The sequence below is a fragment of the Halichoeres trimaculatus genome, unplaced genomic scaffold, assembly GCF_033239565.1.
Source record: "Halichoeres trimaculatus isolate MK-OKI-2021-1 unplaced genomic scaffold, fHalTri1.1 fHalTri1_scaffold_2, whole genome shotgun sequence".
Lineage (NCBI taxonomy): Eukaryota > Metazoa > Chordata > Actinopteri > Labriformes > Labridae > Halichoeres > Halichoeres trimaculatus.
The window spans coordinates 3,610,641-3,749,139 of record NW_027437180.1 but is presented as its reverse complement, the minus strand read 5'-3'; the positions used below and the strand labels follow the sequence as shown (position 1 = coordinate 3,749,139).

The 138,499-nt window shown below is 42.5% G+C and overlaps 26 protein-coding genes and 1 long non-coding RNA gene across 27 annotated transcripts; 12 read left to right on the top strand and 15 right to left on the bottom strand.

Annotated features, from left to right (window-relative positions):
* Window positions 1-30,186: 30,186 nt before the first annotated feature.
* LOC141806375 (histone H2A) lies at window positions 30,187-30,600 on the bottom strand. Its single transcript, XM_074691869.1, has one exon. The coding sequence runs from the start codon at window positions 30,587-30,589 to the stop codon at window positions 30,206-30,208; it is 384 nt and encodes a 127-aa protein (XP_074547970.1). The 5' UTR covers window positions 30,590-30,600; the 3' UTR covers window positions 30,187-30,205.
* A 348-nt stretch (window positions 30,601-30,948) lies between these two features.
* Window positions 30,949-31,359, top strand: LOC141806274 (histone H3). Its single transcript, XM_074691693.1, has one exon. The coding sequence runs from the start codon at window positions 30,949-30,951 to the stop codon at window positions 31,357-31,359; it is 411 nt and encodes a 136-aa protein (XP_074547794.1).
* A 6,780-nt stretch (window positions 31,360-38,139) lies between these two features.
* On the top strand, window positions 38,140-38,523 carry LOC141806800 (histone H4). Its single transcript, XM_074692483.1, has one exon. It carries the CDS (start codon window positions 38,153-38,155, stop codon window positions 38,462-38,464), a length of 312 nt encoding a protein of 103 aa, XP_074548584.1. The 5' UTR covers window positions 38,140-38,152; the 3' UTR covers window positions 38,465-38,523.
* A 1,040-nt stretch (window positions 38,524-39,563) lies between these two features.
* On the bottom strand, window positions 39,564-41,597 carry LOC141805799 (uncharacterized). Its single transcript, XM_074690993.1, has 5 exons — window positions 40,730-41,597; window positions 40,510-40,579; window positions 40,239-40,413; window positions 39,948-40,116; window positions 39,564-39,817 (listed from the first exon to the last, which is right to left on the bottom strand). The coding sequence occupies exons 1-4, from the start codon at window positions 41,585-41,587 to the stop codon at window positions 39,951-39,953; spliced, it is 1,269 nt and encodes a 422-aa protein (XP_074547094.1). The 5' UTR covers window positions 41,588-41,597; the 3' UTR covers window positions 39,564-39,817; window positions 39,948-39,950.
* Window positions 41,598-41,684: 87 nt separating this feature from the next.
* On the bottom strand, window positions 41,685-45,343 carry LOC141807005 (uncharacterized). The gene is made up of 3 exons (XR_012599803.1): window positions 45,244-45,343; window positions 41,991-42,194; window positions 41,685-41,787 (listed from the first exon to the last, which is right to left on the bottom strand). It is a non-coding gene; the product is annotated as an uncharacterized LOC141807005 (long non-coding RNA).
* Window positions 45,344-48,913: 3,570 nt separating this feature from the next.
* LOC141806858 (histone H4) lies at window positions 48,914-49,288 on the top strand. The gene has a single exon (XM_074692548.1). It carries the CDS (start codon window positions 48,977-48,979, stop codon window positions 49,286-49,288), a length of 312 nt encoding a protein of 103 aa, XP_074548649.1. The 5' UTR covers window positions 48,914-48,976.
* A 1,177-nt stretch (window positions 49,289-50,465) lies between these two features.
* On the bottom strand, window positions 50,466-50,834 carry LOC141806596 (histone H2B 1/2-like). Its single transcript, XM_074692203.1, has one exon. The coding sequence runs from the start codon at window positions 50,832-50,834 to the stop codon at window positions 50,466-50,468; it is 369 nt and encodes a 122-aa protein (XP_074548304.1).
* Window positions 50,835-57,706: 6,872 nt separating this feature from the next.
* Window positions 57,707-58,117, bottom strand: LOC141806260 (histone H3). Its single transcript, XM_074691668.1, has one exon. It carries the CDS (start codon window positions 58,115-58,117, stop codon window positions 57,707-57,709), a length of 411 nt encoding a protein of 136 aa, XP_074547769.1.
* A 358-nt stretch (window positions 58,118-58,475) lies between these two features.
* On the top strand, window positions 58,476-58,886 carry LOC141806391 (histone H2A). The gene has a single exon (XM_074691894.1). It carries the CDS (start codon window positions 58,482-58,484, stop codon window positions 58,863-58,865), a length of 384 nt encoding a protein of 127 aa, XP_074547995.1. The 5' UTR covers window positions 58,476-58,481; the 3' UTR covers window positions 58,866-58,886.
* Window positions 58,887-61,246: 2,360 nt separating this feature from the next.
* On the top strand, window positions 61,247-61,615 carry LOC141806693 (histone H2B 1/2-like). The gene has a single exon (XM_074692337.1). It carries the CDS (start codon window positions 61,247-61,249, stop codon window positions 61,613-61,615), a length of 369 nt encoding a protein of 122 aa, XP_074548438.1.
* Window positions 61,616-62,504: 889 nt separating this feature from the next.
* LOC141806932 (histone H4) lies at window positions 62,505-62,833 on the bottom strand. Its single transcript, XM_074692654.1, has one exon. It carries the CDS (start codon window positions 62,831-62,833, stop codon window positions 62,522-62,524), a length of 312 nt encoding a protein of 103 aa, XP_074548755.1. The 3' UTR covers window positions 62,505-62,521.
* A 3,935-nt stretch (window positions 62,834-66,768) lies between these two features.
* Window positions 66,769-67,383, top strand: LOC141806045 (histone H1-like). Its single transcript, XM_074691276.1, has one exon. It carries the CDS (start codon window positions 66,769-66,771, stop codon window positions 67,381-67,383), a length of 615 nt encoding a protein of 204 aa, XP_074547377.1.
* Window positions 67,384-68,230: 847 nt separating this feature from the next.
* Window positions 68,231-68,610, bottom strand: LOC141806524 (histone H2B-like). The gene has a single exon (XM_074692107.1). It carries the CDS (start codon window positions 68,600-68,602, stop codon window positions 68,231-68,233), a length of 372 nt encoding a protein of 123 aa, XP_074548208.1. The 5' UTR covers window positions 68,603-68,610.
* A 3,419-nt stretch (window positions 68,611-72,029) lies between these two features.
* Window positions 72,030-72,418, bottom strand: LOC141810135 (histone H2A-like). Its single transcript, XM_074697491.1, has one exon. The coding sequence runs from the start codon at window positions 72,411-72,413 to the stop codon at window positions 72,030-72,032; it is 384 nt and encodes a 127-aa protein (XP_074553592.1). The 5' UTR covers window positions 72,414-72,418.
* A 3,094-nt stretch (window positions 72,419-75,512) lies between these two features.
* On the top strand, window positions 75,513-75,843 carry LOC141806764 (histone H4). Its single transcript, XM_074692437.1, has one exon. The coding sequence runs from the start codon at window positions 75,524-75,526 to the stop codon at window positions 75,833-75,835; it is 312 nt and encodes a 103-aa protein (XP_074548538.1). The 5' UTR covers window positions 75,513-75,523; the 3' UTR covers window positions 75,836-75,843.
* Window positions 75,844-78,501: 2,658 nt separating this feature from the next.
* LOC141806066 (histone H1-like) lies at window positions 78,502-79,624 on the top strand. Its single transcript, XM_074691295.1, has one exon. It carries the CDS (start codon window positions 78,545-78,547, stop codon window positions 79,157-79,159), a length of 615 nt encoding a protein of 204 aa, XP_074547396.1. The 5' UTR covers window positions 78,502-78,544; the 3' UTR covers window positions 79,160-79,624.
* An 867-nt stretch (window positions 79,625-80,491) lies between these two features.
* Window positions 80,492-83,262, bottom strand: LOC141806623 (histone H2B 1/2-like). Its single transcript, XM_074692239.1, has 2 exons — window positions 83,253-83,262; window positions 80,492-80,865 (listed from the first exon to the last, which is right to left on the bottom strand). The coding sequence occupies exon 2, from the start codon at window positions 80,858-80,860 to the stop codon at window positions 80,492-80,494; it is 369 nt and encodes a 122-aa protein (XP_074548340.1). The 5' UTR covers window positions 80,861-80,865; window positions 83,253-83,262.
* A 182-nt stretch (window positions 83,263-83,444) lies between these two features.
* LOC141806500 (histone H2A) lies at window positions 83,445-83,858 on the bottom strand. Its single transcript, XM_074692068.1, has one exon. It carries the CDS (start codon window positions 83,845-83,847, stop codon window positions 83,464-83,466), a length of 384 nt encoding a protein of 127 aa, XP_074548169.1. The 5' UTR covers window positions 83,848-83,858; the 3' UTR covers window positions 83,445-83,463.
* A 352-nt stretch (window positions 83,859-84,210) lies between these two features.
* Window positions 84,211-84,621, top strand: LOC141806201 (histone H3). Its single transcript, XM_074691532.1, has one exon. It carries the CDS (start codon window positions 84,211-84,213, stop codon window positions 84,619-84,621), a length of 411 nt encoding a protein of 136 aa, XP_074547633.1.
* Window positions 84,622-89,512: 4,891 nt separating this feature from the next.
* On the top strand, window positions 89,513-89,881 carry LOC141806604 (histone H2B 1/2-like). Its single transcript, XM_074692215.1, has one exon. The coding sequence runs from the start codon at window positions 89,513-89,515 to the stop codon at window positions 89,879-89,881; it is 369 nt and encodes a 122-aa protein (XP_074548316.1).
* A 1,175-nt stretch (window positions 89,882-91,056) lies between these two features.
* Window positions 91,057-91,378, bottom strand: LOC141806866 (histone H4). The gene has a single exon (XM_074692561.1). It carries the CDS (start codon window positions 91,366-91,368, stop codon window positions 91,057-91,059), a length of 312 nt encoding a protein of 103 aa, XP_074548662.1. The 5' UTR covers window positions 91,369-91,378.
* Window positions 91,379-96,218: 4,840 nt separating this feature from the next.
* LOC141806189 (histone H3) lies at window positions 96,219-96,629 on the bottom strand. Its single transcript, XM_074691508.1, has one exon. The coding sequence runs from the start codon at window positions 96,627-96,629 to the stop codon at window positions 96,219-96,221; it is 411 nt and encodes a 136-aa protein (XP_074547609.1).
* A 293-nt stretch (window positions 96,630-96,922) lies between these two features.
* On the top strand, window positions 96,923-97,338 carry LOC141806327 (histone H2A). The gene has a single exon (XM_074691780.1). The coding sequence runs from the start codon at window positions 96,936-96,938 to the stop codon at window positions 97,317-97,319; it is 384 nt and encodes a 127-aa protein (XP_074547881.1). The 5' UTR covers window positions 96,923-96,935; the 3' UTR covers window positions 97,320-97,338.
* A 3,813-nt stretch (window positions 97,339-101,151) lies between these two features.
* LOC141806938 (histone H2B 1/2-like) lies at window positions 101,152-101,535 on the top strand. Its single transcript, XM_074692668.1, has one exon. It carries the CDS (start codon window positions 101,167-101,169, stop codon window positions 101,533-101,535), a length of 369 nt encoding a protein of 122 aa, XP_074548769.1. The 5' UTR covers window positions 101,152-101,166.
* A 692-nt stretch (window positions 101,536-102,227) lies between these two features.
* LOC141806136 (histone H1-like) lies at window positions 102,228-102,885 on the bottom strand. The gene has a single exon (XM_074691406.1). It carries the CDS (start codon window positions 102,840-102,842, stop codon window positions 102,228-102,230), a length of 615 nt encoding a protein of 204 aa, XP_074547507.1. The 5' UTR covers window positions 102,843-102,885.
* A 4,571-nt stretch (window positions 102,886-107,456) lies between these two features.
* LOC141806782 (histone H4) lies at window positions 107,457-107,840 on the bottom strand. Its single transcript, XM_074692461.1, has one exon. The coding sequence runs from the start codon at window positions 107,825-107,827 to the stop codon at window positions 107,516-107,518; it is 312 nt and encodes a 103-aa protein (XP_074548562.1). The 5' UTR covers window positions 107,828-107,840; the 3' UTR covers window positions 107,457-107,515.
* Window positions 107,841-116,903: 9,063 nt separating this feature from the next.
* Window positions 116,904-118,614, bottom strand: LOC141805889 (microfibril-associated glycoprotein 4-like). Its single transcript, XM_074691116.1, has 6 exons — window positions 118,497-118,614; window positions 118,159-118,308; window positions 117,872-117,910; window positions 117,702-117,798; window positions 117,316-117,483; window positions 116,904-117,162 (listed from the first exon to the last, which is right to left on the bottom strand). The coding sequence occupies exons 1-6, from the start codon at window positions 118,506-118,508 to the stop codon at window positions 116,906-116,908; spliced, it is 723 nt and encodes a 240-aa protein (XP_074547217.1). The 5' UTR covers window positions 118,509-118,614; the 3' UTR covers window positions 116,904-116,905.
* Window positions 118,615-138,499: the final 19,885 nt, after the last annotated feature.

The following is a 138,499-nucleotide window of genomic DNA, read 5'->3' as shown; positions in this document are numbered from 1 at the left end:
ACTCCACTGAACCACTGCTCTAACAGGAAGTCTGTTGACACTGATCAGCCACACTACATCTTTCAGTTTTTCAGTTAACACTTTATCATTGACATTTTTGATTATTTGTGGAAACTCAGTTTCTCTTGTATGTTTGTAGGGCACCAGTCCTCCGTTTTTATGCTCATTAACAGCGTTATAGATTTGTTTAGATGAAGTAGTTGTCCAGTTTATTTGTAAATGGTTGTAAGATGTAGTGAAGTCACCAAACAGGAGTTTGTAGTATGGGACACGTGACCTCGCTCCTCCTTTCAGTTTGGTCCAGAGGGTTTTATTGGTTACTGCCCAGCTGGCTCCCCTGCTGAGAGCGTTAAAAACATTTTTAATGAAGGGGATCATGAGGACCGTGCTGAGGTCAGGAGCCCCCAGGCCTCCGTTTGTTTTGCTTTTGAACAAGATATTTCTTTTGGTGACTTCTCTATTAGTGCCCCAAACATGTTTCACACATAATTTGTTCAGAGTTATAATAGTTTTTGATGTTGGAGGGAAAACGGTGGATAAAAAGAGAAGCTTTGATATAATGTGAGTTTTTATGATATTAATACGGGAATTATAAAAGGTGTTTTTATTTTCCCATTTCTGAACCTCTTCTTTAATTTCATTTATCTTTTTAGACCAGTTAAGTTGACAGCAGTCCTTACCATTTAACCAAACACCAAGTACTTTAATTTCATCTTTTACCTGTGTATTAATATGTGTTTGGTTCTGAGTCTTACCTATCCACACTGCTTCAGATTTATTTTGATTTAATTTTGCACCTGATGCCTCTTCATAAAGAGCAAGGTGAGAATTTAAAATGTCCATCTCTGTCTGGTTTCTGATGACGACAGTGACATCATCAGCGTAGGCCAAAGCAGCCACTCTGAAAGAGTCTCCAATCAGAGCACCTTTAATGCCATCGTCACTGTTTATTCTTTTAATGACAGGACTTATGGCGATCACATAGAGCGCAGCGCTGAGAGGACAGCCCTGCTTCACTCCACGAAGTACTTGAAAAGGTTCAGTTAAAACACCGTTTATATTTACCTGTACAGTACATTTTTTATACAACAATTGAATCATTTTAACAAACTCACAGGGAAAACCGTATGCTCTCAAAACAGACCATAAATATTCATGTGATAAATAATCAAAGGCTTTTTTCTGGTCTAACCCCAGCACATAAAAATCAGTTTTACTACCATAAATAATTTCTCTTAGACAGCTGAGGTTGTCCCACATTAGACGGCCTTTGATTGCACATGTTTGTTCTTGTTCTATTATAATATCTAAGACATCATTTAGTCTATTCATTATTATTTTAGCTAATATTTTATAATCACTGTTCATTATTGTAATTGGTCTGTAGTTATCTATATCACAATCATCACCTTTTTTATATAATAAAGACATAACACCTTGATAAAAGGTATCACCCAGGAAACCATCCTTAAAACCAGAGTTAAAGACTGAAACTAAGAGGTCAATGACATCATCACCGACCAGTTTATAAAACTCAGGGGGCAGGCCGTCGGGACCCGGACATTTACCCAGATTTAACTGGTTAATTGCTGTGATGACTTCATCTTTCCTAACGTCACCTAACAGTGAGGAGAAGAAGGAGGGGTCATACGGTTTGATGACATCAACAAAGGAGCTGATGACGTCAGCGTCAGAAGCTAAACACCCGTACATAAGAGAGCAGCTTTCTACTACAGCACGTCTTTTCTCCTCTTCATCAAAACATAATCTACCTGTGAGATCTTTAACACATTTGATAAAGTTACTTTTCCTCCTCTTCTGACCGGCAGAGATAGAATAAGACACATTTCCTCTGTGGTCATTGCCGCTTACCTTCTGTATATTAAATAATAATTCGTTATTAATCTCATCAATCTGACTTTTCAGTTCATTCATTTCATTTTCTTCTATTTCACTTCTATGTTTATTACACTTTAATTCAACATACCTTTTCACTTTATCATTATACTCAATGTTTCTTATTCTATTTAATTCACGGCATTTAAATTTAAAGAAGTTCATCACCCTGTTTTTCAACAGCTCCCACAGTTCAACATCAGACTTTACAAACACTTTTAAATCTAAAACTTTTCTTATCTCGTCCTTTAATTCATTAACTAGTTCGACATTTTTTAAACAATTAATATTAAGTTTCCAAAATCCCTTCACATCTTTATCACAGCACATGACAGAAGCTTTAACTAAGAGATGATCTGAGTGATTGTTGAGAAGAGTTTCATATTTCAATGCTTTCATCTGCGTAGATAAATAAATCCGGTCAATTCTAGTTTTTGTTTTCCCATCAAAACGGGTGAAGCTGATTTCTTGTGGTTTTAAGACTCTATAAATATCATTTAGAGAAGCATCATTACAAATATCAGACAACAATTTGCCTTCCCTTGACATGGTAAAAGGAGTGGAGGCAATTCTATCATTTTTCTCTGTAATAGTGTTGAAATCTCCACATAAGATAATAGTAAACCCAACATGAATTATTTCTCTTAGTTTTTTAAATAACTGCATCTTGCTTGCTCTGTCAGGCGCAGTGTAAACATTAATGATGCGGAATTTTTGATTCCTATAGAAGCAGTCGATCATTAAAAGTCTGCCAGGGATAATATCTCTACGTTTGGTTATATTGATATTATGATCTTTAAAGAAAATACCAACACCATCAGCACTACTTTCTCCTATGGATATTATACTGGTCCCTTTAGACCAACGACTACACACATCAACTACATCGGTGTTACTTTTAAGTCGGAGCTCTTGTAAGCACAGCACATCAAAGTCCATGTTTAACAGATAGTTCAGCTTTTCATTCCGAAACTGAGAGGATTGTATTCCTCTCAGATTCCAAGAGCCGACATGGATGAGACTCATAGAGAAGAAGAAACAAGGGGAAGTTATTTAGGACTTAACTTTTGATCAGATCGTTCTATTTCGTATAGGCTTCGCCCTTTAAGGCTATCGCTAGTGGGTTCACCCTCGCGCGTCAGCGCAGCACTGAAAAAACTTAGTCCACGCCCACCCACGTGATGGGCCTCCCGCGCTACTTGCCTATAAATGGCCGCGGGTTCATACAATCTGCTCCCTCTTTTTCTTCAGCAGTCATGAAGTAGCACTAGAAGAACAACAGTAGCAGCAGGTATAGCGTCGTCGGAGACCGTCGGAGACCGCCGTAGACCGTCGGAGACCGCCGTAGACCGTCGGAGACCGCCGTAGACCGCCGGAGACCGCCGTAGACCGTCGGAGACCGTCGGAGACCATCGCAGACCGTCGGACTCCTGCCCTGACCCGACCCGGAGGACACCGGACAAGTGCCAATTCTGCAAGAGAAGTCCCCGTACTGCAAGCTGTTATCCCCAGCAGAGAGCGGCGTCGAGTGGATTTTTTTCACCGACGCTGCGGAGGATGTTTCTCCGTCGCCGACGCTTGCAGTCTGGAGGAAGCCATCAACCTACTCGCAGGACCGGGTTCGAATGAAGTCGGCCCCGAGGAGGCACTGTCAGTATCACTCCAACCGGAGGAGACCGACTTCGAGGATGAGCACGTGGGGGCTCGCTCAGGTATAGCTGGGGTCCCCCTGTGGTCGATCACCTCTCTGCAGGTCATCGGAGCGCTCGTCCAGGAGCTTCCCGGCATCATCGAGAGGGCGGCAGCACACAGCTCACAGATGAAGGCTTCCTGCCGGTCCTCCATTGAATCCAGACCAAGCGGCCGTCTTCGAGTTGAGGAGCTGGCTGAAAGAGCAGAGGAGCTGAGCAAGGCAGCGAGCACGATCATCCCGCTCTGCGGTGGCTACAGCTCGCGTCATGGCCTGGCAGCATCAGATGTACCGCAACATGTGGCTCTGTCTGTCCTTCTTCATCCCAGAGCCAGTCAAGAAGAGCTGCTGGATGGCCCCATCTCCGCGGACGCGCTGTGCGGCCAGCAGCTGCACTCTCTCATGGAGCACATGCACAAGACGGCAGAGGAAGAGGAGAGAATCTGGAGGCGTGAGACCGGCTTTCAGCGCCCAGCGGGTCACGGGCTGATCCGGTGGGACCACCGGGACCAGCCCCAGAGGCGACCGCAGCGTCCTGCGGCATCTGTCTCTCGCCCCCCCCCCTGTTCAGCTCCTCCTCCACCTCCTCCGGGGTTTGTGTGCAGCGGAAAAGGGAAAGGAGTTGGCGTGGCGACACCAACAACACCAACAGCTCTTGTAAGAGCCACTCACAGATCTCATCTGTTGAGCTCTCCTTTTTCCCTCCTTCAAAGTCCGGCCCGCTGACATGGCGGCGGACGGTGATCACACAGCCCCCACACAGAGCGAGCCTGCTGCCGTTAACTCTTCGGTTAACGAGCAGCACGGCCGCGAGTCATCAAAGCAGCACACCGCTCCTTCACACACGGAGCGCTCCCTGTTTGCTCCGGCTGATGCCAAATTAAATATTCATGAGCCCACGGACAGAGATTCTCTGCTCCGTGTGGACAGGTTGGCTTCGCCTTTTTCCCTCTCTTCTCAGTCAGTGGATAAAGAGCCCTATCAGCCCCTTCAATCAGAGCCCCCCATGTGCTGCAGCTCAGATTTCTCTGGCGCAGGCAGCGGCGGCTTAAGTTGGCTCACCTCTCTCTCGGAGGAGGCGCCACAGCAACATGCTCGCCGCTCTCAGAGCGCTGCTCAGAGTGGCAACGGGTATGTTCGCTGGACAGGTAGATGGACAGGCTGATCGCCAGGGGTTCTACTCTGCAGTTCGCTTCGTCTCCTCCACCGTTCAGCGGGATCCTGGCTGATGCCATTTTGAATATTCATGAGCCCACGGACAGAGATTCTCTCCTGTGTGGACAGGTTGGCTTCGCCTTTTTCCCTCTCTTCTTAGTCAGTGGAAAAAGAGCCTGACCAGCCCTTTCAATCAGAGCCCCGCATGGGCTGCAGCTCAGATTTCTCTGACGCAGGCAGCGGCGGCGAGGGTTTTAAGCTGGCTCACCTCTCTCTCGGAGGAGGCGCCACAGCAACATGCTCGCCGCTCTCAGAGCGCTGCTCAGAGTGGAGGCGCGTATGTTCGCTGGACAGGTGGATGGACAAGCTGATCGCCAGGGGTTATACTTTGCAGTTTGCTTCGTCTCCCCCACCGTTCAGCGGGATTCTGGAGACACACCTGTCCTCACAGGATCAGTGTGTGTTCCTACAGAAGGAGGTGCAGGAGTTTGCAAAAAAAAAAAAAAAAAAAAAAAGTCATCTCCAGAGTCCCACAGGGAGATGAGAATCAGGGTTTTTACTCCCGTTATTTCCTGGTTCCCAAGAAAACGGGAGGGATGAGACCCATTCTGGACCTGTCACTGTTCAACACAGTGATAATGCAGCGTCCGTTTCACACGCTGACGATAAAACTAGTACTGGAATGCGGCCAGGAGAACAATGAACCTGAAGGGCGCATACTTTCACGTCTTTATTATTCTGAAACACAGGAAATTCCTGTGTTTCTCGTTTTCAAAGGTCCAATACCAGTACAATCGTCTCTCCTTCGGTTATTCTCTCGCTCCCCGCACGTTCTCCAAGTGTGTGGAGGCAGCTCTGCAGCCACTACACAGGAGAGGGATGAGAGTTCCCTTTTACCTGGACGACCTGTTTTTACTGGCTCGATCCAGGGAGGAGGCGGCAGCTCAGACTCAGGTGCTGGTTTTTCACCTGTTGAAGCTGCTTCGCTATCAATTTGGAAAAGAGCTCGCTTTTTCCGTCTCAGCAGATAATTTATCTGGGAGTGGAGCTGAACTCAGCCACAATGAGCGCGCGGCTATCTCAGGAGAGGTCGCAGACTCTGACAGCCCTCCTCAGACGAGTTGTCCCCAGCAGGGTGGTGACAGCATTTTTATTATGCGGCTGCTCGGCATGATGTCAGCGGCTCATGTAGTACCATTGGGATTACTTCACATGAGACGGCTGCAGACATTGTTCATCCGTCTGCGCATCGACCCGGTGCGTCAGCGGAGACGCATGGTGTTAGTTTCCCCCTCAGTGTTTCCCGTTTTGGATCACTGGAACGACCCGAGTCCTGAAGTCGGGGTTACCGTTAGGGAAGACATCATGTCACGTTTCTGTGTTCACGGATGCTTCTCTCTCGGGGTGGGGGGGGCACGTGTCTCTCTCAGGTTGTGGGGGGACAGTGGACAGCTCACATGTCTCTCCACATAAATGCGTTGAAGCTTCTGACAGTGTGGGAAGTGGTTCAGCATTTCACTCCTGTTCTACAGAAGCAGCATGTTCTGATCCACACAGACAACCAAGTAACAGCGGCTTATATAAACCGTCAGGGCGGCGTGCGCTCGGTGCAGCTGCTGGACATAGCCAGAAAGCTGTTATGTTGGGCGCACAGTCATCTCCTCTCTATCAGAGCGGTGTACATCCCCGGTGTGCAAAACAGGGGGCGGACATCATGTCGAGGGGAGGTCCTCAGGCGAGAGACTGGAGCCTGCATCCCGAGCTGGTGTCTCAGATTTGGTCAATGTTCGGGCAGGCAGAGGTGGACGTGTTCGCGGCGCGAGAAAACACTCAGTGTGCCCTGTGGTTTTCTCTGAGCGCACGAGACAACCCTCCTCTGGGGGTGGATGCGTTCTCACACCACCCCTGGCCCAAAAAGCTTCTTAATGCTTCCGCCCGTCCCTCTGATTCCTCGGTTTCTATGGAGGATTCAGGAGGAGCAGCTGTCAGCTGTCCTCATAGCTCCGGAGCGCACGGGAGCGTCATGGTTTCCATGGTTACAGCGCCTGCTAGTGGGCCTGCCATGGATGATTCCGTGGCGGGGGATGCTCTCTCCCAAGCAGGGGGGAACGATCAGGAGTTTCCCTGTGATTGGTCAGCGTCTGTGGGCCTGGCCGCTGAAAGGGAGCGCTTATAGAGGCTCGGACTCTCTCCCGAGGTCGTGCGCACAATCCAGAGCGCAAGAGCTGCATCCACGAGAGCAGCATACTCGGGGAAATGGGCAGTTTTTCAGCGCTGGTGCATGGAGTCAGGCTTGGATCCAGTGTCTTGTCCTCTGCCTCGCGTGCTGTCTTTCCTCCAGCTCCTAATGGACAGAGGTTTGGCTTTTAGCACGTTTAAAACTTATGCAGCTGCGTTTTCAGCTTGTCATGAAGGGTTTGGTGACAGAACTGTGTTTAGTCACTCACTGATGAAACGCTTCCTCAAAGGCGTGAGGAGAGACAGACCGATTTCTCGCTCCTTTGCTCCTCAGTGGGATTTATCTCTGGTTTTACGGGCGTTGAGCAAGGCTCCGTTTGAACCCCTGTCTCAAATCTCACCAAAGTTTTTATCACTCAAAACAGCTCTGCTTTTAGCTCTTACTTCAGCTAAGAGAGTGAGTGATCTGTCAGCCCTCTCAGTTGCTCCATCTTGCCTGCACATTCAGGGAGATTGCAGCTCGGCTGTTTTACGCCCGAATCCTTCCTACATGCCTAAGAACATTAATAGCTCTTTTAGATCAAGAGTTATTAAGTTGGAGGGTTTTTTCCCTCCTCCGCATGACTCCGAGGAGGAGGCTGCATCACACCTTCTTTGCCCTGTGCGCGCTCTGTCTTGTTACGTGGAGCGCACGGCCACGCTGCGTCACTCTCAGCGTTTGTTTGTGCATCATAGAGAGCACTCGCAGGGGCGCCCTCTCTCTGCTCAGCGCCTGTCACATTGGCTGTGTGAGGCTATTTCACAGGCTTATGTGTCAGCTGGCTGTGTTCCTTCTGAGCACATCAGGGCACATTTTACAAGAGGATTTTCCTCTTGTGTGGCTTTGCACAGTGGGATGTCAGTGGAAGATATCTGCGCTGCAGCATCTTGGTCTTCCCCATGCTCTTTTGTGCGGTTTTATCTGAGAGATGTCTCTCTCTTCTCTATGTCCCACTCTGTTAGGGATCCTATCAGAGTGATGGTTGTGACATGAATGAATTCATTCTGTTTTCTGGATGAGACAGGCGTGTTGTTGGGTCTGTTCTGTTCATTGTTTGACTGTTACAATGCGTAACGATCGTCTTCTCTGCTTTTCAGCAACAGACAGATGTGTTTTAGGTCTGTTCTGTTCATTGTTTGACTGTTACAATGCGTAACGATCGTCTTCTCTGCTTTCAGCAACAGACCAGCAGAGTCAGCTTCATGGATCAGGAGTATTCCTTATCTGGAGGCTGAGACAGATGTGTTGTTGGGTCTGTTCTGCTCATTGTTTGACTGTTACAATGCGTAACGATCGTCTTCTCTGCTTTTCAGCAACAGACCAGCAGAGTCAGCTCTTATGGATCAGGAATATTCATTATCTGGAGGCTGATAAGGAACACATCATCAGGAAGTGGTTTTTGCGCACGTTTTGCGCATACAGGGCACAGGAGTTCACATGATACAGGATTCTGTGAATGAGCTTGTGTGCAGACCTGAGTTTATTGGAAGCTTTGTTGCTGGGTTTTTCGGATGAGGACCCAGTGAGGCATTGACTACATCCTGCTTCGCCTTTAACCCACTAGCGATAGCCTTAAAGGGCGAAGCCTATACGAAATAGAACGTTAGTTACGTATTGTAACTCCAGATTCTATGAGTATAGGCGCAGCCCTTTAAGCTATGGGCCTCACTGGTTCCCCTTATCAGCTGAAGAAAAAGGCTGTTATCGGGAGCAGATTGTATGAACCCGCGGCCATTTATAGGCAAGTAGCGCGGGAGGCCCATCACGTGGGTGGGCGTGGACTAAGTTTTTTCAGTGCTGCGCTGACGCGCGAGGGTGAACCCACTAGCGATAGCCTTAAAGGGCTGCGCCTATACTCATAGAATCTGGAGTTACAATACGTAACTAACGTTTCTCTCTCCCATGATCTGCAGCAGAGGCCGGGCGCTTCTTTCTTCTAACTGGGACAGGATCCGGGGGAGAGGACGAAGCTGAGCTGGAGGACGACGGGAGGCTCAACACCTCCAGTTCTCCCAGGGAGGTCAGAGGGGAGCTGGTCTGTGGTCCTCCATGGGCAGGGGAACAACAGGAAGTTTCGCTCTCGCTGGCGCTCTCGTAGTGCTCCGGGGATTCTCCGTCGCTGTCAGAAACCTCTTCACCGCTATCACTGATATCCTCAGCCTCACTGTCTCCATCTCCGATGTTAATAATAGGTAATTAATTAATAGGTTAATTAATATGATAGTTTCCTCCCTTTCCTCTTCCACTCATTTTCAGTAGTTAGCTGTAGCGTACGATGTGGAACTGAGACACGCTGCTCGCTGCATTAAACACTGCATGAGGACGTGCCAGAGCTCCGAGGCAGCGCTTTTCTTCCTCCTCTCCTTTCTGTCGTCTGTGTGGATTTCGATGTTCCTGGTAGATCAGCGCCCTCTGCTGAATCAGTTTCTCTTCTGCTGCGTTTGCCCTGATCAAGATGAGCAGAGACGACCACACGACAACAAGTCCGCATCCTTTACAAGCGATCCATCAGTCAACTTTAAAGCACACAAACACCAAGATGGTGAAAACAGAGTAGAATCACAGCCTCATACACACATCTGATAGAAGATCTGCGAGTGAGAGGATGTGTGATTTAAAGACAGCACGGTGGTATGGGAAGGAGTATCTAACAAAATAAGATCAAAAAACACTTAATGCTAAAGTGATTTTTTTTTTTGCGTGGTTTTGATGTTTATGATCTGCTGCTCAAAAAGTATTAAAATAACACAATTATACACACTCAATGATGGATAGCAAACAATAGTTACGTATTGTAACTCCAGATTCTATGAGTATAGGCTTCGCCCTTTAAGGCTATCACTAGTGGGTTAAAGGCGAAGCAGGATGTAGTCAATGCCTCACTGGGTCCTCATCCAAAAGTCCCAACATCAAAGCTTCCAATAAACTCAGGTCCAGTCAAGTCCATTCACAGAATTCTGTATCATGTGAACTCCTGTGCCCTGTATACGCAAACTGCGCAAAGCCAACTGCCTGATGATGTGTTCCTTATCAGCCTCCAGATAATGAATATTCATGATCCATAAGGGCTGACTCTGCTGGTCTGTTGCTGAAAAGCAGAGAAGACGACCGTTACGCATTGTAACAGTCAAACAATGACCAGAACAGACCCAATAACACATCTGTCTCATCCAAGACCAGAATGAATCCATTCATGTCCTTAACTATCACTCTGATAGGATTCCTAGCACAGAGTGGGACATAGAGAAGAGGGAGACGTCCCTCAAAACCAAACAAATGAACATGAGGAAGACCAAGATGCTGCAGCGCAGATATCTTCCACTGACATCCCACTGTGCAAAGCCACAGAGGAGGAAATTCCTCTCGTAGAGTGCTCTGATGCGCTCCAGATGAAACATAAGTCTGTGAAATAGCCTCACACAACCAATGTGACAGGCGCTGAGCAGAGAGAGGGCGCCCCTGCGAGTGCTCTCTATGATGCACAAATAAACGCTGAGAGTGACCAAGCGACCCGCTGGGCGCTGAGAGCCGGCCACATGCCTCCAGATCTTCTGTTCCTCTGACGTCTTCTGCATGTGCTCAACAAGAGAATGCAGATGCTGGCCGAACAGCGCATCAGCGGAGGTGGGGCCCTCCAGCAGCTCCTTCTTAACTTGCCCAGGGATCGAGATGGACAGACCGAGCCACATGTTGCGGTGTATCTGGTGCTGCGAGGCCATGACGCGGGCTGATGCCATCACTACGGAGGCGCAGAGCGGGATGATCGCGCTCGCTGCCTTGCTAAGCTCCTCTGCTCGTTCAGTCAGCTACTCAGGCTCCGCTGCTGTCTGCGTAATGGAGTACGCCAGCAGAGTGATGTTGTTAGTTGCTGCTGACGCCTGGCTGGCACACTGGTGGGACCTGTCCGTGAAAATGATCTGTGATCTGGGCCCGGGGAGAGGGGAGGGCCTGTCGTTGGCCGCAAATTAGGTTCGGTCGAACCCTGAAGACAGCCGCCAGGCCTGGATCTAATGGAGGAACAGGCGGGAAGCCCTCATCCGTGAGCCCCTCGACTCTAGTGATGGGAGCTTATGTAGCCACCGGTGCCTGAAGCTTCCTTGGTTCAGTCACGGACCCGGACTGGTAAGGGATAATAGGCAAGGCAAGGCAAGGCAAGTTTATTTGTAGAGCACAATTCATACACAAGGCAATTCAAAGTGCTTTACAGCTAACATAAAATAAAATCACAATAGGCAAAATAAAATCATTGCATAAAATCACACCATAAAACATTAAAAATGATTAATTAAATTAGAAGAGGAGAGTGCAGATAAAATCCTTTCAGTTGTTGTATGCTATGCTGAACAGAACTGTTTTCAGCCGGGCTTTGAACATTGTCAGAGTTGAGGCCTGTCTCACATCTTCTGGCAGACTGTTCCAGATTTTGGGGGCATAAAACTGGAATGAAGCCTCACCGTGTTTAGTCCTGACTCTGGGCACCAGCAGGAGACCCCTCCCTGAGGTTCTCAGAGACCGAGTTGGTTCATATGGTTCGAGCATGTCCAAGATGTACTTTGGTGCTAGACCATGAAGGGACTTGTAAACAAGCAGAGCTGTTTTAAAGTCTATTCTCTGAGCCACAGGAAGCCAGTGCAGAGACCTGAGCACTGGACTTATATGGTCGTATTTCCTGGTTCTGGTCAGGACCCGAGCAGCAGCATTCTGGATGTACTGCAGCTGTCTTACAGCTCGTTTTGAGAGTCCAGTGAGCAGGCCGTTACAGTAATCTAACCTGCTGGAGACAAATGCGTGGATCAGTCTCTCTAAGTCAGGTTTAGACACTATTCCTTTAATCCTCGCAATGTTTTTGAGATGGTAAAAAGCAGCTGATGTTATTGATTTGATGTGGCTGTTAAAGTTCAGGTCTGAGTCCAATATCACCCCTAGATTTCTAACCTGGTTACTCACATTTAGAGAGAGTCTGAAGGTGACTGATAACCCTTTCTCTTTGTTTCTGTGGGCCACAGACAATGGTTTCAGTTTTGTCTGAGTTCAGCTGGAGGAAATTGTTCTGCATCCACATACTGATCTGTTCAACGCAGCGACAGAGTGAATCTACAGGCCCATGTTCGCCTGCCGTCACTGACACATAGATCTGAGTGTCATCAGCATAGCTGTGGTAGGACACATTACAGCTGCGTATTAGCTGACCCAATGGGAGCATGTACAAATTAAACAATAGGGGTCCCAGGATTGAACCCTGGGGAACACCACAGGTCAGGGCCATTTGGTCTGAGACACAGTTACCAATTTCAACAAAGAAAGTCCTGCCCTCGAGATAAGACTTGAACCAGTTTAAAGCAGTACCAGATATTCCCACCCAGTTTTCTAACCTCTGTAATAAGATCACATGGTCAACAGTGTCAAAGGCAGCGCTCAGATCCAGCAAAACTAAGACTGAGACTTTGCCTGCGTCTGTGTTCAGGCGGATATCATTTGTCACCTTGACCAGAGCTGTCTCAGTGCTGTGGTGGGGCCTAAAGCCTGATTGGAAGGTATCAAACACATTGTTATGCAGGAGAAAGTCAGTAAGCTGTTGGTATACAACTTTTTCTAGGACTTTGCCTAAGAATGGCAGGTTTGATACAGGCCGGTAGTTATTCAGTACTGTGGCATCAAGACTACTCTTCTTTAGGAGAGGCTTAATGACAGCAGTTTTTAAGGCCTTTGGAAATGTTCCAGTCTGAAGGGAGATGTTGACCAGATGAGTGAGTTGTGGTAACAAACTGCTTAACACAGACTTTAGAAATCTAGTGGGTAACTCGTCAAGGCAGCACGTTGATGGACTCAGATTGCAGATGATCTCTTCAACTGTTTTGTTAGTTACTAATGAGAAATGTGTCAGCTCTGGGTGTCTAAGTGGCTGCAGAGTAGTTCCTTGTATTGATGGAATTATTGTACTTTTAATGGCTTGAACTTTGTCGTTAAAGAATATTGCGAACTCATTGCATTTGGATGTAGAAATGAGTTCTGGGGGCAGTGAAGCTGGAGGATTTGTTAATCTGTTGACTGTAGCAAACAGGACACGAGAGTTGTTACTGTAGCTTTTGATGATTTGAGAAAAATAGTTTTCTCTTGTTCTACGTAAAGTCTGGTTAAACACACATAACTTTTCTTTGTAGATCTCATAATGAACCTGGAGCTTTGACTTGCGCCATTTCCGCTCAGCTCTACGGCACTCCCTTTTCTGTGCCCTGACTGAGTCTTCTTTTCTCCATGGCGCCTTTTGCATATCTTTAACCATTCTAACCTTGACAGGAGCAATGGTATCCAAAACATTTAAAACACTTGACGTGTAAGAGCTCAACAGGTCATCAACATTAGAACATAGGGCATCATCAAACTGAATCATTTCCTTGAACTGTGTCCCTGTGCTGTCATTTATGAGTCTCCTCTTAATGACTGCAGACCCAAATGCTGGTTTGGGTGTAACAGACAGGTCAAAGAAAACACAGAAATGATCAGACAGAGCAACATCGACAACATCCACTTTTGAAATGAAAACATTCTTAGTAATGACCACATCCAAAGTGTGTCCTCTGCTGTGGGTGGGTTCAGTTACATGCTGAGTTAAACCAAACGTCTCAAGGACAGCAGTGAGTTCTCTGGCTTGTTTGTCATGGGCTACATCCAGGTGCACATTCAAGTCCCCTGTTACGACCAAACAGTCGAAATCAGTGCACACAACTGAAAGAAATTCGGTAAAATCATCAATAAAACAACTCTGAGGTGGTTTGTAGATGGTGATATAAAGTATGGAAGACTGTTTTAGCTCCATTTTGAATGACACATACTCAAATGATGAAAAAACTCCAAACCACAACTTGCGGGTGAGTATATTGTCCCTGAATATGGCACAGACTCCCCCACCCCTCTGGTTTTGTCGTGTTTCAGACACAAAACTGAAATGAGGTGGACTAGACTCAATCAGGACTGCTTTAGCTGTGTTTTTGTCAAGCCATGTCTCAGTTAAAAACATAAAATCAAGATCATAAGAGGAAATAAAATTATTAATTAAAAGTGATTTGTTATTTAAAGATCTGACATTGAGTACTGCATGTTTAAGATTAACTAAGGTTGAAGTGGGCGCTGTGTTCTTACAAGGGATATGGATTAGATTTCTCTGATGGGACAGTCTGACTGTCCCTCTCTTTTCTAATCTGCGGGGTTTGATGATTGTTATGGCTGAAGAAGACAACACTTCCTCCCTGGGCCTCTGGTTGATATGGGATAGAGCAACACAGAGGCCTTCAGTGTCCTAGACAACAGCAGTGACGCTGCTGGTGATAACAGCTGTGGGCACCGATGGTGGGGGCCGAGCTGGGGGGGCTTTGGTTGGTGGAGTAGCCCGGGGTGGGAGGGGGGCTGGATTCTTTTTGGAGCATAAAATCCTTGACCTTGTCACATCTGGCGTGAGGGGAACCATTTTAATCCCTGATTTCACCAAGCTTTCAAGGTGATCAGGTAGTCTCATGGGTGAGGGTGGAGACAAGAACGACAGCGAAGCGTCTCCGGAGGGTGTAGATGCAGCAGGCGGGTCCCAGGCCTGTGGTGAGGGCTGTGGTGAAAGCTGTGGTGAGGGCCCTGTTGAGGACCTCGATGAAGGCTTTGGTGAGGGCCGTGTTGAGGACCTCGATGAAGGCTTTGGTGAGGGCCGTGTTGAGGACCTTGATGAAGGCTTTGGTGAGGGCCGTGTTGAGGACCTCGATGAAGGCTTTGGTGAGGGCCGTGTTGAGGACCCCGATGAAGGCTTTGGTGAGGACCCTGTTGAGGACCCCGATGAAGGCTTTGGTGAGGACCCTGTTGAGGACCTCGATGAAGGCTTTGGTGAGGGCCGTGTTGAGGACCTCGATGAAGGCTTTGGTGAGGGCCGTGTTGAGGACCTTGATGAAGGCTTTGGTGAGGGCCGTGTTGAGGACCTCGATGAAGGCTTTGGTGAGGGCCGTGTTGAGGACCCCGATGAAGGCTTTGGTGAGGGCCGTGTTGAGGGCCGTGGTGAAGGCTGTGGTGAGTGCAGTGGAGGTCCCGCTGCGTCTGAATCCTGTTTTCTGGATGCTGGAGGTGCTGCTGTGGCTGAGTCTTTTGCTGGGTCCTTGGGTGGCAAGGCAGGAGCTCTTTTCTCACTCCTTTCCTTTTCTGGGAGCACAGGGCCAGGTCTCGGCCTTTTATGATGCCGCAGAGCATGGAGAAGATTATCCGTCAGTCGACTCACTCCACCTCTGTTCAGGTGTGGGCCTTTTCCTTTAAACAGATCGTCTCTTTGCCAGAAAAGGTTAAAGTTTTCAATGAAATGCTGTCCCCTGGACTCACAGACTCCAGACAGCCATGTGTTTAATTGAAGCAGCCGGCTGAATTTGTTTATCCTCCTGTCAATATTTGGGAGAGGTCCACTGATAAACGTTGTTATTTCCAGTTTATCAAGACTCTCAAATAGCTCATCAAAGTCTTTCTTTAAGATTTCAGACTGATCCTTCCTGACGTCCACTGCACCTGCGTGAACAATCAGCCGTTTCACTCCTTGGTGTTTTGCCAGTACCTTGGGTAGGAGTTTAGTGATGTCAGAGACAGTGGCACTGGGATAGCTGCAAGTAACCATTCTGTTCATGCTTATATCAGATATGGCTCCGTCTCCAAGCACAAGGGTATCTTTGACCTTGACTTGTGGCACAGTTTTTCTGTCCGTCTGCTGCTTTGTACTGGCTTCATGGTTACTGTTATGCACAGGAATTTTGCCCTTTGCTCTCTGTTTGTTGTAGTCCATTACATTTGGCTCTGACAGTGGTAAAAATCTGTTTGTTAACTTTACGGGTGATGCTGCACATCTTCCATTGATACCAACATTTTGACTTCGCTTTGGCTTAGCACCAAGTCCATCATAAATGTCTCTGCAGAGTCTCGGAAAAGACACGGTATCATTTAGCTTTACATTGAAGGTAGTCGTTTTTTCCCCCTTTCCTTTGAAAGTAAAAGTGGACTTCTTACCACTGGGTTCCACTGGGAGTGTTTCATGAAGTCCTTTTTCAGTTTCCAGGGCAAAAATCTTTTCTTTTAGTGCATAGATTTCCTGTTGATACATCCGACAGCTTTCACAGGGAGACTCCACTTCCAGCATGTTGAGAAGATTGTAGTCGCAGGCTCGTCAGATAAGTTGTAAAAAAAACATAAAATGATTTAAAAAGTCTTGGTTCAATTAAAGAAAGAGAATAAAATCATATCCAAGACTTGTAGAAAAAGTAGAATGATTTAAAAGCAAAGCAAAGCAGTAAGCAGCAGGAGCAAGCAGAGGCACGTCTGCACTCCTCAGCGTCAAGGTTGTGAGCAGGAAAACGTGGCCAGGTGGGCTAATGGCGGGCCATGTGCGCTGCTGCAAAAACAGCCCGCCATATCATCAAGTTCAGCCAGAGCCGGAGCTGCAGGCACGGAGAGAACTTTGTATGCTGCTGCCCTCTCGATGATGCCGGGAAACTCCTGGACGAGTGCTCCGATGACCAGCAGAGAGGTGGTCGACCACAGGGGGACCCCAGCAAAACCTGAGCGAGCCCCCACGTGCTCATCCTCGAAGTCAGTCTCCTCCAGCTGGAGTGAGACTGACAGTTCCTCCTCAGGGCCGACTTCATCCCGGCCCTGTGAGTAGGTTGATGGCTTCCTCCAGACTGCAAGTGTCGGCGACAGTGAAATCATCCTCAGCAGCGTCTGTGAAAAAATCCACCCGATGCCGCTTCTCCACTGGGGATAACAGCTTGCAGTACAGGCACTTCTCGGGCAAAGTCAGCGCTTGCACGGCGTGCTCCGGGCAAGGGCAGGACTCGGACGGTCTCCGACAACGCTATACCTGCTGCTGCTGTTGTTCTTCTACTGCTGCTTCATGAGGCTGAAGAAAAAGAGGGAGCAGATTGTATGAACCCGCGGCTATTTATAGGCAGGTAACACGGGAGGCTCATCACGTGGGTGGGCGTGGACTAAGGTTTTTCAGTGCTGCGCTGACACACGAGGGTGAACCCACTAGAGATAGCCTTAAAGGGCGAAGCCTATATGAAATAGAACTGACTCTCAGTCCTCAATGCTGCTAAAATCAACCTCAGAAACATGCTCCTCAGTGAGCTATAGGCTGTAGCAACATACACACAAACACAAACACACACACAAACACACACACACACACACACACACACACACACACACACACACACACACACACACACACTCACACACACACACACACACACACACACACACACACACACACACACACACACACACACAAACAAGCACATAAACACAGAACTGCTGTGTCTGGTCTTGAGAAGCCTGAGGACTCCAACAAATGAAACACACACACACACACACACACACACACACACACACACACACACACACACACACACACATACATACATACATCCACAGAAAGCTGAGAACTTTAGCACATCAAACACACACAAACACGTGTTTATAGCATATATCAGGACGTTTGACAAATCTGTGAAAAATGAGGACACGCCTTTGCCAAGCTCCTAGAGACCTGGGGACCAAAAGCTTTACTTTCTTTGACCCCAGGAATAAGTATATGTTGAGATTTTGGCTAGAGCAATATTTTGGTCAAGCCTGACTGTTCTGCTACTTTTGAGGACACCGTCATGTTTTTGTGACATATAAGAGACAAACCATCACACACAGATATTTCAGGTTTATGTCAAATTTGAAACCCCTGGACACATACATTTTTCAGGTGTACAGGACTTCTAAAGACTAGTAAAAGTAGAGTATTTCTTTAACTAGGCTTCTGCTACATGTGTGAAATATCCAACTAATAGGCATACATTAACTCTAAAAGATTTTTTTGATGTTCCAATTAACACAAATGGAGCGAAGCCTGTGAGCTAGTTCAGGCAGACAACTCAAGTTGCACTGCTATGCACATATCCTGTGTCCCACTCTTCATAACCATCTTCCAATTACATCCTTTGTCTCTTAATTTGGTGGTCTATTTCATCTGGGAATGTCCCATCTCTCCCTCTACCTGTCAATGTCTCTGCTGCCCTGCATTTGTACTGCTGCATGTTCTTTCATTCCCACCACCATCCCAGCATCCACCTGCAGGCTCAGGGATTGTGTTTATCAACTTAACTGTGAGGAGTGATGGGGCCGGAGCCTGGGCACCAAACATACATCTGCTTGCTGCTACAATAAACAATTAAATAGTGAGTTGCCTGACTAAACTTGGTAAAACTGACCTGAATGAGGCAACTTTTAAGTTGACAGCTAAAAATGTGGTCAGTTTACTTTTAAAATGTTATAATTGTATTGCATTTATACCAGTTGAGGTATTCGTTGATGCAAATAAAAACTTGAATGACTTTCTGCCTTTTTGAATTTTTAATTGTTAGCATATGTACATTTACATATGTAGACCACAAAATATTCAAACCTAGCTTTGTTTCCTTCAAGCCAGTAACTCAGATGTACTGACTGACTAGAACCCATTTTAAACTTGGAAGGCAAAATAACAGCCAAACAACACAGTTAAAAGAATGTTGTGTATATGCCTGGATGTAACAATTCCAAAGAACGGTTTATTTGAAACCTTCTCACTGGATGAAACTGAACCAGGAGAATGGGGATTGAAGGGGAAAAAAAACGTGCTGATTATTCCAAGCATTTTGCAGCACAGAGCAACATAGAAATCTAGAAATGGCAACAACAAAATAGAGCAAAAAAAATAAATAAATCTTATATGAACTCAACCTGGGCCACATTTTTTCCTTTATTTAGTTTTATCTATTCATCTTCCTTCTTAATGATATGATTCTGTTGTGAATGTAGAACTTGATGGCAGCCCAATCTCTGTTTTTCAGAGCCCATGCCTCAGCCTCGAGGCAGGATTCACAGTCACTTTTACCTGGTACTTTAAAACTTGTGATGAAATGTGACATGTGCCTTTCAACTGCCTTCACCTCCTCAATGGTCCACCTGCTTCTCCCCTTCCTAGCTGTAATAAGTGGGAAAAAAGAAAATCTCTTAAAACTCAAACAAAGGCTTTACTAAAGTCAACAATGCAGATTAGGATACACTGGTTTTCAGTGGAGTTTGAGTGAATGGATTAAATATGACTGATGGCTCATGCCATAGAACCAGACCACAACCAGTGTGTGAATGTGGTGTGATTGGGTGAAAGACTTGAAAAGAGCTATATAAGTATATAAGTACCATCACCTAGCTCTAAACAAAACCGTTCCATTAGAGGATGTTGATGAAACCTTGAGTACTAAGTTTCTCTGGGAATCTAGAGGAATGAGTAACAATATGTATTATGATAAAAGCACATGCCCATATACTGCCATGCACAAGAAGAATGCATCTTTTTTTATCATAATTAATCACAACAAATTTTTTTGGGGTGCTTTTAATATTCTACCATTTCTTTGTTGACTGATGCCAGTTTTTTTTTGGAGTGTCCCTCATGTAGTCCAGGGTGGGTGAGCAAAGAGTACCCTCATGTTGTCCAGGGTGGGTGAGCAAAGAGTGTCCCTCATGTTGTCCAGGGTGGGTGAGCAAGGAGTGTCCCTCATGTTGTCCAGGGTGGGTGAGCAAAGAGTGTCCCTCATGTTGTCCAGGGTGGGTGAGCAAGGAGTGTCCCTCATGTTGTCTGGGGTGGGTGAGCAAAGAGTGTCCATGTTGTCCAGGGTGGGTGAGGCAGAAATGTCCATGTTACCCAGCATTGTTGAGTCAAGTGCACGGCTTGAGTCATCAGAAATCTCAGTTCTTGAGCCTTTGAAAGACACTGTATGGAGCATTAGCACAGTAGTACCACATGGTACTGCTCAAAAGCAGGCAAGTACCTAGCTATTGTGCTATCACACCTCTCCAAACAAAAACTGCCAAACAACACCATACCCATTTCTCAATGTGTCACAGTGAGTTTTTATTAATTATGCACTAATTTTTATAACTTGTGGTTTAAAAGTGTGGTTTAAGTGTTATTAAATTTATCTGATAGGACCTCCTATACACGTAATCAAGGCAATGACTGACAGCTGATGCTGACTGGACCTGACTCTGCAATGTGTAGCTGGCAGAAAGGAGCAGAGACTTTAAGAGAGGCAGGTGCGACAGGGAAGCACAAGAAACAGGTCAGACCGGGCTACACAGAAAGGACCCTTGAGAAAGAAAAAGGATCAATACGGAAGACGCCTGGATGTGTTGGTTATATCTTCATGGACCAGGATTGACCTACTATTATAACCTAATTATAACCTACCATAGATTAGTCTACTATGGAGAAGGATTGATAAAACACCAAAATACAGATAAGCAAAGGAAAGTTATCAAGCCTGAGCCAAGTCGACGTGTGTGTGTGTGTGTGTGTGTGTGTGTGTGTGTGTGTGTGTGTGTGTGTGTGTGTGTGTGTGTGTGTGTGTGTGTGTGTGTGTGTGATTTTGCTTGCTGTACGGTTTTATTACTAAAGATGTGGGCCGGGACAACACGTGGGTGAGGGACGCAAAGGACTACCGGGAACTGTAAAGAGAATGATAAAACTCTCATTATAAAGCTAAGGAAAGGGGTTGAACCTTTGCTTACTGGAGTGTGTGTGTGTCAGGACACATGGGCCCATAACTCAGTTCCTCCTCCTTAAAGAGTAGCGTAGCAGAGAAGTTAAAGAGACGCAAAGAGGGCTGAAGAGGTGCTGCAGAGGATAAGGCATGTCTTTCCACAAGAACCAAGGATTGACTTCCTTTTATTACTATTGGGACTTTTAAAGTGCCTTTAACCACTAGGACTTTGTAGTTTTAGCTATGAAACAATTATAAGGTGTTCTAACAATATTAAGACATAGTCGCACACACTCTTCAGACACTAGATGAGACCAAATATGGACATCCACCTAAACACACTGTCAGATTTTCGAACAATTTGAGGCCACAGTTACTCACACTCTTCAGACACTAGTTGAGAAAAATAAGGACGTCCATCTAAACACATTGTCACATGTTCTAACAATAAGAGGACACAGTTGCACACCCTCTTCAAACACTAGTTGAGACCAAATGGGGACATCCAACTAAAAACACTCTCACATTGTCTAACAATATGAGGACAGAGTTACACAGACTTTTACACACTGTCACTTTTGTAATAATATGAAAAAAGAGTTTCACAGACATTTCAGACACTAGTTGAGACCAAATGAGGATGTCAAACTTAACACATTGTCAAATGTTTTAACAAAATAAGGACTCAGTTACACACACTCTTCAGACACTAGTTGACATGCACCTAAACACTCTGTCAGATTTTTGTACAATTTGAGGACACAGTTACATTCACTCTTCAGACACAAGTTGAGACGAAATGAGGACGTCAACCTAAACACAGTGTCAAATGTTCCATCAATATGAGGAAAAAGTAACACAGACTCTTCAGACACTAGATGAGACCAAATGAGGACTTCTACCTTAACGAACTGTCACATGTTCTAACAATAAAAGGACACAGTGACACACCCTTTTCAGACACTAGTTGAGACCAAATAAGGACGTCAACCTAAACACACTGCCAAATGTTTTAACAATATGAGGAAACAGCTACACAGACTCTTCAGACACTAGTTGAGACCAAAGGAGGACAACCACGTAAACACACTGTCACATTTTCTAACAATATGAGGACACAGCTACACAGACTGTTCAGACATTAGTTGACACCAAATGAGGACATCCACTTGAACACATTTTCACATGTTTGAACAATATGAGGACACAGTTACATACATTCTTCCGACATTAGACGAGACAAAATGAGGACGTCCACTTAAAAACATTGTCACATTTTCTAACAATATTAGGACACAGTTACACATACTCTTTAGACTTTAGTTGTGATCAAATGAGGACATCCACCTTAACACACTGTTACATGTTTTAACAATATGAGGACAGAATACACATACTCTTCAGACACTAGATGAGACCAAATGAGGACGTCCACCTAAACACAGTCACTTTTCTAACAATATGAGGACAGAATACACAGACTCTTCAGATACTAGTTGAGACCAAATGAGTATGTCAACCTCAACAAACTGTTACAATTTCTAACAATATGAGGACACAGTTACACACACTTGTCAGACACTAGTTGAGACCAAATGAGGACATCCACCTAAACACACTGTCACATGGTCTAACAATATGAGGACACAGTTACACATAACTCTTCAGACACTAGTTGAGACCAAATTACGAGGTCTACCTAAATGCACTGTCAAATTTTCTTACAATATGAGGACACAGTTACACAAACTCATCAGAAACTAGTTGAGACCAAATGAGGATGTTCAACTAAACACACCGTCACATTTTCTAACAATATGAGGTAACAAATACACAAACTCTTCAGGCACTAGTTGAGACCAATGAGGACGTCCACCTAAACACACTGTCACTTTTCTCACAATTTGACTACAGAGTTATACACTCTTCAGATACTAGATGAGACCAAATAAGGACGTACACCTAAACACACTGTCAAATGTTTTAATAATATGAGGAAACAGTTACACAGACTCTTCAGACACTAGTTGAGACCAAATAAGGGCATCCACCTAAACATACTGTCACATGTTCTAACAATATGAGGACACAGTAACACACTCTTCAGACACTAGTTGAGACCAAATGAGGACATCCAACTAAACACACTGTTACTTTTCTAACAATATGAAGACAGAGTTACACAGACTCTTCAGACACTAGTTGAGACAAAATGAGGACGTCAACCTAGACACAGTGTCAATTGTTCCATCAATATGAGGAAAAAGTAACACAGACTCTTCAGACACTAGATGAGACCAAATGAGTGCATCCACCTAAACACACTGTCACATGTTCTAACAATATGAGGACACAGTTACACAGACTCTTCAGACACTAGTTGAGACCAAATAAGGACATCAACCTTAACACACTGTCACATTTTCTAACAATATGAGGAAGCAGCTACACAGACTGTTCAGACATTAGTTGACACCAAATGAGGACATCCACTTGAACACATTTTCACATGTTTGAACAATATGAGGACACAGTTACATACATTCTTCAGACATTAGACAAGACAAAATGAGGACGTCCACTTGAAAACATTGTCACATTTTTTAACAATATGAGGACACAGTTACACATACTCTTTAGACTTTAGTTGTGACCAAATGAGGACATCCACCTAAACACACTGTCACATGTTTTAACAATATAAGGACAGAATACACATACTCTTCAGACACTAGATGAGACCAAATGAGGACGTCCACCTAAACACAGTCACTTTTCTAACAATATGAGGACAGAATACACAGACTCTTCAGACACTAGTTGAGACCAAATGAGTATGTCAACCTCAAAAAACTGTTACAATTTCTCACAATATGAGGACACAGTTACACACACTTGTCAGACACTAGTTGAGACCAAATGAGGACGTCCACCTAAACACACTGTCACATGGTCTTACAATATGAGGACACAGTTACACATAACTCTTCAGACACTAGTTGAGACCAAATTACGAGGTCTACCTAAATGCACTGTCAATTTTTCTTACAATATGAGGACACAGTTACACAAACTCATCAGAAACTAGTTGAGACCAAATGAGGATGTTCAACTAAACTGTCACATTTTCTAACAATATGAGGTAACAGATACACAAACTCTTCAGGCACTAGTTGAGACCAATGAGGGCGTCCACCTAAACACACTGTCACTTTTCTCACAATATGACTACAGAGTTATACACTCTTCAGATACTAGATGAGACCAAATAAGGACGTACACCTAAACACACTGTCAATTGTTTTAATAATATGAGGAAACAGTTACACAGACTCTTCAGACACTAGTTGAGACCAAATAAGGGCATCCACCTAAACATACTGTCACATGTTCTAACAATATGAGGACACAGTAACACACTCTTCAGACACTAGTTGAGACCAAATGAGGACATCCAACTAAACACACTGTTACTTTTCTAACAATATGAAGACAGAGTTACACAGACTCTTCAGACACTATTTGAGACAAAATGAGGACGTCAACCTAAACACAGTGTCAAATGTTCCATCAATATGAGGAAAAAGTAACACAGACTCTTCAGACACTAGATGAGACCAAATGAGGGCATCCACCTAAACACACTGTCACATGTTCTAACAATATGAGGACACAGTTACACAGACTCTTCAGACACTAGTTGAGACCAAATAAGGACATCAACCTTAACACACTGTCACATTTTCTAACAATATGAGGAAGCAGCTACACAGACTGTTCAGACATTAGTTGACACCAAATGAGGACATCCACTTGAACACATTTTCACATGTTTGAACAATATGAGGACACAGTTACATACATTCTTCAGACATTAGACAAGACAAAATGAGGACGTCCACTTGAAAACATTTTCACATTTTTTAACAATATGAGGACACAGTTACACATACTCTTTAGACTTTAGTTGTGACCAAATGAGGACATCCACCTAAACACACTGTCACATGTTTTAACAATATAAGGACAGAATACACATACTCTTCAGACACTAGATGAGACCAAATGAGGACGTCCACCTAAACACAGTCACTTTTCTAACAATATGAGGACAGAATACACAGACTCTTCAGACACTAGTTGAGACCAAATGAGTATGTCAACCTCAAAAAACTGTTACAATTTCTCACAATATGAGGACACAGTTACACACACTTGTCAGACACTAGTTGAGACCAAATGAGGACGTCCACCTAAACACACTGTCACATGGTCTTACAATATGAGGACACAGTTACACATAACTCTTCAGACACTAGTTGAGACCAAATTACGAGCTCTACCTAAATGCACTGTCAAATTTTCTTACAATATGAGGACACAGTTACACAAACTCATCAGAAACTAGTTGAGACCAAATGAGGATGTTCAACTAAACTGTCACATTTTCTAACAATATGAGGTAACAGATACACAAACTCTTCAGGCACTAGTTGAGATCAATGAGGGCGTCCACCTAAACACACTGTCACTTTTCTCACAATATGACTACAGAGTTATACACTCTTCAGATACTAGATGAGACCAAATAAGGACGTACACCTAAACACACTGTCAATTGTTTTAATAATATGAGGAAACAGTTACACAGACTCTTCAGACACTAGTTGAGACCAAATAAGGGCATCCACCTAAACATACTGTCACATGTTCTAACAATATGAGGACACAGTACCACACTCTTCAGACACTAGTTGAGACCAAATAAGGGCATCTACCTAAACACACTGTCAAATGTTCTAACAATATAAGGACAGAGTTACACAGACTCTTCAGACACTAGTTGAGACAAAATGAGAACACCCTTCCAAGCACAGTCACATGTTTTAACAATATGAGGACAGAGTTACACACATTCTTCAGACACTAGATGAGACCAAATGAGTATGTCCACCTAAACACAGCTCCGGCTCAGCTCCCTCTTCACCACGACAGACCTGTGCAGAGTCCACATTACTGTGGACGCCGCACTGATCCGCCTGCCGATCTCTCACTCCATCTTTCCCTCACTCGTGAACAAGACCCCGAGATACTTAAACTCCTCCACTTGGGGCAGGATCTCATCCCCGACCTGGAGTGGGCACTCCACCCTTTTCCGGCTGAGGACCATGGACTCGGATTTGGAGGTGCTGATTCTCATCCCAGCCGCTTCACACTGGGCTGCGAACCACTCCAGAGAGAGTTGAAGGTTTCGGCTTGATGAAGCCAACAGGACCACATCATCTTCAAAAAGCAGTGACCCAATCCTGAGGTCACCAAACCGGACCCCCTTGACACCCTGGCTGCACCTAGAAATTCTGTCCATAAAAGTTATGAACAGAATCGGTGACAAAGGGCAGCCCTGGCGGAGTCCAACCCTCACTGGAAACACGACTTTGCAACATCGCGTGGACATCAGGGGCAGTGCCTCTGGATTGGCAGACCGGGGTGGTGGTCCCCCTTTTTAAGAAGGGGGACCGGAGGGTGTGTTCCAACTTTAGGGGGAGCACACTCCTCAGCCTCCCTGGTAAGGTCTATTCGGGGGTACTGGAGAGCAGGGTCCGTAAGAAAGTCGAACCCTCTTTTTATTTTTTATTTATCTATTTATTTTGAAGTGTTATTATTATTATTATTATTATTATTATTTCAATTGTTATTTTTTTCTCTATCCTGTTGGCTTCATAACTGCTCTGTAAAATCCCTCAGCCTGAAACCCATCTCTCTATTCCTCTATATATATATATATATATATATATATATATATATATATATATATATATATATATATATATATATATATATATATGATAAAAAAAGAGGTAGCCTACAACAAAACTGTGCAATAGAAAGAAGGGGTAGAGGGCAGAGGGGTAATATACTTTATTTTAGGACTGTTAATAATGTATTCAAACCTTCTTTTAATGTGTAAGTGAGAGTTAGTGACATTTGAGTACTCACTGAGTGACGTCAGTCAAAGTGTGTGAAAAGTGTGTTAAGTTCCAAAACTGGCCACTAGTTGGCGTGGCCGACAGTGAGCAAACTTGACAAACACACACACACACACTGAATTTCATAGACTGTGATATTTTAGGACATTCAAGTTTTATGGTCATGGAGCATGTTGGATCGATTTTGAATGCTGTAGAATACTTAAGAAACATAGGGCATCATAAATGTACTTAGTTTGCTTCTCTGAGAGCGTAGGAAGTGTGTCTACAATGCAAGAATGTCTTGAAAAATGAGGATATCAAAAATGTCCTCATTTTTCCCAGCGTCCTCATGTTGAAGGTGTGTTTTCATAAAAATGTACTGATATGTCATGAAAACAAATTCGTATCACACACACACACACACACACACACACACACACACACACACACACACACACACACACACACACACACACAGACACTGACACACACACACACACACACACACACACACACAAACACACACACACACACACACACACACACACACACACACACACACACACACACACACAGACACTGACACACACACACACACACACACACACACACACAAACAAACACACACACACACACACACACACACACACACACAAACACACACACACACACACACACACACACACACACACACACACACACACACACACACTGAAAAAGGTGCCTTGTATCGGAGTGCTGTGTCTGGTCTTGAGAAGCCTGAGGACTCCAACAAATGAAACACACACACATACACACACAAATGAAAACAAACATCCTTCGCACCTGCAAAAGCATTCTATGCCATCTGACTGTTGGGGAGTGTAGGCTACCCTTTGATCTCTTATGATTTCCTTTGATATATATAGAAAAATTAAACTTCTAACAAAAAAAAAAAATCCTTTGATCAAGCAAGTATTTAACTAAATCAGAGCTTGGCTGGTCATTTCCCATAAGAGCAGCCATGAAGCGACATCTAACTTTGGGGCAGGCAGTGCTAGCATGTCTTCAGGCTTCTGAAGAAACCGAGGAGGAACTTAGCAGCCCAGACTCCCCTTGGAGCCAGGAGGTTTCAGAGGAGGAGTACCTGCCTGGGCCCGGCAGCTTGAGGGACAAGGAGGAGACAAAGGATGAGGAGACAGAGGATGAAGAGATGAAGGAAAGAGGAGGAGATGGAGGAGGTAATGGAGGAGGACAAAGAAGAGGAAGAGGACAACGACCAAGAGGAGGTAGAGGCAGCAGCACAGTCCAGCACTGAGTGGAAATCCAAAAATGGAGCAAACCTGTGGTCTCCATCACACCACGAGATCCTGCCATATTACCTGCCTGCCATTTTGAGCCCAGGGCCAACGCTTTTTGCTGTTGCAAGAATAAGGGATCCTCAGAGTGCCTTTGATGTCTTTTTCCCAGAAGACATCCTGCAGCTGGTCCTGGGCTATACCAACCTGGAGGGCCAAAGGTCAGTGGAAAGCTGGAAAGATTTGGATATGATTGAGCTGCGTGCTTCCTTGGGGCTACTTATTCTGGCTGGCCTGTATAGATCTCTGCACGAATCCGTTTTAAGCTTGTGGGAAAATGATACAGGCAGAGCAATTTTTTCAGCTACCACGCCCAAGGACCGCTTTATGCAAATTAACCAGGCTCTGAGATTTGACGACAAACTCTCCCGACCACAACGCCATAGGAGAGAAAAGCTGGCCCCAGTTCGCGATCTGTGGGCCAGGTGGAGCAGCCTGCTGCCCATGATGAACAACCCAGGGAGGGATATCTGTGTTGATGAGCAGCTGGTCCCATTTAGGGGCCGCTGCTCATTCCGCCAGTATATGCCATCGAAGTCAGCCAAGTATGGCTTAAAGATCTGGGCCCTCTGTGATGTTAAGATGTTGTATGTGCTGAGGCTCCAGGTCTACACGGGGACGTCTGGCTCTGCTCCACCAGAACGTCAACAGGGGATGTGAGTTTTGCTGGAGCTCACGGATGGCCTCCAGGGCTACACAGTAACAACCAACAACTTCTTTACTCCTCCCCCCTGGCTGAGGAGCTTCTGAAAAACAAGATGGCCCTGGTCGGGACAGTGGGTTAGGTTAGGGTTAGGGTTAGGGTTAAGGTTAGGGTTAGGGTTAGGGTTAGGGGTTAGGGTTAGGGTTAGGGTTAGGTTAGGGTTAGCCTAACCCTAACCCAGGGCAAACAAGCCTGAGCTTCACCAAAAGCTGGTTGAAATGAGGGGCAGACATGTTCTCTCATCTTTGTTTGCCTTTGCTCAAAACAAGGCAATCGTGTCATATGTGCCTAAAAAAAAACATAAACGTCCTCCTCCTGAGCACACGACACAGAGAGCCAGAGGTTGAAGCATCAGGATCCAGAAAACCGAAAATTATCCTGGACTACAACAGATGTAAAGGGGGTGTCGACCATCTGGACCAGGTAATTACACAACTCTTTTTTTTAATTTTTTTTTTACTGTTACTCATTTCATGTTATTGTGTGATATAGCAATAAACTATTTTCTTTATTTCTTTCTGTATTTTTTAATCAGGATGTGTAAAAACATTTTCACATTTATTTATTTATTGCTTTTCCCCTTTTTTTTAACCTTTTGCATGTGGGACATACTCCTGCCGCAGGAAGACATGCCGCTGGCCTGTGTGCCTGTTCTTCCACATGGTTGACGTCTCCTGCTTTAATGCTTTCATCCTCTTCACATCTATTCAACCCTCCTGGAACAGAAGGAAGCTCTCCAAGAGGCGTCTGTTCCTGCAGGAGCTCAGGAAAGTTAAAAGTTATATAAAACTTTATATTTTTAGATAGGTCTGAAGTAGTTTAAAAGATTTAATGCAGTGAAAGCTTAAAAAATATCAATTCAATATTGTTTTCTAGCTTAATATTGAGGGCAGACGTTTTATCCATTAAGTGTACTCACGTGTAGAAATTTTTTTGTAGTTCAAAAAAAAAAAAAAAAAAAAAAAAAAATTGGTGTTGTTTACATGACTTGAATTTTAGAGATCTGGTCAAGGGACAGCTCAATAGAAAGTAGGCCTATCCTAAAGAAAAAAAAAAGATGATTTTTTCAAATATATTTTTTGGTTCTCTCTGTCTTATTTTATTGTTTTTGTTTAAATAGTTTATAAGAAAAGACCTTTGCAACTATATATGACTGAAGACATTTTGTTAACTCTTTCGATGTCAGGGAATAGCAATTTGGACACTTTCGGTAGAATGCCCCATGAATGTTGTAAATTGTAGTTGGCAGTCTTATTAATGTTATTTTCAGTCTGCAACTAACAGAGTCACATTTGGACATTTGTCCAAGATAAATCATTCTTTCCCAGTCATCTCTGTGCGTAATGGCGAGCTTTTCACTTCCACTCGTCGAAACTTCTCCCTCTCACACACACAAAAACTTTGTTTTTGGCTTACATGGTCGAAGATGGCTGAACACTTAAATGATCGAGGCACTATTGCTCGAGTGTCGGTAGCCTACGGGATGGATGATTAACGACCATATTATGTACCTTTCAAGGGGTACCATGACTGCTACTTTGTTAATAATAGTTTTCTCCATGGTACTCTTGACAGGAAGTGGTCTCTCTGGTGGAGGTGTGTGGCTCTTAAAAGAGCCTTTGGGTTGTTTGCAGTCAGGTATGAGAGTTTACTTCTTGGCGGCCTTCTCGGTCTTCTTGGGCAGCAGGACAGCCTGGATGTTGGGCAGCACGCCGCCCTGAGCGATGGTCACTCCGCCCAGCAGCTTGTTGAGCTCCTCGTCGTTGCGCACAGCCAGCTGCAGGTGACGGGGGATGATACGGGTCTTCTTGTTGTCACGAGCGGCGTTTCCAGCCAACTCCAGGATCTCAGCGGTCAGGTACTCCAGCACAGCCGCCAGGTAAACGGGGGCACCGGCTCCAACACGCTGAGCATAGTTTCCCTTACGCAGCAGTCTGTGGACACGACCCACGGGGAACTGGAGCCCGGCACGGGATGAACGGGTCTTAGCCTTAGCTCTGGCTTTACCGCCGGTTTTGCCTCTTCCACTCATGGTTGGTTCTTCTTCAGCCTGGATCCAGAGAAATGTCCTCAACGCCTCAAAGTCCCCTGATATAGGCTGAGAGCGCGCGCTTTTCCCCGGTGCACCAACCAGTAAAGAGGCTTGGAGCAGAGCAGCAGAGGGCGGACCGAGCTCAGCTCCGCTCCACCATGCTCTTCAATGAGCAGCAGAGCCTTAGCGGGGGCTCTGTCCCCCTCCTCTGCGGGGCTGAGCTCCAGGAGCGGCCTCTCACCAATCAGCAGCCGGAGCTCTCAAGCAGCGTCACCGTTTTACAGCCGCTCCTCCGCTTTAAGAGCAGCAAGGCTCCGCTCTGCTTCATATATTTCTCCAAATCAGAGAAAGGAGATAGCATGGCAAGAACCAAGCAGACCGCCCGTAAATCCACCGGGGGCAAAGCTCCCAGGAAGCAGCTGGCCACCAAGGCTGCCCGGAAGAGCGCCCCGGCCACCGGCGGCGTCAAGAAGCCTCACCGTTACAGGCCCGGGACCGTGGCTCTCCGGGAGATCCGCCGCTACCAGAAATCCACCGAGCTGCTCATCCGCAAGCTGCCCTTCCAGCGCCTGGTCCGAGAAATCGCTCAGGACTTCAAGACCGACCTGCGCTTCCAGAGCTCTGCTGTCATGGCTCTGCAGGAGGCCAGCGAGGCTTACCTGGTGGGGCTGTTCGAGGACACCAACCTGTGCGCCATCCACGCCAAGAGAGTCACCATCATGCCCAAAGACATCCAGCTGGCCCGCCGCATCCGTGGAGAGAGAGCTTAGACTGTCTGCACCTCTGAATAACAACACAACGGCTCTTTTAAGAGCCACCACACCAACAAAAGAGCCGAATCCCGCAGAAAATGGAAATCAAAAGGAAGTCTCTAAAAGACATTCTAAATGCAACAAAAAACATTAACGAAATTTCGGCATCGTGAAAAACTATAATTCAGGCCTACTTATATTTTATTTTCACTAAATGTTAAATCAAAGGTATTAACTCCAACGCTGAAGAAACAGTTAATACTGTTAAGGAGGCAGAAAAGAGCTCTCCTCCACACGTCCTAAGCACCGCTCCACGAAACAGCCCAATGCTGCCACACAGTGGTGCTTTGTAACTCCTGCAATGAGTCTTCAATTTCAAATTGAAAACTATTACTACAGCAGATTTTTTTCTTCAATAACTGAATTCTTTTATGTTCTAACGAGGTTTTGTCCAAGGAGCAGTAAATACTTTCTAAGCCACAGAAATAAATCCTGTGTTGACTTAACAAAGAGACCATCCTTCCTATGTGGCTCACACCTGCTTTTCTTTCACTGACTGTAGACTTTGAACTGTTGAAAAACATCAAGCAAGGAGTCAGATACACCATGAAATGTTTGCTTCAGTTTTGACTGGAGAAGGGAATCCTGTTTATCTTAGCTGTTAAAACAGCTTCATGATGTTTGGGTTTCTCTCATTCATTTACATTACACAGTAACTTATGCATGGTGTTGTGTTGACATTAACAGCGGAAACCAGTGTTTTTTTACCTGTTTGTTTTTGTGATTTCCCTTAGTTCACAGAAAGTTTTCTCTTCACTCCCTCTGTGTCCTCTTCCTCTGGGAGTGTAACGTTGCTGTCGCTGTCCGAGGTGCTGAACAACAACAGGTAAAACTGCTCTGTCAGTCATATTCAAGCTTTTCAGAGAGCCACCTCATTTCACCCCACGGCAAAGTTCATTTCTACTCTGTAACTATGTTTTCACTAAGTGTTTTTACACATTGACCTGCAGCAGGCCACCCACTGGAACAGTTAAACAACATTTCTATATATCATATACTATATCATTATATACTATATTCTTGAATTACTCATACCCCAGCACGTTAATATTTCTTAAAATGGTTTGAACATGTGGGGGTTTTATGTCTCTTGAGCACTAATACACTTAAATGTATTTGTTCATGATAAATTTTCTCCTTAAAAAATCTGTAGTTAATATATTTTCCTATGGGAAATGTTGATACACTTAAATGTGTATTGGAAGAAAAAAAAAAAAAGCAGCAGGTCAGAAACGCTTTGGGCTGTGTTACACCTCCTGCAGCAGAGCGCTTCATAAATATGTGGTTGAAGAGACTTGGACAGGTTGCACTGTGGTGAAGAAGATACAGTGTGAAATATTTCAGTGGGAACAGAACTAATAAGATGCTATTTTTTCTAGGTGAGGCTATGAGCAAAAGAAAAAAGGTGTGTATCATTTGCTGAATGATTATGTTTCTCCTGTAAGAGCCTCTGTATTCAGTGTGTGCTGTAACAGGTTTTCCTACTAGATTGAGCTCTTTGTCGTGATTGATGATCCAGTTGTTAAGTCCAATGTCATTTGTGACGTCTCACCCATTTCCGGGTTGTTGTGGAAATTTTCCTGTTTCTGGTGAAGAATGAAATAGAGACTTCTGCCGGCCAGCAAGGTTTTATTTTCCTTTGCAAAGAAAAAAGTCAGTCAACACGCGAGCGGTCAAAGTGAAGAAAGACCTCAAACATAGTTTGAGCTACACATTTATGCTTGAGAGAAACGCCCCAAAAGGTCCTGTTCACACCCTTCTGTCTGCTCCCAGAATCCACATTGAGATCAGGCCTAGAAGTTGAGCAGAAAGGTGTAAAAATAAAAGGCCAGGAAGCTTACTGACTAAAGGGTCAACATGAATTCTGTGGATGGAGCGCTCAACATGAATTCTGGCACTTGAGATCTGCTTGTTGTGATTAACTTCCTGTTGAGTGAACTGTCCATTGACAAGAAAAGAGGAGATATTTAATAAAACTCCTTCTGGCAAGATATCTCTCATTATGAAGCCCTTGTCTGCCATCACCATATCACCTGGCTGTAGATTAGTGCTGCAGGATTTGGGGAAAAGGTGCGATTGGCGATTAGGTGGACAATATTGCGATTGCGCTTTTGCTTGCGATTTAATAAACTTGTCTTGTCACATATTTACAAGTTACTTGTATGCAATTTTACCATGTAAACCTGAACTGTCCTCATGAATTCCCATGAGTGTGATCACAAAGTTGATTTTAAATGTTAAAAAATGTTTTTTGTCTGACGTAATATAAGGCAGTTGGTTCTATTGTTTTGTGGTTTTTATGATTATTCAGTCCTCTGTACAATGGAAACAGTTTAACCGTCTTCACAAGAGGAAAAGTTAGTGATTAACTGCTCAAAGAAGTTTCAAAAATCGCTCCAGGAAGAGCTCTCTGAACAACTCAAACCTCAACATTGAGCTTGAGCTGAAATAATTCCTGGTTTTGAATGCTCCAGTGATACAAACAATCTAAAATCAACATATCTCCACATTATATGAGCATCCACCATTGGCTACATTAAACAAAATACATATATAATTCTGAAGACCTTCTCAGAGCCACCCACCAGTTCCACCAAGAGTTTCCTGTTTCATTAATCGAACAAATAGAAAAAAAAAATTCTTGATGAGGAAGTTGTGCTGTAACACGTTATTGAGGTGGGTAGAGATAAAGAATGGCAAATCCAATGATTGTTTCTCTACTGTTTGCTATCCATCCTTGAGTGTGTATAATTGTGTTTTAATCAATCTTGTGATCATAATCATCAAAACCACGCAAAAAAAAAAAAACACTTTAACATTAAGTGTTTTTTGATGGTCTTATTTTGTTAGATGCTCGTACCACCCTGCTGTCTCTAAATCACACTTCCTCTCACTCGCAGATCTTTCCAACAGATGTGTGAATGAGGCTGTAGTAAGGGAAAGATCTGAATATTTGGGAACTAAATCGTTACCAAGAAAGTTCTTCACCAATGTGTTTTTAAAGGTGTCTTATAACATGTACTAAAAGTTTGATATTCAACTCCTGTGGGAAACCTCTCAAAAAACTTCTCAAAGTTGGGGTACTGATAACCGATTTTCAAAAATTCAAAAGTGCTTAAATTGGACTTAAGTGACCTGTGAACGGTCAAACAAGTGGTTTTTCATTATTCTGAGTTGATTGCTATCATTTATTTTTCACCACAACCATTCCTTAGTGGAAAAAATGACATACCCACCTTTGCATTTACATATGAAGTTGCATTTATTTCAATTAGTAGCACAATAATTAGAGCAAATACTTATCCATGCTCTGAAATGCTTTAGGTGTCGACGTGAGTCATCATCAAAACCATCATGAATGGCATTCTTGCAGATAATGCCTTTACAGACTATACAAGCTAAGATGCACTTGACGCCTTCTTGCAGCTGCATCGCCGGTTACTGCAAGAAGAATTGCAATTGCAGCTTGTGAACTGGAGTAGCTCTTCAGGAGCTATGGGGTCTAGAGTTGGAACTGGCTCATAACCATGAACACCTAGGGCTCTAATTTCATAGACCAGGCGCAAGCGCAGGTGCACCTGCCCTGTGCTGGCCTTCGCTGTGTGGACAGGGCGTGACCGGCGCACTTTGCAAGTTTCCTGCAGTGCCAAGAGAGGCGCAGAGGAGCGCAGAGGTGCGCGTCCACGCCTCCACGCCTCCAGAAAGGGAGGAGAAAAGCCATGAGTGGGTTTAACACAGCCGAGCGCTGTTTCCACCAATCAAATGAGCGCCTCTCCTAGCCTCTAAATGTGCTGCAGCCGAGGCAAACGTCTGATTGGTCTGACTGATCCTAGACACTGCAGAAAAGTGTGCTGGAATGACCCGGTAGTGGAGACGGTCAGAGCTGCTGTCCCTGCAGCAGGAGAATGGACAGCGGGGCACATTGGAGGACACGAAACGCGTCACCGTGTGGGCCAGCTCCCAGGACAGATTTAATCTGTTCCTTTGTCATTAATAGGAGGAAAAAATGAAGAGACAGTTACACAGCTGGCTTCTAATCTGCAAATCTGCAAAAGAAAGCACTTCAGGTTTGTTCCAGACCTTTTAGTATACAAATATTTCATTATGATATATTGTTATTATTATTATTATTATTATTATTATTATTATTATTATTATTATTATTATTCATAATATTATTAATACCTGTCAAACAGAGTTGTTTTCCCATGGCCAGCGATAGCAGAAACCGTATCACACCCAGTGAAGGCATGAGAAAAGATCAGCTAGCGTCTCTGTTTTTCAGAGTCTTCGCTGCAGCTTTGCTGACTCTTTCTCTGCCTTTGATGCTTTAGCCGACTTCTTCGTGACCTCGACAAACTTGTTGTACAAATCATTTTGACACTTTTGTTAGGGATGTCCCGATATTACATTTTCACGTCTGATACGTTACCAATACAGCAGCATTGAGTATTGGCCGATACCGATATTAATCTGATACGATATCAGCATTAAACATGAATACTTTTATTACTTATTTTGTAGTATGTCTGTCATGTTAGAAAAGGCTTAAGTGATATTATTCAAACAAAGAACAGTAGTCAGCAACAGTAGGTATGAGGAAAAACTGACCCATTTATTATCAACCAATGGGTAACAGAAACTGCTCATATCGGAGATTTTAGATGCATTCCGATACGTTACTGATACTTGTTTTTTTGCTGATATCGGACCGATATCCAATATCAATATCGGATTGGGACACCTCTACTTTTTGTGGTACCTAAGTCTTCCTTCTTGGTCATACCCCTACATACGCTCCAAAATCCTAGCATTTCCAACTGCTTCTACATGTTTCAAAAAAGTAGAGTAGCCTTTAGGAGTTCCTTGTATAAGCCTCTCAGCTGGTGTATCTGGGCCTCCACAGATGAAACGATAAAGCAGAGCTGGAGTAACCTCTTCATCCATAGTACTGCAATTATAGCCTAATCTTAGACTATCAAAGCATGCAAAGTAAAATGAAAATATAGATTTAATATTTTGTAATATCAATATGTCTCAGTAACACCAAATATTACTGAAAACATCAAAATATAACTCAAACATGAAACACATTCTTACAAAATATATATGAAAGTCAAATAACTAATAGAATGCACACGTTACACTTGTGAAGATAAGGAAACAAACAACATCACTTACTTCTAAGGAACGCATTAAAAAAATGCTGATAATACTTATCGGATGTTAAAGCAGTAGATATTTTGTCTGTCCATGATCAACAGGGAAAAAGGACCCAAATGACTTCAGCATGTCTGGTGCTAATGTTAACTTGAATGTCAACCAACTACAGCAATCACTATTGAACAGAAACTAGGCCTATTTACCATTTTTAAAAAATGCTGTTTTTTAATTTAAGTGTACCCTGCAGGGTATGTGTGAGTGGGGGTTATTGGGAGTTTTTTCACTAGGGGGTTGCCTTGCTGAAAAATAATTGTTTGCAATCAGCTCAGAATCATGAAAAATCCCTAGTTTGAGCCTTCACAGGTCACTTAAGTCCAATTTAAGCACTTTTGAATTTTTGAAAATCGGTTATCAGTACCCCAACTTTGAGAAGTTTTTTGAGAGGTTTCCCACAGGAGTTGAACTTCAAACTTTTAGTACATGACCCCTTTAGAAACACATAGGTGAAGAAATTTCTTGGTAACAATTTAGTTCCCAGATTTGTCAAATATCGGATAAAATGCCCTTACTACTGTGATTCTACTCTGTTTTCACCATCTTGGTGTTTGTACGTTTTAAAGTCGACTGATGGGTCGGTTGTAAATGCGGACGACTTGTAGTGTGGTCGTCTCTGCTCATCTTGATCAGGGCAAACGCAGCAGAAGAGAAACTGATTCAGCAGAGGGCGCTGATCTACCAGAAACATCGAAATCCACATGAACGAAAGAAAGGAGGGAGGAAGAAGAAAGGCGCTGCCTCGGAGCTCTGGCACGTCCTCATGCAGTGTTCAAAGCTGTGAGCAGTCTGTCTCAGCTTCACACAACATACACACACACACACACACACACACACACACACACACACACACACACACACACACACACACACACACACACACACACACACACATACGCACACACACGCACATACGCACAACACACACACACACACACACACACACACACACACACACACACACACACACACACACACACACACACACACACACACAACTTGACAAATTGATCTCGTTTCCCCTCAAGTTTTCTACTTTAGTTTATTTTCAATTTATTTGTTTTTATTAATTTTTCAGTGATTTTTCCTTTAAGATACCTATTTAATTATTTATCAATTTAAAAGAAAAAACAAAAAACAAACAAAAAAACAATAAAATAGATTAAAACATTCCAAAAACACTAGGAAACTGACAAAACAAATATTTAAAATAATGATAATAATAATGAAAATAAAGAAAAAGAATCAAAGAATCACTAGTTATACAGAGACACCTGTCAACTTTTCTTTTCTCTCTATGATTTTTAAAACATTGATTATAAAACATTTGTGTTTTGGTGCCTTGGTCCTCATGTCTGCAAGTCATTGTTGCTGTTTTATGCCATTATCCTTTTGAGTCCTCTGCCTCCCTTTCCTCTGCCCTCCCCCTCAAAAAAATGGACAGAAAAGGGCAACAGAGCCCTGAGCTGTCTTCCCAGGACCACGTATCTATCTAACTCAGCTTCACATCGTGTGCCGCATCTGACTAACGAAAATGAGTGGAAGAGGAAAGGGAGGAAAAGGACTCGGTAAAGGAGGCGCTAAGCGTCACCGTAAAGTCCTCCGTGATAACATCCAGGGCATCACCAAGCCCGCTATCCGCCGTCTGGCTCGCCGTGGCGGAGTCAAGCGGATCTCCGGTCTGATCTACGAGGAGACCCGCGGGGTGCTCAAGGTCTTCCTGGAGAACGTGATCCGTGACGCCGTCACCTACACCGAGCACGCCAAGAGAAAGACCGTGACCGCCATGGACGTGGTTTACGCTCTGAAGAGACAGGGACGCACTCTGTACGGATTCGGAGGTTGAACAATCGACACCTCTCAACTTAGAAAGCCAAAGGCCCTTTTCAGGGCCACACACTTTATTCCATGAAGAGCAGAATTCTTCATTTTTAAGTATTGTCTCTGATTGTTCAATGAGGGTTTGCATAGACAAGTAGACTGGTGTACAAGAAGAAGTGATGTTCGCAGCAATGAACAGTTCTGCACTACACTGTTAGCCTTTACATGGGGTATTTTACAGTATACTACTGGCAACACTGTGACCAGTAAGATACTGTAATTCTACATTCACAGTACTGATACTGTAGTCCCTTTTACAGTAACTTAAGTGTTACTGTATTCCCCTTTTACAGTACTTTTCCTGTTACTGTAATTGTGTGAATGCAGTTGTTTACTGTATTTATCCAAATGTAACAGTACACTACCGTAACCCAATTTTTTAATTTTTTTAAAAAATGTACTGGGAAATAAAATGAAAATGGGCAATTATTCAGATACATCAACCTTTTTTATTAAAATAACATTGAATTCATATGAAATTGAACATTTTTGAAACTGTAAACATATAAAAAGGCAACATGAAACATCAAAGTGCCTACAATCAATGAACTGCCTCTGCTGGACAAATCCTCGCTACAAACCAACAACTTTCAATTTCACAGATAAATATAAAGACACGGAAATACAGTTCTTAACACTCAGATAGTCAAATTGTGTAGTTTTCAACCATTACAGCTGTGAAGTGCAGCAAATTTTAGCATTTAGCAAATTGAGGCTGTAGACATTACAGGCCGTGTCCTGGACAAAGTGTTTAAGGTCAAACTGAGCACTTGAATTTGATAAACAAAGTCTGCCACTACTTTAAACCGAAACATCAATGGCATGCTCATTTATATGGGATTTTTTTCTGCATGAAAATACATGTGAATTAATGAAGTCTTTTTTTTTTTTTTTCCTTTTTTTTTCTTTTTTTTTCCCTTTTTTTTTTCCTTTTTTTCTTCCTTTTCTTTTTCCTTTTTTTTTCCCTTTTTTTTTTTCTTTTTTTTTTTCTTTTTTTCCTTTTTTTTTTCCTTTTTTTTTTTCTTAATGAAAAGTCTTTAATAACAACATTAGTCATGACTGTTTGAATAAAGATTGATAATAACATTTTTCTAAACTTGGAACTTGAACACACTCTGCCGGACAGAGTACCTTCAACCAACGTCTTACTCTGCTGGACAGGAACTGAATCACTAGCTCACTGATGGTATAGAACTCTACTCACATTTTTTGTTGTCATATAATTGCTTTTCAGCTTTAATTATTCTGTTATATGCGAGTCGTCTCATTCTGGGTCTCAGGACAGCAGTTGATAGCAGTCCGCTTGGTGCCTCTCACTCTGTAACACACACACCCACACACACAGTTGCATCAACTGCCCTCTAAAGCAATTTGAACAGGAACTTGATGTAGTAATATTTGGCATTAGGGACAGCCGTCTGGTGACAGGTAACAATGAAATAACTCACCTACTAGTCCAAGCTCGACCATTCAAACTCTGTCAGCTCCCTTAGGAAGGACACCACGTTGCTGTTGATAGCCTCTGCCTTCCTCTTCACCACTGCTCCTGTCTTCCGACTCAGTCCAGTTTTGGCTGTGCATTTTGTACCTTCCTCTGGATTGATCCTCATGAAGAATCTAGACAGAAGGATGAATGGGAGGGGGGCACACCTGCTACATATTAATATGCATCTGAATGCAATATAGTGCAGAGACGATGAAAAAGATCAACTTCAATCTACAGCAAACAAGTAATTTACCGTTGTATAAGTTCCAATGTTGCACAGGCAGGCTCCTGATACTCTATGTTAAAAACATAGAAGCATCCAAAGAAGATAGACAAAGCATCTGCAAAGCCCAGGTGCTCCTCCAAAACAAAGGCCACCTTTCCCTCCATGCTCACCATCCACTTCGTTGCATCAAGGACTGTGTTCCCTGTAAGATAACAAATACACATTGCATATCTTGTAAGGGCATATTTCAAAAGTGACAATGATAATTGCTCAAAACCATGTGTAAATCTTTGCTTACCCAGCATTATGAGTCTTGGTGTGGCAGGCAGGGTCATGTCTGTCTCAATGGATAGCTTTGTTGCATTTGTCTGTAAAGACCACAAAAAGACAAGGATTCAAATTCAAATATATATATACAACAATACAGTAGGCTCCATAATTCTGAGACCACTTAGCCTGCTATATAAATGCCCAAGCTCATCATGGAATTCACTAGACTATATGTGCTGCCTACTTACATCTGCCAAGAGAAAGATGGAGTCCTCTTGCTCCCGAAAGCGCTTCATCAGAAGAAGCACAGCTGCTATGCCGGTCCGGCTCTGCAGCATGGTGTTGCTTTCAGCAAGCTCTTGAAGAAGACGCTGGATGTCCCGGTTCGGATTCTTTCTTTGGAAGAAGTTTATGATCCTCTTCCCCTTGGATTGAAGGGCGCCTGCTGCTCGATCACAGACATCAATGCCTGTGAGAATTTTGAAATGGTTGCTAAGCCCCCTTTTGGTAAAAAGAAAGGGCCAGTGCTCTTCAATCACATCAATACTGGGAGGAGGGCAGGAGTTTAGCATGTGACGCTGATACATGTATGTCAGCCTCATCGACTCATCAACATCTGGCCTGTCCACAGCGGTGGGGCCGAAAGACTTGAATAGGTCTGCCATGTATTTTCTTCTATTTTCTAAAGATTCAATATTCTCTCCTTCTGGGAGAACTTTGGGCTGCCAGTTAATGCATCCGTAGCTGTCTACTTTGGACCGTCCCATTTTGATGATTGCGCCATCACCATCAGTAGTTTCTGTCGATGATCTTGGTCTCCGCACTTTTTCACTTACATTGTTTCGATTCACATGTTCAACTCTTTGCTTCATTTGTCTTGCAAGTGAATAGTAACCTATTCCTATCTGCTCCCCTTCTTCGTTTGCGTCTGCAAAGGTTGAAGGATATTTTGACACAATCACTTTTGCTATTTCCTCACAGGCTGCCTTATTAGGATTTGGACAATGTGCCAACATGGCATCCACCACAATTCTCTTCCATGCTCTTCTGTCTTCAGGCCTTGCCCTCTTCTTTCCAAGTGTTGCCTCCACGAGTTTTTCAGGCATCTTGCCCCAAGGAATCTGAAAGTGGCTGATCCATGAGTTTTGTGGTGTTGAGGAGAGTCTAGAGGAGTGGGGTTGCGCACAAGGAGGAAGCGTGATGTTGGCCTGTCCATCTGTGAGTTGTGTGTCCATGTTTGGGGCAGATGCTGTCTCTTCATTCGGTAAAGTGCTGAGAGCGATGAACTGATCAATAGCATCCAGTGCTTTAAAATAAGGAAGACATTCACACAAGTTTAATTATTCAGATTATTTACAGTTTAAGGATAAGAGAACTACAAACTGCCTTTTTAGTGATTCTCATATCTGCCTATTAAACAATGCAACATCTGATTCAGCAGTTATTTTTATGACCATCGTGTTTTGAAGAGTTGATCAATGTCAATTTGGGCTATGAATTTTTTCTCACCTTTTGGCTTGAAGGCGTGGATGAATCTGCGACACAGTATTGGCTTCAGGTGCCCCTGTAAGTCATCAGCCTCAACCAAGGAAAGGTCCTCTTTTTTTGTTAGTCCCAGCTCTGCTGTCAAGTGTTGCACAAGGGCTGTGAACTCCAAACTGTCCAATTCAGGTAGCACTCTCTGAAGTTCCTGAATACATTCCTCCTCCATCCCTAGAATGAAGAACACACTGAATGATGCAAGCAAACAGTGGGGAGATCCTTGATTTTGTACACAGGCAGTGGATAATAGTCCTGTAGACTGTCTGCATTAACAAATTTGTATTTATCATCTGATACCAGGTAGTAGACTCCAAGATCAACTAATAGAACTGAGCGATGCACCAAAACCACAAAGTACACACTTTTCTCATCACTGAGTATCAGACTTATTTTTCCAAAAAACAGTGTTTCCCCAGTGTGCTCTAGAACAACAACAAGGCCTTTAGAGTACTTGGTACCTTTATAAGTCACGGCTGAAACATCTGAGGTTCTATGTTTATCAATATCAGCCGTGTGTAACACCATCTGTATATCCCTGTTGTATGCCTGCACATCAATATTATTTGCTTCACCTGCAATCTGAATGGGAGCTGGAAATAACTGTCCTTGTCCTAGGTATGACTGAAGCAGCTGGTGTCTTTCAGCCAGTGTTTTAGTTAAGTGTATAAAATTGTGAAGTTTTCTGGCACAGTCCTTGAAGTAGCAGTGTTTGCTCTCAAACCTCAGGGTCCACAAGCGTATTAGTGGCCCAAATTTAAGGATAAGGTCAGGATAATGTAACATGTAGTGATGCTTTGGTTTGAGGGGGCAGTTAGGGAACATCTTTACTCGTAAATCAATATATTCCTCAAGCAAAACTTTTAGATATGCCACCTCATTCTGGTGAATTTTTGGAGCACAGATTAACTCAGCAATTTCTCTCAGTTTAAGGCACAACTGCCAGACCTCACTTTTAAGAGAGTTTTTGATCCACTGGCCGACATAAAGTGGTAAGAGTCGTAAAAGGCACCAATTTTGTGTGGCTGAACCACTGAGCTTTTTGGCCTTATCTTTAATTTCACATGGCTTGTTATGAGAGTCACTCCCGAGGAGTTTCGTCTGTGAGATAGCCCGATTTAACTGGCCATAGGTGAAATGTTTTTCAGCTTTTACCAAATGCTCAATATAGAGGGCCAAATCATTTGCCACTACTCCCTCAAAAAGATCATGCCCGAGACACGGAGGAAGGCCAGAGCAGACATGAAAAGAATTCAGAGAGTTGAAACATGAATCAAATTTAATTCCATCTATCATACTCTCATCAGGGGTCAGCCGATGAACACAGTCATTATAGTTTTCAGAGGTTCGTTGAGGGCCAAGTACCAGTGGTGACTTGCAAAATGTCCCCCTGTCAATCACACAGTACCTGCAAAAGTGTTGGCTAGAGCTGAAATTTTCTGTGAAGCCACCAACACCATGGGAACCAAGGTTATCACCACAAATGGCAATCAGTGATGCCTTAAGGTTGCTCCCATCCTCCAACTGAAAACCTGAATCCTCCAAGTCCTTCAGGTCAGCAATAAGGCGTGAAAATACTTTTTCCTGGCCAAAAGACTTAAAATCCTCCTCTCTGCAAAGCAAAACAAGCTGTGCTGGGTCAACTGAGGATCGATTATGTGGCAATATTTCCCCGAGCGTCATGTACATGGCCATGATTTTGTGTATCCTTTTGCCAGAGCCTAGGGGGTTTGCCACCTCAAATGCATCCAGGTACAGAATAAGTGACAAAGAGGATCCTTGTAATATGGGATTTTGTTTGATGTATTTACCATCATTAACATCATTTAAGATCATGTCAGTGTGCACACATAATTTAGACTGTGCATACTGGTCTCTCACGTCAGACAGTTTAAATAAGGCAGCAAGAGTGTCCTTTACAGGCACATACTGACAAAAGCGTTCTTTACCAGAGTTGTCAGTTCCTAGGAAAACCTGAGCAGGTGCAACATAATCAAAATTTTGCTTGAAATATGATTTCCTGTTTTTGTCTGACCTCAAAACACCTTCGTTGTAAATAGTTAACAAATCTTCTTCTTTCAGTTCCTTAACTATTTTCTGGATTTCCTCATTAGTAATGTGTAAACCTGTCAGTTTTTCTTCCACCTTTTTCAGAACATATTGCATGCCACTGCTGTGGACCTCCTGAAATCCCTCAACAATGCACTGTACTGTAGTGGCTGGCAAAAGCAGCTTGGCCTGTAGTTTTAAATAAAATAATGCAAGATTTTTGAGATATGTGTCAGGACTCAAATCTAGGATCATTCCATCACTGTCATCAAGGGCTGGATCAATGATCTCATGATCATCATGGTGTTGGACATCTTCTTTGTTTTGGATCTGACTATCTTGTAGCTGTGCTACATGTGATTCTCTGTGTTTTCTTGATATGTGAGTGGCAAAAGATGTCCTCACTCTAAAATATTTTGAGCATCCATCAAAAGGACAATTTACTTTTTTGCCATTCCGTATATGTAATCTTAAATGACCACAAAGCAAGGGAAAGCTGTCAGCTTTAAAATCACATCCTTGGATGCTGCATTTAAGGTCACCACCATGCTGACACCTGTTTTGTCTCTGTGATATGGCACGGAGGCTCATGTGATTCCACTGCATGTGAGACTTTAAAGCAGAAAAAGTCCTGAAATTTCCAGAGCACTCTTCAATGCCACACGAGAATCTGTAGTTGGCCAAGTTTCTGTGACTATTTGCATGGTCACAGAATTTTTTAAAATTGGTGGTGCAGTGGTTACAGGCCTTACAGACATACATATTGTTAACACAGCACTATCAATACTATTCTGTATTCTGTGTGGAGTCTGTTAATTTCCGGAAATTTGGGCCTATGGTATATGATTTTCAGCTCATTTATTAGACACAGAATTAACCCCACTCACTTGAAGCATATGATAGCGCCACGCAGCGTCGGGAAAAGCTAGCAGCATCCAGGCGGGATTTTTCTTAAACCCCACTTTTTTGCTTCGTCAGCCAACAATAATAATGGAATACTGCTGGCCAACATTTATCACAGTAATGCCATTATTGTCACGTTAGCCAGTGCTAAGTTCGCTAGCCTAGATAGCGCTGGTAGTAGTGCTAGCAAAGTTACTAGTCTGTCTCATCTCAACACTTCTTACATACAACTAAACATCATCAATCTGGAAAACACGCGTTTGCTAGTTACCTTATTCTTCCGTGGATGTCTTGAAACTGAAGCGACGTTAGCCTCAGCCCAATTCCGAGTGCCTCCTGGTATTGTCCCAGCAGTCTGTCCGTGATGATAGCTTGCACGTTAGCTCGCACTTCGCTGGCTACCGCTGACGTTCGGGATGGACACGCGATGTAGTCGCACTATACGTCCCGTTCCTCGTTTTACGATGAACTAACGCTAGTTGTTTTGCGAACTAATGTGGTAGTGCTCATAAAGTAGAGAGGAACCCTTGACTCTTGAGACCCTTGACCGACCAAAGACAAGTTGGCAGCCTTTGACAGGAGTTACGCGCTTGTCAGCATGCCTCATGCTGCGTTCTGGGACCCGGGAAATGGGAGTGACAGGGTCGACCGTTAGTTACAAAAACAGTATCATACTTAATTTTTTTTTTTAAATGCAGTACTGTAATGTTATAGTGCAGTATTCTACTGTATTTTTAAAAAATACCGCCAACATTATAAAAACTGACAAATATCATTCAAATGAAATAAATAATTTATAAAAAATATAAAATTCTTTATTAAAATAACACTGTGTCAGTCTCACATTCAATTCAATTTCAATTCACTGTATTAGCATGACAAGTTATGTATTTGTATTGCCAAAGCTTGTGATACAGTAGACTTTCTACTCTATCACAATTATGTTTATGCTATTAAATAGAATATATAAGTACACTGAATCAAACAAAAGACATACAAACCATTACAATGCATTTGTGTGTGCATGTGTGTAGTTGTAAAAGACCTGACTGATACTCTGAATGAGAAGTGAATTTTGGTAAAGGGCAGGCTAAAAGTTATTATAAAGTAATATTAGGTAGGCTTTAATAGGCTACTGAATTTAGTTAAACGCTTTCTCTGGTTGACTTGTAAAAGATAGAAAAAGCAATGAATACAATTATTTTTCACATAATGTGTAGGACACTAAGCCATCACAGATAAAATACAGTATCATACAATATCATAAAACACAGTATCATACATCATTTCAAAAGAATACAGCACTGTACTGTGAATCATGCAAAAACTTCCCATGATGCAGTGCAAATTACAGTACTTTACAAAAAAGGGCATTTACAGTATTGTACTGGCTGATTATGTGGTAGGATACTGTTTAATTTACAGCTCGGTCTAACAGTGTAGTCACACCGTTCTTAAGTTTGTTATCACTTATCAAACACATTCAAACACTCAAAGTGGAAACGTTTCTCATCAGAGTCAAAACGTGATAATTTTTTACACTTTCAACACTTTATGTGCACTTTTAAGACAAATACTGACGAACATGTGACGGAGCGAACAGGAGACAGACTCCAGCAAAGACATTAAAGACTGCACCGAACCAACTCAACCTCAACTGGGACTTTCAAAATAAAACGTTACAAATACAAAAAATAAAGATTGTGTCCAAAATTTAACAGATATTTAACAAAATTATTTACACTGTTACATAAGCTCTGCATTAAATCTTCTTTTGCAAGATTGTATCTTCTGTTGCTATCAACAGTTAGTCATAATAATTCTCAAACGTTTTTCTCCCTGTCTTTTCTGTCCAGTATGTTCCTCACCCAAGGGCGTAGGTTTGCATTGGGGCGGTAGGGACATAACACTACCAACTTTTCAGGAGGCACAAATTGTCCCCACCAACTTTGAAGCAACTTTTTGCATTATATGAGTTCAGTTATAAAGGGAATTTAGATTGTCTTCCCATATGTTGTAAGGATAGAACTGACCCTATCGTTATTATTTTCATAATGTTCAGACTTAAATTTACCCCTTTTCACTCGCTGAATGTGCCGGTCCATTTTTCTTTCCAAAAACGAACGTTACATTGGCTAATGACCCCCCCCCCCACACACACACACACACACACACACACACACACACACACACACACACACACACAGGAGGGATATTAGAAGTTTTTTTCGGCCAGCAGCAGCCACTGTAAGTGATGTAAAAAGACATCAGTGTTGTGGAGGTGGGGAACACACCACTAAATTTGCTCCTGAAAGTCCGACCTGCATCAGAGTTAGCGTAACATTAAACTTTGTGAACTTGCTAACCTGCAAAACTCGAGTAGGAAGCTTGTTCTGTCGAAATGTCCTACTCGTGCCAAACTTGCTACCGGAGGCTGATTTGACAGCCGAAGTACTACCGTTGTTTTTCAGTTTGTTTTGTCGAGATGCATACAGGTAGAACGTTATTAAAATCCCTTAAAGGATAAGTTCGGTTTATACACTTTTTACATTGTTTATAGAATGAAGTAGAACAAAATACTCACCCAGAAGGCTTTCCTGATCCAAGCAGTGCTTCAGGAGATATTTAGATCCAAAATCGTGCAGCGGACGTCCGTATAATGGGATCCATCGGGGCATAGACAGCGCCGCTCCTAAAACTGCATTAATCATCCAAAAACTCATGTTTTTCACCAATATTCCATCATGGTCCGCTCCGAGTTAGTCCTCTGCTGCAGCCAGACAGAGCTGTGCGGCTGTACTGACCTCTGAACTGACGAAGACTTTGTTTACGTTTGCCCCTCAAAGAAAGGAGTCAGTGCTCCAGAGAGTACTGCGCATGTGCAGTACTTTGGCCCATTTTTGTTGTTGAGTGGTCTTAAGACAAATGTTTATTTTTTGCATTCAGTTGAGATTATTAACAAGTTTGTATTGTATATGTTGATATAATTTCAGTTATGTTCAAATATTGCAATTTAAATTTGCTAATAAAATCCAAACATATGTTCTGGAAGTTTTCAAAATGTTTCTTTAGTAGTTTTTGGAAAATAAAGGTTTGAATCAAATGGTGTATCAGGTGAACCAATACACATGAAAGTTAGTACAAGTCAATACAGATTTATTTTGCATTGATGATTTAGCCTTTCAATTAATTAGGTTCATATTTGTGAGAAATGTAGCCCTGACCCCCGTTCACCTAATCTGTTTGGTCTTATTAATGTCCCGTCCCCAGCAAAAAGTGTACATGCAGGTTATGCTGTTATATTGTCCCTACCAATGTTGAGACTAAACCTACGCCCTTGTCCTGACCCCAGAGCAATTATCGTTATAGGTAATTTAAATATCCATGGATGTTGTTAATGATAGCCTTAGTGCTGCCTTCATGTCTCTACTGAATCCACTTCATGCAGGATTTTATCAAACCTACTCACCACTTGAGCCACATCCTTGATGGCATAAAGCCTGTAAACTGTCAGTTCATCCCACAGAACCCTGCTCTGTCTTATTTCTTTGTGTTAACTTTGTATTTGTCTCTTCCAGACTTGACTGAAAATGTCAAATCCTAAACATCTTATGCTCGAGACTTAGGTGGTTTGAAGAAATGATTCATGTTACACACGCTTCAGACCTGCTCTGATTGGAAAAAAAAGTCTTCAGGAAACATCAGCCGAGATTTAAACAGGACAGTCGGGTCGATTGGAAATCAGTCCACTGAGGGTTAGGCCGGAAACCAACATGCAGCTAATTCTGGTCCCAGACATGAAGTCCTGCTCAGTCCTGCTAATCTCCGGCTCTGCAGAGAGCTCAGTAGATGGCGCTGATCCGCGGAGGAGTTTTCAGACGCCATCCAAGTTCAAAGAAGAAGAAAACATGCACCCTGTCTTCTTTCAAGTTCTCAGCTAACATTTAAATCACTGTGACTTGTGAAACTGAAACTATTCGACTTTGAAACAAACTGCATCAACCATGAGTGGAAGAGGAAAGGGAGGAAAAGGACTCGGTAAAGGAGGCGCTAAGCGTCACCGTAAAGTCCTCCGTGATAACATCCAGGGCATCACCAAGCCCGCTATCCGCCGTCTGGCTCGCCGTGGCGGAGTCAAGCGGATCTCCGGTCTGATCTACGAGGAGACCCGCGGGGTGCTCAAGGTCTTCCTGGAGAACGTGATCCGTGACGCCGTCACCTACACCGAGCACGCCAAGAGAAAGACCGTGACCGCCATGGACGTGGTTTACGCTCTCAAGAGACAGGGACGCACCCTGTACGGATTCGGAGGTTAAACCATTTATCTGACTGCTTATGACAAACAAAGGTCCTTTTCAGGACCACCCACTGTCCTCATGTGAAGAGTACACAATCCCTCAGTGAATGTTACTATTATTAGGAACATTATAGTACAGCATCCTCATTTAACTCGGATTACACAGAGCAGACTCCGACCTGTCAGGTTCACCCACTCAAAACCTGTGATGTTCACTCTGTACAGTGTCTGGAACCTGCTGGATGTGATCTTTAATATGTAAAGGTGAGGACTGTGTTCAGAAACCGTTTCAAGCCTATTGTGGAAGAGAGAAAATCAAGGTGGTAATGGAGGGAAATCGTCTTTACAGTTCAAATCTTGTTAATTATAATTTTCAACACTGTGGTATGCAGAGCGGACATTAGTTTCTAGATGTGCACATAGAAAGAAAATTCTTGCCGCGGAGTCTTGAACATATTGACGTTTGTGGAGCCCAGCTTCCCCTTCTTCCAGCTACATTTTACCTCTGTCATCATTTATGCACCCGTTTTCTGTGGAATCCAGTGTTTCAGTCCTTCCTGTGTTTTTTTTTTTTTTTTTTTTTAATTCAAGCTACGTAGATCATCAACCTGTAGAAAAAATTCCTTCAGTGCATTGGCCTTTTTGAGTGACAAATACTTCCTTTGACTTTGATGCTTTTCGGTGAATTGTCTCCTTTAAGTAGAACAGAATGGATTTGAATAAAATAGAGTAGAATAGAATAGAATAGATGGAATAGAATATGATATGCTTTATTTTAGCGGAGGAGAAATTCAGGGAATAGAACTTTGTCATTGCAACAAGTGCGACGAAGTTGCAAATTTTTTTTTTCGTGAAAGCACCTGGAAGTAACCCGCTGTATCAAGTATCAGAGACATTCAAATAGCCCTGAAAACCTGCGAGAGAAACTGCTTGACTCATTGCCACCAGTAAGAATGAAGTGATGAAATGACTCGCGTTAGCTGGAAGTGGATAGCTCTATAGAGAGTTGTTGATTTGTCTTGTTGGCAGAGCTGGTAAAAATATCAGTACTGGTATTAATGGTTCAGTGGAGATTATTACAGATAAACATTAATGCACAGCAGTAATGTATTATCCAGAGTGAGGAATATACTCGTTATAGATATGAGTGGGTGGCTCTTAAAAGAGCCGTTGGGTGGTGTTGTCAGCAGAGCTGTTTACTTGGAGCTGGTGTACTTGGTCACAGCCTTGGTGCCCTCGGACACGGCGTGCTTGGCCAGCTCACCGGGCAGCAGCAGGCGGACGGCGGTCTGGATCTCCCGCGACGTGATGGTGGAGCGCTTGTTGTAGTGAGCCAGACGAGAGGCCTCACCGGCGATGCGCTCGAAGATGTCGCTGACGAACGAGTTCATGATGCCCATAGCTTTGGACGAGATCCCGGTGTCGGGGTGGACCTGCTTCAGGACCTTGTACACGTAGATGGCGTAGCTCTCCTTCCTGGTCCTCCTCCTCTTCTTGCCGCTCTTGGTGGCTTTAGACACGGCTTTCTTGGAGCCCTTCTTGGGCGCTTTCACTGTCTCAGGCATGTTTGCTGGCTGTTCACTCAGACGATGACGGACTTTAGCCGGGGGCGCTTTTTTAAAGGCTCCTCCATGCAGATAAAGCCGTGCTGCAGCTCATGCAGGATTGGCTGGGACTGGGGTTTGGACTGGGGTCCGAACTGAGGGGGGAGGTTTTGGCTTTGTCTCAAATCCTCGAGCGGTTCCAGCTTCATCCGTGCGCCGCGCGCCAAATTTCTTTGTGCGTTTTGATCCAGTCATCAGTTGTGTCTTTTTTTTTTTCGTTTGAGCATGAATTGAATGTCCAGAGTCTCACAGAAAACAGCACAGAGAATGAGAAGAGACACTTTCTGCAGTTTAAAAAGAGTTTGGAAAAAGGGAAATCAAGTTTCAGCCGCTCCATCGGACTTTCTGAAAGCACGGGAGGGTTTGGAGATAATTTTCTGTCCGTGACAAAGGCTTTGTGCAGTTGTCAGATTTATGTCTGATCTGAATTAATCAAGAGTTATCACTCCAACATACAGCTCCAAACTCTTACTAATAATAACGAACAATCAGGGTTTACTTTTCCCCAGCGTTGAGCATGCATGCTCCAAAACACAAGCACTCAAACAACTATTATAATCAAATGAAAATAATCAAATTATTATTGAAAAATTACACTAAATATCATTGCATTAAGTTTTTCTGTGACATCAGAGTTTGACTATAAATTCGACCTCTGTTTTTTTTTTTTTTTTTTTTTCTTTTCAGCATCAAATCAGACTTTGTATTTCAAAAAACATCAAATTTCTAGCACTAATTGTTTTTTCTTCCTTAAGTTTGGTTTCAATGTTGACAAAAATTCGAATTCATTAAGCAGTTGGTTTTAAATCCTTAATTAGAAGTGCTCTGTAAAGAAATTTGAGTATATTTTTTAAAATTTTTATTATTTATTTTTATGATTTATGAATTAAAAATAACTGTAAGCAATATTAGTCCAAACTCTGGAAGCATCCATGGCAATGTGTAGATAATCATTTTTAGATTGATGATGATCCAGAGGAAAATGTTTATCCATCCTCATTTTTCTAAAACCACACTCAGGCTTATTACACTTTGGCACTACAGTTACTCATCGCTCTCAGATCAAACAAAAAACAAACATTCAATGTTTGGTGAAGGTGGCAGTGCAACCACAGGAGGAGATTATGACTTGTTCCCTTTAATGTTTAGGGAACATCAGGCTTTGTTAGGTTTCAGTGTAAACAAGAGGGAACGTTCTCCAAACGTTAAATCTTGATTTGGGTCTAACTAACCTTTAGAAAACCATCGGGTTACGTTCTCCTTAGGTTCTGTGTTACTAGAGCCAGTGTAAAAGAAAATGATATTAAAAACTTCACATTCTCAAAAAAATTTAACATTAAACAAAATCATCATCCTCAAAATATTGACTGTTCAAAAAAACAAGTGTCAGATGAAGCAATGTCTTGTAGTGACGATGGCATCAGCCGATGGATCATCTGTCAGTCAGCTCTAACAGCTGTTTGTGTGTCTGCACATGTGCGCTGTCATCACCCAAACATAAACAGTAACAGAGCTTCATCAACCTGCTTAAAAACACTTTCACACAAAGGAAACCTGCTCTCTGTTTTATTGTGACCTGTCAACAAGCACACAGATCACTTCACCAGTAAAATGTTTCATTATAAGATTATTAATTATTCATTTAGCCTTTAACTAGTACACATCTGATTGTAACCCAGAAACGAATTAATTTAACTCGGGAACACTGGACATCAGTTTTAGATCTCAGGAGAACACAAACTGTGTTTTGCTTTACAAATCCCATGCTCATGAACAAAACTTTATAAACTCCTGAGGAAATGTAACAGGTGGAAATGTGTCTGTCACGTGAGCAGTGGGGTGTATTCTGAGATGATGAATTGTCTTGCTGTATATATTTTTTAGAAGTTTGATTTATTTTATGTCAAACTTTTTAAAACTGAATATGTCCAGAAATCACTGAGTGAGATTTTTTTTTCAAACTTCCTGTAAGTGACATCCAGAGAGAGCATAAGAGTGTGGCTCTTATCGTCTAATTCAAGGCACTTTGTCAAGGTGGATTTGTCAGGTGGACCTTGCGGGCCCCCAAAGTATCCTCTTAATATTTTGTCCCCAAATTTACTGTTTTTATCAAAATCTCTTCAGGAGAAAAAGAAGAATCAGGATGTGTAACTTGATGAATAATAATTTGGCTTGTGTGCACCCCCTGATGAAGACTGACATAGAGAGAAGGACTAAAGCTGAGAGGGGTGAAGAGGCTTTGCTTCTCCTCTTCCTCTCTCTGTTAGTCTTCATCCTTCTCTGCTTTATATCTCCTATCTCTCTGTTAGACTGCCACAGAGAAGATTCAGCATACCTACAGCCATCAGGCTTTTTTTTATTTGCAAACAGAAGATGAGCTGACAGATGATTGAATTTTTCCATGACAGTAAACATACTGTACACAACTTCAAATAACTGTAATACCTTGAATTCATGCTTACCACAGTGACCAACAAAGTTTTATTGCCTTGACAGCTCATTTTCCATGAGGAAGGACATCATCCTCCTTTTTTACCTGATGTTGTTCAGCACCTCGGACAGCTACAAGAATACGACACTCCCAGAGGAGGAGGAGGACACAGAGGGAGTGAATTATGAGAAAACTTTCTGTTTCTGTAGCAAGAAGTAACAAAAACAAAGAGTCATTAAAAGTTCAACATAAAAGATGTTTCTGTAGACTCCACATCATGTGTAAGCTGCAGTGTCATCCTATGATGTAAACATGAGCAAAACATGATGAAGCTGTTTGAACAGCCTAGATTAAACAAGAATCCCTCCTCCAGTCAAGACTGAAGCAGTTTTTCGTGGTGTGAGTCATGGTCTAAGTCCTTACCTGGAGTTTTGTGTCAGTTCACAGTCGACAGTCTGGGAAGCTAAAGCAGGTGTGTTTGAGACCCTCATAGAGGATCACATGGTTTCTGAATAACTCTTCCTCAAGCAAACACAGGATTTGTTTGGGTCTTTCATCAACTTCTTTGCTCTTAGACAATTTATCATTAGAATCTAAAACGATTCAGTACTTAAAGCACAATTCCTGCTGTGGTTATCGCTTTCAATTCCAGGTTGAAGGTTCCATGCAGGAGCTCCAAACCACCACTGTGTGGCAGCATTGGGTTGTTCAATGGAGCAGTGATCTGCTGAGGTGATTGTTGACCTCTTGACTGGCTCATTAATCTGTACAAACTTTTACTCCATCGTTGGAGTGTCTATTTTTTGTTTGACGTGAAGTGAAATCATTATTGTAGGTAATCATAGGCATATATTCACAATGTCCACCATTGGATAATGATTTAGTGATTGTATTTGTGATGTCTTATCATGACTTCTGTCTGATTCACATTTTCTGGGTATGTCAGCTCTTTTGTTGGGTGTTGTGGCTTATTACACACAAGCCACCAAAGTTTTATTTTGTGAAGACATTCCTGTTGTGATGGATGTCCTGCTGCAGGTCAGTGTGTATGAATCGCTTTGTGAACACATCATCACAGAGGGGACATCATCTGTGTGGACTGAGGTGGTTCTTTAAAGAGCTTTAATGTAACTCACAGAACAGGTTTTACCTGATGTGGTTCAGCACCCTGGACAGCAGGAGCAGCGCTACACTCCCAGAGGAGGAGGACACAGAGGGAGTGATGGACTCTGTGGATGAAGGTAAAAGACACAATTGAAGAAGCATTGAATCTGAAATGTTACTGTGCACTCCTCACTATGTGTGAGTGGCCTGTGTGAGCATATGAAGAAAAATAAACTTGAAGAGAAGCAAAGAGAGAAACACAAACATCATGAAGCTGATGGAGCTGTGACTGGACAGGAATTCCTCCTCCAACAAACTGAAGCATCATTAGTCGATGGTTCGACTGAGTCCTGAGTTAAAAACCCATCTGAGTGAAAAGCCTTCAGTCAGGTAAGTGAGCTTGAAAGCAGGAGTTGGGACAATTGAAGATGATCACATGAGATGTGAGGAACAACTCCTCCAGCCACCACGGGGTTAGTCTATGTATCACAATCTTAACTTTGTCTCTCAGACGTAAAACATCACGTCGGTTTGAGGAAATAGTGATTCTTCTACTGACGTAAATGGTTTGATGATGCAGGTTAGACTGATGCCACCACAGGGTGGAGGTTAATCATAAACACTGGGTCGATTAGTTTTCATTTCCCCCATCATCAGTATGGAGGACTAAACATGCCAAAATGAAATATATAGATACATAATTTATTAAAGGAAAATTAATTAAATACATAATTGAATAAATCAATAATTGTGTCAATAATTATTAAATATTGAAATTAAATCAATAATAATTAAATAAATATATAATTATTTCTTTACTTTAAAAAAGTCTTATGAAATACTTAAATAATTAAAGCTGCAAGCAGCATTAGACGGGTCCTCGGGGCTCATGCCGGTTTTGCCCCACTGTCACGGTATTGGCCCCAATGTGTCTAACAGAATAAGAAGAACATTTTGGTGGTGGTTTCATCTCTCTAGGACATTCCTAGCCCCTGTTAGGGCCGTTTTAGTGTGCCTAGGTGGCGCTGAAGAGCATATTATGGGATGTTGGGGGTCATGTTAAGTATCATATGGGAATTTAGGGCGCTCAAAATGTGTGTGCTAATTTTGGTGAGTTTCTGAGCATGCTTGGGGGTGTTATAAGCAATCAAAAAATGTAGGAATGGGAAAAAATGTGTGGAAATATTTCTTTGAAGAGAAATATACAACTTCCTGTCTGGGGAAGGCCAGGTTGTCAGCATATAATTTTTTCGTCTCAATGAGATGAACATTTTGATGTTGGTTTGATCTCTCTAGGACATTCCTACTGGCTGCTATGGCTGTTTTAATGTGTCAGAATGTGGACAGAGGGAATATTATGGGATGTTTGGTATTATATTGAAGAGTTTGATGTTTGAAATGTGTGTGCCGATTTTGGTGAGTTTTTGAGCATGTTCAGGGGGTGTAATAAGCACTTTAATGGAGGAGAGAGTCATTGTTTCCTCTGCTGAGTCATGTGAGCAGCTGTGTGGAACTCCTTATCAGTGTGTGACATCATCACAGAAGTGCAGGAGGATGAAATTGCCTAAATGAAGAAAGTACTCATCCTTTAGGCCAGAATGTTGACCTAATCTGTGTAAAAATATGATTTTCTTCTATGAATCTTTGCGAGGAATCCAGCCATGTCATTTTAAAAGCTGTGCGACTTTTATTTTTTTTTCTAGAGGCCCAACTGCTTCACAGAAGCTCCTCTCCCATCTGTTAACATTGGGCGGTCGGCGACTTTGAGGGCTCGCCATTCGAAAACCGGGCCAGAAACAACAACTTCCTCCACAACTTTTGTAGAACAGGGTCTGGTCTGTTATGTGAGCCAATTTCCATGCCTGTACCATTTTTGGTTCCAGGGGAGATAATTTTGGCAGAAAGGCTAAAAATGCCAAAATCTCTTATTTTGGCGGGCAAATTGCCGGCTTCCTGTGCGAGATAGGCAAAAAATGACCACCCCCGAAGTTGTGCGTCTCAATGAGATGAACGTTTTGACGTTGGTTTCATCTCTCTACGACATTCCTAGCCTGAGCTAGGGCCGTTAAAGTGTGTTTTTGAGAGGTTTTTTGGCTCTAGAGAGATTATTATGGGATGGCGGGGGTCATGTTTGGTATCATATCACAATTTCACGCAATTGTGAGGTGCGTGCCAATTTTGGTGAGTTTTTGAGCATGTTTAGGGGTCCTAATTTGCGATCTCGGGGCGGGTGGAATAATAAAAAAGAAACGGACGAAAAACAATAGTGCCCTCGGCCAAAGGCCGAGGGCACCTTCTAGCCCTGCTAGAAGGTGCCCTGGCTCAGGCCGAGGACCCTAATTAATTAAATGAGTCATTGATTATTTAAAATGTTTACTTGTCTAATGTAAAAACCAAATTTAATTACCTAAGTATCTATTTTATAAGTATTATTTTGTTGCTTTATCTGCCGTGGTTTGTGAACGTAGAAGCGTTCCAATTTGTTGTTGTATCGGCCACAGTCGTCACCCAGCACAGGTGCTTTCCTCCGTGGAGGGGGTAGGAATCCTGGCATGGGTAGCTACCTTGGCACAACACCGGCCCAACCGTTCATATGAAAAGCAGCACAGATCACAGCTCCTGAGCAAACTGTCCCTGGAAGGGAGCTGTAGCTCAGCATGCAGAGGGGGATTGGAGACGGATGTCCAGTTTTGTGAAATAAACGTTTCCTAGAGCAGGTTTAAGTGTATTGACCTTTTTCTACAGTAATGTAGCTTCACCTGCTTCCATGCACAGAGAAAGCTTGTGTGATGATGATCCTGAAGTCATTCAGCTAACTGAGTTAGCCTGGAGGAACAGGGCTCTGGTCCACGTGTATTTGGTAGCCCAGTACGGGAGAAGCAATGGAGAACTTCTTCTTAGTTAGCAAACACTCTTGGGTTTAAAAGATATGTTATTAACTCAGTGTAGAGCTCATGCAGACCCTCAGTGATAGCTGCTGTTAGTTTGTTTGACAGGGGACTGCTGAGTCCAACCGTGACTTGACCATTGTAAGTCCCATCCACTGAGATAGATGGGTGAGAGTGACAGATAAAATTAATTCATGATGTTCTGCGTGAGGGGGACCATTAGTTAATTAAACAAATATATTGTTAATTGATTGAATGGGTGATTCATAGGAGAAAGATGCATTGCATGTTGTGTGTGTTTGAGGCTTCCGTTTGATTGATATTTACAGCGGGATTGGGCTCTTTTGTTGGTGTGGTGGCTCTTAAAAGAGCCTTTGTGTTGTTGTTGTTGTTATTGAGCTGCAGACAGTCTAAGCTCTCTCTCCACGGATGCGGCGGGCCAGCTGGATGTCTTTGGGCATGATGGTGACTCTCTTGGCGTGGATGGCGCACAGGTTGGTGTCCTCGAACAGCCCCACCAGGTAAGCCTCGCTGGCCTCCTGCAGAGCCATGACAGCAGAGCTCTGGAAGCGCAGGTCGGTCTTGAAGTCCTGAGCGATTTCTCGGACCAGGCGCTGGAAGGGCAGCTTGCGGATGAGCAGCTCGGTGGATTTCTGGTAGCGGCGGATCTCCCGGAGAGCCACGGTCCCGGGCCTGTAACGGTGAGGCTTCTTGACGCCGCCGGTGGCCGGGGCGCTCTTCCGGGCAGCCTTGGTGGCCAGCTGCTTCCTGGGAGCTTTGCCTCCGGTGGATTTCCGAGCGGTCTGCTTGGTTCTTGCCATGCTATCTCCTTTCTCTGATTTGGAGAAATATATGAAGCAGAGCGGAGCCTTGCTGCTCTTAAAGCGGAGGAGCGGCTGTGAAACGGTGACGCTGCTTGAGAGCTCCGGCTGCTGATTGGTGAGAGGCCGCTCCTGGAGCTCAGCCCCGCAGAGGAGGGGGACAGAGCCCCCGCTAAGGCTCCGCTGCTCATTAGAGAGCGTGCTGGAGCGGAGCTGAGCTCGGGCCGCCCTCTGCTGCTCTGCTCCAGAGCCTCTTTACTGGTTGGTGCGCCGGGGAAATGCGCGCGCTCTCAGCCTATATCAGGGGGACTTTGAGCCGGACAGGACATTACTTCTCTGAGTCCAGACTTACGAAAGACCAAGCATGAGTGGAAGAGGCAAAACCGGCGGCAAAGCCAGAGCTAAGGCTAAGACCCGTTCATCCCGTGCCGGGCTCCAGTTCCCCGTGGGTCGTGTCCACAGACTGCTGCGGAAAGGAAACTATGCTCAGCGAGTTGGAGCCGGTGCCCCCGTCTACCTGGCGGCTGTGCTGGAGTACCTGACCGCTGAGATCCTGGAGTTGGCCGGAAACGCCGCTCGTGACAACAAGAAGACCCGTATCATCCCCCGTCACCTGCAGCTGGCTGTGCGCAACGACGAGGAGCTCAACAAGCTGCTGGGCGGAGTGACCATCGCTCAGGGCGGCGTGCTGCCCAACATCCAGGCTGTCCTGCTGCCCAAGAAGACCGAGAAGGCCGCCAAGAAGTAAAGTCTCATACCTGACTGCTAACAACACAAAGGCTCTTTTAAGAGCCACACACCTCCACCAGAGAGACAATTTCCTACCCAGAGTACCAGAGAGTCAGGGCTACACTGAAGAATGCAGTCAGACAATCTCATAATTAATCCATTGAAATTAATAGACCTACACTGATCACTGATCTGCGGCTGATTTGGTTTCATACATTAGAAATGTATCCACTTTTAGTTGTGACTGCTGGCATCAACTGTTGTGTCATCATGCATGGTACTCACAGGAGGACAACAGGCTTTACCTTCTTCTGCTCATAGCTCACTGTGGTCATGATGCCACTGAGGGCCAGTTCAGAGCACTGTGATTTTGTAACGATAAGCTAATATCAGATCAGATGTGCATAAGGAGATGTGTTGAGTCAAAAGTTTATCAGGGAATTAGTTGTCTTCAGTAAACATGCTCCTAATAACAAACATACAAATTTCAAAGGTTCCCACTAAATTCCATTGTAAATTCATTTGGGTTGTTTTTGACCCATGGACAAAATCTATGCAGCTCATAGAAATAAGTAAGGGAAAAAAATGATGATTGGTGCCAGGCAAAAAAGAAAGAATATATATACTAAATACATGGCATAGCAAATAAAAACAAATACATTCACTTCAAAGAAATAGCACAGAAACACTCGGGTCATTTTGAACCCATGTTGTGCAATAAAAGGGAAGTGGTTCAAAAAGTATTTTTATTAAAAAAGTTATTACAGAAAAACTAAAAGAAGTAAGAATCATATTTAAAAATTAATGAATAAATTAATAAAAAAAAAAAAAAACTTCACTGAGAAATTCCTGAAACCCTGAATGATAAAAAAATAGGTAATTGCAAAGATATTGCACATAAAGTACAGTTCATTCACTTTGGACCCATGAGGTGCATCAAAGGGCTACTTAAAGACTAAATAGTAAACAAATAATCTTATAATGATGCATTTTACTGGTGAAGTCATCCCTGTGCTTCTTCAGGTCACAAAATAAACAGAGAGCAGGTTTTCTTCAGGTGAAAGTTTTTTTTTAAGCAGGTTAAAAACACAGACAAAGCTCTGTTACTCTTTATGTTTGGGTTATTACAGTGCACATGTTCAGACACACAAACAGCTGTTAGAGCTGACTGACAGATGATCCAGAGGTGATCAGCTGACGCCATCATCACTAAAAGAAGTTGCTTCATATGACCTTTTTTAACACTGAGGTTTACTTTTTTTTGGTGATTCTTAATGCTGTATGTTTTGGAGTTTGAAGTACCGTGAAACTTTTAAAAACTGGATATTCTGAGACATGATTTTCTTTTACACTGACTCTAGTAACACAGAACCTAAGGAGAACGTCAACCTGTGGTTATCTAAAGGTCAGAACCAAATCAGGACGTTCCTCTTGTTTACACTGAAACCTAACAAAGCCTGATGTTCCCTAACATTAAGGAACCTTAAAGTTTTTGTTTGATCTGAGAACAATGAGTAACTGTAGTGCCACAGTGTAATAATCCTGAGTGTGGCTTTGGAAACTAGAGGATGGATAAACATTTTCTTCTTCATCATCATTCATCTGAAAATGATTATCTACACATTACCATGGATGCTTCCAGAGTTTGGACCAATGTTGCTTTTAGTTTTTATGTTATTTCTATATAGCTTTTTCGAAGTTTTTCAACAAGTTTTTCAACATTGAAACCAAATCAAAGTAAGACAAAATAATAGGTGCTAGAAATATGAAGTTTTAAAAAAAAATACAAAGTCTGATTTTGATGCTGAAAAATAAAGCAGTGTTAGAAATTCACATTCAAACTCTGATGACAGAAATAATTCCATAATTTTGGATGTTTAAGTACTTGTGTTTTTGAGAATGTGTGCTCAACGCTGGGGAAAAGTATACCCTAATTATTAGTAAGAATTTGGAGCTGTATGTTCGAGTGATAAATCTCAAATAAATCAGACCAGATAATAATCTGACAAACTGCACAAAGCTTTTATCACAGGAGGAAAATGATCTCCAAAGCCTTCTGTGCTTTCTAAAAGTCTGATGCAGCTGCTGAAAACTTGCTTTTCCTTTTTCTAAACTCTTCTTATCATTCTCTGTCCTGCTTTTACTCAGAATCAGGACACGAAGACAAATCACTTTGTCAGGACGCACAAAGAAATTTGGCGCACGGCGCATTTATGAAGCGGGAACCGCGCAAGAATTTGAGACAAAGCCGAAACCTCCCCCCTCAGTTCGGACCCCAGTCCAAACTCCAGTCCCAGCCAATCCTCATGAGCTGCAGCACGGCTTTATCTGCATGGAGGAGCCTTTAAAAGAGCGCCCCCGGCGAAAGCCCCTTACAGTCTGAGTGAACATTCAGCAAGCATGCCTGACACAGTGAAAGCGCCTAAGAAGGGCTCCAAGAAAGCCGTGTCTAAAGCCACCAAGAGCGGCAAGAAGAGGAGGAGGACCAGGAAGGAGAGCTATGCCATCTACGTGTACAAGGTCCTGAAGCAGGTCCACCCCGACACCGGGATCTCGTCCAAAGCTATGGGCATCATGAACTCGTTCGTCAGCGACATCTTCGAGCGCATCGCCGGTGAGGCCTCTCGTCTGGCTCACTACAACAAGCGCTCCACCATCACGTCGCGGGAGATCCAGACCGCCGTCCGCCTGCTGCTGCCCGGTGAGCTGGCCAAGCACGCCGTGTCCGAGGGCACCAAGGCTGTGACCAAGTACACCAGCTCCAAGTAAACAGCTCTGCTATCAAACCAAACCAACGGCTCTTTTAAGAGCCACCCACTCATATCTATACAGAGTATATTCCTCCCTCCGAATAACGCAGTACTGCTAAAATCCACCCAGTACCAGCTGAAGCGAGTAAACTCATCGCTTTAACATTACTTGTGGCAGTGAATCAAATATTTTCTCCCAAAGGTTTGTGAATGTTTCTGATAGTTGGATTATACAGCAGGTTACTTCCAGGGGTTTTTGCCTGTCAGGCTTTCACGATAAGCCAGAAGGAGACCATCCACCCATCCGACGACGGCAACATCAACACCAAATTGCCATGGAAAAATTTGTCACTCACACAATGCGTACTAAAGGGATTTAATCTACAGATGACAGAGGGAGGATTGAAACATTGAATTTCACGATAAGGGGTGATATACAGGGGTGAAATGCTGGAAGACAAAGAAGGGGAAGTCGGGCTTTACAAACATCAATATGTTTGAGACATTGTGGCAAGGATTCTCTATTTTACATATTTGAACATCCGGAAACTAGTATCCGCTCTGCATATGCTGAAAATTGTAAATGATTTGAAGTAGTCAGATGATGTTCTGTAATCACATCTGTTTCCCCTCCTCCACAGTAGGTATTTATCTGTTAGTGAACACAAATCTTACCTTTCCGTGGTCACGTCTGGCGGGTTCCGGAAACTGTACAAAGTGTCCATCACAGGCTGTGAGTGGGTGAACTTGACTGGTATGAGTCTGGTCTGAGTAATCCAAGTTTCAAGAAAATACCACATACAAACATGAGAAAAATATTCCTAATTTTACTGTCATTTACTTAGGGATTATGTGCTCTTCACATGAGGACAGTGGGTGGTCCTGAAAAGGACCTTTGTTTGTCATAAGCAGTCAGATGAATGGTTTAACCTCCGAATCCGTACAGAGTGCGTCCCTGTCTCTTGAGAGCGTAAACCACGTCCATGGCGGTCACGGTCTTTCTCTTGGCGTGCTCGGTGTAGGTGACGGCGTCACGGATCACGTTCTCCAGGAAGACCTTGAGCACCCCGCGGGTCTCCTCATAGATCAGACCGGAGATCCGCTTGACTCCGCCACGGCGAGCCAGACGGCGGATAGCGGGCTTGGTGATGCCCTGGATGTTATCACGGAGGACTTTCCGGTGACGCTTAGCGCCTCCTTTACCGAGTCCCTTTCCTCCCTTGCCTCGTCCGCTCATCGTTGATGTAGTTTCGGTTTCAAGTTGAATGGTTCCGCCACAGAAATCACAGTGATTTAAATGTTAGCTGAGAACTTGAAAGAAGACGGGGTGCATGTTTTCTTCTTCCTTGGTTTCAATGGCGACTGAAAACTCCTCCGCGGAGCAACGCCATCTACTGACCCTTCTGCGGAGCCGGAGATTAGGACTTCATATCTGGGACCAGAATGTTTAACAATAATGGTTCTGAGAGGAGCAACATACTGGATGGAAAAGACAGAAAGAATATGTTTGAGAATTATTATTACTACATTATAACTTTTGATTAATACAGAGATTATAAAATGTTTCCATCATGGGGGAAGTCAGGGGGATAAGATACAGAAGACCGTGCAAAAGAATATTTTATCCAGAGTTTACATTAGTCTAACATGACTTACAGCTGCTCTCCTGTTTTGTCAGATCAGAACCTTGGACAGTTCTGAACAGAGGGTGAATCCTAGAGTAAAAACTGCAGCCCCCCACCCCACCCCTTCAATCTCTAAAGGTCTTGATCAAACATTCAGGGAACTAGAATTTAAAATTCCACTATGTTTTGGTCGGATTCAAAACAATTCTCAGACAGATAAAATGAAATATTCATGATCCGTTATTTCTCTCATTCATTTTGTAGTTGATCCTCTTTTGGTTTATGGAAAAAATTAAAATCTGTGAGGAAAAAATAAAATCGAAACACTACACATTTACTTGAGAGTTCATAAAGTGTCATTAGTAAGCAGGGGGTTAGAAAAGATGACACAATTTATATTTTCCCTAAAATAAAATAAATAACTTATAAATATCCAATATCCAGAGACATAATTAATGACATTATATTTATTAATGTAATAATTTTCGATCAGCAATGCACTAGATAAAAACTATGGAACCCCAACAGACCCAATATTATATACATAAAATCAACATTTTGAAGTAAACACCATCTTTATGAATAACAGAGGAATATATAATATGACCATTAGATTGTGAAATCAGGCAATGTTACCACAAAATATGTTTTTTTAGTCTTTCATATCAAATTATTGTAATTCAATATTTCATAATGATTATTTCATACTTTAAAAAAATGAATTTTTATTAATTTACCAAGCTTTAATCTAAGAAAAATAAGGTTATCCCATGGTGTTTTTTCAATTTGTTTTATTTTATTTTTTTTCCCAATGGCCTTTTAATTTCATAATGTTGTTTTTTTTTTTTCAGAATGTCTTGGTCTGACAATCGGAGCCTGAGGCTGGGACCTCCGTTTGATCCCTTAAGATAAATAATAATAATAATAATAATAATAATAATAATAATAATAATAATAATAATAATTAGTTAGATTACATTAGAGGGGTCCGGCCCCACCTCACCTCTCAGCTGCTTGAGGAGACAACTCTGAAATTGACTTATCTTCTTCAGCCATTGTGTCTCAAACGTGTCATGCCCTCCTGTTTCCAGCTTTTCAGTCTTCTCAGCGTTAATCATAAGGTGTGCTCAATGTGCTTCTGGAGAACGTTATCCGTGATGCCGTCACCTACACCGAGCACGCCAATAAAAAGACCGAGACCATCATGGACGTGGTTTACGCCCTGAAGAGACAGGGACGCACTCTGTGCAGATGCAGAGGTTAAACATTGACACCACTCTGAGAAACCAAAGGTCCTTTTCAGGGCCACTCATTTCCATCCTTCAGAGAGTAGACTTCCTGAAATATTTTGTTGTGTGGTCGGAAAAGTCGACTGTTGTGATACTTAAAAATAGTCGTACCAATGACTTGATCTCTTGGACATACTGATTAACAAGCGACATGGACTAATGTGCAATCTTTGAATGGCAGGCTACACTCTCTAAATTCAGTTAAGTTCAGTGAAACACAAAACCTAAGGAATGTGCACTGTTGGGCAAGCCCTGGGTTTTGTTTAAAGACATGAAACCTGCTCCAAGGTTTGAACTATCAACAGTCCCTTTTGACTTGTTTTCTCATGAGGCAGGGTTGTCAAACACATCACTCACATCACTCCTTTTACACTCCTTTCACACACCTTTCCAACAACTCCACTGGCCCTCCATCACACTGTATACAGTTACAAATACTAGTCATACACACACAACCCAATAACAACCTTGCATCTCCCACATGTCTCCACGCTTGTCCACACACTCCCCCTTGACCTCCACAGCACTGACTCACTTGTTTAAGTTGATTCGGAGTTTTCATCACATTTTTCACACCCTTTGGTACTTGTGCATTTAAATATTTGTAATTTTTTCATGCCAATCAATGTTTCATTACTATTATTATTATTGTAATTATTATTATTTCGTTTTTATTAAGGTTTACTGTTAACGTTGTCTTGAGGAGATTCATTTTTTCTTGTTGCATAAAAATAAAACCATACCCTCCCGCCACATGTGATGAGATGAGAGATAAGACTCAAATTTATTGTCACTACACATTAAAAGTAGACTTGACTATATGCTGTAGCAAGCACAGCATATAGTCAATTACTAATAAGGACAATATTATGCAAATTATTGACAAAATATGAATGGGTTGATGGGATTAATATAAATGAATATGAATGAATATAAACAAATGCTTTAAAAATGACTCTTTGTTTCCCATAACCTGAAATAACAGAGCAGATGGTCAGTATGAGGCAACAAATTAAAAGCTAATAAAAAGACTGTGATGACACTCTTCAGAATGGACAGAGACAAAACGTGATGTAAAACTGTTGCTGCTCACATTTTTTCACTTTGGTTTCTAGAAAGTTCTAGACAACTACTGAATGAAAATGATCAGAGAGCTAAAGGATTACAGCTGGATTATTTTAGGTGGTAAAGAAACAGTTTTAGGGATGAAAACAAATTATTGGCCTATGTAGTTAATACTAGAGTTAGTCACCTCTGTTATTTCATTTTTTTGTCTTACATGTTAAAAGAGCAAAACAGTTTCATGTTTCTGCACTTAAATTGTGTACCGTTAGTTAAACAAACAATTTTAAGAATGAAAAAATGATCAAGAATAGTAATAACAACCCACAGAGTTAGTACCTTTGTTTGAAACCTCTGATTTTAAAATATGTTTATTAAATGCTATATTTATAAATCAGTTTCATGTATGCACTTATAAATTGTGGAAACATTTAAAGAGCAGATCATAGTAAGACAAAAGCAATCATTAAAAATGTCTCTTATTATGTTCATGGTGTTCAACCTTGACAAAGGTCAAGTTCATGAAGTAAACACAAATATACAAAACAGTAGATGGTGACTAAAGTAATGAGTATAAAGTATGTAACAAAATCAATTCTTTCTAACACTGGATATCTCAGAAGTCACCTTCTGTCGCAGTGAGAAACTGTACAGTCCTCAGCCTACATCAGTGTGTTTGCTGCTTCCTCAAAAACCTGATATTCTAAACAGAGCGCTATGTGAAGATCACTTTCTTTTTGCTTTTGTGTCTCTACATAAACTCGTAAAAAACAGAAAGGAAAGATGTATTTGTGTTGTTATCACTTTTACATGAATTTATTAAAGAAAAGAGAAGGACAAGTCGATGAGCAGCTGCTATCACCATGATCAATCTGTGATGTTTGGAGTCTCCCTGAACAAAAGCTCAACAACCTGAGAGACAAACATGAGTTCAGTGTGAAGAGGAAAAGCTCCAGTATCTCCTACTTTTACAATCAGCCTCGATCTCTCCAACAACACTTCGTTTGGAGCATTTTTAGGGAAAGAGAAAACACAAGTTGTCCGACTTTCAGACTGAGTGGACGAGCTGCTGCTTGCTTGAGTCTCTACGGTTCTCATGTGTGCTTTAAGGACAGCCTCCCGCTCAGGATTTATCAACTCTACACCCAGAGAATCCTCCTCACGTCTCCTGTTGCGTTCACTGAACTGAGTAAACCATGGCAGAAGTAGCTCCAGCTCCCGCCGCTGCTCCGGCCAAAGCGGCCAAGAAGAAGAGCAGCAAGCCGGCCAAGAGCGGCCCCAGCGTGGGCGAGCTCATCCTCAAAGCCGTGGCTGCCTCCAAGGAGCGGAGCGGCGTGTCGCTGGCTGCTCTCAAGAAGGCTCTGGCTGCCGGAGGATACGATGTGGACAAGAACAAGGCCCGCGTCAAGACCGCTGTCAAGAGCCTTGTGGCAAAGGGAACTCTGGTCCAGACCAAGGGCACCGGGGCCTCCGGATCCTTCAAGATGAACAAGAAGGTGGTAGAGAAGAAGGTCAAGAAGCCTGCAAAGAAACCTGCTCCTAAAACCAAGAAGCCTGCAGCCAAGAAAGCAGCAGCGGCCAAGAAGCCTAAGGCCGCAAAGAAGGCATCGACCCCGAAGAAGGCCAAGAAACCCGCAGCGGCCAAGAAAGCTGCAACAAAGAGCCCCAAGAAGGCCGCTAAGAGTCCCAAGAAGACCAAGGCCGCTAAGAGCCCCAAGAAGGCTGTGAAGAAGGCCCCTGCAGCCAAGAAAGCCCCCGCTAAGAAGGTGGCCAAGCCCAAAGCCAAGAAGACAGCAGCCAAGAGGAAGTGAGCTGTTATCATCTCAATGGCCAATTAAAAAACAACGGCTCTTTTAAGAGCCACACACCTGTCACACTGAATGAGTATGTTCCTGGTCAACGAGGTTGCCATGACTACACTGGCCTGGCTTGATGCAGCTAGTGTCTGCAGGAGAAGCAGTCTGCAGACCTCGTCTGAAACTTGTAGTAATAAAATAATGTAATAATAGTGACTTATTCTTTCTTTTCTTTTTTTGGATTTTATTTTATTTCTTTAGTTTTACCTGCAGTATGACAACTGTACAGCAGAGAAGAGATGCGTCAAATGGCTACGACTTATCCAGGAAATGTCATAATCAGGCCCTTGGTGTCTAATAGGATTGACTGCTGAGTCTTGGGCAGAGCAGCAAGCACCAATCAAGTGAGGAAAAAGTTGAACTCATTGAACAGCAAAATGTCCAACCAGTGTGTTTCTGTAAAATACAAAATCGTGGTTTGTTCATTTAGAAATTGAAATTATATCTGGATAGGCATGACAACGTGAGCCACAACTTCATAATGACTCGTGTGGGATTGGACCAAACAGGCGTCTTTCAAATCAAGTGATCAGTTATTTGCCTGACCTGGGGACATAAGGAGTAGAGCGCCTTTTTTTATTGGCACATTGAACATTTCGTGTACAGCATTCACACTAGAACTGTGTTCGACTTTTATTTATATAACTATTTCGAAAGATCACAAGTCACTGGAATACAGCACAACACTCTCTTTATTTTGTGCCACCTCTCTTCCTTCGGTGAGATTCAGGAATATGATCTCTTTAGAGGTGAGTGGGTGGCTCTTAAAAGAGCCGTTGGTTTGTGTTGTCAGCAGAGCTGTTTACTTGGAACTGGTGTACTTGGTCACAGCCTTGGTGCCCTCGGACACGGCGTGCTTGGCCAGCTCACCGGGCAGCAGCAGGCGGACGGCGGTCTGGATCTCCCGCGACGTGATGGTGGAGCGCTTGTTGTAGTGAGCCAGACGAGAGGCCTCACCGGCGATGCGCTCGAAGATGTCGCTGACGAACGAGTTCATGATGCCCATAGCTTTGGACGAGATCCCGGTGTCGGGGTGGACCTGCTTCAACACCTTGTAGACGTAAATGGCATAGCTCTCCTTCCTGGACTTTCTCCTCTTCTTACCGCCCTTGGAGGCGGTTTTGGAGACGGCTTTCTTGGAGCCCTTCTTGGGCGCTTTCACTGGGTCAGGCATATTCGCAGAAGTTTCGGAGCAATATGAGCTAAGACGGCCGTGAGCGCCAATTTTGTAAGTCCTTTATGCAGATAAAGCTGTGTTACCGCCCGTGCAGGATTGGCTGGAACTCGCGTTTGACTGAGGCCTGGACGGGGGATTTGGGGCGGGTAGGCTTTCTCTGAAATCCTTGAGTGATTTCCGCTTTGTCGATGCACCGTGCGCCAAATTTCTGTGAGTCCTGACAAAGTGTCTTCGTGTCCTGATTCTGGGTAAAAGCAGCACAGAAAATGATCTGAGACGATCCACAGTTAAAGATCCTGAAGAGGAAATCATCTCTACAGCAGCTCCATCAGACTGCTAGAATAAACAGAAAAGCTTGGGGATATTTTCTAAATGTACTTAATTTGTGTTGTGTGAAGATGTTATTGCAGTTTTGTTTTCTTTTTTTTAATCATAAAGAAAAAATACATTTTGTCATTCGGGTTTTTTTTTTATATGGCTCTGTCTCCCCTTTGCTTTAATGACTTCTGACATCCAGAGAAAAAGACAAAGCTCCAAATTCTAACTTCTTTTCTCATTAAAAAAGGGTAATGCAAACTGTTTTCCTATTCTTGTTGCCCAGATCCTTGTTCCTACTTTTTCAGTTGGGATCTAATGTTGGGCAAAGATTTCTCTACTGATGGGTTTTCACTCACATGAGCACACTCTCAGTGTTTGCTGGTGAAAACAAATATAATAAAATAATGTAATCAACACTGGTGTCCGGGTATATGTGTCAGACCCCATGACACACATCAACAGTAAATGGGGCATTCTACTGAAAGTGTCCAAATTGCTGTCCCCTGACATACAAAAAAGGAAACAAAAATGTGTTCAATCATATATGGTTGTAAATGTCTTTTTTATAAAATATTAAAACAAAACATTAAATTGAGATAGAGATGAACTAAAATATAAATAATAATGAAAAAAAAACAAAACATTTTTTATTTTTAGGATAGGATATCCAAAAAAGAAAAAATAGGATACTATCCATCGGGAAGAGGCTGTCCCCTGGTCAGACCTCTAAAATTTAATTCATGTAAACAAAACCAAAAACACGTTTTATTTCATTTATTTATTTATTTTTGAAGTGTGGTTAAACAGATATGTGTGATTAACTCTAAAAATGAGTTTAAAGATTTAGATCTATTGTGGGAACAAAATTTAAATTGCTTTAAATATGCTAAAAAAAATCGTTACCCAGATTTATGCCACAGTCGAGACACATCAGTTTGAATTTACTGTTGTTTTTAAGTATGGATTATAGCCGCACCCCTAAATCTTAGAGAGGGAAGCACTCTGAAGTCCTGCACCTATTGGATGCATGGTAAATTGCTGATATCTATCATTTTATGACATCAAAGTTTGTTTTAATTTGGGTAAAAATCTTGGGATTTTTATCAACACATTGTGCTTTTCTGCGAGAACAAATCTTCAAATTATGCTTACTAGCCATGTGCTTGTGAGCATACTGTAGTAATTCAAAGAATTAGCTAAATATGTCACAACCCAAACAGTCATGATCCAAACATCTGATAATGTCTCAGTCATGACACAATGGTTTGGGTTGTGACAAAATAGAATGATTAGTAGTTAAACCCCAACATTTTAAAATGTATGATCTGAATAATCATGTCAATACTCTCTTTGTTGCAAGTTAACATATCTAAGACAATAATTCATGTATTTAAAGTCCTGTTTCCTATTTGAAATTGTAGAGCTCAGAGAAAGATGGCAAAACAGAATGCAAAAAGTGGAACTGAAAGGTTGAGAGAATTCAGACAAAGAGTGAGGGATGACCCAGTGAAATATGACGGATATTTGAAAAGGGAAAGAGAAAGAAAAGTAGAAAGTCTATCAGTGTATCTGACAGGGAAAGAAGAAAGAAGAGACGAGAACAGAGGGAAAGACAGCAAAAACACAGTGATGTGACGATAAGAAAAAAAGAGGTGGACAAGACTTTTTTCCAGGGCTTCTAGCCCAGCCACTTCTTCCAGTGACACCAGCAGCTAGGCCTGCAAAGAAAAGGAAAAGTTCACACATGCACGAGCACAGAAAAATTTAAAGGCTAGATTAGAAGATTTTAGAGATGCAGTGCACAGGAGACACGTAGAAAAAGAGATTGCAGAGGTTAAGGAGTCTTCAAGCATAGATGATTCCCCCAAAACCAAATGAAAAATAGATACAAGTCTGCAAGCAACAAAGACAGACATGGAATCAGGGGTGTTCACTTAAACAGATGGTTGAGAAAATACAGACTTGTTTCTTGCTTTGAAAATAATGGTGGTGTCTCCCATCGCAAAATGGTGTGTGTCCATTCCACCTCACTGTAAAAATCGCTATTGCCTTTCAACTAGTTATTTCTCTTCAAATATTACATTTGTTTATTGATAATTAAAAAAAAAGGGTTTGTGATTTTGTCACCACGGGCATGGCCAACATTTAAGGATCGCAACCTTGACAACTGGGTACAGGTCACAACCAAACAGTGTAGTCAGGACAGAAACAAGATGTGTTATGTAATAATAAAGCATAACGAGTTATAAACTCATTTATTAACATGCTGATTTGTTAGCTTTATGTTCTGTCTTGTGAAATATTAACTTTGAAAACAATTGAATAAAGATTAGACATTTTACATAGAAGTAATGCATTCTATTTCTGAAAAATGTAATAAGTACATTTTTTAAAAGAAAATATTCATATTTTTGGGGTTGTGAAAAATGGCCCTAAAAATATAAAAAGGTTTATTGATAAACATTAGACAACATCAAGATTAACTGTCCTTAAGATGCGTGACCTTTAAATATGGTCAATATATATATATATATATATATATATATATATATATATATATATATATATATATATATATATATATATATATATATATATATATATATATGTATGTATGGAGAAATATGGGAACTGAAACATACACAAATTACACGTGTGTAAAATGTAGAATTTAATTTTTGTAAATGTTTATTAATGTGCAGTGTCCCTCCGAAACAAAGGAAATGAATGAATAATACTATCAAAAGCCCCAATTCTGACACTTTAGGTAGGATGCACCATACACAGAGGCCTACCTGCAATCAAGGGTGAAAACACATTTTGGTCACGAGCTTTTAATAGTTGTAATGCAACCCTGAAAATTGACTCCCCTTCTATCTCTTATTGCAATGGACCTTTTTTTTTTTGGTCCCTGCACTCATCAAGTGGTCTGAGCACGAGGCATTACACCAGTACAATGTTGCAAGACACCACAGTGTAACCTGCCAAACACTTGGTGGATAACCGGAAGATAAAATTATTATGCTGTGCAGAGAATTCAGCTCAGTCGTAGTGGTGTGTGGCTCTTAAAAGAGCCTTTGGTTTATTGGCAGTGTGGTGCGAGTCTCTACTTCTTGGCAGCCTTCTCGGTCTTCTTGGGCAGCAGGACAGCCTGGATGTTGGGCAGCACGCCGCCCTGAACGATGGTCACTCCGCCCAGCAGCTTGTTGAGCTCCTCGTCGTTGCGCACAGCCAGCTGCAGGTGACGGGGGATGATACGGGTCTTCTTGTTGTCACGAGCGGCGTTTCCGGCCAACTCCAGGATCTCAGCGGTCAGGTACTCCAGCACAGCCGCCAGGTAGACGGGGGCACCGGCTCCAACACGCTGAGCATAGTTTCCCTTACGCAGCAGTCTGTGGACACGACCCACGGGGAACTGGAGCCCGGCACGGGATGAACGGGTCTTTGCCTTAGCTCTGGCTTTGCCGCCGGTTTTGCCTCTTCCACTCATGGTTTGTCTTTCGAGAGCCTGGACTGATGGCAGTGATATCCCCTTCGGCTCACAGTCCCCCTGATATAGGCTGAGAGCGCGCGCATTTCCCCGGCGCACCAACCAGTACAGAGGCTTGGAGCAGAGCAGCGGAGGGCGGCCCGAGCTCAGCTCCGCTCCAGCACGCTCTCTAATGAGCAGCGGAGCTTGATGCGGGGGCTCTGTCCCCCTCCTCTCCTCGAGCTGCGGGGCTGAGCTCCAGGAGCGGCCTCTCACCAATCCCCAGCCAGAGCTCTCAAACAGCGTCACCGTTTCCACAGCCGCTCCTCTGCTTTAAAAGCAGCGCAGCTTTGTTTGCTCCGCATAGTTGCACATCTCTGATCAACCTAGTCCACAGTTCGTCTGCCTAGTCCTAGCCATTGTTGTGCATATATATTGTGGACATATATTGTGTCTCATATCATTCGATCGCTCATTGTTTATCATTTTTGTTAAGCAATTGAAACCAAGCTCGGCTGCCCAGCCATTTCTGCATGATTTCGGAATACATCCGAACACGATCACCTCAAACCAAAACAGAAATAAACCGCCTCCAAACAACCATTAAATCACAACTCAGTATCCACCGTCAAAAAATCTGGAACACTTTCTACCGTCGTCTGGACCAAGACACAAACCCCCGGACAGTCTGGCAAAAAATCAAATCTCTGAATGGCAATACCGAAAACAACAACAATACACCCCCCCTCAAATCAGCAGGAATCATCATCACCGACAATAAAGACAAAGCGTCACTTTTCAGAAACCATCTGGAATCCATTCACACCTGCCCAGACCACCCAAACTTTGATGACAACTGGAAAAACCACGTCGACACAGAAATAACAAAGCACAACAGCAGACAAACCCAAATAATCCACCCCACAACAGAACCTCACCCTCTCACAAACCCAGTCACAACCAAAGAAATACAACAACACATCAAGAAAATGAGAAATAAAGCCCCCGGAGAAGACAACATCCACACTATAATGATTAAAGAAGCCCCAGTTCCCTTCCTTCAGCACCTTGGACAACTCTTCACCACCTGCCTTGCCACCGGACATTTCCCTTCACCTTGGAAATCAGCAGTCATTACTATGATTCATAAAACAGGAAAAGATCCCCATAACCCCAACAGCTACCGCCCCATCAGCCTCCTTAGCCATTTAGGCAAACTGTTCGAACGCATCCTCACTTCACGTCTCTCCAGCCACATAGACTCTATCGGACTCATTGCTCTACATCAAGCTGGATTCAGGAAAAACAGAACTACTACAGACAACATTCTCCGTTTATCAGAGGACATCTACCGCAATCTCAACAAAAAACAAATAACCCTGGCAATATTCTTTGACATTGAAAAAGCATTTGATAAGGTATGGCATAATGGACTTATTTACAGACTACTCGACAATAACCTCAAACTCCCCAAACCCACTCAATCCATCATTTCAAGCTTCCTCAATAACAGGCAAATAAAGGTCAAAATCTCCACCTCCATTTCAACCCCCTTCACACCACAAGCTGGCGTTCCTCAAGGTTCCGTCCTCAGTCCCCTTCTCTTCCTCATCTACATCTCCGACATCTATTACCCTCCACCCACCATAGCCAAAGTCTCACAGTTTGCTGATGACCTCTGTTACTGGACCACCTCAAAATCCCCACAGCTCGCAGCTTCCAAATTACAACACTGCATCACCGAAGTACAAGAATGGACTAACCTCTGGAGAATCTCACTCAACCCCATAAAAACACAGGCTGTCATCTTCACCAGAAACCCTCGCTTTCAGACTACCCACATCAACCTCACACTCAATACCCAGACAATAAACCTCAGCCAGGAGGCAACTTTTCTTGGAGTCACATTCCAAAGCAACATGAAATGGACCAAACATATCAGTAACCTGGAACAAAAAGGCAACAACCGACTCAACCACCTTAAAGCCCTCTGCGGAAAGCATGGCGCATCACCCTCCACAGTCATCAAAGTCTACCTATCATACATCAGACCGTTATTCGAATACTCCATTCCTGCTTGGATCACCATCTCCAATCACCAACTCCACCGCCTGCAATTAATCCAAAATAAAGCACTCAAACTGGCCCACAGACTTCCATCATACATCAACAACCATTATGTCCACTCCATATCGGGCATTAAAACAATTAAACAACGTCACCAAACAATAGCCTGCAAGTTTCTATCATCTGCCATAAATAACCCCGCCCTGAGGAAAACTGTCAAGGAAGCCCGTCACACCGAGAACACCCCTCTGTCATACATCCTGCAACTTGTCCGAGACCCTCAGCCACCAGACCCACCATGAGCCACAGATGCTGCCTGATGCTCCACTACACGCACACGCACACGCACACCGAACACATACACACACACACACACACACACGCACGCACACGCACACCGAACATACACACACACACACACACACACACACACACACACACACACACACACACACATACGCACACACACGCACATACGCACAACACACACACACACACACACACACACACACACACACACACACAACTTGACAAATTGATCTCGTTTCCCCTCAAGTTTTCTACTTTAGTTTATTTTCAATTTATTTGTTTTTATTAATTTTTCAGTGATTTTTCCTTTAAGATACCTATTTAATTATTTATCAATTTAAAAGAAAAAACAAAAAACAAACAAAAAAACAATAAAATAGATTAAAACATTCCAAAAACACTAGGAAACTGACAAAACAAATATTTAAAATAATGATAATAATAATGAAAATAAAGAAAAAGAATCAAAGAATCACTAGTTGTACAGAGACACCTGTCAACTTTTCTTTTCTCTCCATGATTTTTAAAACATTGATTATAAAACAATTGTGTTTTGGTGCCTTGGTCCTCATGTCTGCAAATCATTGTTGCTGTTTTATGCCATTATCCTTTTGAGTCCTCTGCCTCCCTTTCCTCTGCCCTCCCCCTCAAAAAAATGGACAGAAAAGGGCAACAAAGCCCTGAGCTGTCTTCCCAGGACCACGTATCTATCTATCTATCAGCTCCACATCGTCCGGTACATCTGACTATTGAAAATGAGTGGAAGAGGAAAGGGAGGAAAAGGACTCGGTAAAGGAGGCGCTAAGCGTCACCGTAAAGTCCTCCGTGATAACATCCAGGGCATCACCAAGCCCGCTATCCGCCGTCTGGCTCGCCGTGGCGGAGTCAAGCGGATCTCCGGTCTGATCTACGAGGAGACCCGCGGGGTGCTCAAGGTCTTCCTGGAGAACGTGATCCGTGACGCCGTCACCTACACCGAGCACGCCAAGAGAAAGACCGTGACCGCCATGGACGTGGTTTACGCTCTGAAGAGACAGGGACGCACTCTGTACGGATTCGGAGGTTAAAACCATCGACCCCACGCTGCTGTAAAAACTCAAAGGTCCTTTTCAGGGCCACACACTTTGTTCTGTGAAGAGCAGATTTTTCCCAATTACAAAGCATCGCCTGTGATAGTTCGACGAGGGTTTGTGTAGATAGGTAGGCTACTGTGACGGTAGCAGAGGGGATGTTTATAGCAAGGGACAGTTCTGCCCTATTTGAAATATTATGTTGTTGAGCTCTCAAAGAAGAGCGGGCTCTCACAGCTCCCAAGCTGCTCCTAATCTGGTACGTTTTGGAGCCTCATGGTTTAGCATATCCTGGTAGATATGACTGGTGATTTGATTAACCCTGTTTCATTCAGTGTTTTTAGAAGAAGCCCTCTACTTTCCTCATTTAGGACATTTGTGCTGCAATTGGTGCTTCTGTGGAAATTTTAAATCTCTTCACACTCAGCACAGAAATAGACACCTGCTGGTTCAGGTGCTTGTTTGCAGGTGTCTCTTTGATTTGCGTTTGGCAACATTACATGCTGTCCTCACAGGTGGGGACAAGACTCCTGATAGTGTCCCCTTCTCTGCTACTCGTCTGGGTACAATACTGTATCCTCACAAGCACTGCTGTCATGCCTCAATAAAAACAAAACTGCCATGAGCAAGGCTGAGTGACTGAGTAAGAGCTGAGCAACCAAAGGAAGAAAGTGTGGGTCCAGCTCTCACACACTGGGAGTCAGCTGTTCTGGAGAAAGCTGCTGTGAGAGCTGCATCTTCTTAGCGCGACACAACACCAGGGTCAGTAATTAGTCCTTGGTGTACATGTTCTATTAATATATTTACTGAAAAGCTTCATAGATGTTTAAAAAATATATATTTCTAAACTTATGTTTAACACTTATTGTTTTTTTTATTATTTGTCTTGGGGCCATATTTTACCTTTGTACCTGCTACAAAAGCTGCTTCAATCGTCTTGCAGCATGTGTATTGTTGTTCATGGATAGCAGTTTAGCTCTTCTCGAATAAAAGCCTGAGGACTTTTCTGCTTTATTGTTATCTATAGATCATTCACAAAGGTGTCAGATGAAAAAGTCTGAATTCAGGACGGATATATTTACACCATCAGGCCTCTACCTAAAGAGACAAGCACTCACAAGAAACCTGCTGCATAATAGTAGAAAATTCCTGAAACCACATGGCTCTTAATGTTCCCCATGACCTGAAAGAAAAAACAAGTTTGGTCGTAGTGAGGCAGCAAACTTCAAGCTTAAACAAGTGTTGTGACAAAATAATGCTGCTAAGAAATCTGTGTATTCTTTTGATATTTGGTTTTGAATTGAGATACAAAATACTGTTTTGTTTTTTTGTTTTTTTTATAAAAACAAATAGATGAAACTTTGTTTTTTTAATGTCCCATTTGTTAACATAGATCACATAAAGGGCAGTTTAATTACGGGTTGATTTTGATTTTAGTTTTTTGTTTGTCAGATCATTGTTAGTGGGGAGTTCTTTCACTTTTCTTCTTTTTTCACTTTTTTTCTTTTTCCTTTTTTTTTTAAATTAAAAAAGCTGTCGATCCTAATGCATGCAAGCAACTAGGTCAACAACCTACGATGATCGGACAAATGAAATAACAAAGTATGTGTATAAAAAAGCTTGTGGCCTGTAATTTTACTCACCTTTATTTGTGGAAAAAAGTGGGATATATATAAATATTTCCCATTTTTAATATAAACATTTTTAAAGCTGAGATCTGGACAAAAGGAACTGTTTTCTGTTTCAGGTCTTTTATTTGTTTGATCCACAAGTGAAAGAAATTCAGACAGGGATACCTGAAAACCACTGAAACAAAGTTGTTATAAAGACTAAAAATATGAAATTGATAATAGTGTTGTTCAAGTACTTAAAGAGATAATTGTGGGGTGAAATAAAAACAAATCATTAAGTTGATGACTTCTCTTATTGAATGCTTAAAATATGGAACAAATGTGTCCCAAAATTTGTGAGAACATTTCTGGACCAGTTTAGAGTTTAAGAAAAAAAAAATAATTCAAAATGTCACTTATTTTGTCCATGATGTTCTGCTTAAACAAAGGTCCAGTTAAATTAGTGCACACGAACACACATTATACATTTAAAACCAATTATTTCTAACACTGAGTGTCCAAAGAGTCACCTTCAATCACAGTGAGAAACTGTTCACTCCTCAGCCTACATCAGTGTGTTTGCTGCTTCCTCAAAAACACCATATTCTAAACAAACCACGACCAGTAGATGACTTTTCTACTTTGGTGTGTCTACATAAACTTGTAAACAACAGAAAGGAAAGGTGTTTTAGTGTATTGATGCGTTTTACATGGATTTATGAAAGAAAAGAGAAGGACAAGTCGATGAGCAGCTGCTATCACCATGATCAATCTGTGATGTTTGGAGTCTCCCTGAACAAAAGCTCAACAACCTGAGAGACAAACATGAGTTCAGTGTGAAGAGGAAAAGCTCCAGTATCTCCTACTTTTACAATCAGCCTCGATCTCTTAAAGAACACTTAGTTTGGAGCATTTTTAGGGAAAGAGAAAACACAAGTTGTCCGACTTTCAGACTGAGTGGACGAGCTGCTGCTTGCTTGAGTCTCTACGGTTCTCATGTGTGCTTTAAGGACAGCCTCCCGCTCAGGATTTATCAACTCTACACCCAGAGAATCCTCCTCACGTCTCCTGTTGCGTTCACTTAACTGAGTAAACTATGGCAGAAGTAGCTCCAGCTCCCGCCGCTGCTCCGGCCAAAGCGGCCAAGAAGAAGAGCAGCAAGCCGGCCAAGAGCGGCCCCAGCGTGGGCGAGCTCATCCTCAAAGCCGTGGCTGCCTCCAAGGAGCGGAGCGGCGTGTCGCTGGCTGCTCTCAAGAAGGCTCTAGCCGCCGGAGGATACGATGTGGACAAGAACAAGGCCCGCGTCAAGACCGCTGTCAAGAGCCTTGTGGCAAAGGGAACTCTGGTCCAGACCAAGGGAACCGGGGCCTCCGGATCCTTCAAGATGAACAAGAAGGTGGCAGAGAAGAAGGTCAAGAAGCCCGTAAAGAAAGCCGTTCCTAAAGCCAAGAAGCCTACAGCCAAGAAAGCAGCAGCGGCCAAGAAGCCCAAGGCCGCTAAGAAGGCAGCGACCCCGAAGAAGGCCAAGAAACCCGCAGCGGCCAAGAAAGCTGCAACAAAGAGCCCCAAGAAGGCCGCTAAGAGTCCCAAGAAGACCAAGCCCGCTAAGAGCCCCAAGAAGGCCGTGAAGAAGGCCCCTGCAGCCAAGAAAGCCCCCGCTAAGAAGGTGGCCAAGCCCAAAGCCAAGAAGACAGCAGCCAAGAAGAAGTGAGCTGTTATCATCTTAGCATCTAATTAAGAATCAAAACGGCTCTTTTAAGAGCCACACACCTCTCACACTAAATGACAATTTCCTGCTCAGCACAGGTTGCCATGTCAGCTTTTTTCTCGCTCAATGCAGCTCCCAACCCTAACCCTTTTTGTTTGTTTGTTTCTTTGTTTCTTTGTTTTTTGCATTAGTCTGTTGAAGAAGTGAGTCTCCATGGGTGTGGATTGTAAATAAGCGATAATGTCCAAAGAGATCGTACTGCAGATAGAGAGTAACTGATACTGGAAATGTCATCATCAGACCCTTGGTGTCAGCGTCCACTGATTACTTTAGAACACAGAAGCAACAAGTATTAATCTGAACTAGGTCATGACTGAGATCATTTTCCAGGGGCTATGTGAATCACAATCATGATTTTATTACAACTCAGCAAGGTTGCCATGTCCGCGCTTTTCCCGCCCAATCCAGCTCCTTTCCTAACATTTGATTTCTGTGTGTGGGCTGAGTGGATGTTTGGGCTTGGATTCAGTATTAATTAATAATAAAAATGAATGTCAACATCGATTATCATTTTCCTTATTATTTATTTATTTATAAACTATCAACTTGATGAATCCATTATCAGGTAGGATAGTGTAAATGTAAAAAAAAAAGAAAAAAACAGTGATTATTTAGTGCAGTGTTTCTCAAATCCGGTCCTGGGCCCCCCTGCCCTGCATGTTTTAGATGTTACCCTACTCCAGCACACCTGATTCAGATGAATGGCTCGTTATCAGGCTGGAGCAGAGCTTGATGACGGGCTGATCATTTGAATAAAATTAAAATTAGAGGGATTAATCTGGTTCATGCAGAAAAAGACCACATCTGTTCTACACCTTTATTTGAACTTTGATGTTTTCAGGAATGACTAAGCAATGTGAGCAGTGAAGACTGATCTACATCAGATATATGTGACAATAGTTAACTCAGCTTGGCATTGAGCACGCTGCTCGGATTAGATCCTCATTGAAGGTGTAATAGAGCAGAGTTCAGCCCTGAGGAGCAAACTGTGCTATGCTGACGTGGGATTCATGGAATATCACCATAACGGGTGGTTGTCATAACTGATACAAACCCGGATGTAGGCGCCAAATCCACGCAAATCTGGATGAACTCACTGAGCGTTTACTCATAAGAGGTCGTGGGAAATTAAAAGCATCGTCACTCGATCAATACTATGGGTACATGTACGAACATTTGACTCATACTTCTTAATGTTAATGGTGAAAGGATCTCTTTAGAGGTGAGTGGGTGGCTCTTAAAAGAGCCGTTGGTTTGTGTTGTCAGCAGAGCTGTTTACTTGGAGCTGGTGTACTTGGTCACGGCCTTGGTGCCCTCGGACACGGCGTGCTTGGCCAGCTCACCGGGCAGCAGCAGGCGGACGGCGGTCTGGATCTCCCGCGACGTGATGGTGGAGCGCTTGTTGTAGTGAGCCAGACGAGAGGCCTCACCGGCGATGCGCTCGAAGATGTCGCTGACGAACGAGTTCATGATGCCCATAGCTTTGGACGAGATCCCGGTATCAGGGTGGACCTGCTTCAGGACCTTGTAGACGTAGATGGCGTAGCTCTCCTTCCTGGTCCTCCTCCTCTTCTTGCCGCTCTTGGTGGCTTTAGACACGGCTTTCTTGGAGCCCTTCTTGGGCGCTTTCACTGTCTCAGGCATGTTTGCTGGTCGATCACTCAGACTGTGAGGAGTCCGAGCGGGGGACGCTTTTTTAAAGGCTCCTCCATGCAGATAAAGCCGTGCTGCAGCTCATGCAGGATTGGCTCGGACTGGGGTTTGGACTGTGGTCCGAACTGAGGGGGGGTGGGGAGGTTTCGGCTTTGTCTCAAATTCTTGCGCGGTTCCCGCTCCATCCGTGCGCCGTGCGCCAATTTTCTTTGTGCGTCCTGACAAAGTGATTTGTCTTCGTGTCCTGATTCTGAGTAAAAGCAGGACAGAGAATGATAAGAAGAGTTTGAAAAAAGGAAAAGCAAGTTTTCAGCAGCTGCAGCAGACTTTTAGAAAGCACAGAAGGCTTTGGAGATCATTTTCCTCCTGTGATAAAAGCTTTGTGCAGTTTGTCAGATTATTATCTGATCTGATTTATTTGAGATTTATCACTCCAACATACAGCTCCAAATTCTTACAAATAACCAGGGTTTACTTTTCCCCAGCGTTGAGCACACATTCTGAAAAACACAAGCACTCAAACATCCGAAATTATGGAATTATTTCTGTGTCATCAGAGTTTGAATGTGAATTTCTAACACTGCTTTATTTTTCAGCATCAAAATCAGACTTTGTATTTAAAAAAAAAACTTCATATTTCTAGCACCTATTATTTTGTCTTACTTTCTTTCGGTTTCAATGTTGAAAAACTTCGAATTGATTAAGCAGTTGGTTTTTAATCCTAAATCAGATGTGTTCTGTTATAAAACTGATTATCTGGTTTTTTTTTAGCAGTTTTCCCCCTGGGGAGAACTTTATATTAAAGCCTGTCTTTAGTGGATTTTCTGCAACAGTATGACACAGTGTTTAAGGGACACTGCTTACAACAAATATTAAAAGTTTTCATATTGTAGTTTCATATGACAGAGTGCATTTCAAATTGAATATTAAAGCTATATAGAAATAACATAAAAACTAAAAGCAACATTGGTTCAAACTCTGGAAGCATCCATGGTAATGTGTAGATAATCATTTTCAGATGGATGATGATGAAGAAGAAAATGTTTATCCATCCTCTAGTTTCCAAAGCCACACTCAGGATTATTACACTGTGGCACTACAGTTACTCATTGTTCTCAGATCAAACAAAAACTTTAAGGTTCCTTAATGTTTAGGGAACATCAGGCTTTGTTAGGTTTCAGTGTAAACAAGAGGAACGTCCTGATTTGGTTCTGACCTTTAGATAACCACAGGTTGATGTTCTCCTTGGGTTCTGTGTTCCTAGAGTCGGTGTAAAAGAAAATCATGTCTCAGAATATCCAGTTTTTGAAAGTTTCACGGTACTTCAAACTCCAAAACATACAGCATTAAGAATCACCCCAAAAAAAACCTCAGTGTTAAAAAAAGGTCATATGAAGCAACTTCTTTTAGTGATGATGGCGTCAGCTGATCACCTCTGGATCATCTGTCAGTCAGCTCTAACAGCTGTTTGTGTGTCTGAACATGTGCACTGTAATAACCCAAACATTAACAACAGTAACAGAGCTTTGTCTGTGTTTTTAACCTGCTTAAAAAAACTTTCACCTGAAGAAAACCTGCTCTCTGTTTATTTTGTGACCTGAAGAAGCACAGGGATGACTTCACCAGTAAAATGCATCATTATAAGATTATTTGTTTACTATTTAGTCTTTAAGTAGCCCTTTGATGCACCTCGGGGTCCAAAGTGAATGAACTGTACTTTTATGTGCAATATCTTAGCAATTACCTATTTTTTTATCATTCAGGGTTTGAGGAATTTCTCAGTGAAGTTTTTATTTATTTTTATTAATTTATTCATTAATTTTTGAATATGATTCTTACTTCTTTTAGTTTTTCTGTAATAACTTTTTCAATAAAAATACTCTTTGAACCACTTCCCTTTTATTGCACAACATGAGTCCAAAATGACCCGAGTGCTTCTGTGCTATTTCTTTGAAGTGAATGTTTTTGTTTTTATTTGCTATGCCATGTATTTAGTATATATATTCTATCTTTTTTGCCTGGCACCAATCATCATTTTTTTCCCTTACTTATTTCTATGAGCTGCATAGATTTTGTCCATGGGTCAAAAACAACCTAAATGAATTTACAATGGAATTTAGTGGGAACCTTTGAAATTTGTATGTTTGTTATTAGGAGCATGTTTACTAAAGACAACTAATTCCCTGATACACTTTTGACTCAACACATCTCCTTATGCACATCTGATCTGATATTAGCTTATCATTACAAAATCACAGTGCTCTGAACTGGCCCTCAGTGGCATCATGACCACAGTGAGCAATGAGCAGAAGAAGGGAAAGCCTGCTGTCCTCCTGTGAGGACCATGCATGATGAGACAACAGTTGATGCCAGCAGTCACAACTAAAAGTGGATACATTTCTAATGTATGAAACCAAATCAGCCGCAGATCAGTGTAGGTCTATTAAATTCAATGGATTAATTATGAGATTGTCTGACTGCATTCTTCAGTGAAGCCCTGACTCTCTGGTACTCTGGGTAGGAAATTGTCTCTCTGGTGGAGGTGGGTGGCTCTTAAAAGAGCCTTTGTGTTGTTAGCAGTCAGGTATGAGACTTTACTTCTTGGCAGCCTTCTCGGTCTTCTTGGGCAGCAGGACAGCCTGGATGTTGGGCAGCACGCCGCCCTGAGCGATGGTCACTCCGCCCAGCAGCTTGTTGAGCTCCTCGTCGTTGCGCACAGCCAGCTGCAGGTGACGGGGGATGATACGGGTCTTCTTGTTGTCACGAGCGGCGTTTCCGGCCAACTCCAGGATCTCAGCGGTCAGGTACTCCAGCACAGCCGCCAGGTAGACGGGGGCACCGGCTCCAACACGCTGAGCATAGTTTCCCTTACGCAGCAGTCTGTGGACACGACCCACGGGGAACTGGAGCCCGGCACGGGATGAACGGGTCTTTGCCTTAGCTCTGGCTTTGCCGCCGGTTTTGCCTCTTCCACTCATGGTTAATCTTTCGTGAGTCGGGATTCAGAGAAATGATGCGCCCTCCGGCTCACAGTCCCCTGATATAGGCTGGGAGCGCGCGCTTTTCCCCGGTGCACCAACCCGTAAAGAGGCTTGGAGCAGAGCAGCAGGGGGCGGCCCGAGCTCAGCTCCGCTCCAGCACGCTCTCCAATGAGCAGCGGAGCTTGATGCGGGGGCTCTGTCCCCCTCCTCTGCGGGGCTGAGCTCCAGGAGCGGCCTCTCACCAATCAGCAGCCGGAGCTCTCAAGCAGCGTCACCGTTTCACAGCCGCTCCTCCGCTTTAAGAGCAGCAAGGCTCCGCTCTGCTTCATATATTTCTCCAAGTCAGAGAAAGAAGACAGTATGGCAAGAACCAAGCAGACCGCTCGTAAATCCACCGGAGGCAAAGCTCCCAGGAAGCAGCTGGCCACCAAGGCTGCCCGGAAGAGCGCCCCGGCCACCGGCGGCGTCAAGAAGCCTCACCGATACAGGCCCGGGACCGTGGCTCTCCGGGAGATCCGCCGCTACCAGAAATCCACCGAGCTGCTCATCCGCAAGCTGCCCTTCCAGCGCCTGGTCCGAGAAATCGCTCAGGACTTCAAGACCGACCTGCGCTTCCAGAGCTCTGCTGTCATGGCTCTGCAGGAGGCCAGCGAGGCTTACCTGGTGGGGCTGTTCGAGGACACCAACCTGTGCGCCATCCACGCCAAGAGAGTCACCATCATGCCCAAAGACATCCAGCTGGCCCGCCGCATCCGTGGAGAGAGAGCTTAGACTGTCTGCACCTCTGAACAACAACACAAAGGCTCTTTTAAGAGCCACCACACCAACAAAAGAGCCCAATCCCGCTGAAAATATCAATCAAACGGAAGTCTCAATAAGACATACAAAATGCAATGCATCTTTCTCCCATGAATCACTCATTTAATCAATTCACAAAATATTTGTTAAATCAATTTATGGTCCCCTCACGCAGCACATCATGAATTAATTTTATCTGTCACTCACCAATCTATCTCAGTGGATGGGACTTACGATGGTCAAGTCACGGTTGGACTCAGCAGTCCCCTGTCAAACAAACTAACAGCAGCTATCACTGAGGGTCTGCATGAGCTCTACACTGAGTTAATAACATATCTTTTAGACCCAAGAGTGTTTGCTAACTTAGAAGAAGTTCTCCATTGCTTCTCCCGTACTGGGCTACCAAATACACGTGGACCAGAGCCCTGTTCCTCCAGGCTAACTCAGGTAGCTGAATGACTTCAGGATCATCATCACACAAGCTTTCTCTGTGCATGGAAGCAGGTTAAGCTACATTAGTGTAGAAAAAGGTCACTTAAACCTGCTCCAGGAAATGTTTATTTCAAAAAACTGGACATCCGTCTCCAATCCCCCTCTGCATGCTGAGCTGCAGCTCCCTTCCAGGGACAGTTTGCTCAGGAGCTGTGATCTGTGCTGCTTTTCATATGAACGGTTGGGCCGGTGTTGTGCCAAGGTAGCTACCCATGCCAGGATTCCTACCCCCTCCACGGAGGAGAGGGCCTGCGCTGGGTGACGACTGTGGCCGATACAACAAAGAGAGAGAGATAAAGTTAAGATTGTGATACATAGACTAACCCTGTGGTGGCTGGAGGAGTTGTTCCTCACATCTCATGTGATCATCTTCAATTGTCCCAACTCCTGTTTTCAAGCTCACTTACCTGACTGAAGGCTTTTCACTCAGATGGGTTTTTAACTCAGGACTCAGTCGAACCATCGACTAATGATGCTTCAGTTTGTTGAAGGAGGAATTCCTGTCCAGTCACAGCTCCATCAGCTTCATGATGTTTGTGTTTCTCTCTTTGCTTCTCTTCAAGTTTATTTTTCTTCATATGCTCACACAGTTAGGCCACTCACACATAGTGAGGAGTGCACAGAAACATTTCAGATTCAATGCTTCTTCAATTCTGTCTTTTACCTTCATCCACAGAGTCCATCACTCCCTCTGTGTCCTCCTCCTCTGGGAGTGTAGCGCTGCTCCTGCTGTCCAGGGTGCTGAACCACATCAGGTAAAACCTGTTCTGTGAGTTATATTAAAGCTCTTTAAAGAACCACCTCAGTCCACACAGATGATGTCCCCTCTGTGATGATGTGTTCACAAAGTGTTTCATACACACTGACCTGCAGCAGGACATCCATCACAACAGGAATGTCCTCACAAAATAAAACTTTGGTGGCTTGTGTGTAATAAGCCAAAACACCCAACTAAAGAGCTGACATACCTAGAAAATGTGAATCAGACAGAAGTCTTGATAAGACATCACAAATACAATCACTAAATCATTATCCAATGGTGGACATTGTGAATATATGCCTATGATTACCTACAATAATGATTTCACTTAATGTCAAACAAAAAATAGACACTCCAACGATGGAGTAAAAGTTTGGACAGATTAATGAGCCAGTCAAGAGGTCAACAATCACCTCAGCAGATCACTGCTCCATTGAACAACCCAATGCTGCCACACAGTGGTGGTTTGGAGCTCCTGCGTCGAACCTTCAACCTGGAATTGAAAGCGATAACCACAGCAGGAATTGTGCTTTAAGTACTGAATCGTTTTAGATTCTAATGATTAATTGTCTAAGAGGAAATAAGTTGATGAAAGACCCAAACAAATCCTGTGTTTGCTTGAGGAAGAGTTATTCAGAAACCATGTGATCCTCTATGAGGGTCTCAAACACACCTGTTTTAGCTTCCCAGACTGTCGACTTTGAACTGACACAAAACTCCAAGTAAGGACTTAGACCATGACTCACACCATGAAAAAAACTGCTTCAGTCTTGACTGGAGGAGGGATTCTTGTTTAATCTAGGCTGTTCAAACAGCTTCATCATTTTTTGCTCATGTTTACATCATAGGATGACACTGCAGCTTACACATGATGTGGAGTCTACAGTAACATCTTTTGATGTTGAACTTTTAATGACTCTTTGTTTTTGTTACTTCTTGCTACAGAAACAGAAAGTTTTCTCATAATTCACTCCCTCTGTGTCCTCCTCCTCCTCTGGGAGTGTCGTATTCTTGTAGATGTCCGAGGTGCTGAACAACATCAGGTAAAAAAGGAGGATGATGTCCTTCCTCATGGAAAATGAGCTGTCAAGGCAATAAAACTTTGTTGGTCACTGTGGTAAGCATGAATTCAAAGTATTACAGTTATTTGAAGTTGTGTACACTATGTTTACTGTCATGGAAAAATTCAATCATCTGTCAGCTCATCTTCTGTTTGCAAAAAAATCAATAAGCCTGATGGCTGTAGGTATGCTGAATCTTCTCTGTGGCAGTCTAAACGAGATATAGGAGATATAAAGCAGAGAAGGATGAAGACTAACAGAGAGAGGAAGAGGAGAAGCAAAGCCTCTTCACCCCTCTCAGCTTTAGTCCTTCTCTCTATGTCAGTCTTCATCAGGGGGTGCACACAAGCCAAAATATTATTCATCAAGTTACACATCCTGATTCTTCTATTTCTCCTGAAGAGATTTTGATAAAAACAGTAAATTTGGGGACAAAATATCAAGAGGATACTTTGGGAGCCCACAAGGTCCACCTGACAAATCCACCTTGACAAAGTGCCTTGAATTAGACGATAAGAGCCACACTCTTATGCTCTTTTTGGATGTCACTTACAGGAAGTTTGAAAAAAAAAAATCTCTCTCAGTAATTTCTGGACATATTCAGTTTTGAAATGTTTGACATAAAATAAATCAAACTTCTAAAAAATATATACAGCAAGACAATTCATCATCTCAGAATACACCCCACTGCTCACGTGACACACACATTTCCACCTGTTACATTTCCTCAGGAGTTTATAAAGTTTCGTTCATGAGCATGGGATTTGTAAAGCAAAACACAGTTTCTGTTCTCCTGAGATCTATAACTGATGTCCAGTGTTCCCAAGTTAAATTAATTCGTTTCTGGGTTACAATCAGATGTGTACTAGTTAAAGGCTAAATGAATAATTAATAATCTTATAATGAAACATTTTACTGGTGAAGTGATCTGTGTGCTTGTTGACAGGTCACAATAAAACAGAGAGCAGGTTTTCTTTGTGTGAAAGTGTTTTTAAGCAGGTTGATGAAGCTCTGTTACTGTTTATGTTTGGGTGATGACAGCGCACATGTGCAGACACACAAACAGCTGTTAGAGCTGACTGACAGATGATCCAGAGGTGATTGGCTGATGCAATTGTCACTACAAGACATTGCTTCATCTGACACTTGTTTTTTTGAACAGTGAATATTTTGAGGATGATGATTTTGTTTAATGTTGAATTTTTTGAGAATGTGAAGTTTTTAATATCATTTCCTTTTACGCTGGCTCTAGTAACACAGAACCTAAGGAGAACGTAACCCAATGGTTTTCTAAAGGTAAGTTAGACCCAAATCAAGATCTAACGTTTGGAGAACGTTCCCTCTTGTTTACACTGAAACCTAACAAAGCCTGATGTTCCCTAAACATTAAGGGAACAAGTCATAATCTCCTCCTGTGGTTGCACTGCCACCTTCACCAAACATTGAATGTTTGTTTTTTTGTTTGATCTGAGAGCGATGAGTAACTGTAGTGCCAAAGTGTAATAAGCCTGAGTGTGGTTTAGAAACAAGAGGATGGATAAACATTTTCCTCTAGATCATCATCAATCTAAAAATGATAATTTAAACATTGCCATGGATGCTTCCAGAGTTTGGACTAATATTGCTTACAGTTATTTTTAATTTATAAATCATAAAAATAAATAATAAAAATAAAAAAATACTCAAATTTCTTTACAGAGCACATCTAATTTAGGATTTAAAACCAACTGCTTAATGAATTCGAATTTTTGTCAACATTGAAACCAAACCAAAGGAAGAAAAAACAATTAGTGCTAGAAATTTGATGTTTTTTTTAAATACAAAGTCTGATTTTGATGCTGAAAAGAAAAAAAAAACAAAGGTCGAATTTATAGTCAAACTCTGATGTCACAGAAAAACTTAATTCAATGATATTTAGTGTAATTACTCAATAATAATTTGATAATTTTCATTTGATTATAATAGTTGTTTGAGTGCTTGTGTTTTGGAGCATGCATGCTCAACGCTGGGGAAAAGTAAACCCTGATTGTTCGTTATTATTAGTAAGAGTTTGGAGCTGTATGTTGGAGTGATAACTCTTGATTAAATCAGATCAGACATAAATCTGACAAACTGCACAAAGCCTTTGTCACAGACAGAAAATTATCTCCAAACCCTCCCGTGCTTTCAGAAAGTCTGATGGAGCGGCTGAAACTTGATTTCCTTTTTCCAAACTCTTTTTAAACTGCAGAAAGTGTCTCTTCTCATTCTCTGTGCTGTTTTCTGTGAGACTCTGGACATTCAATTCATGCTCAAACGAAAAAAAAAAGACACAACTGATGACTGGATCAAGACGCACAAAGAAATTTGGCGCACGGCGCACGGATGAAGCGGGAACCGCGCAAGGATTTGAGACAAAGCCGAAACCTCCCCCCTCAGTTCGGACCCCAGTCCAAACCCCAGTCCCAGCCAATCCTGCATGAGCTGCAGCACGGCTTTATATGCATGAGGAGCCTTTAGAAATGCGCCCCCGGCTGCAGCACCTCATGGTCTAAGTGACTAGCCAGCAAACATGCCTGAGACAGTGAAAGCGCCCAAGAAGGGCTCCAAGAAAGCCGTGTCTAAAGCCACCAAGAGCGGCAAGAAGAGGAGGAGGACCAGGAAGGAGAGCTACGCCATCTACGTGTACAAGGTCCTGAAGCAGGTCCACCCCGACACCGGGATCTCGTCCAAAGCTATGGGCATCATGAACTCGTTCGTCAGCGACATCTTCGAGCGCATCGCCGGTGAGGCCTCTCGTCTGGCTCACTACAACAAGCGCTCCACCATCACGTCGCGGGAGATCCAGACCGCCGTCCGCCTGCTGCTGCCCGGTGAGCTGGCCAAGCACGCCGTGTCCGAGGGCACCAAGGCTGTGACCAAGTACACCAGCTCCAAGTAAACAGCTCTGCTGACAACACCACCCAACGGCTCTTTTAAGAGCCACCCACTCATATATATAACGAGTATTTTCCTCACTCTGGATAATACGTTATTGCTGTGCATTAATATTTATCTGTAATAATCTCCACTGAACCGTCAATACCAGTACTGAGTAAAATATGTTTACCAGCTCTGCCAACAAGACAAATCAACAACTCTCTTTAGAGCTATCCACTTCCAGCTAAAGCGAGTCATTTCATCACATTCTTACTGGTGGCAGTGGGTCAAGCAGTTTCTCTCTGAGGTTTTCTATTTGAATGTCTCTGATACTTGATACAGCGGGTTACCTCCGGGAGTATTTGCCTGTAAGGCTTTCACGATAAGTCTGAAGGAAAAAATTGCAACTTCGTCGCACTTGTTGCAATGACAAAGTTCTATTCCCTGAATTTCTCCTCCGGGATAAATAAAGCATATTCTATTCTATTCTATTCTATTCTATTCTATTCTATTCTATTCTATTCTACTTAAAGGAGACAATTCACCGAAAAACATCAAAGTCAAAGGAAATATTTGTCACTCAAAAAGGACACTGAAGTAATTTATTCTACAGGTTGATGATCTACGTAGCTTGAATTAAAAAAACACAGGAAGGACTGAAACACTGAATTCCACAGAAAACGGGTGCATAAATGATGACAGAGGTGAAATGTAGCTGGAAGATAAAAAAGAAGGGGAAGCTGGGCTCCACAAACGTCAATATGTTCAAGACTCTATGGCAAGAATTTTCTTTCTATGTGCACATCTAGAAACTAATGTCCGCTCTGCATACCACAATGTTGAAAATTATAATTAACATGATTTGAACTGTAAAGACGATTTCCCTCCATTACCACCTTGATTTTCTCTCTTCCACAATAGGCTTGAAACGGTTTCTGAACACAGTCCTCACCTTTACATATCAGAGATCACATCCAGCAGGTTCCAGACACTGTACAGAGTGAACATCACAGGCTTTGAGTGGGTGAACCTGACAGGTCGGAGTCTGCTCTGTGTAATACTAGTTAAATGAGAATGCTATACTGTAATGTTCCTAATAATAGTAACATTCACTGAGGGATTATGTGCTCTTCACATGAGGACAGTGGGTGGTCCTGAAAAGGACCTTTGTTTGTCATAAGCAGTGAGAGAAATGGTTTAACCTCCGAATCCGTACAGAGTGCGTCCCTGTCTCTTCAGAGCGTAAACCACGTCCATGGCGGTCACGGTCTTTCTCTTGGCGTGCTCGGTGTAGGTGACGGCGTCACGGATCACGTTCTCCAGGAAGACCTTGAGCACCCCGCGGGTCTCCTCGTAGATCAGACCGGAGATCCGCTTGACTCCGCCACGGCGAGCCAGACGGCGGATAGCGGGCTTGGTGATGCCCTGGATGTTATCACGGAGGACTTTACGGTGACGCTTAGCGCCTCCTTTACCGAGTCCTTTTCCTCCCTTTCCTCTTCCACTCATGGCTGATGAAGCTTCTTTCAAAGTTGTATGGGTTTCAGTTTCACAAGTCACAGTGATTTAAATGTTAGCTGAGAACTTGAAAGAAGACAGGGTGCATGTTTTCTTCTTCTTTGAACTTTGAAGGCGTCTGAAAGCTCCTCCGCGGATCAGCGCCATCTGCTGAGCTGTCCACAGAGCTGGAGATTAGGACTTAATATCTGGGACCTGCATTGTCACAACTGTTGTTGTTTCTGACCTAACCTGCGGTGGGTTGATTTCTATTTTATCAGTCATTTGATTTGTAGGACACCCGGTGTTTTGTTCAGCTGCAGGTGTTCACACACAGAAAAGCTCAAAGAACACGTTTAATAGTCTAAAAATCTGTTAGGGAGAACATTGTCATGTCTTTTAAAACAAAATGTACTGATGTGGTTTAGTTTCCCCACTAGTAGGGCACTGAACAAACCATTACGGGTTATAAGAACATTGGATGCAATCCTTAATCCTGTATTAATTTATTCATTCAGTCAGTCATTCAAATGATCAGCTTGTCATCAAGCTCTGCTTGAGCCTGATAACGAGCCCTTCATTTGATTCAGGTGTGCTGGAGTGGGGTAAGATCTAAAACATGCAGGGCAGGGGTCCTCCAGGACCAGGGTTGGGTAACACTGCTTTATACTGTCCACAACAAAAGGCCACTCTGAAATGTGTATTTTTTTTTTATTTTATTTTTTTTTTTTGCTTTATTGGGGGGTCTGGGGACTCAGGACCAGTCAGTATCTTGTGTGACCACCATTTGCCTCATGCAGTGCTACACATCTTCTTCACATAGAGTTTATCAGATTGTCAACTGTGGCCTGTGGACTGTTGGTCCACTCCTCTTCAATGGCTGTGCCAAGTTGCTGGATATTAGTGGGAACTGGAACACGCTGTCATATACGCCGGACAAGCACATCCCAAACATGCTCAATGGGTGACATGTCAGGTGAGTATGCTGGCCATGCAAGAAGTGGGACATTTTCAGCTTACAACAGGGGTCTCAAACTCGTGCCATGGAGGGCCAAGAGGCTGAAGAGGCTCCAGAAACTCCACCAGCTGATTCCACTGATTAGTCCCTGCTCTCTGCTTGAAGGTGGTAATTAGTGAAATCAGCTGGTGGAGTTCCTGGTTGGAAAGAAAACCTGCAGCCTCTTGGCCCTCCATGGCAGGAGTTTGAGACCCCTGGCTTACAAGAATTGTGTACAGATCCTTGCAACATGGAGCTGTGCATTATCTCGCTGAAACATGAGGTGATGTTCATGGATGTATGATGCAACAATGAGCCTCAGGATCTCATCACGGTATCTCTGTGCATTCAAAATGCCATCAATAAAATGCACCTGTGTTCTTCGTCCATAACAGATGCCTGCCCATACCATAACCCCACCACCACCATGGGCCACTCGCTCCACAACATTGACATCAGCAAAGCGCTCACCCACACGACGTCTCACGCACCGTCTGCCATCTGCCCTGAACAATGTAAACTGAGATCCATCCGTGAAGAGAACGCCTCTCCAACGTGCCAGATTCCATCAAATGTGAGCATTTTCCCACTCAAGTCCGTTATGGCGACGATCTGGAGTCAGGTTAAGACCCTGATGAGGACGAGCATGCAGTTGAGCTTCCCTGAGATGGTTTCTGACAGTTTGTGCAGAAATTATTTGGTTATGCAAACCAATAGTTCCAGCAGCTGTCTGAGTGGCTGGTCTCAGACGATCTTGGAGGTGAACCTGCTGGATGTGGAGGTCCTGGGCTGGTGTGGTTACACGGGGTCTGCGGTTGTGTGGCCGGTTGGATGTACTGCCATATTCTCTGAAACGCCTTTGGAGACGGCTTATGGTGGAGAAATGAACATTCAATGCTGGAGCAACAGATCTGGTTGACTTACTGCTGTCAGCATGCCAATTGCGCGCTCCCTCAATGCTTGTGACATCTGTGGCATTTTGCTGTGAGACAAAACTGCAACCTTTTATTGTGGGCAGTATAAGGTACACCTGTGCACTACTCATGATGTTAGATCAGCTTCTTGATGTGGCACACCTGTGAGGTGGGATGGATTATCTCAGCAGAGCAGTAGTGCTCACTATCAAAAATTTGGACAGATTTGTGAACGACATTTAAAGAGAATGGTAATATGGTTTATCTGGAATGAATTTTAGATCCTTGAGTTCATCTCATATAAAAAGGAATGAGAGCAAAAAAAAAAAAAAGTGTTGCATTTATAGTGTTGTTGAGTGTGTGTGTGTGTATATATATATATATATATATATATATATATATATATATATATATATATATATATATATATATATATATATATATATACTTTTTTTTTCTTCAGCTCTCTGATCTTTCACATGCAGTCCAAACTCTCTGAGTTCATCTTCACACTGAAGTGTTTTTGAAGGAGATCGGAGCAGCTCTAGACTTTGGACTGAAGCAGCTCAACAACTGCAGTAAAACATAAACAGTCCTCACTGACTTTAACCCAATGAAAAAAATAACAGAGAAATGTACTGAAAGAGTTCAGTGTATGAGACCTTTGCAAAAAAAAAAAGAAGTCAAAATTGTATCCTCTATCAGTTTGATTTTTACAATCAGCAAGTCAAATACAGTATGTGTTCAGACTGTAGGCAGTCTCTCACACAGATACACTCGGTGTGTGTTACTGCAGAGTTTTTGAAGACTGTGGACAGATACTCTCTTCAAGTTTAAGAGTGGGAGTAGAAGTAGCTCTGTGACTGTACTCCAGCAGAAGTAAAAGGTTTTTTATTTACTATTGACTTCAGTATCAAGTTTTGAGCACTTCTTTGTAAAGTGGGTAATGAGGCGGGGTTAAACCTCTGAAAAATGATCTCACTTCTCTGTGTGGTGCTAAAATGAAAGGGGGCTATTCATCCCAATCCAAGTTGTTTAATTAATTCAACATTATCTGTGTAAAAAGAATGATGACATCCTTACTAAAACATTTACTCAGCCTTGACCAGGTGAACACAAGGTGCATCATGACAAAGATCAAACACGACAAAGAGCTCACTCTACTAGGCCAACCTGTTACAGCACACACTGAATACAGAGGCTCTTACAGGAGAAACATTTTCATTCAGCAAATGATACACACCTTTTCTCTTTAGCTCATAGCTTCACCTAGAAAATAGCATCTTATTAATCCTGTTCTCACTGAAATATGTCACTCTGTATCTTCTTCACCACAGTGCAATCTGTCCAAGTTTCTTCAACCACATATTTATAATGAAGGGAATAAACATTTTCCACTGTGAAGCGCTCACCATAGAAGAGCCAAAGAGCTCTGCTGCAGGAGGTGTAACACAGCCCAAAGCATTTCTGACCTGCTGCTTTCTTTTTTTCTAATACACATTTAAGTGTATTAACATTTCCCATAGGAAAATATATTAATTACAGATTTGTTAAGGAGAAAATTCATCAACAAAGGATTCATTTAGGTGTATTAGTGCTCAAGAGACATAAAACCCCCACATTTTTAAATCATTTAAAGAAATACTAACATAGAAAAGAGGAGAGAAAAATCTGATGAGTCATTTATCATTGTGCTGGGGTATGAGTAATTCAAGAATATAGTTGTTTGACAGATCCAGTGGGTGGCCTGCTGCAGGTCAATGTGTAAAAACACTTAGTGAAAACATAGTTACAGAGTAGAAATGAACTTTGCCGTGGGGTGAAATGAGGTGGCTCTTTGAAAAGCTTGAATATGACTGACAGAGCAGTTTTATCTGTTGTTGTTCAGCACCTCAGACAGCGACAGCAACGTTACACTCCCAGAGGAAGAGGACACAGAGGGAGTGAAGAGAAAACTTTCTGTGAACAAAGGGAAATCACAAAAACAAACAGGTAACAAAACACTGGTTTCTGCTGTTAATGTCAACTCAACACCATGCATAAGTTACTGTGTGATGTAAACAAAGAGAGACACACAAACATTATGAAGCTGTTTTAACAGCTAAGATAAACAGGATTCCCTTCTCCAGTCAAAACTGAAGCAAACATTTCATGGTGTATATGACTCCTTGCTTGAAATTTACAACAGTTCAAAGTCTACAGTCAGTGAAAGAAAAAACAGGTGTGTGAGCCACATGGGAAGGATGGTCTCTTTGTTAAGTCAACATAGGATTTATTTCTGTGACTTAGAAAGTATTTACTGCTTCTTGGACAAAACCTCATTAGAACATAAAAGAATTCAGTTATTGAAGCAAAATTTCTGTTGTAGTATGGTTTTCAATTTTAGATTGAAGACTCATTGCAGGAGTCACAAAGCACCACTGTGTGGCAGCATTGGGCTGTTTCGTGGAGCGGTGCTTAGGACGTGTGGAGGAGAGCTCTTTTCTGCCTCCTTAACCTGTATTAACTGTTTCTCCAGCGTTGGAATTAATACCTTTGATTTCACATTTGGCGAAAATAAAATATTACTTAATCATAGTTGTTCACGATGGCGAAATATTGATTTATTTCCAGTATTAAAAATGTATTGACACAATTATTTATTTATTTTATTACGTATTGTTTTGATTATCCTTTTCAATATGATGTACTTATACATTTCATTTTGGCACAATGACTCCTCCATACCCTCCCACAAGGAGTGTGACATTGGGATTGAGGATGGTCTGAACAGCGTACATTATTACTTGGAGTACTGTCTAAAGTTATAAAAATGATATAAATATTCTGTCTGAGTCGGTGAAACTACGCGAGGGGACTCAAGACCAAAGTAAATGAGAATTTCAGCTCTTTTGTTGGTGTGGTGGCTCTTAAAAGAGCCTTTGTGTTGTTGTTATTGAGCTGCAGACAGTCTAAGCTCTCTCTCCACGGATGCGGCGGGCCAGCTGGATGTCTTTGGGCATGATGGTGACTCTCTTGGCGTGGATGGCGCACAGGTTGGTGTCCTCGAACAGCCCCACCAGGTAAGCCTCGCTGGCCTCCTGCAGAGCCATGACAGCAGAGCTCTGGAAGCGCAGGTCGGTCTTGAAGTCCTGAGCGATTTCTCGGACCAGGCGCTGGAAGGGCAGCTTGCGGATGAGCAGCTCGGTGGATTTCTGGTAGCGGCGGATCTCCCGGAGAGCCACGGTCCCGGGCCTGTAACGGTGAGGCTTCTTGACGCCGCCGGTGGCCGGGGCGCTCTTCCGGGCAGCCTTGGTGGCCAGCTGCTTCCTGGGAGCTTTGCCTCCGGTGGATTTACGAGCGGTCTGCTTGGTTCTTGCCATGCTGTCTTCTTTCTCTGACTTGGAGAAATATGTGGAGCAGAGCGGAGCCGCGCTGCTCTTAAAGCGGAGGAGCGGCTGTGAAACGGTGACGCTGCTTGAGAGCTCCGGCTGTTGATTGGTGAGAGGCCGCTTCTGGAGCTCAGCCCCGCAGAGGAGGGGGACAGAGCCCCCGCCTCGGGCTCTGCTCCCCCGCCTCTTTACTGCTTGGTGCGCCGGGGAAATGCGCGCGCTCTCAGCCTATATCAGGGGGACTTCGAGACGAAGGACACATCACTTCCCTGAGTCCAGACTCACGAAAGATTAACCATGAGTGGAAGAGGCAAAACCGGCGGCAAAGCCAGAGCTAAGGCCAAGACCCGTTCATCCCGTGCCGGGCTCCAGTTCCCCGTGGGTCGTGTCCACAGACTGCTGCGTAAAGGAAACTATGCTCAGCGTGTTGGAGCCGGTGCCCCCGTCTACCTGGCGGCTGTGCTGGAGTACCTGACCGCTGAGATCCTGGAGTTGGCCGGAAACGCCGCTCGTGACAACAAGAAGACCCGTATCATCCCCCGTCACCTGCAGCTGGCTGTGCGCAACGACGAGGAGCTCAACAAGCTGCTGGGCGGAGTGACCATCGCTCAGGGCGGCGTGCTGCCCAACATCCAGGCTGTCCTGCTGCCCAAGAAGACCGAGAAGGCCGCCAAGAAGTAAAGTCTCATACCTGACTGCTAACAACCCAAAGGCTCTTTTAAGAGCCACCCACCTCCACCAGAGAGACCATTTCCTACCCAGAGTACCAGAGAGTCAGGGCTACACTGAAGAATGCAGTCAGACAATCTCATAAATAATTAATTGAAATTTACGGACCTACACTGGTCACTGGTCTGCGGCTGATTTGGTTTCATACATTATAAATGTATCAACTTTTATCCATAGTTTCTTAGTTGTGATACTGTTCCTAAAAAGAAACATACAAATTCCAAAGGTTCCCACTAAATTCCATTGTAAATTTATTTGGGATGTTCTGGACCCATGGACAAAATCTATGCAGCTCATAGAAATAAGAAAGGAAAAAAAGATGATTGGTGCCAGGCAAAAAAAAAAGAAAAAGAAAAAAAAAATACATACTAAATACATGGCATAGCACATAAAAAAATACACTTACTTCAAAGAAATAGCACAGAAGCACTCGGGTCATTTTGGACCCATGTTGTGCAATAAAAGGGAAGTGGTTCAAAAAGTATTTTTATTCGAAAAATTAAGAACAGAAAATCTAAAAGAAGTAAGAATTATGTTTAAAAATAAATAAATAAATAAAAACTTCACCGGGAAATTCCTCAAACCCTGATTAAAAAAGAAATTAGTAATTGCAGAGATATTGCACATAAAGTTCAGTTCATTCACTTTGGACCCACCAGGTGCATCAAAGGGCTACTTAAAGAACTAGTAAACAAATAATCTTATAATGATGCATTTTACTGCTGAAGTCATCCCTGTGCTTCTTCAGGTCACAAAATAAACAGAGAGCAGGTTTTCTTCAGGTGAAAGTTTTTTTAAGCAGGTTAAAAACACAGACAAAGCTCTGTTACTGTTGTTAATGTTTGGGTTATTACAGTGCACATGTTCAGACACACAAACAGCTGTTAGAGCTGACTGACAGATGATCCAGAGGTGATCAGCTGACGTCATCATCATTAAAAGATGTTGCTTCATATGACCTTTTTTAACACTGAATCTTTTACCCTTCCTTGATTTGAACTTGATTTCAACAAAATTCAACCAAAAAAAACTTTTTTTTTTCACATTATAAAATGCTCTGGTTGAAATGATATCCTTTGCAGTGTTAGGGTCAGTTTTGACCCGGTTATAAAAATGAGATTACAAAGCAATTTTTAGAGCCAAAATAGAAATCCTAAGTGTACTGTCAGCTAACACACTTAGAGCCACCTCCTCTCCCAATCATGTGAGCTTCAGGCAATGCTCATTTGTCCAGTATTGATGCAAGAAAAAAACAAAACAAAGAAAGATGGCATGTCCACCATGTCAGGTCACTTCAGTCATTTGACTTGCAGAGGGCACATCCCCAATTTGCAGCATAGAAAAATGAAAAGAAGGGTCATGGTGCGTGAAACTTCAGATTCTATTTTTGGAGAAAATGAGGAAGAAGACACAGATCAGCATAGCGATGCAGAGGAGCAAGTTTCTGAGGAAGAGGAGCATATAGAGTAGCAGCCAGAAGACACAGACACATCTGAGTCTGATGAGGAGGTCACTTGTGCTGAGGCTGCTCCTGTTGAAGGATTCAAGTAAAAAATTGTAGGATCTTTTGGAGTTTGGTACCTCAACATGCAGGGTGAACAGAGTCAGGGCAGCTGCTGAAAATGTCATGAAAATGACCCCTGGTATCTCAATTTTTACTGTGTCAGAATCATTGACAGAAGAAAACGTGTTTTCAGCTACTTTTGCCACGCATGTATCTAAACAAACACACACACACACACACACACACACACACACACACACACACACACACACACACACACACACACACACACAAAGACAAGCTCTTGCACACAAATACTTTTTGAAACTCTGATTTAGCATTCTGATAGTTTGGAAAGTAATAAATGATTTCTAATGGTTTTATTGGTTCTTATTTGTTTCAACTTCTAAATTAATATTTTGTGTTGTGACCTGTTCTGTGTTTCAACATGTTCATATTAAAGTCCTATTGCTGACATTTTTTGTTGTTTTTTCAACATCTATGTTGTTATGGGTTGAAAATGAGCCATAACACCATAGATGTAACATCTATGGTGTTATGGCTCATTTTCAACCCAAAACAATAGTTAATTATTTTAAAATGAAAAAATAAATCAGGCAAATTGATTACAGAGATGTGTTCTATACCCCTTAGTAATATTCAGGGAACACAACATCCTTTCATTCATTTCTATGATTCTCTTAAGGTTAATTTTTCTTTTTCTTTTTTTTTTAAATTGAAATCAGGAGGTATACTTGTAAAAAAATGAGCCCAGAGGCCCACAACAAGTTCATGGATATGGGAGCCTAACAAGGTAACCAAGAGATGAGGAAAGAACTGATGATAAGTTTTTGTTTTGTATTTTAAAGCTGATTTAAGACACGGGTGGAAACCGACCTGTTAACACCAGAGATGGTAACAGAAAAATAACACAGGAGGAAGGTTAAGATGATTTTTAATGCTGTATTTTTTGGAGTTTGAAGTTTCATAAAACTTTTAAAAACTGAATATTTTGAGACATGATTTTCTTTTACACTGACTCTAGTAACACAGAACCTAAGGAGAACGTCAGCCTGTGGTGATCTAAAGGTTAGAACCAAATCAGGATCTAACCTTTAGAGAAGGTTCCTCTTGTTTACACTGAAACCTAACAAAGCCTGATGTTCCCTAAACATTAAAGAACCTTAAAGTTTCTCTTTGATCTGAGAACAATGAGTAACTGTAGTGCCACAGTGTAATAATCCTGAGTGTGGCTTTAGAAACTAGAGGATGGATAAACATTTTCTTCTTCATCATCATTCATCTGAAAATGATTATCTACACATTACCACGGATGCTTCCAGAGTTTGAACCAATGTTGCTTTTAGTTTTTATTTTATTTCTATATAGCTTTAATATTCAGTTTGAAATGCCCTCTGTCATATGAAACTAAAATTTGAAAAAACTTTAATATTTGTTGTAAGCTCAGTGTCCCTTAAACACTGTGTCATACTGTTGCAGAAAATCCACTGAAGACAGGCTTTAATATAAAGTTCATACCTGGGGGAAAACTGCTAAAAAAGCAAACAAACAATCAAACAAACAAACAGATACTCCGTTTTATAACAGAACACATCTGATTTAGGATTTAAAACAACTGCTTTATCAGTTCGAAGTTTTTCAACATTGAAACCGAATCAAAGTAAGACAAAATAATAGGTGTTGGAAATATGAAGTTTTTTTAAAAATACAAAGTCTGATTTTGATGCTAAAATTAAAAAAAAAGTGTTAGAAATTCACATTCATTTTTGAGAATGTGTGCTCAACGCTGGGGAAAAGTAAACCCTTATTATTAGTAAGAATTTGGAGCTGTATGTTCGAGTGATAAATCTCAAATAAATCAGACCAGATAATAATCTGACAAACTGCACAAAGCTTTTATCACAGGAGGAAAATGATCTCCAAAGCCTTCTGTGCTTTCTAAAAGTCTGATGCAGCTGCTGAAAACTTGCTTTTCCTTTTTCCAAACTCTTCTTATCATTCTCTGTCCTGCTTTTACTCAGAATCAGGACACGAAGACAAATCACTTTGTCAGGACGCACAAAGAAATTTGGCGCACGGCGCACAGATGAAGCGGGAACCGCGCAAGAATTTGAGACAAAGCCGAAACCTCCCCCCTCAGTTCAGACCCCAGTCCAAACTCCAGTCCCAGCCAATCCTCAATGAGCTGCAGCACGGCTTTATCTGCATGGAGGAGCCTTTAATAAAGCGCCCCCGGCTGCAGCTCCTCATAGTCTGAGTGATCGACCAGCAAATATGCCTGAGACAGTGAAAGCGCCCAAGAAGGGCTCCAAGAAAGCCGTGTCTAAAGCCACCAAGAGCGGCAAGAAGAGGAGGAGGACCAGGAAGGAGAGCTACGCCATCTACGTCTACAAAGTCCTGAAGCAGGTCCACCCCGACACCGGGATCTCGTCCAAAGCTATGGGCATCATGAACTCGTTCGTCAGCGACATCTTCGAGCGCATCGCCGGTGAGGCCTCTCGTCTGGCTCACTACAACAAGCGCTCCACCATCACGTCGCGGGAGATCCAGACCGCCGTCCGCCTGCTGCTGCCCGGTGAGCTGGCCAAGCACGCCGTGTCCGAGGGCACCAAGGCTGTGACCAAGTACACCAGCTCCAAGTAAACAGCTCTGCTATCAAACCAAACCAACGGCTCTTTTAAGAGCCACCCACTCACCTCTAAAGAGATCCTCGTACCATTGAGTATGTGACATCTGTTCGTGCTTGTGTCCATAATGTTGATCGAGTGACGACGCTTTTAATTTCCCACTCGATTTCCTCGACTCGAAACTCGATGTTGACGTTTATTATTGTTATTAGCTAATTAAAAGTGAATCCAAGTCCACAGATATCCACTCAGCACACACGTGTTACACATGTTAAGAAAGGCGCTGGATTGGGCGGAAAATGCGCTGAAATGGCAACCTTGCTGACTTGTAGTAAAATCATGATTCAATCATTTAGATTAATACTTGTTGCTGCTCTGTTCTAAAGTAATCAGTGGACGCTGACACCAAGGGTCTGATGATGACATTTCCAGTATCACTTTGCAGTACGGTCGCTTTATACATTATTGCTAATTTATAATCCACACCCATGGAGACTCACTTCTCCCACAGACTAATGCAAAACAAAACAGACAAAAAAAAAAATTAAATAAAATAAAAAATGAAGAAAGCATCAAATGAGCTGCATTCAGCAGGAAAAGCGCGGACATGGCAACCTTTGCTGAGTAGGAAAGACTCATTTAGTGAGAGGTGTGTGGCTCTTAAAAGAGCCGTTTTGTTTCTTCATTGAATGCTAAGATGATAACAGCTCACTTCTTCTTGGCTGCTGTCTTCTTGGCTTTGGGCTTGGCCACCTTCTTCGCGGGGGCTTTCTTGGCTGCAGGGGCCTTCTTCACAGCCTTCTTGGGACTCTTAGCGGGCTTGGTCTTCTTGGGACTCTTAGTGGCCTTCTTGGGGCTCTTGGTTGCAGCTTTCTTGGCCGCTGCGGGTTTCTTGGCCTTCTTCGGGGTCACTGCCTTCTTAGCGGCCTTTGGCTTCTTGGCCGCTGCTACTTTCTTGGCTGCTGGCTTCTTGGCTTTGGGAGCGGCTTTCTTTGCGGGCTTCTTGACCTTCTTCTCTACCACCTTCTTGTTCATCTTGAAGGATCCGGAGGCCCCGGTGCCCTTGGTCTGGACCAGAGTTCCCTTTGCCACAAGGCTCTTGACAGCGGTCTTGACGCGGGCCTTGTTCTTGTCCACATCGTATCCTCCGGCAGCCAGAGCCTTCTTGAGAGCAGCCAGCGACACGCCGCTCCGCTCCTTGGAGGCAGCCACGGCTTTGAGGATGAGCTCGCCCACGCTGGGGCCGCTCTTGGCCGGCTTGCTGCTCTTCTTCTTGGCCGCTTTGGCCGGAGCAGCGGCGGGAGCTGGAGCTACTTCTGCCATAGTTTACTCAGTTCAGTGAACGCAACAGGAGACGTGAGGAGGATTCTCTGGGTGTAGAGTTGATAAATCCTGAGCGGGAGGCTGTCCTTAAAGCACACATGAGAACCGTAGAGACTCAAGCAAGCAGCAGCTCGTCCACTCAGTCTGAAAGTCAGACAACTTGTGTTTTCTCTTTCCCTAAAAATGCTCCAAACTAAGTGTTCTTTGAGAGATCGAGGCTGATTGTAAAAGTAGGAGATACTGGAGCTTTTCCTCTTCACACTGAACTCATGTTTGTCTCTCAGGTTGTTGAGCTTTTGTTCAGGGAGACTCCAAACATCACAGATTGATCATGGTGATAGCAGCTGCTCATCGACTTGTCCTTCTCTTTTCTTTAATAAATCCATGTAAAACGCATCAATACACTAAAACACCTTTCCTTTCTGTTGTTTACAAGTTTCTGTAGAGACACCAAAGAAGAAAAGTTATCCACAGGTTAAGGTTTATTTAGAATATGGTGTTTTTGAGGAAGCAGCAAACACACTGATGCAGGCTGAGGACTGTACAGTTTCTCACTGTGACAGAAGGTGACTCTTGTGATGTCCAGTGTTAGAAAAAATTGATTTAAATGAAAAAATCTTTACTTTTGAGAAGTTACATCACCATATGTATGTTTGTGTTCACTTAGTAATTGGATCTTTGTTTAGGGAAAACATCAAGGTTATAATGAGAGACTTTTTAACGATTGTTTTATTGAAAGTGATCTGGTCTGGAAATATTCTCACAATCTTTTTAGCACAAAATTTGTATTTTTAATAGCATTTAATAAAAGTGTTAAAATGGCAGAGATGTTACTGGAAAGTATCAACTTTATGTTTTTTATATTTTTATTTCACCCCAAAATTCTCTCTTTAGGCACTTGTGCAAACATTGTTATCAACATTTCCATCATTTTAATCTCCCTGATTCCTCTTTCTTCAGTTAATCCTATTTAAAATGAAAACAAATAAAGAAAAAATAATCTTTGTTTTTCAGTTTCCTGTTTATTTTTTTATTGTTATTTACAATAAAGGTAAGTTGAATTACATGCCACATGACTTTTTTTATTTGATTATTCAATTTGTCTGATCATTGTGAGCAGGAAGTTGTTGAGGAGGAGCTTCTCTGTCAGGAGAGCAAAGATGAAGCTGCTTTTATGGTAGTTCCATGCGTGTGGATGGTCAGCTGTGTTTCATTACAACAAACTCAACAAGTGACACAACTTCTGGGTCAGGATGATCTGACAAATCAAATGAAAAATCTAAATAGTCCGTGGCCCGTAAATCAACTGCTCGTTATTTAATCTAAAGCAATACATATCGAAAACTAACTTTGTTCCATTCACATGTAATCATTTCAAAGAGGAAAAAAACACAGAGCAAACTGTTATTTCATGTCCTGTTTTTTTCATAATTAAATATCAATTGAAGGAATTCTCCACAGTTTCTTCACTGAGTGCTCGTCTCTTTGAAGGATCAGCCTGATGGAGTCACTGTATCCATACTGAACTGAAGACATGTTTACCAGAAAACATTGATGAATTATCTATAGTTAATATAAAAGAATCCACTGGTTTTAATTCAAGAAGAGATGAAATGTTATTTACCATCAATGGAAACTCAGCTCTGGCTTTTGTAGCCAGCTCTCAGGTGTCAGAGCGCCATGGACACGTAAAAGGTCAAATTTGACCCCAAGAAAAAAAAGTCAAAATTCAATAAGTGTTGACCACAAGTTTAATAATAATAATAATAATAATAATAATAATAATACTAATAAATGTGATATTTTTAAGTTTTAAATCATTGTTCTAACCTTATTGTTGTCCACCAAAGGCCAGTTATTGACACCAGTGATGTGTGGTGCTCAAAAGCTGCAGCTCTCAGAGCCGACGCTTCATCATGATTCAGAAGAGCTGAATCCCCTCCTGAGAGCTGGAGCCAAACTTCTTTCCTTTCATTGCTCAGCTCCTCAGTCACTCAGCTCTGCTCATGGCAGGACTTTATTTTGATTGATAGCATGGCAGAGATGCATGTGAGGATGTAGGATACTCCCAATAAGTGAGAGCATCTCTGCTATGGACAGCAGAGGAGACACTCTGTCAGGAGACTGGTCCCCACTCAGTGAGGAGAAGACACCAGCTCCATCAACTTTGTTCTTAATCCTCCACCAACTACTTGCCTTGAAGCTTCTCCTGAAGTGTGTGAGGAGTTCTTAATGTTTTTTATTGGAAAGGTTGCCTCGACAAGAGCTTCCATTACATCTCCAGACTCTGACCCCTCTGTCTCTGCACCTTGCTCTGCTGCTTTTAATAAGTTTGAGCCTGTGAGTCTGTCTTTCTTAGAGGATGTGGTGCGTGGTCTCAAGCCCTCAGGCTCCCCCCATGATCCTGTGCCGCCACGATTCTTTAAAGAGGTGTTCCCAAGCATTGCCTTGTATATCCTTTCCATTGTTAATCTTAGTTTGGCATCTGGTGTGGTCCCCGCTAAACTTAAACATGCTGTTGTGCAGCCCCTACTCAAGAAACCTGGTCTTGACCAGTCTGTGTTGGCTAATTTTAGGCCCATTTCTAAGCTGCCATTCCTTTCAAAGATTTTAGAGAAGGTTGTGTTCTGTCAGCTAAAAACTTTTACAGACAGAAATGGGACACTGGAAATGTTTCAATCAGGTTTTAAAGCCCTCCATAGCACAGAGTCTGCTTTAGTTAGAGTTTTTAATGATATATACTCCATCTGTGATTCTGGTGATTATGCTGTGCTGGTTTTACTTGATTTAACTGCTGCTTTTGACACAGTGGACCACAGTATTTTTATATCTCGTTTAAAAAACCAAGTGGGCCTATGTGACACTGCACTTGATTGGTTTAAATCCTATCTGACTGATAGGTCCTTCAGTGTTAATATTTTAGGCTCAGAGTCATCTTCTGCTCCTCTGTCATGTGGGGTCCCACAGGGCTCAGTCTTGGGGCCATTACTCTTTTCTTTGTATATACTGCCTCTGGGGTCTATACTTACAAAGCATGGAATAGCCTTCCATTGCTATGCTGACGACTGTCAGATTTATGTGCCATTAAAAGCAAAAGATGGCTTCTCAGTCAAACCCCCCCTTGCTTGTCTTGAAGACATTAAATCTTGGTTGGCCCTGAACTTTTTAAACTGTAACGAAAAGAAAACAGAGGTTATGGTGTTTGGACCAAGTGGGCCCTGTGAGTCCACCTCTGTTGATCTTGGACCCCTGACAGTTTATTTTAAATCAACTGTTACCAATCTGGGTTTTAAGCTGGACAGTGATTTTAAACTAGACAGCCAAATTAAAAATGTTGTGAAGTCTTGTTTTTATCACTTAAGGCGGTTGGCAAAGGTCAAATCTTTTATGTCCAGGCAGCACTTTGAAACAGTGATCCATGCTTTTATCTCATCACGTTTGGATTATTGCAACGCACTTTATGTTGGAGTGAGTCAGTCCCTGCTCTCCCGTCTGCAGCTGGTCCAGAACGCCGCTGCACGACTTTTAACCGGTACAAGAAAAAGAGAGCACATCAGCCCAGTACTGGCTTCACTCCACTGGCTGCCTGTGACTTTTAGGGTTGATTTTAAAATTCTTATGTTTGTTTTTAAATGTTTAAATGGCCTTGCCCCGCCTTACCTCTCTGAGCTTCTTCAGCCCTACTCACCCTCTCGGTCCCTCAGGTCGGCTGACCAGCTGCTCCTGCAGGTACCAAGGGTCAGGAAGAAGCTCAGAGGGGACAGGGCCTTCTCTAATGTTGCTCCCCGATTGTGGAACTGTCTTCCCCTGCACATTAGAGAGGCCCCTTCACTGTCCACTTTTAAAACACGTCTTAAAACCCATTTTTATTCTTTGGCTTTTAACTCCAGCGAGACTGAGTTTCTTTGCCTGGTCTTATTCTCTTTTATTTTCTTTTATTCCCTTTTACTTGCTTTTTATTTGCTTTTTATTGTTTTTAAAATGTTTTTCTTTTATTTGTCTGTTTTTAATTATCTGTTTTTATCATTTCATTTGATCTACCTGTACAGCACTTTGTCTACAGCTGTGGTTGTTTTTAAAAGTGCTCTATAAATAAAGCTGGTATGGTATGGTATTAACAAAAAGAATCGCTAAATATGTAAATAGTACTTTTTTTCTACATTATTTTTTCTTGTATTTCTTTATATGACTTCAAATTTCTCATTTCATATTCTGTTATCATCATTCTATTTTTAGTTATTGCATTACTGCAATTTTTGTGAGCTGATGTGACAAATAAAATCTCCCAAGGGGGGTCGATAACGAATGTTCTATTTCAAAGAGGCAAAGAGACTTCTTCAAGAACGCTAAAGCAGACATCAGAACACAAGTGGTGTTTTCCAGGTTAGGTAAAAATATGAGGCTACTGGGAAGTGAATTGGGAGCCACTCGGGAGCTGAAGGGGTCGACTGTTCTGGGAGTCGAGCCAAGTCCAAGCTCTCTGAAAACAGTCAAACTCCCTATCCCGGATGTGGACAACAGTCCTGAAACTTTCTCGACATGGATCGAACTTGTCTGCGCTAACATTGAACAGTTAATGGATCAGATTGACGACGAGAACTCAGCTCTTTACAGGATGAGTGTGTGGCCCTGAAAAGGCCCTTTGAGTTTTGAAGCAGTGTGGTGTCGATGGTTTAACCTCCGAATCCGTAAAGAGTGCGTCCCTGTCTCTTCAGAGCGTAAACCACGTCCATGGCGGTCACGGTCTTTCTCTTGGCGTGCTCGGTGTAGGTGACGGCGTCACGGATCACGTTCTCCAGGAAGACCTTGAGCACCCCGCGGGTCTCCTCGTAGATCAGACCGGAGATCCGCTTGACTCCGCCACGGCGAGCCAGACGGCGGATAGCGGGCTTGGTGATGCCCTGGATGTTATCACGGAGGACTTTACGGTGACGCTTAGCGCCTCCTTTACCGAGTCCTTTTCCTCCCTTTCCTCTTCCACTCATGGCTGATGCAGCTTATTTCAATGTCGAGTGGTTTCAGCTTCACAAGTAACAGTGATTTAAATGTTAGCGGAGAACTTGAAAGAAGACAGGGTGCATGTTTTCTTCTTCCTTGATTTCGATGGCGGCTGAAAGCTCCTCCGCGGATCAGCGCCATCCACTGACCTCTCCTCAGAGGCGGAGATTAGGACTTCATATCTGGGACCAGAATGTTTCCGACCTAACCTGCAGTGGACTGATTTTATCAGTCAATCAAATTGAAGGACACTTAGGGTTCTGTTTGTCTGAGTTTGTTCAAACACAGAGAATGAAGAAAACGAACTGATTTGGTTCGTTTTCTCGAGTAGTAGGATGCTGAACGAACTATCACCAGTTGTAAAAAGCAGTAGATTTAATCCTTCATCCTGTATTTATTTATATATTTATTTAGTTTTATTTTTTTATTTATTTACTTACTTATTATTTATTATCCATTTTAAAGGCAAAGTTTGATGTCAACATATCCTATTCAAATTTTCTGAGCTTCTGTAGATTATCTAGATTTGTTTCCTCACAGCTGAGTTTCAGCTCTTCCAGGTAATTTTGGAGAACCTCTGGGTGAATCCTAAAGCTCCGTAGTTTCATCCTTGCTTTCTCTACTTGCTTCTTGGTCACTTCTCCAGAGATGCACGGAGAGAAGCAAAGAAATGAAGAGAGAGGAGAGGATTTCGTTTTTATTTCTTACACAGTGTAGGGATTAACTTAAATGTGATTGATTTTGATGTAATTGCTGCACAGACCATTTGTTTATAATTTGTAAAGTGACAGTGGTGATAGAGTTCAACACAGTCACAGGAACAATCTTTGTTCCCCTACTTTGTCTTTGGTTCCCACAGAGACTGACACCTGCTGGTCTTTGAAGGGCCATGGGGGAACCCTTCAACAGTGAGACAGTAAAACAGCCTTGGAGTGATCATACACGGTGCAGAAAGAGAACAGACATCACCCAGAGGTCAGACAGTGCCTTGACATAGAAATATGACCTGAACCTGCAAAATCAAACAATTACCACGAGTGATTTCTTGGTATGAGTCAAAACTGAGCAGAACCATGTTTGGAGGGTATAAAATATAAATAATAATGGATCTTTATCTGTGTTTTTAACCTGTTAAAGACTTTCACATGGAGAAAACCTGCTCTCTGTTTATTCTGTGTCCTGTTTAGAAACACACAGATCACTTTACTGGTCAAATGCAACATTGTTAGTTTATCAGTTGTTCATTCAGTTTTTAATGGAACCCAAAAAGGTTCATAATCAAATAAATAAAAACAACATATTTAAATAGAAACCATTTTGATAAATAACAGAAAAAATATGTAAAATGACCATAAAATTGTGAAATATGGCATTATTATTATAAAATAAGTTTTATTTTTCTGTAATATCAAATTACTATAATAAAATATTATATAATGATTTTTTAAAACAAGTTCATACTTTACTGAAATAAAGACTTTTATCTATTATCAAAGCTTTGATAAAAGAAAAGAAACATTTTCTACAAAGTTAAATTTTATTTCATGATGTCCTTTTCCACCATGGCCTTTTTATATCATAATTTTCATCATAATGTCTTGGTCTGTCAATCAAAGCACAGTAGAGCCAGTAATGTGATTGGCTGATCCTTTACACAGACATTGCAGCAGCAGCATGGATTCAAACCTGGAGACCTATCACTAATGCTGAGAAGACTGAAGAGCTGAAAACAGGAGGACATGACACGTTTGAGACAGAATGGCTGAAGGAGAGAAGTCAGTTTCAGAGTTTCTCCTCAAGCAGCTGAGAGCGGAGGTCTGCAGCTGGACCCCTCTTAAACTAAATGATCTTAAAGGATCAAACAGAGGTCCCACCCTCTAGCTTTGATTGACAGACCACGTCATTCTGATGAAAAATGACGTTATGAAACAAAAGGCCATTGTGGAAAAGAACATTATCTGCAGCTTTTTTGATTGCATTGATTTTTCTTTTAACATATTTTCTAGTTTTAGCTTCTTAAATGTGAGGGTTCCTCACTCTGGTTTATACAATTTTATAAGTAAACATTTTTGTTGTATAAAACAAAACAAAAAAAATCACGCCTTATAGCCATTTCATAGACAAATATATTTACTGAGACAACAGTGGAAAGTAACATCAAATGTGAAGTGAATGATACTTGCAGCCCTCATCTGTTTTTAGTGACTCGCTTTCTTAAATCTACCTGTACAATTTTTAGAATTGGGTACGACATCTAAGATGCTTAGATCCATAAAGTTATCTATTGAGGTTACTGTTTTGTTGAACTGTCGTATTTTTGAGGTGCTTGAAATCTCTTCTCTTCTATTCTGTTCAAACTATTTGAAATTTGGAAATTATTTTGAAATCAATTTTTTTTAAATAAAAAAACACTTCTTTTTAACCAACAAGAGCCTTAAAATATGAGGATTTAGGTACTCATACTGGTGTTTATCTTTCACAGATGAAAATCCCTTGTTAACTTCTGAGAGTGTCACACATTAAAAACGAAAAGAGGCAGAGTGGTTGTTGGTATGTTCTTTTTTATTTAATTTTGTATTATTATTATTATTATTATTATTATTATTATTATTATTATTATTATTATTATTATTATATTAATTATTTTGTATATTTTTAATTCTCTCATTTTGTTTTTCCTCTATATTCACATCAGATTTATTATATAGAATTTATTCTATGTCAACTGCTTTTCTTTTTATCGTCCTACTCTTTGCTGCTTTTAAGAAACATCTGGTTTAAGGTCATCTAATTCTACCAAATTATTTATTCAAATTTTATTATATTATTTCATTTATTAACCTTCCCATTCTTACAGTATTTTTTTATCTAATTTCTTATGAATTTAATTATAATTTTAGTTTAAACTCCTTGTTTACTCATGTGTAATGATAGCTGTTCCTCAGTCTTTTAATTCTGTTTATTCTCAATTTTCTTTTTTCTAAGTGTGTGTCGAGTCAAACTTTAAGTTTAGTAAAAGGTTAAAAACGGCTTAGGAAAAACAGCCTTTAAATCTGGACTAATCTGAGGAAGAAAAGAATTAAAGAGAGACTAGGTTATTTATGCGTTTTATTTCGTTAAGTTTCGATCAAATAAAAATACTCACGTGCAGTTCTGAAGATTAACAAATAAATGAGAACTTTACACATGAATGGTCACCAAATGCTGCTTACCAGGGGAAAAGGGAATATTGTAGATGATAAATCGTTAAATAATCATCACATTTGACCGCTTAAATGCGCACATCTCCTTCCGGTTTGACTTTCAAATTACGCTCCTGAAGTAGCAGGTGAGGGACGCGCGTCTGCTGCTGTGCTCCCTGAGAAATTCAGAACTAAAGGGAAAAAGTGGAGCTGGCAAAACCCAAAGAGGCAGCCGGTGAGAATCCTAACTCTTCAACCAATCGTAGTTTGGTAAAATCCTGACGATGCTTGCAGGGGTGCGCGCAGGGCCTGCGCTCTGCACGTGCCTGCGTCCCTTTGTTCTCTGTTCTCGTTGTTTGTCTCCTTAACAATGAACTACGTGATAAAATACTAACATTTTTGAAAAGAATCATAAATGAGTACAAATTTCATCTTGTTGAAATTATTTCTTTAGTTAAGGCAAAGAAAAACCTAATTTAGTTTCTAACTCAGGATTTCTAAAGATTAAAAGAAATAGTTTCTGTTATTCATAAGTAAAACACAAGTTTAAGCTCTGATTAAACTTTATTTATTTAAATATATTAGTTTGATAGGAATGTTGACAAGCTCTACTAGAGCCTGATAATGAGCCATTCATTTGAATCAGGTGTGCTGGAGTGGGGTAACATCAAAAACATGCAGGGTAGGGGTCCTCCAGGACCAGGGTTGGGTAACACTGGTATACACCTCTTCAGGGTCCTGGGCCCTGAGCTGTCCAAAAGGCTTGCTGTTAACATTGTGTCAATTTTCATCTCACTCTGTTTGGGAATTCTCTCTAGTGTCCAATAAACTGAATTTGGTGCACAGTTTGACTGGAATCTAACCGCATCCTCAGTATTTTAGTTTGTTCCCTCTGACAAATCTTTCCAAAGATGTTGATTCATTGTCTTTGACAATGCAGACAATTCCTCCACAGAAGAGCCACAATAAACATGTTTTAAGGCCTGGACTGTTTGGTCCACTTGAAACGGACCAGGGTTCGTTTCCTACGCTGGTGCAGATTTTTCATGCAGGTGTGAAAAGACACATACGAACCCTTGTGTGGACCAAACAACCGGACCGAGACTCTTTTGTTGAGGTGGTCTCGGTCCGCTTCCAAATGAACTCTGGTGTGGTTCGTGGTTCTCCGGTGCAGGTCAGAATACAAACCAAGGTCCATCCGAACTAACTACAGGATACATGTGCCTTTTGGGCCTATAAAGCCACCGTAACCTAACCGTCTTTAGTTCATACCTGATCCTACGTCTTCTGTTTAGCCCTGCTGCTAGTGGGTCAGGACACACAGAGCATAGCGGCTCCATTCGTCTTCGCTGTTCCAAAATTGTAAACGGTGTTGTAGAGCCTGCTTTGAAGGAGCTGCTCTTGAAACTGAAAATGATTTTGCAGCTCTAATAAGAGCACAAACACACATGTTTACCTCCATTTCCGGGTCTGTATTCTGTGTGCCGTCTTTGTCAGTGCTGTCTAATGAGAGCACTGATCGTCACACACGTGGATGTGCTTACAGAATATAGTCCATAGTGCAAAAACTACAATCTGAATACGAACCGCACCAAACAAAAAAATAAAATAAAGTCTGCTTTTGGTCCGGACCAAACAAGTGGACCAAAGGACTTTTCTGGTCTGAATACAGCCTGAATTGTCTTGTAAAGTATCTGTGGGCAACAGGAAGTGACTGAGAGCAGCTTGTCTACTGGCACACATCCATTTCATCCACAGTCCACAGGAATTAAAGTTAGTAAAGATTCATATATAAAAAGTTAATGTAGAACCCATCACACAGACCAGCCTTTAGAAAAAAAAGTAAATGTTGTAAAAATGAGTCAAAAAAGACAAACTGCTGCAATGAGCTCTAAATTCCCAGTGACAAAACACCCAGAATAAACAAACAGATCCACCAGGGTAAAAAATAGAACATCTTGTGCGGTTAGTATTATGCCATACTGTAATTTTACAATAAAAGTACAACTGTACTTTGATGCAATATTTTTAAGGGACAAAACATTATGCATATTCTGCTTATTTATTGACCTAAAATTCTCCAATTCCCATAAAACACACCTAAAATGATTTATTATTACATTATGAGTCCACAGTAAAACGTAAAAAGGGAGAAAAGAATAAATAAAAGCTATTAAAAAAAAAAAAAAAAAACAGTCCAACCAGAAATGGACCCAGTAAAACTTCAATGAAAAGGTCCTCAATGAAATAGTACAGAACTTTTTCTCATGGTATTCTTCCTTTGTATTTTTCAAAAAGCTGAGGAGGAAACTGGAGTTAGAGGGCCACCTTGTGTTGAAGTGCAAGATCCATTTGTCTCCAAGTATAGCAGAAAAGGTGGTCCTCAGTCCCAACGTGAATTGTCTGTCCTCACTTAGATGCCTGTGCAGGTGTGTGTGTGTGTGTGTGTGTGTGTGTGTGTGTGTGTGTGTGTGTGTGTGTGTGTGTGTGTGTGTGTGTGTGTGTGTGTGTGTGTGTGTGTGAGTGTGTTTGTGTGTGTGTGTGTGTGTTTAATTGTGACCTGCCAAGGGACTGCAGATGTAAACTAGCTTTAAGCTAACTCCGGTACAATGCATCTAACGGTGACATTTATGTTGAACATTGTGGTCCCCTTAAATTGAATTCACTTAATTGTGGTGAGAAGGAGGCAGAGGTACAATGAAGGAGAGGAAGGAGAGAGAATCTCCTGTGCTTGTATCAATGTGTTTGGACTGACAGAAATAAAAATGATGGGGATGTATCGTGTGTCCAACAACGCCATTTTTGAGCTTTACATTTTGTAAATGTGGGTTTGTGTTTTCTGCGGTTGCACTGGTCTCCACCTGTGCATAATGAACACCCGTCTTTTATGCTCTCCGGAGAGCTGGACCACTGCCACTGAATGACCTCCCAACTGTTGCCAGGGCATTAACGGTCATTGTCCCAGACACAGCACTGACCAGCTGCTTTGTGTGCACAACGATGGCCTGAGTGTCACAGCGAGCCACATTGGACACAGCTCTCACCTCCTGTGCAGTAGCCTGTGACCCATCCATCTGAGTTCTCCAACTCCATGGTGACAGCAGGCAGTACGCGCTAAATCCTCATTTGAAGGTTGGGTCTTCAGGATTTTCTTTAAAATAATAAAATAAAATGTAAACTTTTACAGGAATAATCCTGCTCAATTGTCTTCTTTGGGTCTCTATACATGTATGTCAGTGTCTATGTCTGTCTCAACCCGTCCTCTGCCTGGATGTCGATGTTTTGGTTGTATGGGGACCTTCCTGGATGGAGAGTAAATGTGGTTTCCTCAGCCAATCCAGTGTAGAGGTAAGATCTTAAGCCCGAGCCCAAAATGTCAATTATTAACTTTGGGTTGGGTCGGGTCGGGCTTCTCTCTCGCTAATTTTTTTAAAACAAATTTACATTTATATATACTGTCTTGTATACTAAAACAATGTATGGATATTAAACTAAAGGAATACTTGGTATAGAATAAATAATTGGGATAAAACAGAGAAGGCGCTGTATGGTACTTGCTATGTAACTACTACACAGGAGCCGCAGACGGCGCAGACTACCTCCTCCTCCTGTCCCTTTACCTTCCCGACCCTACACACTCATAGTCAAAAGCATACTAGGAAGCTTTGGGGCTCTGCTTTTCCAACCAGAGGCAGTGGCACCTGTTTCACGAGCCATTGCTGACTGAAGTCTGAAATAACCAAATACACGGCTCGGGACATGTGCGCACTTTACGCAGCGCTCAATGCCAGATGTTCAAGAGGACGAGACCCGAGACTGAAAAGCCGCACAATACGCACTTAACACCGAGCTGACCGCCCTACCACCTACCTCAGCAGGTTTGACTTCTGCAAACAGCAGCTGGTCCAGAAACATGTTTGAATGGATTTATCTGTGCGCGCCGTCTCCAGCGGAGGATTTATAAAGTCTCTTTGTTTCCGCCTCTGGTAACGAAGACTATAGTGAACCTGCTGCACTCTGGAGGCTTTACCCCGTGTATCTCAGATGCCCTTCCTTGTGATCTAGTGAAGCCCAGAGACCTGCTCCTGCTGCTGTTCCTCTCCTCGTCAGAGAGGCGCGTCCATGTCACACACAGAAATATCTTTAACAAACTTTTCCAGCGTTTTTTCACAGTGTAAATGTATTTGTAATGAGCATGAAAATATGTTGATTATTTTAACATTTAGAAAACTTGCCACATAAAATTTTGGGTTTATTTCGGGCTCGGGCCTGCAAATCAAGATAATTGATCGGGCTCGGGCCGGGTCGGGCTTTGATACTGCGGGCCTGGGTTGGGTCGGGCTGGATTTTTAAGGCCCGATCTTACCTCTAGCACGCACACATGAAACGGGCGTGGTTAGTGGCCCCAGAGCATTTTCCACAAGGGAGAAGAGAGCAGCGTACTTTAAGGCGGAGGAGCAGCAAATAATCCTGCAAAAATACGAGGAGTATCACAGTATTATCCAGGCCAGGAGCAACACGACAGCGGCCGCGAGAAGCCGGAGGGATTGCTGAAAAAAATCAGCGACTCTGTGAATGCGTTAATTTCCTAAATGCTGATATTAATAGACCTATCTCATCATGTGACGACACGGGCAGTCAGGTCCTTATTCATTCATGTTGTCAGTCAGTGTGTGTGTGATCAGCATCATATCCGACCTCATAATTAGAAAGAGTCCACTTTCCTACAAATCCCAAGGAAAAGGCTCATTATAGGCAGTTTGTATGGCAGATTCAATAGCAGTGGGGAGCAAATACAAAATAAATATTGAAGCATCCTTCAAAGTGGTCAGTATGAAAGATTCCATTTGCACACATTTCTACTTTTCCCTGACAGTGTCTCAGTTATGATGATCAGTAAGATATTGTTTGTTCACAGCCCATAAGAAAAAATGTTGGTCCAAAAAGACATCAAGTTATCTCTCTAAGAGCTAATCCAGCTTTGTAGTACAGGCCCCAGCCCTTTGATGCATAACAACTTGCAAGTGATCCATGTAAACCAGTCGGTGTTATTTTTTATGTCACCACAATATCAAAAGGTCTTAACTAAACCCACTAAGAGATGCAATTTGCTGTTTGCTAACATGAAAAAATTATTTATTTAGTTCACGAGTGTGTCATTTGATTAATAAATTGTTCTATTCATGTCCAGTCAACTATATTACCTGTCAACCATGAAATCTACTGTCGACTATGTTTGTTAAAATAATAGTTTGTTGCCAAATCTCTAAGTAAAAATTTAAGGAACCTAACAGATGTGAAATATGTAGCTCACTATGATCTAATCAGATGTTACCATGAATTTCAGGAGGTTTTTGAAAAAACATTCAGACTCTTAACTTCATTCTGAAACATGAGGGGTTCCAGTGTAAAAAAAAAAAAAAAATTCTTTATAAAGTGGGGATTGTAATTTTAAATGTAGGTTAGTAGACACACATGTTCTTCCAAGAATAAGGATTTGTCCAGTTCCATTTATCCAAAGATAAACTTAACATTTTTTTTGTACCACAGTTAACAAATAAGTCAACATCTCTGTTTATTAAATAAATCACTGAAATAGGTTTTACCTGAGCTTGTCAATTCCTGAAAACACAATATTTTAGGAAAAAAAATTAAGGATAACCCCCCTTGTTTTTTCCCAGAATTCTTCAAACTCAGAAATTCTCTCAGTGGTACATCCACTCTGCTACAGATTTGATTTATAAGGAGATCATCTTTCTATCTGAGAGTCAGGACAGAATGACACAAAGACACACCTCAGACTTCTGCTCAATGGCTCTTTTATTATCAGACAGAAGAGGACTCATCAGGCCTTCACACCTGGAGGCCTTCACACCTGGAGGCCTACTGCACAGGGCGGATCTTCATGCTGATGCTCTTCAGGGAGTAGTTGATGCCTTTCCAGTCATGCCACGCCACCCCAACACCCTTCAGCGTACCATCAGCACCCCAACGATAAACCCCGTTTGGATTTGCAGAGTAGCAACTATTGTACCAGAACGCGCCCAAATATAATTTGGCACAGTTGGTATTTGTTGCAGCGTCTTGGTCTTTGTCAAAGGTGGTAAATTTCTGTCCGTTGTGAACTCCCATGGAGTCTCCTGTAGAGACGGTGAACAGTGATGTCAGAGCATTAAAAGTTTAGACCCAGACAGCTGAGGGGACCAGCAGAGGCATCATAAGGTCACACGTCATCTTATTGGTCAGTACCATGATATCAAACAAACACAAAATAACCTCTGTGACAGACTCACCTGCCCCTCCATTAGTGAACCCAGAAACCTTCAGTCTGTATCCGTTGGCCTCTGAGTCGATGGAGAAGGAGGAGTAGCGAGCGTACACTTTGTTCCCATCAAAGTCCTCCATGTTCACCAGCAGCTCGTACTTCTTTCGATGAGTCATGTAGAAGAGATTCTCAAGACCTGAGAGCAACCACACAGAGAGACAGGTCCTCTTACTGTCAGCAGTCTGACATACTCAAACATTTGCACCCAAACCCTTTGGTGAGGAGACCTAAGGAGCTCAACCAGGAGAGAAACTTTAATCAGAGAGCCAACATGAGCTGATCCAGCTCTAACGCTGAGCTTTATCAAGAAGGAAAGTTCTAACAGAGTCCACAGAGTCCTGGCTCATCACTCACCCAGCCAGTACTCCCCAGCAGTAGTCCCAAAACCTCTCTTGTAGTGGTCCCAGGGTCTGTAGAAGTTCACCGAGCCATCCATCCTCCTCTGGAAGACCTGGAGGATCAGAGAGAGGACTGGTCAGCTGACAAACCAGATCCTGGCATCACTTATGGGTTAAAACACTCACCGTCCAGCGTCCTCCCAGGGAGACCATGTCACAGAACACCTACACACACACACACACACACACACACACACACACACACACACACACACACACACACACACACACACACACACACACACACACACACACACACACTGATTAAGAGACTTGATCTGTTCAGAAACCCTGAACACATGACTCTGTGGTGCAGTCTGCTGCTGGACTAAACTCTGAATGTTTTATCAGGGATGATGTCATCCTCGCTAACACCTTCATCATCTCCAGGTGAACCAGAGACAGAGACCTACCTGGACCTCAGACGTGGCTCCTATAGGATAGATGGTGTACACTCCACTGGGCCGAGTGTTGTCATTGTTGTAGATGTCACTGCAGTCGACTGGCAGGAGGGGCTGGGCGCTGATCAGCTGAGGAGCCAGCAGGATGAAGACTGACAGCAGCTGGAACACAGGTACAGGCTCTGAGTCATTCAGCAGGTAAACCTACTGACCACCTGAGCTCTGGGGTGGGGGTGGGGGGTGGGGCTAATCCCCCTCACAAACAGGTTGAACTGATTTATTGTACGACACTTTGTCAGGCACAGTTATCAAACGGAATTCCTGTGGGAGAGAAGAACTGAGTTACGTACCTTCATGGTCATGATCCTGAGGTCAGACGAGCTGAAGAAAATGTGTTGGAAATTTCTCTTGTGGTAAAGCAATCGAATCAGAGTGTAGCACAGTCTGCAGAGAAGCTCAACAAGGGCCAGTCCCTCGCCTGCTTATATACAGTAAGACAAACATGAGGACGTCACGAAGTCAAATTAAAGGTCAAGAGAACAAAAAAAACAAATTTCAAAAGTACATGTCGATTTAATGCTGAGTTAAACACTTCCCTTTACCAAACCAGTGTCGTGAGGCAAAGTTCTGCCAGCTACTTCCTCTGTGGCTGAAATTTTTATTTCACAACCCCTGTTAGTTCATCCAAGACTGGTTTCAAACATCAGAGTCTGGGTCAGGCATGTGGATCGGGGTCAGAAAAGGGGTCGCCACAGGGAATTCAGAAACTGTGGTCATGAGAGTAGCTGGATGGACTCAAAGTGAAATCACTGAGCACAAGGAATTACACCGGAGGTGAACAAATAAAAGGAGGATGAACAGGAGCAAGAGTAGGACACGGTGTCAAGTGCCTGAAGTAAACCAAGAGTAAAGGTTAAACCCTTTCACAGTAACTTGTCTGGGCATAAGTTCATCATGAATTATGGTCATGTTTCTGAAACAGTTTAATGTTACCACAGGTTGTGCCAACTGATGAGCACACACCATCGCTGGCGGTTGTGAGCTGATCAAGGTCCACTCTGTTTTGGAGGACCAGAGTGCAGATAGCGACTACCTCAAGAGCATCAGTGGTAGAAACCTGAGTATTAACAAATCTCAGCAGTGCATATCTTGTTACCTCTACTTCCTCCCCCACCATACCTTTCCCAACTCAGGGACGCAGGGACGGTACATATTTTTACCACTACCCCAAAAGCCAAGGGATACTACACCCCCCTGTCCACCGAGCAGTCGGGTTTGGATTAGTACAATTTGGTACGGGTTGGATCCCATTTGTATTTCCACAGCTAATCATGCCCCCTCGTGATTGGTGGCATGAAAGCTGGATGTCAATAGCTGTGTCAGTTACATAACGGTGTAACGCACTGGCAGCAACACAGCGTATCCCACTAATAAATCCAACAAAGTAGAAAAACATGACACAGTAAATGAAGAGGAATGATGGAAGACATCCAGTAAATCATCTTTTTATGATTAGCATGTGACTCTTTATTACAAAGACCAATCAAGCTTTGTTTCAGAGAAGACTGTGTGCTGCCAGGAGGAATACAGCAGCCCTCATTTGTACTGCAAGTGACAATTCTTTCGACCAATCAACAGACTGCAGTGTTTGTAGCCCCACCTTTTGGAGTCAGATTGGTATGTCTGGCAACCCAACAGAAAGGTACCAAAAAGTGGGACAGTGCTGGTCGGTAATCTGGGGACCTGTCCCAGTTTTAGCCAATGGAAACGCCACAAAATGCATGCACTTCTGAGATGAACTGAGACAAACCAAACTGAACTGCTTGGTGGAAACGGGACTTAAGATAGAATAGAATAGAATAGAATAGAATAGAATAGAATAGAATAGAATAGAAAATACCTTTATTTACTCCCGAGGGGAAATTCAGGAGTCACCGCAGCATTTAAGAAAACAAAAGTAAGAAAGAGTATAGGAAGTGCAAAAAAAAGTCCATAAAAAATTAGATGACGACATCCCGTCCACCACTCGTCCACCACTCTCCAGCCCAGTCAGTCTCCACCTCCACAGGGTCCAGGACTGAGCCTCCCCAGCAGTCTGTTCAGTCTCTGTCTCCTGGATCCTGTCTGCTCACAGCAGGCGAAGCTCCTCCAATGTGGCGCCGGCGTCCCATGGCAGCTTCGTCAGCCACGTCCGTGAACAGCACGATGCCGCTGGGTTAGCACAGCTAGCTCGTCCATCCCCCGGGGCTAGATCCCACATTCCCAACAACGATGGATGGAAGGACAGGTCCACGTTGTCACCTCCCAGCTCACATCCGAGAACCAGCACGTCGTCCTCACCTCCTCCTCCTCAGCTCGAGGGAAATCATCAAGCCCTACGCTAGTTAGCATTGACATGCTACAGGCTGCTAACAGCTAATTTTGCATGAAAACAATGCAGCCATGGTTACATGTAGGATCTCCGGACAAACACAGGAGAAAAGTAGTAAAAAATATCGCTGAAGCCACAAAAAGTTTGGTGTCCGTGACCGACAATGAACCATACAAAGTAATGATCCACTCCAAATACAAAGATTATGAAAAAGAGACAAAAAAATTACAAGAAACGGACAAAGACAAGAGAGCTGCTGCAACAGGCAGCTACTTGGGTAGCGCCTAGCAACGGAATGAGAATTAACAACAGAATTAAGATGGGGAGTGAGTGAACATTTAAAGCAGTGGGGATGTTCAGACTCAGGGAAGAAAATAAAGGTGGGTTCATCTAGGAACACAAGTGCACATAAACCAGACCAACTGGGGGGCAGGGACACACAGGAAGGTGGAGGTTCAACAGACCGCAGATTGGTCAAAAGAATGGTCAGTTTCTGTGCGACAGCTGCTGTATTCCTCCTGGCAGCACACAGCTTTCTCTGAAACACAGCTTGATTGGTCTTTGTATCAAAGAGCCACATGACAATCACAAAGAAGACAAATTCCTGGATGTCTTCCACTGTGCTCTTTGTTGACTGTGTCATGTTTTTCTTCTTCGTTGGATTTATTAGCAAGGTATAATGTGCACTGTGTCGTGCTGCTATGGCAGCATTACACATCATGTAACCGATGTGATTATTGGCATCCAAGCAGGCTGGGGTAGGGGGGGTGGGGGTGGGGGGCACTTACTGATCCAACCTATTTGGTTCATAAACAAGTCGCCTCAGGTTTTTTTGCCCTTTATTAGTGTTACATGACTTGTCCCACAGACCGACCAAAGCAGCTCCTTTGTTCATGTATGGACAGTATGATCACACTTCTTAAAATAAGAAGGATGTGAAGCCCACCAGTAAAGACCCATTCACCACCATACACATAAGAAAAATTATGTGTGGGGGAACAACTACTGGGGTTGGTAGCTTCAGCTAAGGCCAGGCCAGGAAGTCGTGCATCATGAGCAATCTTTGGAGGTATTAAACCCAACTGATGGGCTCTGTCTCAGAATGAGCAGATGTGAGTAGTTGGCAGCAGACATTCTCACGCCAACGCCAGAGTGAGTGGATAGGGCCATTACAAGTGAGTCACCAGGGAGGCACAGGAGACAGGTATGTAAGGACAAGCAGAGCAATATGACATAATATTAATTTCCTCACAGGATGCTGCACAACACTGCCAAAGGTTTGTCTGTGCCACATGGAGGGGTGTGTCTGGCTGTTGTAGCCAAAGGTGTGTGGTGTTCAGTATCCTTCTCCATTCTGGGTCAACAGAGGGGGAGTTTGGGTCGGTCAGAGTTGGATGAAGGAATCATTAGAACCTAGAGACAACTATTGCTTGCAACATGAGAGCACAGATGAATCAACTGAGGACATTACTTGGACGTCCCACTGGGAGCCATGGGAGTGGATTTTTCATGATGATGGGTTGGAGGTCGTGCTTAACTTTGGCAGACCTGAGCAGAAGAAGTGGTTGTCCTGAAGTTTTACTGGTCATGAGGTGTGGCATTTGGAGTCAGACTATGTGCAAAAGTGTCATTGCAGAGTTCAGGGTATTTTTGTACTAACAGGAGAAAAAAAGGGGGTCAGTGGGAGTTGGAACCCTCTTGATGTGTGGATCCAGGTTGCCCTGTCAGCAGCCTTCACAGCTATGTGATAATGTGTGTCAAAAGCATATTCTGATATAGACCCTGCTACCTTGCTTCCAGTGTGTTCTTCTTGAATCTTTTATCACAAGTGATCTCTGGGCTGGAATAGAAATAGAATAGAATAGAAAATACTTTATTTATCCCCGAGGGGAAATTCAGGAGTCACCGCAGCATTTAAGAAAACAACAGTAAGAAAGGGTATAGAAAGTGCAAAAAAAAGTCCATAAAAAATTAGATGACGACATCCCGTCCACCACTCGTCCACCACTCTCCAGCCCAGCCAGTCTCCACCTCCACAGGGTCCAGGACTGAGCCTCCCCAGCAGTCTGTTCAGTCTCTGTCTCCTGGATCCTGTCTGCTCACAGCAGGCGAAGCTCCTCCAATGTGGCGCCGGCGTCCCATGTCAGCTCCGTCAGCCACGTCCGTGAACAGCACGATGCCACTGGGTTAGCACAGCTAGCTCGTCCATCCCCCGGGGCTAGATCCCACATTCCCAACAACGATGGATGGAAGGACAGGTCCACATTGTCACCTCCCAGCTCACATCCGAGAACCAGCACGTCGTCCTCACCTCCTCCTCCTCAGCTCGAGGGAAATCATCAAGCCCTACACTAGTTAGCATTGACATGCTACAGGCTGCTAACAGCTAATTTTGCATGTAAACAATGCAGCCATGGTTACATGTAGGATCTCCAGACAAACACAGGAGAAAAGTAGTAAAAAATATCGCCGAAGCCACAAAAAGTTTGGTGTCCGTGACCGACAATGAACCATACAAAGTGATGATCCACTCCAAATACAAAGATTATGAAAAAGAGACAAAAAAAATTACAAGAAACGGACAAAGACGAGAGAGCTGCAGCAACAAGGTTGTGTTGAGAGGACAGAGTGAGGCAGGGTAGTGTTCAACCATTCCCTGATGCCAGTGAAACCTTTGGAGAGACACAAAAGAGGTTATTAATGCTTCCTCACACAAGGTAGTGTCAGGAGGAGGTACCTATGGTGGTCTGATGCCATAGTTAAGTGGGGCTACAAAAAATGGTTAGAGACCTAGACGCTTATGTCATATCTGTATAGTTTCATTCATTTCTGCACATGTATTTCATGCTTTTATGCCATTTTACAGATCCCACTTATCAAGTTGATAAAGAGCCTTGTAGTACAGCAGATCTGGATGACGGAGATCCGGTGAAGTTCACCGAGTTGTCGCAGAGTTATCCTGGATGCCTTAATCCAGCTTCGTAGTACAGGCCCCATGTCTCTCACTGTCTTATTGCCAGTTCATTGTACCTCACAGTCTTTGTCGCGGCCTTCTTTCATAATCATAGTCTTGTTGTGTATTGAACCTTGCCTGCCTTTTTTAATCTCGCCTTTTGCCTCACGACCTCCTGTTACCTCTGCCTGATTTGGACTGCCCTTCTGTGTACCAACCTCTGCTTGTTTACTGATTAAAACCTTTTTGGCCCTTCGATCTCTGGTCTTGGTGTCCTGCATTTGTGTCCATCTTTCTGTGCTAAGTTTATAAGATAAGATAAGATAAGATAAGATAAAATAAGATAAGATAAGATAAGATAAAATAAGATAAGATAAGACATACTTTATTAATCCCCGGAGGGAAATTCAAGTTGTTTGGGCACTCTTCCAAGCAAAGAATTGTACACCCTGATGGCTGCAGGGAGGAATGATCTTCGGTACCTCTCGGTCCTGCAGCGCACAGAGGTAAGGCGTCCCCTGCTGCTGATCCTCTGGACTATGATGTTGTGAAGTGGGTGATCAGTGTGACAAATGATGGCCTCCACTTTCTTCTGTGTATACCTTTCCACCACAGCCTCCAGTGAGTCCAAACTGGATCCAACCATGGAGCTAGCTCTCTTCACCAGTTTTTCCAGTCGCCTCTTGTCCTTCTGCTTTAAACTATTTCCCCAGCAGACTGCACCATAAAACAAAGCACTGGCTACCACGGACTGATACAACATCTGCAGCAGTTTTCCACAGACATCAATTGATCTGAGCTTCCTTAAGAAAAAGAGACGGCTCTGCCCCTTCTTGAAGAGTGCATCTGTATTAAGGGACCAGTCCAACTTGTTGTCCAGATGTACACCAAGATATTTGTAGGTTGACACCACCTCCATGTCCACCCCATGGATGTTAACTGGCTGATGGCAGAGCCCAGACTTTCGGAAATCCACAATCATTTCCTTTGTTTTTGAGGTGTTCAGTAGGAGACAATTTCTATGACTCCAGTCACAGAAAGCATGACATCTTATGACAGCTTACCCTGTTGAGTTCTCATATACATCAGTACAATAGGCCAGGCTTTTGTCACATGGTCTGAAACATGTGTCAACATGTTTTTTTGGAAAACAGGCCTGCCCATCAGGACCATACCGGACCCCAGAAGAGAAACCCAGACAAACCTGGCAAAAATTTCTTGTTAATTGTGAACTTTAACTTAAATTCATTCACACATTTGAACATGTATGTGGATATGTGGAATATATTTAGCATTTTTTAATAATGCAATCAAAATTAAATAATTTATGATTACTGTAATCAAATTGTTTAATTAGATAAAAGGTCTGGGTTCACAGTGAGGAGGAGGAACCTTTAGTGGTCTGATGCCACAATTAATGGTGCTGCAAAAGAGTTTCAGACAGTGAGAGACCTAAACACTTACCCTGTCGCATTCTCATATACATCAGTACATCAGCCCAGGCTATTGTCACATGGTCTGAAACATGTGTCAACTTAGCATATCAAGGTGCATGGTTTTTGGTAAACAGGCCTTCCCATCAGGACCACCCCAGACCCCAGAGGAAAAAACTCAGCTGTACTTGGACCAGAGTGTTGTCTCTGTGACAGTAGAAAGTAAGAGTGGGTCAGCAAGTGAAGCAATGGGATGTTGAAGTAGTGTGTGCAATCGTGCCATGACCAAGAAAGTAAGGAAAGAGGAAGCTGTGGTTTTTGTGTCTTATCTGCCCACACCTTGTTCCTAGAGACAGGGCCAGAAGAGGAAGTTTGAGCAGCACACTTGTAAACAGCAACTTCAGAAGGCGATGGAACGGCCTCCAACAGCCCTGCAACTTCGTCAGAACATAAGAAAGACTCACCATCAGATCTCAATACATGTCTAGGTTTCCAGGTGGCTGTAAAGTCTGCAGTGACACCATAGGCATACCTGCTGTCTGTGTAAATGCTAACATCTGAAAGGAAATGGTGTTTTAAATTGATCTACAAGTGACAATTTGACTGATTTCTCTTACTACAATATCTGTTAAAAGGAGTACTCTCCAACTGTGAGCTCAGTTATTTTCCCTGACTGCCGCCTTCTACAAATAAAGAGAGACTCTGCAGATATTATTTACCACTTAAAGCAATGTTCTAATTCTCTGACACCGGAATATTTCAATTACCTTTTCACCGCTCCCAGCATTGATCGGAGAGATGAAGACCAGGACGCATCCAAGTTTTCAGTTAATTAGGATTTATTGATTACAGCAAGTCAAGAATGTGCAGAGCTCAGGGTCCTTTCTGTTAAATCTCCCTACAGCCCTGATACAAGTCTCAGACTCTTCCTTTAGAGAAGACCCCGGGTCCCTTCCCCTTAAACCCTCTTTAAGTTAAAGATCTGCCTATTGTAGACATTCAGTTACTGATCTGAAATAATGTCATCTTCAGGGTGAGCCAGTGATTGACGTATCTTTCCTTGAATGAGGATCACTCCTGGTCGTGACTGACTGCGTACTAACTTTGTGGTATAAATTCCTAACGCTGGCTTGAAGAAGACACAGAGTTCAACGAAGGAGATGAGAGTTCTGGCAGCTTTAGTCCAATACTTTATTTGAAGCAAGGCAATGGAGATGACGCAATGATGGCACTCAGTCACAAACCCAAAAACCAGTCTCTGCTTTTATACCCCTGGGCTGTTCTAATTGTGTACATGCAGTCCCAGTATGGCCAACCGACTCTCTGTCTCTGGGTTTTCTGTAGTTTTCCTGTCTCTCTGAGTGAGCAGATCTTGGTCAGCACAGCTGAGGGCACTAAATCTATCAATGCTGGTGAAATGAAGTCATCGTCTCAAGTTCACAGTCAGGCTAAAGTTGTCCAAGGGTCAAAGGTTAGCTCCTGCAGGCTTCTCAGACCTCTGCAGGATGGCTTCTGCACTTCACCAAATGAATCCTCAACAAAATGTCTCCTCTCATTCCCCAGCATTGTCTTGTGTTTCCTAACAAAGAAAGGTTAAATGCACACACACACACACACACACACACACACACACACACACACACACACACACACACACACACACACACACACACACACACACTTTAATGATGCTGCCTTATCAGAATTGTTTCCCTGGATAACTGCGGTTTCCGGTTCCGGTGGCGCTGCTCTGTTGTGACCCGGGCCACCTCGTGGTTATTCATCTGTTTTAACTGGTTGTATTTTGGGATGTCTCTATCACCTTTTTTTTTGCTCCCAATCCAATTCCGATTTTTTTATTTTGAGTATCTGCTGATCCAGATAGTTCCTGATCCGATCTTTCAGCAATGCATTAGGAAAAAAAAAAAGAAAAATCTCATAAAAGTTGTCCTTTGAGTTTTTTTTTTAATTTTATTTAAATGAAGGTATCATTCTAGCCAACATGGATATAGCTTTTTTTCTCCACTCAGTGCAGCATCGGATCAAAAAAATAAAAACAAAGCTTCTCAGTGGTGCACCACAAGATAACCTTGTATGTGTGTGACAATAAGGTTGCAATTTCTTGTTTGCAATATCCTTGTACTTGTTATAATGACAAATAAAGTTATATTCTAAAATAAATGCTGATGTTCTATTAAACACATTTTAATTAAAAACAAGAACTAAGGCCCCAGGCTTTTGTCTGTCTCCCCCCGATCTCCAATCGTTAAAAAAATGCCCCCATCCCGATCCGATCACGTGATCGGGATCGGATCAGGACATCCCCAGTTGTATTTATTTGCTACTATGTATTCACTACTGCAATCACTCATACTGTAGAGGCATTATGTGGTTGGGCCTGGCACTTTGTTAGGTATTCTGTGTTATGTGTTGTATGATGTGCTGTCTGATGTGACTGCAGTATGGGTGTTTGGCCCAAAATGAATTTCTCACTTTGTGAGACAATAAAGTTAATCTTGAATCCTGTTTTCTGCTGCAAAGGGTACTTCATATCCTACTCCCCTTCAACTCAAGGCCTGCAGCTGCATCTCTCAAGTTTGACATCAGCACCCACTCATTCTCAAAAGCAGCAGTTATAATATGCAGCTATTTGCTGAAAACAGAAACCCTCAGCAGTTATTTGATAAGTAGATGGGTAAACAAGATTAATCAGTTATGTTTAAAACAAAACCTTTCCTGTTAATGGTGTCCACTCTTCCTTCGTACTGAGTGCTCTGTCGTCTCTCAGGACCTCTCAACCTTCTGCAAGTAATCACATTATCACATGGGGCTCTAATTTTGTGGCGCAGCGCCGTGCGCCGCCAATTTGACAATTTGGTAGACCGTCTGCGCAGAGATGGGTGTGGCAGCGCACCAGGGGGAGGTGTCGGCAGATTCATGTTGGTGCAGTGACAATTTTGTGACAAAAACAGTGCAGAAAGTGCGCTGAAAGCTCGCCAGCTCCAACCTGGTCTATTCTCGGCACAAAGTGGAGCGCACCCTCCGCAGCTGTAATTTGGTGACAGGCACACGTGTGCACACGTCAACAAAGCCTCAGAGGCAGGTTTCCAGAGTGTCAGGCACATTTTAATGCAATAAACAATCACAGCAATCACTATTTAATGTAACCGTCTGAACCAGCATATACATTTATATCTATATTAACTGTCCCGTCACATCTGATGTCAGATTAAAGCCATTTGTCAAACTTACAGCTGCTGTCATAATGGAAAGTTAACCTGACAGCAGCTGTAAGTTTGATGCACATCTTACAATTAAACAATAAACAGCCTTAACATCTGATACGGAGTATATATCTGGCTTCTCTCATTTCATTTAACCTCTCTCTGTGGCTCTACATAAATCAGCAGATGTTTGTCTCACATTGGTAAGACCTGTGTATTTGAAATAGTTGTAGTGTTTTCCAGGTCCTCTTCTTTGGGTCCAGTGTTTGATCAGGGCATGCTGCTGATCTATCAGGTTATGCAGCCAAAAAAAGAAACACAGGATGTATATTCATTTGTTGGAGAGCAGCAGTTTAGATTTGGCACAGACATTAACTCACAGTACTTACTGTAGCAGCCTGACTTAGTCCCATCACTTGTTGATGGTTCACATTTCTTGACTCCTCCACCCCCCACCCCCGTTCCTGTGAACTCTGTGCTTTTTTTTTTTTCTTTTTGTGACGTTTCATCCTTGTGTTAATAACTTTGTCTTTTAGTATCAGTGATTCAGACAAGCCCTCATCCTCTAGCTCTGCCATTTCCTCTCTTCCCAGGTAGTTCACAATATGGGTTAATAGTGAAACACGGGTTTTATCTTTAACATTTGCTCTTTGTGAGCCTGATATGTTTAGAAAATCACAGATTTCCAGTTCAGCTCCTTCAGTCCATGCTTTCCCCTTTCTGTTGGTGTCCTCATAGAAAGAATGTGATGTTTCCCATAGAATTACTATGTTTTTCACCTCCAAGATGAACTTTTTCTCATCCACAGCTTTAGATTCCCTATGGGTCTGACCTGCTGATGACTTTTGACCGCGTGTCAGTGAAGTAGTTTTGATAAATAAGAATGGGATTCACAATCAGGAGCCAGAACATGGTACTTTATTTCAAAATGACTGGATCCTTTAATCATTTCAAAAAACGCATGCACAGCCATTGGTGATCCCGGTGCCGGTGGACCGCAGGGTGTGATGTGTGGAGAGGATGATTGACTAGAGTGGTTTCTACCTACTGCGTAGTGCTCACACTGCACGAAGCTCATGCTGAACGGAGCTCACGCTTCACGGAGCTCACGCTGCACGGAGCTCACGCTGCACGGAGCTCACGCTGAACAGAGATCACGCTGCGTGGCGTTCAAGCTTTATGTGTGTATCAGGGGTGAGCTGCTAGCAAATGAAGAGGGAAGTTGTCTCTGGAGAGCGCAGGAAACATTTATCAAAGTTATGAATTATATGTAAAAAGTTTTCTCTGGAAATTTTTGAAATTTCAAACAAAAATTTAACTAAAAAAAAAAAAAAGAAATTGCAAAAGTTTTGAGCCACAGGTTGCAATATCCTGGGTTAGGATGACTGTTGCCTTTTTTTGTCATTAAGTGTAACAGATTGTGGCATCTACATGGATCAACTCAATCAGTGTTACCCTGCATGTTTTACATGTTACCCCACTCCAACACACCTGATTCAAATGAATGGCTCGTTATCAGGCTCCAGCAGAGCTTGATGACGAGCTGATCATTTGAATCAGGTGTGATAGAAGAGCCAAAGAGCTCTGCTGCAGGAGGTTTAACACAGCCCAAAGCATTTCTGATCTGCTGCTTGCTGCATGCTTTACTCTGAATCTCAAACCCTCCCATCAAAGCATGCTCAGTTTATTTCACATGACCTTCTGTCAGATTTCACTGCTTTAACATGAGGAGACCAACTCTGGAAGCTGCATCAAAGATAGCAGCTTCATCTTGAGGTGTTACTGCAGTCTGAAATGTAATCACATGTCTCTGAGATGACAGACTTTCTCCTCCTATTCGTCACACAGCAGCACAGTTGGAATGCTCACAACTGCATGCCTTTTGCAACTGTTAAATACCTGCCTTTAAATGCAGTTAATAATCCTTACGGCACTTTACTTCAAGCAATATGTACCCATCATGTTGATCTCCAAATCCTCTGATTTTTTTTGTTTTGAGTTTTAATATTTAGTAATTCCATTTTATTTCCTATCTAATCAAAATGTCTTCTACTTTATTTTCCTGAGTAAAGTCTTTTAGCAATTTAAATTGTAAACTACATTTATCTTCATCTTGTCTTCCGTTGCTCTTATTTTGAACTGTTGTGTGTGCTTGTAATTGCCCCTCAAACTTGGGATGGCAGAAATTAAGGTTTTTGAACTGAGTTGAATTGAATACTGAGTGAGAACAGAACATTTACTAATCTTGAAACTAAACAAGAGTTGATCACATAGTTTTTAACCAGCAGTTCACTATAGGTTTACTTATCAATGACGGTTTCAAAATGTACTTTATATCTTTGTTCCACATTCTCATAAACAGTTAAACAGCTAGAGGTGCATTGGCTTTTCTTTATCATTTCTTACCTGCAGCCAGTCTGAGTTTCAACACCTTATTTCATTCAGAAGTCCATTAGAGACTCAGTAAGTAAGCCAATAATTATCCCAGGCAAACGTTTCTGTCTTTGCTCACCTTGTCCTCTACATGCAATAGGTATTGTTCCTTTCACTGCAACACAGCTCAACAGATAATTTACTGTGAATGAGTTCATGCAAAAAGAAAAAAAGGGGAACGCATCATATCAGTGGCATGTTGTGAACATGACATTCAACATCTACTGAGCATTTCATTATGAAATCATAAAATGGACAATTAATCAAATACCATCGTGTGACTGGATCTATAACTTCTTTTTATTCAATGTTTCAACATTTCGATTGTGAAAATATATTAAGTACAGGTTTCTTTAGGAGAATATGTGCTCAAGAGACAAAAACCTCACAGATTCAAACAATTTAAACAAATAGGACAGAGATAAGAGGAGGAGACAAAAAGCTGGTAATTCATTCATCATTGTGCTGGTGTAATAAAATCAATTTTCTTCTTCTTTAGTCAAACAACTCCCAAAGATCCCAACAAGAGGATCCATTTCTCAGTTCAGCATTTATTCTGGTCACAGGTAAGGTTTACAGCGCTGGTCCCAAAACAATGACGTCGTCCAGCACCTTTGACAGCAAAGGCAGTGCTACACTCCCAGAGGAAGAGGACACAGAGGGAGTGATGGACTCTGTGGATGAAGGTTCAAAAAAAAGAAAGAAAAAAACATTGTGTGCACTCCTCATCCTATGTGAGCTGCTGTGTGAATATATGATGAACAAACTTGAACAAAAACAAAGAGAGAAACACAAACATCATGAGGCTGTTGGAGCTGTTATTGAACAGGAATCCCTCCTACAGCAAACTGAGGCATCATTGGTTGGTTTGACTGAGTCCTTGGTTAAAAACTCTTCTGAGTGAAAAGCCTTCAGTCAGTGAAATGAGCTTGAAAGCCAGGACAATTGAAGATGATCGCTTGATATATGAGGAAAAACTCCCCCTCCAGCCACCACCAGGTTAGTCTATGTATCACAATCTACATATTGTCTCTTAGACAGAAAACATCACAGAATCAATAAAAAGGGTTTGAATTACAGTGATTCTTCTATGGATGTAAGTGGTTTGAAGATGCAGGTTAAAGTGATGCCACCACAGGGTGGCAGCATTGTGCTTAAAACAAGGACAAGAACTGAGGAGCTACGAACAGCGTTGGTTAACTGGGGGGTCGTAAACTTTTAGGATGTATGGCTTAATGTTCTCCACAAGTCCGGGGTCAATCCATATTCATGTTTCCTCGATCATCAGTGTTTGTAATTACTCATTTGGTCTAAACCAATGTCACATTGGGATTAAGGCGAAGTTTCGTCAAATAATAGAAATATTCACTCTGACACTTCAAGGGGACTAGACGAGGATATCAGCTCTAATGTTCGGTGTGGTGGCTCTTATAAGAGCGTTAGTTACGTATTGTAACTCCAGATTCTATGAGTATAGGCGCAGCCCATTAAGCTATGGGCCTCACTGGTTCCCCTTATCAGCTGAAGAAAAAGGCTGTTATCGGGAGCAGATTGTATGAACCCGCGGCTATTTATGGGCAGGTAGCACTGGAGGCCCATCACGTGGGTGGGCGTGGACTAAGTTTTTTCAGTGCTGTGCTGACGCGCGAGGGTGAACCCACTAGCGATAGCCTTAAAGGGCTGCGCCTATACTCATAGAATCTGGAGTTACAATACGTAACTGTGATTTAAATGTTAGCTGAGAACTTGAAAGAAGACAGGGTGCATGTTTTCTTCTTCCTTGGTTTCGATGGCGCCTGAAAACTCCTTCGCGGATCAGCGCCATCCACTGACCTCTCCGCAGAGGCGGAGATTAGGACTTCATATCTGGGACCAGAATGTTTCCGACCTAAACTGAAGTGGACTGATTTTATCAGTCAATCAAATTGAAGGACACTTAGGGTTCTGTCTGAGTTTGTTCAAACACAGAGAATGAACAAAATGTACTGATTTGGCTCGTTTTCTCGAGTAGTAGGGTGCTGAACAAACTATCAGCAGTTTTGAAAAGCAGTAGATGGAATCATCCCTCATCCCGTAATTTAGCTTATTTATTTATTCAGTAATGATCCATTTTAAAAGGCAAAGTTTGAATGTCTCATATCAATATTTTTCTAGCTTTTGTAGATCATCTGCATGAATTTGTTTTCTTACAGCTGAGTTTCAGCTCTTCCAAGTAATTTTCAATCAATCAATCAATCAATCAATCAATCAATCAATGTTTATTTTTTAGAGCCCTTTACAGAACCTTAAAGCCCCCCAAAGTGCTTTACAGTAGTGTCAGAGGATAATAATAAGGAACCCAATATAAAAGCAACATAAAACTATTGAATACAATTGTAGGAACAATACATAAAAGAAAGAAAGATACATTAAAATGCAAGGGGAGGTGTGCATTAAGGGGCATAAAAGCCATTTGGAAGAGAGAAAACTAGATTGAAACTAATGTGAGCACAAAACCTTAAAGCTTTAGTCAGGGTTAAAAGCCATTCTAAAAAAGTGAGTTTTCAGTTTAGATTTAAAAAGACCAAAGTCCGTGGTGGTGTGGATGTCTGAAGACAACCTGTTCCACATTGAAGATGCAGCAATAGCAGAAGAAAGGTCTCCCACTTTTTATATCTGGACCTTGGAACATCCAAGAGGAACTGGCCAGAATAACACAGGGCCCTCGTATGGCTGCGTAAAGTTACAATCTCTGACAAATAGAGAGGAGCCAGGCCGTGAATGGCATTATAAACAAACAACAAAAGTTCAAAATCAATTTTAAAACGAACTGGAAGCCAGAGGAGAGACGACAGCACAGGGGTGATGTGCTCACGTCTTGAAAAGAAATCTGGCTGCAGCGTTTTGGATGAGCTGGAGGCGAGAGAGGGAAGACTGGCTGAGACCCACATAAAGGGCATTACAATAGTCAAGCTGGGAACTAATAAAAGCATGAATGGTCTTTTCAAGACCCTGCCAACTGAGAAAGGGCTTTACTTTGGCAAAGAAACATAGCTGAAATAAGTCAGTTTTCTGAGGTTTTCTGTTTGTCAAACTTTAGGCCACTGTCAAAAGTTAGCCCCAGGTTTTCAAGAACTTCTGGGTGAATCCCAAAGCTCTGTAGTTTCATCTTTGCCTCCTCCACTTGCTTCTTGGTCCCTCCCACCAGAGATCCATGGAGAGAAGCAAAGAAATGAAGAGAGAAAAGGATTTATTTTTACCCTTACATGCTGCAGGGCTTAAATGTGATTGATTTTGATGTTGATGCTGCACAGACCATTTGTTTATAATTTGTAAAGTGACAGTGGTGATAGAGTTCAACACAGTCACAGGAACAGTCTTCATTCCCCTACTTTGTCTTTGGTCCCCACAGACACTGACACCTGCTGGTCTTTGAAGGGCCATGGGGGAACCCTTCAACAGTGAGACAGTAAAACAGCCTTGGAGTGATCATACACGGTGCAGAAAGAGAACAGACATCACCCAGAAGTCAGACGCTGCCTTGACATAGAAATATGACCTGAACCTGCAAAATCAAACAATTACCATGAGTGATTTCTTGGTATGAGTCAAAACTGAGCAGAACCATGTTTGGAGGGTATAAAATATAAATAATAATGGATCTTTATCTGTGTTTTTAACCTGTTAAAGACTTTCACATGGAGAAAACCTGCTCTCTGTTTATTCTGTGTCCTGTTTAGAAACACACAGATCACTTTACTGGTCAAATGCAACATTGTTAGTTTATCAGTTATTCATTCAGTTTTTAATGGAACCCAAAAAGGTTCAGAATCAAATAAATAAAAACAACATTTTGAATGAGAAACCATTTTGATAAATAACAGAAAAAATATGTAAATGGCCAACAAATTGTGAAATATAGCACTATTATTATACAATAGGTTTTATTATTCTGTAATATCAAATTACTATAATAAAATATTTCACAATGATTTTTTTTATTCTACTTTTTAAAATAAAGAGTTTTTATTTATTATCAAAGCTTTGATAAAAGAAAAGAAAAGTTTTCTACAAAGTTAAATTTTATTTCACGATGTCCTTTTCCACCATGGCCTTTTTATATCATAATTTTCAGCATAACGTCTTAGTCTGTCAATCAAAGCACAGTGGAGCCAGTAATGTGATTGGCTGATCCTTTACACAGACATTGCAGCAGCAGCATGGATTCAAACCTGGAGACCTATCACTAATGCTGAGAAGACTGAAGAGCTGAAAACAGGAGGACATGACACGTTGGAGACAGAATGGCTGAAGGAGAGAAGTCAGTTTCAGAGTTTCTCCTCAAGCAGCTGAGAGCGGAGGTCTGCAGCTGGACCCCTCTTAAACTAAATGATCTTAAAGGATCAAACAGAGGTCCCACGCTCGAGCTTTGACTGACAGACCACGTCATTCTGATGAAAAATGACGTAATGAAATAAAAGGCCATTGTGGAAAAGAACATTAGTTATAAAAATAATGGTGTATTATTATTTTTTTTAAATTAAAGCTTGGAAAATGAATAAAGGCCATCATTTTAAAAAGTATGAAATTGTGAAATTTAATCATTATGAAATATTGACTCATAATAACTCAATATTAAAGAATAAAACATATTTCATAATAACATTACCTTATTTCACAATCAAATGGACATATTATATTTATCTGTTATTCAGCAAAATGGTATCTAAAAAATGTTGTTTTCATTTATTTAATTATGAATCTTTTGGGGTTCCATGATTTTTATCGACTGCATATCTGATCTTAAAGTTTTACATTTATGAATATAACCTAGTTCAAAATGTCTCAGGATATTGGATATTAGTTATTTATTAGATTTTAAGGAAAATAAAAATGGTGTTAGTCTTTTGTAACCTCATGCTCACTAATGAAACTTTATGAACTCTTAAGGAAATGTGTAGTGTTACATTATTTTTCTCCCAGATTTCAATTTCTTCATAAACCAAAAAAGGATCATCAAGAAAATGATTGAGAGAAATAACGAATCACAAATATTTCATCCTGTCTCATCGAACTATGGGAATTATTTTGTAAAATAACCCAAACATAGTGGATTTTTTATTCTATTTCCCTGAATTTTAGATTAAGATTTTTAGAGATTGAAGGGGTGGGGGGCTGCAGTTTCACTCTGGGATTCACCCTCTGTTCAGAACTGTCCAAGGTTCTGATCTGACACAACAGGAGAGCAGCTGTAAGTCCTGTAAGAGAAATGAAAGTGTGACACTCTTCTGCTTTGCGCTGCTGTTTATCAAAACACTTCCAGGACACTGGATGGAGGGAGCATTGGAGTCGTTTTATTCTATGTGACACAAAACAGCCACAGAGCTTGGTGTCTTCATAAGTTGATCATCAGTTCACTCCTGCATAAACCCCAAGCAAAGTCAGACATCAGAAGAGGAGACTGCAGCGAGCACATCTGGCTCATCAGCAGCTAACTACAGCTCTGCTAGTCACACCGTTCTTAAGTTCGTTATCACTTATCAAACACATTCAAACACTCAAAGTGGAAACGTTGCTCATCAGAGTCAAAACGTGATAAGTTTTTACACTGTCAACACTTTATGTGCACTTTTAAGACAAATACTGACGAACATGTGACGGAGCGAACAGGAGACAGACTCCAGCAAAGACATTAAAGACTGCACCGAACCATGTCATGAGCAGAAGTTACAACAGCGCCAACTTCAACTGGGACTTTCAAAATAAAACATTACAAATAAAAAAAATAAAGATTGTGTCCAAAATTTAACAGATATTTAACAAAATTATTTACACTGTTACATAAGCTCTGCATTAAATCTTCTTTTGCAAGATCTCATCTTCTGTTGCTATCAACAGTTAATGATAATAATTCTCAAATGTTTTTCTCCCTGTCTTTTCTGTCCAGTATGTTCCTCACCCAAGGGCGTAGGTTTGCATAGGGGCGGTAGGGACATAACACTACCAACTTTTCAGGAGGCACAAATTGTCCCCACCAACTTTGAAGCAACTTTTTGCATTATATGAGTTCAGTTATAAAGGGAATTTAGATTGTCTTCCCATATGTTGTAAGGATAGAACTGACCCTATCGTTATTATTTTCATAATGTTCAGACTTAAATTTACCCCTTTTCACTCGCTGAATGTGCTGGTCCATTTTTCTTTCCTAAAACGAACGTTACATTGGCTAATGACCCCCCCCCCCCCCCCCCCCCCCACACACACACACACACACACACACACACACACACACACACACACACACACACAGGAGGGATATTAGAAGTTTTTTTTCGGCCAGCAGCAGCCACTGTAAGTGATGTAAAAAGACATCAGTGTTGTGGAGGTGGGGAACACACCACTAAATTTGCTCCTGAAAGTCCGACCAGCATCAGAGTTAGCGTAACATTAAACTTTGTGAACTTGCTAACCTGCAAAACTCGAGTAGGAAGCTTGTTCTGTCGAAATGTCCTACTCGTGCCAAACTTGCTACCGGAGGCTGATTTGACAGCCGAAGTACTACCGTTGTTTTTCAGTTTGTTTTGTCGAGATGCATACAGGTAGAACGTTATTAAAATCCCTTAAAGGATAAGTTCGGTTTATACACTTTTTACATTGTTTATAGAATGAAGTAGAACAAAATACTCACCCAGAAGGCTTTCCTGATCCAAGCAGTGCTTCAGGAGATATTTGGATCCAAAATCGTGCAGCGGACGTCCGTATAATGGGATCCATCAGGGCATAGACAGCGCCGCTCCTAAAACTGCATTAATCGTCCAAAACTCGTGTTTTTCACCAATATTCCATCATGGTCCGCTCCGGGTTAGTCCTCTGCTGCAGCCAGACAGCGCTGTGCGGCTGTACTGACCTCTGAACTGACGAAGACTTTGTTTACGTTTGCCCCTCAAAGAAAGGAGTCAGTGCTCCAGAGAGTACTGCGCATGTGCAGTACTTTGGTCCATTTTTGTTGTTGAGTGGTCTTAAGACAAATGTTTATTTTTTGCATTCAGTTGAGATTATTAACAAGTTTGTATTGTGTATGTTAATATAATTTAAGTTATGTTCAACTATTGCAATTTAAATTTGCAAATAAAATCCAGACATATGTTCTGGAAGTTTTCAAAATGTTTCTTTAGTAGTTTTTGAAAATAAAGGTTTGAATCAAATGGTGTATCAGGTGAACCAATACACATGAAAGTTAGTACAAGTCAATACAGATTTATTTTGCATTGATCATTTAGCCTATCAATTAATTAGGTTCATATTTGTGAGAAATGTAGCCCTGACCCCCGTTCACCCAATCTGTTTGGTCTTATTAATGTCCCGTCCCCAGCAAAAAGTGTACATGCAGGTTATGCTGTTATATTGTCCCTACCAATGTTGAGACTAAACCTACGCCCTTGTCCTGACCCCAGAGCAATTATCGTTATAGGTGATTTAAATATCCATGGATGTTGTTAATGATAGCCTTAGTGCTGCCTTCATGTCTCTACTGAATCCACTTCATGCAGGATTTTATCAAACCGACTCACCACTTGAGCCACATCCTTGATGGCATAAAGCCTGTAAACTGTCAGTTCATCCCACAGAACCCTGCTCTGTCTTATTTCTTTGTGTTAACTTTGTATTTGTCTCTTCCAGACTTGACTGAAAATGTCAAATCCTAAACATCTTGTGCTCGAGACTTGGTGGTTTGAAGAAATGATTCATGTTACACACGCTTCAGACCTGCTCTGTTTGGGAAAAAAAGTCTTCAGGAAACATCAGCTGAGATTTAAACAGGACAGTCGGGTCGATTGGAAATCAGTCCACTGCGGGTTAGGCCGGAAACCAACATGCGGCTAATTCTGGTCCCAGACATGAAGTCCTGCTCAGTCCTGCTAATCTCCGGCTCTGCAGAGAGCTCAGTAGATGGCGCTGA

Excerpts from the sequence above, each read along its gene's own strand:
- LOC141806604 (XM_074692215.1), top strand. The coding sequence starts at position 89,513 with ATGCCTGAGACAGTGAAAGCGCCCAAGAAGGGCTCCAAGAAAGCCGTG.
- LOC141806932 (XM_074692654.1), bottom strand. The coding sequence starts at position 62,833 with ATGAGCGGACGAGGCAAGGGAGGAAAGGGACTCGGTAAAGGAGGCGCT.
- LOC141806327 (XM_074691780.1), top strand. The coding sequence starts at position 96,936 with ATGAGTGGAAGAGGCAAAACCGGCGGCAAAGCCAGAGCTAAGGCCAAG.
- LOC141806375 (XM_074691869.1), bottom strand. The coding sequence starts at position 30,589 with ATGAGTGGAAGAGGCAAAACCGGCGGTAAAGCCAGAGCTAAGGCTAAG.
- LOC141806066 (XM_074691295.1), top strand. The coding sequence starts at position 78,545 with ATGGCAGAAGTAGCTCCAGCTCCCGCCGCTGCTCCGGCCAAAGCGGCC.
- LOC141806524 (XM_074692107.1), bottom strand. The coding sequence starts at position 68,602 with ATGCCTGACCCAGTGAAAGCGCCCAAGAAGGGCTCCAAGAAAGCCGTC.
- LOC141806623 (XM_074692239.1), bottom strand. The coding sequence starts at position 80,860 with ATGCCTGAGACAGTGAAAGCGCCCAAGAAGGGCTCCAAGAAAGCCGTG.
- LOC141806596 (XM_074692203.1), bottom strand. The coding sequence starts at position 50,834 with ATGCCTGAGACAGTGAAAGCGCCCAAGAAGGGCTCCAAGAAAGCCGTG.
- LOC141806201 (XM_074691532.1), top strand. The coding sequence starts at position 84,211 with ATGGCAAGAACCAAGCAGACCGCTCGTAAATCCACCGGAGGCAAAGCT.
- LOC141806938 (XM_074692668.1), top strand. The coding sequence starts at position 101,167 with ATGCCTGAGACAGTGAAAGCGCCCAAGAAGGGCTCCAAGAAAGCCGTG.
- LOC141806136 (XM_074691406.1), bottom strand. The coding sequence starts at position 102,842 with ATGGCAGAAGTAGCTCCAGCTCCCGCCGCTGCTCCGGCCAAAGCGGCC.
- LOC141806045 (XM_074691276.1), top strand. The coding sequence starts at position 66,769 with ATGGCAGAAGTAGCTCCAGCTCCCGCCGCTGCTCCGGCCAAAGCGGCC.
- LOC141806866 (XM_074692561.1), bottom strand. The coding sequence starts at position 91,368 with ATGAGTGGAAGAGGAAAGGGAGGAAAAGGACTCGGTAAAGGAGGCGCT.
- LOC141806391 (XM_074691894.1), top strand. The coding sequence starts at position 58,482 with ATGAGTGGAAGAGGCAAAACCGGCGGCAAAGCCAGAGCTAAGGCTAAG.
- LOC141806858 (XM_074692548.1), top strand. The coding sequence starts at position 48,977 with ATGAGTGGAAGAGGAAAGGGAGGAAAAGGACTCGGTAAAGGAGGCGCT.
- LOC141806500 (XM_074692068.1), bottom strand. The coding sequence starts at position 83,847 with ATGAGTGGAAGAGGCAAAACCGGCGGCAAAGCCAGAGCTAAGGCAAAG.
- LOC141806189 (XM_074691508.1), bottom strand. The coding sequence starts at position 96,629 with ATGGCAAGAACCAAGCAGACCGCTCGTAAATCCACCGGAGGCAAAGCT.
- LOC141805889 (XM_074691116.1), bottom strand. Across the intron at positions 117,911-118,158 it reads GAGCCACGTCTGAGGTCCAG|GTGTTCTGTGACATGGTCTC; the intron begins GTAGGTCTCTGT and ends GTGTGTGTGTAG. Across the intron at positions 117,799-117,871 it reads CCCTGGGAGGACGCTGGACG|GTCTTCCAGAGGAGGATGGA; the intron begins GTGAGTGTTTTA and ends CTGATCCTCCAG.
- LOC141806693 (XM_074692337.1), top strand. The coding sequence starts at position 61,247 with ATGCCTGACACAGTGAAAGCGCCTAAGAAGGGCTCCAAGAAAGCCGTG.
- LOC141810135 (XM_074697491.1), bottom strand. The coding sequence starts at position 72,413 with ATGAGTGGAAGAGGCAAAACCGGCGGCAAAGCCAGAGCTAAGGCAAAG.
- LOC141805799 (XM_074690993.1), bottom strand. The coding sequence starts at position 41,587 with ATGCCTGAAAAACTCGTGGAGGCAACACTTGGAAAGAAGAGGGCAAGG. Across the intron at positions 40,580-40,729 it reads CCATCTTTCTCTTGGCAGAT|ACAAATGCAACAAAGCTATC; the intron begins GTAAGTAGGCAG and ends TGGTCTTTACAG. Across the intron at positions 40,414-40,509 it reads ACCAAGACTCATAATGCTGG|GGAACACAGTCCTTGATGCA; the intron begins GTAAGCAAAGAT and ends GTTATCTTACAG.
- LOC141806782 (XM_074692461.1), bottom strand. The coding sequence starts at position 107,827 with ATGAGTGGAAGAGGAAAGGGAGGAAAAGGACTCGGTAAAGGAGGCGCT.
- LOC141806764 (XM_074692437.1), top strand. The coding sequence starts at position 75,524 with ATGAGTGGAAGAGGAAAGGGAGGAAAAGGACTCGGTAAAGGAGGCGCT.
- LOC141806800 (XM_074692483.1), top strand. The coding sequence starts at position 38,153 with ATGAGTGGAAGAGGAAAGGGAGGAAAAGGACTCGGTAAAGGAGGCGCT.
- LOC141806260 (XM_074691668.1), bottom strand. The coding sequence starts at position 58,117 with ATGGCAAGAACCAAGCAGACCGCTCGGAAATCCACCGGAGGCAAAGCT.
- LOC141806274 (XM_074691693.1), top strand. The coding sequence starts at position 30,949 with ATGGCAAGAACCAAGCAGACCGCCCGTAAATCCACCGGGGGCAAAGCT.